The sequence below is a fragment of the Bos grunniens genome, chromosome 13 (assembly GCF_055505025.1).
Source record: "Bos grunniens cultivar Pamir isolate PY7600 chromosome 13, Bosgru_T2T1.0, whole genome shotgun sequence".
Lineage (NCBI taxonomy): Eukaryota > Metazoa > Chordata > Mammalia > Artiodactyla > Bovidae > Bos > Bos grunniens.
The window spans coordinates 45,202,884-45,344,546 of NC_141177.1; the positions used below are offsets into that span (position 1 = coordinate 45,202,884).

Here is a 141,663-nt window from a genome sequence, read left to right on the forward strand (position 1 = left end):
GCGTCCCCTCGGAGCGCGGGGCGCTGCCACGCCACCATCCCAAAACGCGGCGCTCGTTGCCCCTTGGCGGGGGAGGGCACCAGGAGAGGGAGTTTTTCTGGTGAGACGTGGTAGTCCACCTGCTTCCACCTTGACGCGGTGGGAGGGCGAGGCAGGGTCTGGTTTTTCTTGTCGTCGTCGGGAAACCTGGCTGCAGAGCCAGCTCTCCAGGCAGCGGTACCTCTCCTGCTGGTACGAAAGACGCTGTCACCTTGTAGCCAGGTAACCCTTGGGACATCCCGTCTACACCAGTTTCCGCGTTCAGGTGCCCGCGTTACTCAGTTCAGTTCAGTCGCTCAGTCGTGCCCGAGTCTTTGCGACTCCATGGACTGCAGCACGCCAGGCTTCCCTGTCCATCACCAACTCCCGATGTCCATTGATGTCCATTGAGTCGGTGATGCCATCCAACCATCTCATCCTCTGTCGTCCCCTTCTTCTGCCTTCAATCTTTCCCAGCATTAGGGTCTTTTCAAATGAGTCAGTTCTTCGCATCAGGTGGCCAGAGTATTGGAGTTTCAGCTTTAGCATCATGCCTTCCCTAGTGGCTCAGACGGGAAAGCGTCTGTCTGCAATGCAGGAGACCCGGCCTCGATCCCTGCGTTGGGAAGATCCCCTGGAGAAGGAAATGGCAGCCCACTCCAGTATTCTTGCCTGGAAAATCCCATGGACCGCGGAGCCTGGTAGGCTACCGTCCATGGGGTCGCAAAGAGTCGGACAGGACTGAGCGATTTCACTTTTACTCTTCCAAAGAATATTCAGGGTCTGGTTTTTCTTGACGTCGTTGGGAAACCTTCTGACTGCAGAGCAAGCTCTCCAGGCAGCGGTTCCTCTTCTGCTGGTACGAAAGACACTGTCACCTTGTCTCCAGGTAGCCCTTGAGACATCCCGTCTATACCGGTTTCTGCATTCAGTTACCCGCGTTACTAGGGTCAAAAATGATGGAGCGAAGTGGAGAACTGAGAAGCCCACCGAAAAAGATACTATGCCCAGCTCACGCAGATGATGGGCTTTCCAAGGAAGAGAGGTGTTAGGATCAAGAAATGGTTGGATGGCATCACCGACCCAGTGGACATGAGTTTGAGCAAACTTCAGGAGATAGTGAAGGACAGGGAAGTCTGGCATGCTACTGTCTATGGAATCGCAAAGAGTCTGAGGCAACTTATCGACTGAACAACAATATTTTTTCCCACTGGAATTCCCAAGGGACAGATTTCCTCCTGTGCAAACAGCTGTGGACACTGTTGATTTGGGCTGAGTCTCACCCTGAGGTTTCTTCCACCTTGTTCTCTGTAGTGCTTTGCTATTCCAGCGTCTGTTGTGCAGAGTGTCAGTTACTTGAAGTGAATGCTGCTCTCCAGAAATGTAATGAGATAAAAATAACTTTTAAAGTGAAAATAATGTTTTCAAATATTTCGTCTGCAGCATTTTTCTCTGCAGAGGAGGAAGTACCATTGAGTTGGAGAATAGGATCCATGTGTTGACCTTGGAGATAGAAGCAATTTAATTCAGGGCATATTGGCTTTTTCTCTAAAGAAAAAAAAAAGGTATATTAGACTACTTTTTAACTTGCGGTAGACTCCAGTATTTTGTCCCTCTTAGTCAGTGAGCCTTCAGTAAAGCTGCATGTCTTTAGAATGTATGTCAGAGTGAGATCATGGAAAAAGCAAGAGAATTCCAGAAAAACACCTATTTCTGCTTTGTTGACTATGCCAAAGCCTTTGACTGTGTGGATCACAATAAACTGCGGAAAATTCTGGAAGAGATGGGAATACCAGACCACCTGACCTGCTTCTTGAGAAACCTGTATGCAGGTCAGGAAGCAACAGTTAGAACTGGACATGGAACAACAGACTGGTTCCAAATAGGAAAAGGAGTAGTCAAGGCTGTATATTGTCACCCTGCTTATTTAACTTCTATGCAGAGTACATCATGAGAAATGCTGGGCTGGAAGAAACACAAGCTGGAATCAAGATTTCCGGGAGAAATATCAATAAACTCAGATACGCAGATGACACCACCCTTATGGCAGAAAGTGAAGAGGAACTAAAAAGCCTCTTGATGAAAGTGAAAGAGATTGAAAAAGTTGGCTTAAAGCTCAACATTCAGAAAACGAAGATCATGGCATCCAGTCCCATCACTTCATGGGAAATAGATGGAGAAACAGTGGAAACAGTGTCAGACTTTATTTTGAGGGGCTCCAAAATCACCACAGATGGTGACTGCAGCCATGAAATTAAAAGACGCTTACTCCTTGGAAGGAAGTTTTGACCAACCTAGATAGCATATTGAAAAGCAGAGACATTACTTAGGCAACAAAGGTCCATCTAGTCAAGGCTATGGTTTTTCCAGTAGTCATGTATGGATGTGAGAGTTGGACTGTGAAGAAAGCTGAGCGCCCACAAATTGATGCTTTTGAACTGTGGTGTTGGAAAAGACTCTTGTGGGTCCCTTGGACTGCAAGGAGATCCAACCAGTCCATTCTAAAGGAGATCAGTCCTGGGTGTTCTTTAGAAGGAATGATGCTAAAGCTGAAACTCCAGTACTTTGGCCACCTCATGCGGAGTTGACTCATTGGGAAAGATTCTGATCCTGGGAGGGATTGGGAGCAGGAGGAGAAGGGGATGACAGAGGATGAGATGGCTGGATGGCATCACTGACTCGATGGACGTGAGTCTGGGTGAACTCCGGGAGTTGGTGATGGACAGGGAGGCCTGGCGTGCTGCGATTCATGCGGTCGCAAAGAGTCGGACGCGACTGAGCAACTGAACTGGACTGAACAGAGTGAGATGGTCTTTCACTCTACCATGACTGATTTTTCAACTTGTCTTTTTGAAATGGATTGTTATTCTGCTTTTCAAAAGTCCCTCATGGGGATTCACTGGCTGTTTGGGAGTTAGGACTCTGTGCTTTCACTTCCATGTCCCAATTCCTTAAGAGCCCTCAAGCCTTAAGGTGTGGTCTCCCCCTCACAAATTATACCTTATGAGTTTACAGTGTCAAATTCAGAAATGGCTTATCTGTTTGTTTATATATTTATTTATCTGCAACTAAGACCCAACATAGCCAAATAAATAAATAAAAATACTAAAAAATCATCCCCATTGAAAAAAAGAGGGGATATATTTTAAGGTATGCTAATTATGAAAGGAAAGTTATGACCAACCTAGACAGCATATTAAAAAACAGAGACATTACTTTGTCAACAAAGGTCGGTCTAGTTAAGGCTATGGTTTTTCCAGTAGTCATGTATGGATATGAGAGTTGGACTGTAAAGAAAGCTAAGTGCCAAAGAATTGATGCTTTTGAACTGTGGTGTTGGAGAAGACTCTTGAGAGTCCCTTGGACTGCAAGGAGATCCAACCAGTCCATCTTAAAGGAGATTAGTCCTGGGTGTTCATTGGAAGGACTGATGTTGAAGCTGAAACTCCAACACTTTGGCCACCTGATGCGAAGGGCTGACTCATTTGAAAAGACCCTGATGCTGGGAAAGATTGAGGGCAGGAGGAGAAGGGGACAACAGAAGATGAGAGGGTTGGATGGCATCACCGACTCAATGGACATGGGTTTGGGTGGACTCTGGGAGTTGGTGATGGACAGGGAGGCCTGGCGTGCTGTGGTTCATGGGGTCGCAAAGAGTCTGATACGACTGAGTGACTGAACTGAACTGAATTATGATTTCAATAAAGTTATTAAAAGAAGGCAAAAAAAAAAGCTGTTTGTATGTATCAATTCATTTCATTTGCACAATAGGTGCTATTATTATGCCCATTTTACAAAGGAGGAAGGTAACTTGCCCAGAGTCCACAACCTGAAAGTTACAGTGCAACATAATTGGTTTTTAGTTTTGTTTTCAAAAGACATAAAAGATTAAACTCACCTGGTTTAAAAGTGAATTTTCACTTGATTTAACAGAGAACTTTTAACTTGAGGTAGTCGACAAGGAAAATGTGTATATGTAGACTCTTTCAATTCTGTATTTCAGGTACTTACAGAATGGGAGGAGTGGAAAGAAAGGGAGGCAGTTAAGGCTAGACACACAGGTGGGAGAAGAAAGAGAAAGAAACAGAAGAGAACAGGAAAGCAATGGACTCCCCGTAGGTTCTGTGGTCAGAGCATTGGCCTCTCAGGATGCTCATTTGGCCTCTGACAGCTACGCCCCGTTCACAAGGGCCTCGAGTTCCGTTTTCGAGTATCCCATTCCTCCCTTTGTGGGAGCCTTGCTATCCTCTGGCAGGATGTTGTTCTCAGAAAGTGGTCTCAGTGAGTGAAGCTCTATGACAAAGGGCTTCTGGCTTCACTGGGAACAGTCCCTGACCTCTGGGGGCCTCAGTTTCCCCCTCTGTACTGTGGAGACAGTGATATGTCTGCTGCCCCCTGGACTTGCTGGTTGAGATGACGAATTAGCAGCATGACTGCACCAAGTCAGGCCTGTGGCAGTAATGCGTGTCATGCTCTGGCCAGTGAGTCTTCAGGGGTCCCCTAGGAATGGCAAGATGGGGACCCCCTCAGCCTTGAGGGGAGGGGGAATCCCTGTCTTCACAGCCTTGGGAGAAGTCTGTTCATTTGCAGCTCAGAGGGCCTTTCAGCAACATCGCAGCTGGAGGCAGCGCGAGTGTTCTCACCGCGCTTGCCCCAACCGTGATTCAAAATTCTTGGTGTGGCTGGCTGAGTTCCTTTGGATTCAAAATCCAGTCACGTTGTCAGAGAAAAATGTCAACCTTACCGGTTGTTAATGGAAGAAAGGAGCTGTTAGATCCTTTAAAGACAGGCAATTTCGACTGCTGTAAATTTATGAATCATTGTGAAAAAAATAATGGCTTTAACTGACAATACCACACGTTAGCAAAGACGTAGAACAGTTGGAACGCGCTGTGCTCTGGGTGGGAATGTCTCTTGGAACCACTTCAGCTGAATCTACTGGAGCTGAACCAGTTTGAATCCTGTGACCCAGAACCTTCAACCCCAGATGGAGGCCCCACAGAACTGCATACGTGTGTGCACCCAAAACATGTGCAAGTGTATCTGCGTATATCCCACTTGCAGAAATCTGCAGGTGCTTACCTTACTGGGGGTGGGGGCAGAGTGGGAGAGTATTTCCTGAAAGAACAGAGTGTGAGTGGGTCTTCTGGGATGCTGATATCATCCTGTTTCCTAATCTTTTTTTTTTTTCCTCTTTAATATTTATTTATTTGGCTGTGCCGGGTCCTAGTTGTGGCATGCGAAATCTTGGTTGCAACATGTGGGATCTAGTTCCCTGGCCAAGGATTGAACCCAGGCCCTCTGCAGTGGGAGCTCAGAATCTTAACCACTGGACCACGAGGGAAGTCCCCTGTTTCCTAATCTTGATGCTGCTACTGGGTATTCGTGAAGATGAATCAAGTGGTAATAGATTTTGTGCTTATATCTATATGCATGGCCTACTGCTATACAAAATCCTATATAAGGGACATCCTTGGCAGTCCAGCAATTAAGACTTGATGCTTTTACTCCTGAGGGCTCCGGTTCAATCCCTGGTTGGGAAACTAAGGTTCCACAAGCTGTGGGGCAAGAAAAAAAAAAAAAAAAACAACTTCTTATGGCTTCACATTTTATCATTGCATCTTGCACCAAGAAAGTTTTTTCTCCACGATGACTATCAAGAATTGAGGTCTTATTAAGTGAAGTAAGTCAGATAAACACAAATACATGATCTCACTTATATGTGGAATTTTTTTTTAATGTTACAAATGAACTAATTTACAAAACAGAAATAGACTCATAGATATAGAAAACAAACTTGTGGTTTCCAAAAGGAATGGGGAAATAAATTAGGAGTATGGCATTAACATATACACGCTGCTGCTGCTGCTGCTGCTGCTACTAAGTCGCTTCAGTCGTGTCTGATTCTGTGCAACCCCACAGACGGCAGCCCACCAGGCTCCCCCGTCCCTGGGATACTCCAGGTGAGAACACTGGAGTGGGTTGCCATTTCCTTCTCCAATGCATGAAAGTGAAAAGTGAAAGTGAAGTTGCTCAGTTGTGCCCGACTCTTAGCCACCCCATGGACTGCAGCCTACCAGGCTCCTCCGTCCGTGGGATTTTCCAGGCAAGAGTACTGGAGTGGGGTGCTATTGCCTTCTCTGATATACATGATACTATATACTATATAATATAGGTAAAGAACAAGAACATGCAATATAGCACAGGGAACTATACTCAATATCTTGTAGTGGAAAAGAATTTGAAAAAGTACACACACACACACACACACATATATATATATATGTATGTATTTGCTATTGTTTAGTAGCTAAGTCATGTAAGACTTGCAACTCCGTGGACTGTAGCCTGCCAGGCTCCTCTATCCGTGGGATTTCCCAGACAAGAATGCTGGAGTAGGTTGCTATTTCCTTCTTCAGGGGATCTGCCCAACCCAGGGATCAAACCCAAGTCTCCCTCGTCTCCTGCATTGGCAAGTGAATTCTTTACCACTGAGCCACCCGGGAAGCCCCTGGTGCGTGATACTTCTTCCTAAGCAAAACCACTGGGAGACCTAAACACTGCCATCAGATTGAAAATACCATCCAAGACAAAAATATGAATCTGACCTTCTCAAAAACCTCCCAGTGGCTCCCCATTCCTTAGGATAAAGCTCCAAACTGCTTAGAATAGCAAACTACCCTTTGCCCCTCCCTGCAGTCCCTGCAAAGTAAAAGTGAAAGTCGCTCTGTCATCTCTGACTCTTTGTGACCCTATGGACTGTATGTCCATGGAATTCTCCAGGTCAGAATATTGGAGTGGGTAGCCTTTCCCTCCTCCAGGGGATCTCCCCAACCCAGGGATCAAACCCAGGTCTCCCACATTGCAGGCGGTTTCTTTACCACCTGAGCCACAAAGTCAAAAACAAGTGCAGCTGGAGATCAGCAGCTTGGAGAGGAACCAAGCAATGAAAATGAAGTGGAGGAAGTACAGCCCCCTCCCCATGTTTGAACACTATGGTCATCAGCACTGGTTCCACCTGCACTCGTGCAAGGGTGGGATTTGAAAAAATGCCTTCACCACTGAGTGTAATGTGGCTTCTGTCCTGCAGGTTTGAATCGGGGCCAGGTCCTCGAAGCTGTTGTGGGTTTCCAAGTCGCTGGTAATACTAATCATCTACTCTTACCTAGTGGGAGGTGTTCATAGGCAAGCATAGGTTCAAGGTGGAATAAACAGTGGGCAGGAGCGCGCAGGTGAGGGCGGAGGCATAGTGAACTTGAAGGTCATGTGAGGCAGGGATGAGAAAGAAAGAGGAGGCAGAGAGGCCACCGTTTGTTTAGGAAGAAGGTGGAGGGCATTGCTGAAGTGGTGCCAGTGATCATCTTTTATGTACATGTTCCAATCTCAGCACCAAATGGCTTGGAAACATCGCACCACGTGGGACCCCAGATGGCACCAGTAGGACTGTTTAAAAAGCAAATGTAGGGCCTTGCCTCATGTATGGCCCTGGGTGGGCCCTAGCAGATAGTTAAGCAATAGGGTCCCATCTTCCTTGAGCTTAGCTTCTCATTTCAGCCATCCATTGTCCAAACTGTCCCTGAAGGAAGGTGTCCTTGAAGGAAAGAGAAAATTGACTTTCTCTCAGTAGGTCCAACACAGTCTTCCCTTTAGTGCTGGAATTGATCAATGAAAATGGATCAATGGGAATTCAATGGAGGAACTGTATAATTCTACACTGGAGGTGTGTCTCTTCTCTCCCTCTCAGGGAATTATTCAATCATTTATTTATATCAATATGGACTCATAAATACATGTACAATTTTTTACTTTTCCTTTTTTTTTTTTGGCCACACTGTGAGGCTTCTGGGATGTTAGTTCTTTGACTAAGGATTGAACCCAGGCCCTTAGGAAATGAGAGCATGGAATCCTAACCACTGGACCACCAGCAAAGTGCAGAAGATGACCTCTTCTTGAATGGGTGTTTGCTTGGTTGCTGTTAACCTTTGCTTGTTTTCTGGAGCTCCTACAATGTTGACTCAGACAGCTTCTAGTTGTTTTCTCAATATTTATATGGTTAGCAAGATTCTTGAAATAAAAAAGTAAAATTCCTAAAGCAAGGCTTTGAGGGTCACAATTTTACTGATACCACTTCCTTCTTCTTTTTGTTATCTCTTTACACTTTCCTTAATCTCTTGTAGCTCTAATTTATGTTCTTATTTTATACAGCAGATTTGTTCATTGAGTTTTAGGAGTCATGACAATATGTATGGTCAGATTCTCATGTGCTCTTGGGTAACATTTTTCCAGGGAGAGGTCTTCATCCATCTTATTTTTTTTTTCCTGTTATTTTCCTCAGTTTTTTTTCTTGTGAATAAATTTATAAACTTAATATTTCATCTTTTATTATTATTGTTTTAATTTTTATTATTCCTCTTTGAATGAAGTGAGTTCTTTGTGGTACTATTTGTCAGAGAAATGTATGGCTGAACCATCAAGACATAATATAGGATTTCCAGGAAGCGATCTTAGCGACTTAGCGACTCTTAGCGATCCCAAGGACTGCAGCCTACCAGGCTCCTCCGCCCATGGGATTTTCCAGGCAAGAGTACAGTACATTCAAACCTAGCATACGTAAATAAACCCCTCAAAAAAATGAGTTAAGGTTTAGTATTTTTCTTACAAGGGACAGACTAACATTCTTATTTGGGAACTTTCTGTGAGGAACATGAAGACATCAGGCAAAGAGTGCATAAATCAAACCAACGTGGGGACAGAAGAAAAAACGAGATGTCCCCAGGAAGTCTATTGGAAGCTAAATGGCACACAGAGCCCTGCTCCACGGTCATTCCAGCATGCATTCTGATCTGTGCTCTTCACTGTCCATGGCAAGGTCGCTCTTCAGGAGTGGTCTGCAATGTGGAAGGTCTAATCACCTTCTGATGCCAGGACAGAATTATATGTCCTTTGAAAAACCTTTTTGCTCTTGAGGAAAATGGTCACTTTTCTTCTCATGCAGCTGTATTTTCACCAAGCAGGACAAAACGTAATCCTGAATTTGGTGGATTCCAAACACATGCTCCCCTTTGTTAGCAACAGCAAATATTTTGTCTAGGGAGGGACCACGTCTTTGCTTGGTGTCCCTGGAACCTAGCACAGTGCCCTGTGCTTATCAGACTCAGACAAGAAGCCTGCTCCCAAGAAAGCAACAGTGGAGAGTGAACCTTAGCTCCTTGTACACCACCAACTAGTACACAAATCAGATTAAAATGACTTTAAAATCTTAAGCATTTTAAAACACTGGGGTATTACGCAAGTAAAAGTGCAAATCTTTTTTTTTTGGTTGTTGCTGTGAACTATTTTTAAAGTACTGAATTTGTTATAATATTGCTTCTGCTGTATGTTTTAGCTTTTTGGCCATGAGGCACGTGGATCTTTGCTCCCAAAATTTTATCAATAGTTAATAATGATTAATTAATTTGGTTATTAATTAAGCAAAAATTTATTAATGCGACGCCATGGACTGTACAGTCCATGGAATTCTCTAAGCCAGAATACTGGAGTGGGTAGCCTTTTCCTTGTCCAAGGAATCTTCCCAACCCAGGGATCAAACCCAGGTCTCCTGCATTGTAGGCAGATTCCTTACCAGCTAAGCCACAGGGAAGCCCTTATTAATCAATAATTAAGTTAATTTCATTAAACTTTTCACAACATCCATCTAGCTATTTCTCTCCCTAGGAAGTTCACAATATCCATCTAGCCATTTCTCTCCATAGGAAGTGATTTTAAAGAAATTTACCCATGCTTGACATTTGGTAAGTCTTCAGTTAAATTAGTGTTTATGGAGGGCCTGACCCAGGCTCTGAACTGGAGGTGGGGGGTGGTTTACAAATATGAATAATACTTGGGCCTCTCTTCTGAAGACCCGCATGCATGCATCCATTTTTCACTCTACTGTGATTGTTGGTTTGCTGGTTTATCTTGTCCATTAGATTACAGGCTTTTTAAAAATACTTATTTATTTGTTTTTGGCTGTGCTGGGTATTCGTTGCTGCACAGGCTTCCTCTAGTTGCAGTGCACAGGCTTCTGATCTTGGTGACTTCTCTTGCTGTGGAGCACAGGCTCTAGGGGTACGAGCTTCAGTAGTTGCAGCACCTGGGCTTCAGTAGTTGTGACTCACGGGCTTAGTTGCTCTGAAGCAGGCGGAATCTTCCCAGACCAGGGATCGAACCCATGTCCTCCACATTGGCAGGCAGTCTTATCCATTGTACCACCAGGAAAGTCCCACAAGTTTGTTTTCTATATGTGTGAGTCTGTTTCTGTTTTGTTAATAAGTTCATTTGTATCATATTTTAGATTTCACGTATAAGTGAAATCATATAGTATTTGTCTTTCTCTGACTTACTTCAGTTAGTATGATAATCTCTAGATCCATCCATCCATCCATGTTGCTGCAAGTGACATTATTTCATTCTTTATTTTTCCTATTATTATATATTATATTTTACATAATATAAACAAAATCACTAATATAACTAAATGTCTAGTAGTTTAAACTACAATGAACTACAGAACAGGTGGAAAATGGATTTACTTACTGGCAGCAAATAAACATTCTTTCTTATGGCTAAGTAGTATACTGTTTGCGTGTGTGTGTGTGTGTGTGTGTGTGTGTGTATACCACATCTTTCTTATCCATTCGTCTGTTGATGGACATTTAGGTTGCTTCTGTGTCCTGGCTATTGTAAATAGAGCTGCTGTGAACTTTGGGGTACACATATCTTTTCGAATTAGAGTTTTCTCTAGAGAATTAGTTTTCTCTAGATACATGCCCAGGAGTGGAATTGCTGGGTGCTGGGTCATGTGATAATTCTATTTTTACTTTTTAAAGGAACCTCCATACTATTCTCCATAGTGGCTGCATCAATTTACATTCCTACCAACAATATAAGAAGGTTCCCTTTTCTCCACATCCTCTCCAGCATTTAGTGTTAGTAGACCTTATCTGAGGTTTTTCTCATGAAGAGGCTGGGGTTGTGTGTGTTTGGGAGGCAAAGTGCCATTTTCATCATGTCTCATCAAGAGTGCGTATTAGACACACGACTAATCATGGTTTAGGTCCATCTTGATCATCTAGCTGAGAGAGTATTTATTGGGTTTGTCCACTAAAATTACTTTTGTTTTCCTTTCTGTACTGTGCTCTTTGAAAAAATCAGTCACTGCGCAACCCCCATTTGAGGATGGAGAGTCCACATCTTAGTCTCCAGACTTGTCAATATGTCTCACAGTAAAGAGGAATGAAGGATGAGGAGGGGTAGTGAGAGGAAGGAAGAATTGGGATGATTATTAGGTTTCCTTTGGGGGCTTCTCTGATGGCTCAGATGGTAAAGAATCCCCTTACCATGCAGGAGACCTGGGTTGGGAAGATCTGCTGGAGAAGGGAACGGCTACCCACTCCAGTATTCTGGCTTGGGGAGAATTCCTTGGACGTACGTACAGTCCATGGGGTCGCACAGAGTCAGACACAACTGAGCAGCTTTTACTTTTCACTTTAGGTTTCCTCTGGGGCTGCTGAATGAATGCTTACTTATGGGGAAGTAATGAATACTTCCTTCATTCATTACTTACTTCAGTAAGTAATGAATACTTACTGATGGGGAAGTCTGGGGGCAGGGACGGGGGAAGGAGAGATTTCGAGGAAACATTCAGGACTTTTTCAGACTTACTGGGATGGTTTACAGAGACTCAGAATGGAGACACCAAATAAGCTATTGATCCAGGGGAATCTAAAACTCTAAGGAAGGTGTGGTTTGCACCTTTGAAGGAATTGAAATTTAACAATAAGAAATGGGTGAGATCTGCTTGGGAAAGAACGAAGGTAGGGAAGATGAAAGGAGCCAGCATCCAGCTCTGAGGACAAGCTGAGAACAACAGTTCAGTTGAAGGAGGAAGAGAGAACAGAAAGTGATGTAGGTACATATTGTAGAGCATGTAATGTGCTTCTCAAACCCCAGTGCTTACCAGAATCACCAGAATCTGGGTAAAGCCCAGATTCCTGGGCACAGAAAGGGTTTGCATTTCTAACAGATTTCCAGGTCAGGCTGATGCTACTACCCTGAGGACCACAGTTCGAGACCTGCTGGCAGAATGAACGCTTTTGACTTGAATAGGCATCAGAAAACCGGGGCGGGGTGCGGGGGAGGGGAGGGGGGGATAAAGGAAGGATTTTCAAAGATTGAAGATGAAGGTATTTTCTTGCAGATGGGAACGACTGATAGAGTGAGGGAGCTGGACCACGCAGAAGGGGCAAAGTCCTTGATGATGAAAAAGGGGCTGGATTTGAAACCTCATGGGGGCTTTGGCCTCTGGTGGGACCTAGGCATTAACCCCATGCTAGCAAGTGTGCATAGATTTTGTGGATTAGAGGCAGGAGACTGAGGAAGCTTGTACCAGGGAGCTTCTGTATATTCCATAAAGAATGAAGAGTTGGGACTTCCCTGGTGATCCAGTGGTTAAGAATCCACCTTGCAATGCAGGGGACATGGTTTGATCTCTGGTCGGATAACTAAGATCCTACATGCTGTATAGCAAGTGAGCCTGTCACCACAACTACCGAGCCTGAGCCTAAATGAAGATCCCATATGCTGCAACTAAAGTCCTGATGCAGCCAAATAAATAATAATAAAGAATAAAGGGTTTATCTGGAAGATTCTACACTCTGTATTCTCAGGGAAGAATGAAAGCAGAGTGGAGAAAATGAGAGAGGAGTTTTGAGGCAAGGGGGCAATGTATGAACTCATCATCTTGGGGAATGGAAAATCAGTTTCCTAGACGAGCCTAATAGAACTTTTTCCCTGAAATCAGAAAAATGTTCTATAATCTATGCTGTCCAATATGGTAGCCACTAGCCAAATGAGACCATTTGTCTTTAAAGTAAATAAGAGTAGACATTTATTTCTTTAGATTCACTAGGCACATCTCATGCCTCAGTGGAGAAACAGAGTGCATTCCAGGTGTGTGAAACCAGCTGGCCCTGGTTGGTCATTTTTCTTCAGTAAGGCTCCCCAGCTCAGGGACAGGCCCAGAGGAAGGCAGGTGGTACAAGCCTTTCAGCATGGGATTTTTTTCAGATGTGTGCAGCAAAGGAAGAAAGGATCAGAGAATTGAGGGTATTGGGGATGGAGGGGTTTACCAAGCAGGACTATAGAATGTCTGGTGCAGAACACTGAACAGGAGCATTGAAGACAAGAGGACCCTCAAATGTGTCCCCACTGTTAAGATGACCCTTTTAGAATAGGCACTCATCTAACTTTATCTGTAAATTGTATCTCAAAGGTAAATTGTTGACAAGAAGCATCTCTTTATAGAACACTCCAGCTAATAAAGAAAAAATGATAGGGCTTCCCTGGTGGATCAATGGTAAAGAATCTGCCTTCCAATGCAGGAGACACAGATTCGATCCCTGGTCCAGGAAGACCGCATGTGCTATGGAGCAACTAATCCCATGAGCCAAAAGAAAAAATATGCAAATCACAGCCACAGGAAGATATCTCCTTGCACCTGTCAGACTGATTATCACTGAAAAGTCTACAAATAACAAATGAGGATGAGAATGTGAAAAAAGGGGCCCCTTGTGCACTGTTGGTAAGAATGCAAATTGGTGCAGCTGCTATGGAGACAGAATGGAGATTCCTCAAAAAACTAAAAATAGAGCTAAACTAAAAATAAACCATAAAATCCAGCAATTCCACCCCTGGGCATAAATCCAAAGAAAATGAAAAAAAAATAAAAGAAGGGAAGATAGAATTAGAGCATCCACAGTCTATTAATATAAATCCCTAGAGAAATATGGACATAGGTAATACATATCAATGGCACTAAACCACACAAACGAGGGACAAGATATTTTACATCGCTTGATGGAAGAACTCAAAAGCAACTGATGCATTCTTGCCGAAAAAACCCATTCTGAGTCTGATCGAGCTTCTAGATCCGGCAACCCCCTTGCAGAACACGTTAGTGTGGGGGCCAAGCAGGAGAAGGGGGATGGAATCAGCACTTCAGAATTGTGAGGCATCCCACCAGACACACAACTTGGCTTCTTCAACAAATTAATTGCAAGGGGTGGGGGGAAGAGACGGAGAGGAAATCTAAAAGAATCTAAAATTCCACATATAGGGACTTACCTAGTGATCTCCTGTTAAGATTCCATGCTTCCACTGCAGGGGGCAAGGGTTCAATCCCTGGTCAGGGAACTAAGATCCCACATGCAACCTGGCATGTTCAAAAAAGAAAAATAAAGAAATAAAAAGGAAATTTTAACTCAGCCATAAAAAATGAAATTCTGCCATTTGCAACAATGTGAATTCACATGAAGGGTATTATGCTAAGTGAAATAAGTCAGACACAGACAAACACTATACGATCTCACTTATATGTATAGCACAGGGAATTACAGCCATTCTCTTGGAATAATTTGTAATGGAATATAATCTGTAAAATTACTGAATCATCATGTTGTACATCTGACATTAATATGATATTATAAATCAACTATACTTCAATTTCAAAAATTAAATAAAATCACATCATCTAATAGAATATAAAAATAGATAAATCAATAAATAGGACATTTCACATCACTACTAGAAAGAGAAAGCCAGCATCACTTTCTTTAATCAGTGGTGAAAATATAGGTCACAATATGTGGCGCTAGTGGTAAAGAATCCGCCAACCAATGCAGGAGACAAGAGACACAGCTCTGATCCCTGAGTTGGAAAGATCCCCTGGAGGAGGAAATGGCACTCCCGTATTCTTGCCAAGAGAATCCCATAGACAGAGGAGCCTGGTGGGCTTCAGGCTGTGGGGTTGCAAAGAGTCAGGCATCTGAGCACATAGCCCAACAGAATGAGGTTGTTAAAGTTTAACTATTTACAGCTGGCATGCCTGCTGCTACTGCTACTGCTAAGTCACTTCAGTCGTGTCTGACTCTGGCATGCCTGACAGAAGATCAAAGCCTGAGGTTGGCTTGCTACTTAAAGGGAATCTAGCCAGTATTAGAAAGGTGTTGAAGACTGATTAGCACCAAGCTGAGATTTTCTCCTGGACCTAGTCAGAAGGGTCTCAATTAAAAAGAGAACCACCTTTTCACCTGGGGCATTCCATGTTAATATTTACCAGAGAGCAGTAAATATACCCCAAACAACCACAGAGCCTTGCCTGGTTGACAAACACCAATGGTGAGTTCATTACTGGGAAGCCTTGTGTTAGGAAAATTACTGAGATATTAATTTGTATTCTGTTCAAACAGTAATTTTTCTTCCATTCGTATCAACCAGGTAGATGTTCCTTCATGCTTTCTAGTCTTCAGGGAGGTTTGGGTTGAAAATCAAGGGTTTTTGAGGGCATCTCTCTTGCAGTCTATAAAGAAAACCTAAACTCATGAGTTGGAGCGGGGGGTGTGGATGGAGAGAGGGCAGGGAGGTTGCTCAGGCTGGGGAGGGAGGCGGAGGCCCATGATCCAGAAGCAGTGAGGAGATGCGGAGGTGGAGAAGGTGGCTCCATGGCAAACTCACCATTGGGATAGAAGCGTGGAGTCAGGTTAAAGAAGATAAAATCTTGTGACTTGGTCCCCATACCTGAGTGTGTGAATCTGGATTCATACATAACTGTAAGTCTCTTCTGGTGATTAGATCAGTAACTCATAATGATAATCAACTCACTCCCAAGCTTTATATATATATATCTCTTACATTTCCAACAAGCTTTATTGTAGACATTGACAAGCTGATTCCAAAATTCATATGCAAATGAAAAGGACCTAGAAGAGTCAAAATAGCTATGAAAAAGAAGAACAAAATTGAATGATTTACAGAACTTGATTCCAAGATTCATGAAGCCACAGTAATAAAGACAGTGTGACATTAAAATACACAAATAAACCAACAGAATAGAATAGGGTCCAGCGATCGACCCACATGTATACAGACGACCGATTTTCAACAAAGGTACAAAGGTGATTCAGAAGAGACACAATAGTCCTTTCAACAATGGTACCAGAACAATTGTATATTCATATCCAAAAGCTTGAACTTCAATGCACATCTTGTACAATACACAAAAATTAACTCAAAACAGATTATAGACCTAAATTCAAGGCCGTTAAACTACAAAATTTCTAGAAGAAATTTCTGGGAGAAAATGTTCCTAAAATTGTAAGAAAATCTCAAAACCTAATAAATTTTTCTTAGATACATATAATTCTATGATTCAAAAAGAACAATGGATAAACTGGACTACATAAAAATTAAAAACTGCTCTTCAAAGACAGAGCTAAGAAGATGGAAAGACAAGCACCAGACTAGGAAAAAAAAAAATATATATATATATCTGATAGAGGACTTTTCATATTCAGGGAATTCTCACTAGTCCATAATAAGCAAACAACACCCACAGATAGTCAAGATATCTGAAAAGACACTTAACCATAATGAAACATAATTTATTAAGTCTCCCCTGGTGGCTCAGATGGTAAAGAGTCTGCCTGCAATGCGGGAGACCTGGATTCCATCCCTGGGTCGGGAAGATCCCCTGGAGAAGGAAATGGCAACCCACCCCAGTATTCTTGCCTGGAGAATCCCATGGACAGAAGAGCCTGGCAGGCTACAGTTCATGGGGTCACAAAGAGTCAGACATGACTGAGTGACTAACACACTGACATATGTATATACTCAAAGACACATTTTTAACCTGGTGGTGAAAACAGCTCAGGCAATCAGGGAAATGTACATTAAAACCACAATAAAATACCACTCCTCCTATTAGAAGGGCTGAAATTGGCAAATACACACAAGACAAGCATGTGGAGCAAGGGGGACCATCACTTGCTAGGTACTGCCACTTCTAGGTATTTACCCAGGAGAAATAGAAGCATATATCCATACAAAGCTTTTGCAGAAATGTTCATAGAAGCTTATCTATTTATATTTACATGTTTATGTGCCTAAAACATGGAAATTAGTTGTTTCATACGTTCGTACTTAGTTTATAGAACCACACCTTCTGTCTTATAGGAGTAAGTTAAAAAGTCATTGCGGAGACTTCCCTGGTGGTCTAGTGTCTAAGTCTCCTCCCTCCCAACGCAGGGGCCCTGGGTTCGATTCCTGGTTAGGGAACTAGATTCCGCATGCCTCAACTGAAGATCCTATGTGCCACAACTAAGACCCAGCTAAGTCAAATAAACAAATAATTAAAAAAAAAAAAAACAATCATTGTGTCCTGCTGGTCTTTGGAGACCCAGCTTGTGGTTCATGGGTAATGGATACACTATCTTTTCTATGACTCACTGGAGAGCAGAGAAGCAAACAAGCGTCATTTTTATTAGGTATTTAGGGGAAACTCCTGGTAGAAAATGACAAAGCACCACTCCCACTGAGCAAGAGGGAGAGAGAATTTATTCAGGAGTCCCAAGGGTAGACTTGCTTCAAGCTGGGCTGGATCCAGAACCGTCCTGAGGACTCAGGCTGGCTCTCTCCGTCTCTTGGCATCGCCTTCCTCTGTGTTGCCAACATTCTCAGGCAGCTGCTGGTTGCCTGCCCTGGGCTTGTGTCACATCCTCCCTCACCCTCCAGGGAAAGAGTGTCCTGGCAACAGCTCCTCCCCAGGGCTGGTTCAGTTTGGATCTCTGCCCCGGAAGCAATCACAGTGGCCAAGTCAAAGGGTCTAATTAGCCAGGTTAAGTGCCCACCTGCCCCAGCGGGTAGAGTCAGCCCACCCAGAACTGCATGTTCAGTTACTAGAAGATGGGGGAATGGATGCCGGAGGGCAGGTGGAAAACCAGGTGGCCTCCTCAGGTAGAGGCGTCCCTGCCCCAGACACAGGTGCACCCAGGAGCACGGAGAGCTCATTAGTGTGGAAGAGACACTGAGATCTTGTTCTTGGAAGACTTTGAGTGTGTTTACAGACTGAGTAATCCTCAGGCGAAGGGGGGTCCCCCCATGGCACATCTCAGGCCAGCTGGGGTCCCTGATGGACACACTGCCCATTTCTGCTGAGCACAGGGTGGATGCTCTTGGCAGCTGGTGCTTTCCTAAGAGCAGTGGTCCTTAACCTTTTAAAACTTTTGTTTTCTCACTTGTGAAATGGGTACAAAAAGTTTTTCTCCCCCACAGATAGTTGTTTGGTGAAACAACATGGCTAGTGCAGGTGACCCAGTGTCTAGATTAGAGAAGGCAATTCGATTAACATTGGTCATGGGTATTTAAACAATAGGAAATGCTTCCAACACTCACATTCACAAATATGGTCCATTTGATTCTCAGTAACTGTGTGAAGTAGGTAAGAGACACGTTATCATCCCTCATTATGGATAAAGATGCTGTGGCTCAGAGAATTTAAATGACTTTGCATGTCCCTGCAGCATGTCAATGGCAGAGCCATGGTACAAAGCGAAGTCCTTGGCCTTCAACGTGACCTCCCTGTCAACATACCACCCGGTCCCCCGTCCCCCGCGCCCCGCCCCGCCAAATCACAGTGCTGACCAGAAACTGTGAGGATGGCAAAGAACAGCCTTCCAGAACTGCACAGGCTCCCCTTGCTGGTCATCAATAGTCTAGACCAGAACTGTCAGATACAATTATAACTCAAATAACAGAGTAGTGTTAAATTTTCTGGTAGCCACATTAAAAAGCAAAAAACAAAACCAAAACCCTTGAACTCTATCTTAATATTTCATTTAACCCAATATATTCAAACTATTGGGCTTCCCAAGTGGCTTTAGTGGTAAAGAACCTGCCTACAAATGCTAGAGATGTAAGAGACATGGGTTCGATCCCTGGGTAGGGATTACCTGGAGGAAAGCATGGCAATCCACTCCAGTATTCTTGCCTGGAAAATCTTATGGACAGAGGAGCCTGGTGGGCTACAGTTCATAGGGTCACACAGAGCTGAACACGACTGAAGTGACTTAGCATGCACACATTCAAAGTATAATCATTTCAACATATAAAATGATATACAAAAGTAGTAATGAAATATTTTGAAGTCTTTTTTTCATAGTGTCTTCAAAGTCCTGTGTGTTACACTTAAAGCACATCTGAGTTCAGACCAACCACCTTTCAGGTGCTCAGCAGCTACATGTGACCAGCTGGTAGTTCTCATTTGGGATAATATGGGACTAGAAGCATACTAGGTGTCTATTTAGGGCACCAGAAAGGGGCTGAGAGAAGAAAGAGAGAGATTTCGCATCCAGGAGTTTAACCAGAATCTTGCAAATTATTCTACAAAGGAGAGATTTTAAAAAAGGATACCCATTTTATGGTTTATTGTTTTTATTTTGAATTACAGTCGTCTGAGGGTAATGTCCTTGATTGGAAGACAGCCTAATGAAGTCCTGGAGACAACCTCAGTTGCAGCATAGATGACACAAGATGGCAACAGACTGCACTCTACCTTGTTTAATCAGGAAAATAATTTATTAAAGATGTTAGGGAGCTCACGAAATCTCCAGGAGTCCCTAGAATCTGTCTAGGAAGGGAGCAGCGAGCTAAAGGATGCTCAGACTGCAGTTCCTAGCGTCTCCACTGGGGGCTCTGCCGCGGCCGTCCGGGTGGCCGGGATCCATCCTCGTTGAGTTCAGGACCCGCCTCCAGGACCCTAAACCCCAGGGGTAGATCCAGGGTCACAGGCTTGCACCCAGCAGCAGAGGAGTCTGAGAAAGGAATCTCCTGGCTCCCTTGTGACTCTTACAGGGAGATTACCCAAAAGTGAAGACGTGCACTACATCAGCCGATTTGGTTTGTTAAATTTTAAATATTGTCAAATATATTACAGTGACAAGACAGTTTTTAATATGAATACATGATTAAATAACAACAACAATTATTCTCATTTTCCAGTTTGAGTAATACAATATTGCCAGGACTTCGGAACCCCCACCCTTACCTCTGTTTGTGTGCTGAGCTTAGTTGCTCAGTGGTGTCCAACTCTTTGCTACCCCTTGGACTGTAGCCCACCAGGCTCCTCTGTCCATGGGATTCTCCAGGCCAGAATACTAGAGTGGGTTGCCATACCCTCCTCCAGGGGATCTTCCCAACCCAGGGATCAAATTCAGGTCTCCTGCATTGCAGGCAGATTCCTTATGGACTGAACCACCTGGGCACCCCCTGCTTATCCCTGCCTAATTTTACACCTGCCTCCTGGAAACATATGCAGGTTAAGAAGCAACAGATAGAACCAGACATGTAACAATGGACTGGTTCCAAATTGGGAAAGGAGTGCATCAAGGCTGTATATTGTCACTGCTTATTTAACTTATATGCAGAGTACATCATATGAAATGCCAGGCTGGATGAAACACAAGCTGGAATGAAGATCACTGGGAGAAATATCAATAAGTTCAGATATACTGATGACACCACCCTTATGGGAGAAAGTGAAGAGGAACTAAAGACCTCTTGATGAAGATGAAGGAGGCTGGCTTAAAACTCAACATCCAAAAAACTAAGATCATGGCATTCAGTCCCACTACTTCATGGCAAATGGATGGGGGAAAAAATGCAAACAGTGACAGACTTTATTTTCTTGGGCTCCACAATTAGTGAGGACAGTGACTGCAGCCATGCGATTAAAAGACCCTTGTTCCTTGGAGGAAAAGCTATGACAAACCTAGACAGTGTATTAAAAAGCAGAGACATCACTTTGCTGACAAAGGTCCGTCTAGTCAAAGCTATGGTTTTTCCAGTAGTCATGTATGGATGTGAGAGTTGGACTGTAGAGAAGCCTGAGGGCCCAAGAATTGATGCTTTCAAACTGTGGTGTTGGAGAGATTCTTGAGAGTCCCTTGGACTGCAAGGAGATCAAACTAGTCAATCCTAAAGGAAATCAATCCTGAATATTCTTTGGAAAGACTGATGCTGAAGCTGAAGCTCCAATTCTTTGGCCACCTGATGTAAAAAACTCATTGGAAAAGACCTTGATGCTGGGAAAGACAGAGGGCAGGAGGAGAAGTGGGTGACAGAGGATTAGATGGTTGGGTGGCATCATCGACTCAATGGCCATGAGTTTGAGCAAACTCCGGGAGATGGTGAAGGACAGGGAAGCCTGGTGTGCTGCAGTCCATGGGGTCATAAAGAGTCGTAAAGATTCGTCAAGAGACATGACTGAGCCACTGAACAACAACAACAATTTTACACCTGGTCTTCTTTCCAAGTGAACAACATTTTGGTGACTCTTGTATCGATCATTTTCCTGCTTTGCCTAGTGATTTTTTTTTTAATTGTGATATAATTGACATATAACATTAAATCTGTTTTAGGTATACAATGCAATGATTTGATACATATATGTGTTGCAAAATGATTACCATAATAAATTTAGTTAATATTCATCACCGCACATATTTTTTTCCCTTGTGATGAAAACTTTGAAGATGAACTCTCTTGCTGGGCTTCCCCTGTGGCTCAGCTGGTAAAGAATCCACCCGTAATGTGGGAGACCTGGGTTTGATCCCTGGGTTGGGAAGATCCCCTGGAGAAGGGAAAGGCTACCCACTCCAGTATTCTGGCCTGGAGAATTCAGAGTAGGACACTTTAATTTTGAGATAATGCAGTTTCACATGCAGTTGTGTGTCCTTCATCCAGTTTCCCCCAATGGTAAGTCATAGAGAACGAATGAAGTTTATTATCAGCAGAATATTGGCATTGAGACAACCCACAGGTCTTCTCCAGACCTACACAGTTTTACTTGTACTCACTGGTGTGTGAGTGGTGGTGGTGTGTGTGTGTGTGTGTTCATTTTATTTTTTTTTAAGTCTTTTTTTTTTTTTTTTGGATGTGGACCATTTTTTTTTTTAAGTCTTTATTGAACTTGTTACAATATTGCTTCTATGTTTTGGCTTTTTGGCCAGAAGGCATGTGGGATCTTAGCTTCGAATCCACACCCCCTGCATTGGGAAGTGAAATCATAACCACTGGACCACCAGGTAAGTCCCTGCATGTGTGTTTGTGTGCATGAATGCTAAGTTGCTTCAGTTGTGTCTGTTCCTTTTTGATCCTATGGACTGTAGCCCACCAGGCTTCTGTGTCCATGGAATTTTCCAGGCAAGAATAGTGGAGTGGGTGGCCATGCCCTACTCCAGAGGATTTTCCTGACTCAGGGATCAAACCCATGTCTCTTATGTCTCTTGCATTGGTAGGGAGGTTCTTTACCACTAGCCCCACCTGGGAAGCCTCTGTGTGTGTGTGTGTTTAATTCTATACAATTGTATCATATATCGGAGAAGGCAATGGCACCCCACTCCAGTACTCTTGCCTGGAAAATCCCATGGACGGAGGGGCCTGGTGGGCTGCAGTCCATGGGGTTGCTAGGAGTCTCGGACACGACTGAGCGACTTCCCTTTCACTTTTCACTTTCATGCATTGGAGAAGGAAATGGCAACCCACTCCAGTGTTCTTGCCTGGAGAATCCCAGGGACGGGGGAGCCTGGTGGGCTGCTGTCTATGGGGTTGCACAGAGTCGGACACGACTGAAGCGCCTTAGCAGCAGCAGCAAACTAATACAAAACGTAAAACGAATATGAAGGTAGAAAGTTAATTTTTTTTAAAAGGAAATAACTAATTTCAGCGGGATCAGAGACTGAAGTATGACTGTCCTGAGTCCTCATTTTCCCACATAGGATGTTAAAAGATAATGCACCAAACTCAAGTATACATAGGTATCACTGTGAACACATTTAGTTTCTGAACTAAACAAGCAAAACCGGAAGAGACGTTGTTGCCTCTAAGAAACTGTCAAGGATTACAACAGTCATAGGCAGGGCCTTTTTCTTTTTTTAAGGGAATTTGGAAAGTATTTTGATTTTTTTAAATACTATTTTTATTTATTTGATCCTTACCTGTGGCATGTGGGGTCTAGTTCCCTGACCAGGGATGGAACCTGGGCCCCCTGCATTGAAAGTGTGGAGTCTTAGCCACTGGACCACCAGGAAAAATCATAGGGTCTGTCCTTCTGGTAAACCTACTATAGCAATGGGCCATCTACCTTCCTGTATATCTTTACTACAAATAGAAGTAGAATAAAATTTTTTTTTTAAAAATAAGCAATAAGAAGAATGTTATATAAATGGAATCATACAATAGGTAACCTTCCGTATTGCTTGTTTTAAATCAGCCTAGTCTCCAGAGACTCTTCCAAGTCATTGCTTGTTGACTAATGGTTTTAACATGTGTCTGTATTCCTAAATATGGTTTACTTTGATCTGTTTTTTAAAGTAATGTGAATCTTATAGTACATTTCTTCTGTCACCTGCTTTTTTTCTTTCAACAATATGTCTTGAGACCTACTTTTGTTAATGTGTGTGGCTATGAGCTATTCCTTCTCATTGTACAGATTTATCACCGTGTTTTAATCACATCAGTTATTGATGGTCGTTTGGGTTGCATTAAGATTCTTATTTTTCTAAGTATAATAAATGCTGCTATGATGAGTATTCTCGTCTGTGACTCTTGGTACAAAAGTGCAAGACTTTTTCTAGATTCAGAACCTGAAGTGGAATATCTGTGTCATTTAGTATGTGTGTGTCCAGTTTGACTAGGTAAAGAAAAACTCTTTTCCAAAAAATTTTTTAAAAAACACTTATTTGGCTGTGCCAGGTCTTAGTTGCTGCACTGGGATCTTCAATCTTCAGTCTTCACGTGTAGCATGCGGGAGTTTCTAGCTGTGGTATGTGGGATCAAGTTCCCTAAACAGGGACTGAACCCAGATGCACTGCATTGGGAGCACAGAGTCTTATTAAGTCATTGGACTATCGGGGAAAAATAAAGGAAATTGAATAATGAAACTGGGAAGTCCCCAGAGTGCTTCAGTGAATATACATACCCATTAGAAATATTTGGCCAATTTCATTGCTCCACATCCTCACCACACTTTGAGTATTGTCAGACTTAAACATTTTGAAAGTTGGTAGTTTGTTCAGTAGTGTTCGATTCTTTGCGGTCCCGTGGACTGTAGTTTACCAGGCTCCTCTGTCCATGGACTTCTCCAGGCAAGAATAGTGGATTGGTTAGCCATTCCCTTCCCCAGGGGATCTTCTTGACCCAGAGATTGAGTCCAGATCTCCTGCATTGCAGGTAAACTCTTTACCATCTAAGCCACCTGAAATCATATTTCATTGTCATTTTAATTTGTATTTTCCTATCTACTAATGAGGCTGAGTATCTTTTTATATGTTGATGAACCATTCATGTTTTTTCTTCTGGGAGATGCTTGTCTAAGTCTTTTGCCTTCTTTCTATTGTTTGTCTTTTTCACAGTCATTCATGAGAGTTCTTTATATAGTCTGGATTCTAATCATTTGTAAGATATATGTGTTGCAAAAAGTTCTCTGCTGTTTAGCTTACCATTCTCTTGTGCCTCTTGATACATTTTTAATTTTTCTGCAGTCAGCCTTATCAACTTTTGTGGTCTGTTTTTGTTTCTTAAGAAATTCTTCTCTACCCTCTGGTCATGAATACATTCTTCTACATTATCTATGTATATATATATATATTTGCATGCTTATTTCAATGTTTAATCCACTGAAAATTGTTCTGTGTGCACATTATTCAGTTTCCTTTATTTTTTCCCCAAATGGATAACCAGTATTCTGGTTTCACCTATTGAATGACACATCTTTCCCCACTGCTCTGCAGTGCCTTCTCTCATAGATCACAAGTGTGGGGCTCTTTCTGGGTTCTCTGTTCTGTACTGGCAGTCAACTTGTACACTAATGTCTACTTATGCACCAATGTCTGTCTGTCCACCAATGCCCAGCCTAGCACCAATGTCTCACACTATTTTAATTACTACTGATGTCTGATATTGTCTGCACACCTCGTTTTTCTTCAGGAGTGGGATGGTTATTCTTTCATATATACTTTACAATAATTTGAGCAGACCCCACAGATGGCCTAGTGGTAAAGAATCTGCCTACCAATACAGGAGATACAAGAGACACAGGTTTGATCCCTGGGTCAAGAAGGTTCCCCTAGAGTAGGAAACAGCAACCCACTTTAGTATTCTTGCCTGGGAAATCCCACGGACAGAGGAACTTGGTGGGCTACAGTCCATGGGGTCGCAAATGTGTTGGACACAACTGAACACATGCACAGAAGTATCTTTTTTTTTAAGTATTGGATGTGGGTTTGGGTGAACTCCAGGAGTTGGTGATGGACAGGGAGGGCTGGCGTGCTGCAATTCATGGGGTCGCCAAGAGTCGGACATGACTGAGTGACTGAACTGAACTGAACTGAAGAACTGTATTAAATCTACAGATGAATTTGGAGATTTTTGACCTCTTTTTCATGTGGAGTCTAACAATCTGTTAGTATGGTAAATCTTTCCATTGATTAGTATATTCTTTAACACTTTCCAATAAAAGTTTTTGAATTTTATTGACAGGAAATTTGCACAATATTTTTAGAAAATTTATTTTAAGGCTCTTTGTCTTTTGGTTGCTGTTGTAAGTCACTTTTTAAATTAGGCTTTTAATTTTTCTGACTGTTTACTATGTAGAAATGCAATTGACACAATACATATACACAGATTTTCTATAAACAATTTTGCCAAACTCTCTTATTACTTTTAATAATTTGTCTGAAGATTCTCTTGAGTTTTCCACCCAGACAATCATACTGACTACAAATGATGGTTTGTTATTTCCTTTATAACCCTGTACTTTTATTTCTTCTTTTTTGTCTTATTGAACCTATAAGAAAGCTGATCTATTGTTGAATAGAGGAAGCAGTTTTGTCTTGTTCTGGGGTGCTGATTCAAAGATGAATTCAGTTTGCAAAAAGTTATCAAGCTGTGGACTTATAATTTGTGCATTTTTTTCTAATGCTACATTAAGTTGTTGTTCTCTACTAAGTCACCTCTGATTCTTATTTGATTCCATAGACTATAACCCACCAGGCTCCTCTGTCCATGGGATTTCCCAGGCAAGAACACTGGACTGGGTTGACATTTCCTTCTTCAGGGGATCTCCTCAACCCAGGGATCAAACCCACCTCTCCTGTATTGGCAGGTGGATTTTTTACCATTGAGCCACCAAGGAAGTCCAACTCTATGTTATATGCTTCAATAAAAAGTTAAAAAAAAAATCTAAGGAATATTTTTCCCAACATCCTAACCTGTCCTCATAACTGTATGCTCTAAGGATGCCATTGAGAAGCTTTGTACCTGTCTATTGCAACTTGACCATACATTACCAGAGAAAAGGAGTCTTAGGAGAGGCTAGGGGAGGTATTTTTTTCCCGGTTTGGAACCAGGGGGAGGGGGCGCAGCAGACCCTGAGGGCAGAATGGGGAGGGGAGGTAGAAATGCAGGGAAACAGATTTCCATTAAATGGAAGGAAAAGCTTTCTAACAGCAGTGTTGTCAAAATGGAACAAGGGCTGCTATTTTGGAAAAATGAGCTCCACAGCTCTGGAGGTATTCAAGCAAGGCTGACTACACACCTAACGACGGAGGCCACCTCCTCCCCCTAATACTGGGTGAGCTCTGGACTACTCTTCCAACTCCAAACTTTTGAGATTTTGAAAAGAATTGAGTTCATTTCTTTTTTTTTTTTTCATTTCTTATCCTACTTTGAGGTGCTGCTCTATCAATACCTCTCACAAAACTTAGAATACTGACGTTACAGAGGCAAAACTGACTCTTTGAAAATGTTAATAATACTGTTGATAAACCCATCTGGTCTGATCACACACAAAAGAAAGATAACATCAGAATTCCTTTCTTCCAAAGAGATATCCAGTAAATATAAGAATAGGTGTGCATCCAACATGGTCAAATAAAAGTGTGATTAAACCTGTTATCCTTCCCCCCTAGTGCCCTAAGTAAGTATTGAGCTACGTTTTGAGATTTCTTGCCTTAGATCCTGTCATTCTACAGTGTTTTCAAAAAATGGACAGAGTGGATCAGATACTCGGTGATTTGAAATCCAGTGAAAGAAAAAAAGAAAAAAAAAAAAAAGCTCTGTTAATGGGTTTTTTGTTTTGTGTGTGTGTGTGTGTGTGTGTGTGTGTGTGTGTGTTTTGTAAAATAAGGAATTTTGAAAAAAAGTGAAGTTTTTAAGGTTTTTATGAGATGGGGCATACTTCGATGATTTCACAGTTTTACTCTATTTTTACTTTCATTCAACCAAGCGTCTTCTTTCTAATCAGGCTCCAGTTTGTTGGTAGATAAAAATACACTCGCAGAGGCTCCCAGAAGCTGCGCCATCGGCCTCGGACGAGAAAGAAGCCTGGTCTCCTCGTGCCGCTATGGAGATGTCTTCCTCTTCCTCCCCCGGCTTCCCTCCGCTCCAAGTTTTTTTCCTTCTGCGTTGATCGTTTGCAGAGAAAATCTGGGGTTCAGACAGGGATGAGCCCGGAGAGGGGTAGCTCTTGAGGGCAGCCCCAGAGGCGGGGCGCGTCTGTCCCCAGCAGTCAGGGCTGAGCTGAGCCCTTCTCCGAGCATCCTGAGTGTTGCCGCCGAGCCGAGAAATCCGTTACCAGGCTGCCGTGTCCCCAAGGGCCATTCCAGGGCGGAAGAGGACGGGGAAAACCGCTGTGTTGATTCTCCCGCCCTGTGGGCAGGTCGCACTGCGGGTCAGGTTACAGACAGGTGAGTCGGGCGGTTGGGCGAGCGGCTGGCGCCCAGGGCACCCCAGGCCGGCCGCGCCCCCGCATCCCCTGGAGCTGGCACACGTCTGATCCCCAGGAAGTGGGGTGACCCCGCGGCCGTGGAGGCGGTGCCCTGCATCCCTGGGCACATCCGAGCAGGGGCGTGGGACCGGCGGCGGGCCCTCTATCCCCCAAAGCGGGTACAGCTGCTCTTAGAAACTTGGCATCTTTTTCTTACCAACTCCCCTTCCTTCTCCCCACCCCACCCCCATCTCTGGCCCTCCAGGTATAAAGGTAGATTAAAAAAACAAAAACAAAAAACCCATACAAAACAAAACCCAAACCCCAAACCTAAATTAAACCCTAAGCTATCCAGCCAAGCTCCCAGTAGGGGCGGTAAGGGGAGGTAAACCCATCTTGACTGGCTTCCTGGAAAGTATTTCCCAGCCTCAGAATTTGGGGAGCAAATGGTTGGGGGAGGCAATCATCGGAGTGAGCGAGGATAAGAAAATTGTTTTGAAGCTGCGTTTGCAAAACTAGCACTTGGCTTTTTTTCCAGAGTGTTTATTTAGGGGTGAGAGGGTTCGCGGGATGGAAGGGGCTTGGGGTGGAAGCAAACGGACTGGTTTTTCTTAGATTGTATGGCCCAAAATAACGTGTTCTAAAGATGCTGAATTTAAAAAAGATTTTTTTTTTTTTTTTTTTACTGTGTTTACTGGGGGAAGGGGGAGCTGTTGTAGATGAAGGGGAACGGAAGCCCCCAAGTTCCCTCTTTACCGGATCAGAATCCCGGGCGTCTCCCCGCGGCCTCCACACAACCGAGACTTCAACAAACCCAGGAATGATCCACAAGGTCCAGAGGAGCTGAGCCATTTTCTGGCTTGCTTGTCGGAGACGAATCCACGGGTGGGGGCCGGGGGCGGGCACTAGCGGGAGGCCCCAGCTTTGAGGAGCAATGCCCCGGGAAGCGCGCGCCGGGTTTCGTTCCAGGAGATCTCCCTGAAGTGCCCGTGGTGCGGCATGGGGCAGGGGGTTCAGAGAGAAGCGTCCTTCCTTTTTTACAAAGGGGAGGGGGGAGAATCAGACGTTAAATTCTTTTGCAAACATTCATGCCTAAGGAAGGGCTGGAACAGGCAGCCCCGGCCGCCGGAACCGGTCGGACAGGTAGCGAGCTTGTTGACACCGTTATGTTGCAGGGCGCATGCTCACTCCCAAGTTTCCTGGTGCCTTTTCTATTCCACCTTATGAAACTTTTTTCCTCGGCGTGGTCTCACCCGCGATTTCAGGCAGAGGTGTCGCGGAGCCCGGAGGCTGGGAGTCTCCCGGCGTGCGGGGGAGAGGCCCGGCCGCGCGGCGGCGGTGGGGGGCGGAGGGAGGGGGCAGGCGGGGCGGGAAGGTGGGCTCCGGCCGCGGGGAGCCGGGGACCAAGCCGCCGCCGCCGCCTTTAGTGGGGAGCAACCGGGACTAGGGGCCCGCAGTCCGGGGAGAGGGCCCCCACGATGCCCAAAGTCTTCCTGGTGAAGAGGAGGAGCCTGGGGGTCTCGGTCCGCAGCTGGGATGAGCTCCCGGACGAGGAGAGGGCAGACACCTACATCCCAGGTGAGCGCCGCGCGGGGGCCGGGCCTGGGCGCCGGGTTCCTGGGGTGGGGGCAGGGGTAGCCGGGTCCCCTCTACTCCACGACCCGGGCTGGACTCCCTCCGTCCCCCATGCCCCTCCTTTGGGGGAGGGGGGAGGAAGTTACCTAGGAGGACCAAGAGTGAGAGGCTGGGAACCCGGGACGCCCTGCACCCCCTCCCCCCTAGTGGGCGCCTCTAATTGCCCTGCGGCGGGACCGTTGGCTGCTGCGGGCAGAGGTGGCCCAGGAGTGGGACTGGGGGCCACAAAGGGGCAATCTCAATCCCATGTCCTCGTGAGGTTGCACAGGGATAGGTCAACCTCTCCGGGACTAGGTGGCTCGAGATCGGGTCCCAGGGAGTGGAAATTTGGTGCGCGGTGTCCCCAGCCGCGCTTGGCCCTCGTACCTCGTGGGCACGGGAACTTGGAAAGAGGAGCGGACGCCCCCCACCGCCCCCCAGGACCCCAAGCTTGCTCGGGAGGCCGAGTCAGGGGCTCGATCGCCCACCCCCGCGGCGTTGCCCACTTGGCGAGGTGCCCAGGTCCGGGGAGGGGCGGCGGCGGCACCGCCCGCAGGTCAAACTGCTGCGGGCGCCCGGGCCTGACGCCGCGTGTCTGTGTGTCGGGGCGCGGCCCTCGCTCCGCAGTGGGCCTGGGCCGTCTGCTCCACGATCCCCCCGAGGACTGCCGCAGCGACGGCGGCAGTAGCACCGGCGGCGGCAGCAGCAGCGCGGGGGAGCCCGGAGGCGCAGAGAGCAGCTCGTCCCCGCGCGGCCCGGAGCGCGAAACCCCAGAGCCCGGCGACGGCGAGGGCCCGGATGGACACCTGGCGGCGAAACAGCGCCCGGTCGCCAGGTCGAAAATCAAGGTACGGAGTCGACTCTGCCCCCGCCGCCACCTGCACCACGCCCTGGCGTCGGGCTCCCGGGGCCGGCGCCCCTCCCTGCCGCGCCCGCCCGCGCGCCCGGGCACCGGTGCACCCTGAGCGCCCGCTGCGCCGCTCCTGCACCTGCCCTTGGGCCGCGGCCAGGGCGCCTCCGCGTGTCCTCCTGCCTGCGGGCTAGCCGGTCGCTGCGCCCGGAAGACCCGCTCCCCGCGCGGGCACAGCCCTCCCGCGTGGCCTCTGGAGCTGCCCAAAGCGCTCAGGCACAGCCTCCTTCCCCCATTCTGTGCATAGAGCCTGAAGCACAACCAGGCCGTTGGAGTTCCAGGGGTGGGAAAGGAGGGACCCCAGGCCCTGGGTTCCCCTCCTCTGGGGCGCAGTTCCCAGCGCTGTTTGAACTCGAAGGGAGTTTCGCCCCGTTCCTTGCGTTCCGGAGACAGTCGTGGGAGCTTGGCACACAGTAGGTCTTTCACAGTATCAACTATTCCCAGTGCCAATTATGAAGTGCCCGTTAGACACGAGGTCTGTGCCGGGCACTTTTAAACTGGTGTTTATCAAATCTTCTTGAATCATATTGACGGATAATCGGATTCAACTGCAAATTGCCCCATGGCCCCGCCCGCAGTGGCTTGCAATGTTTGTTTCCCTCTCTTCTCGCGATTTAGTCCCCACCCCCCACCCAGCCTCTTGGAATTGTAGGCCACAGTTTATCACGACGCCCATCTGCGCTTTCCTGGGTGGAACTTCCAAGATTGCCTGCTCAAAGGTATCCGCTACCTCCAAGATTAAGTCTCAATCCACTGACTCACAGCCAGCCGGAGCCAGGGAGTGGTGTTTTTAGGAATCATATGACCCCAGCTCCTAGCCAGGTGGGCCTTAATGAGAACTTTTGCGGGTTCCAGTCCCTCGGTGAAGTGTTAATTCTTGGGCGCTCCTGGGCGGTCCCAAGGCGCCCCCTGCCCAGGCCGGGGGATGGGGAGGAAGCCCTAGAACACTGTGGATTGGGAAAACTTCCGTTACTTTTGGTGGGAGGGGTCTTCCCTCCCCCGTGCATATTCCTGGCTCCTGGGGCTTGGCTCTGGGTAGGGCTGGGGTGATTTGGTTATGAATTGAGGCTAGATGCTGAGCTGGGAATCCTTAGGAAAGACAGCTTTAAAGGATGCTGTCGACTGGGTGTGGGCATCCTGCTTGGAAAGGTTCAAAGTCAGCTGGTGGGAGGCTTTTCTGGGCCTGCTGGGGTTAAGTGGGAGGGACAGTTTGCCTGCGGCTGCTACCTCTGCCCTCCAGGAAATTCTACAAAGGGTCCCACTTGCATATTTATCTCCCGGCTGGAAGGACAATTGAAACGTTGTTTTGGGGATGATTTGTAGCTAGTTTAAACCTCTATCCCCCAACTGCCCACATTGCCCTGGAAAGAAAGTGGCAGGGGAAAATTATCCAGTCCCTTAACCACCATTTTAGGAGATCTCTGATGCCCCGGGCCAACAGCTCCACTGGGGCCCTGGATTAAGGGATGAAGAAACTGATCTTATTCCCAGGATCCTTGTCTTTGTGCTGCCCCCAGGGGTGGGGGTGGAGTGTAGTTTGCTCCTCAACCCTTAACTAAATTTCCAGAGGAGTTTTTGTTTGTTTACTGAGGCCAAAGTTCAGGTTCCTTCTCCTCTCTTCTTCCATCGAAAATTGGAGACATCTTGGCGTCAAGATGCTCCAAGATTATAGAATTATCAGCCATGGTATGGTCCATTTTCAAATAACTGGTCAAACCACCCTTGACTTAGCACGAGGTGTGACTTTAGAGTTCTGTGCAAAGTAGGACGAACGGTCTAAGAGGGGGAAGCCACTGGAGCAAGATGCATTTTTTTCAATGACTAGAAGGCACTCATTAAACAGTTGGTTCTTAGAACCAGAAAAGGGCAGAGAGAAGCTCCATCCACAGCATTTACGCTGTACGTAAATGTACAGCTGTACGCAAGGCAGACAGGGGATAAAGTTGTGCCACCCTTGTGTTTCAGAACCATCTGACAGTAATGGTTAGGGTTCTACGCTCTGGCTTTTGCAAGTTGCTAAACCTTCCAGGCTCGATAAAGGACAGAAATGGTATGGACCTAACAGAAGCAGAAGATATTAAGAAGAGATGTCACAAATACACAGAAAAACTGTACAAAAAAGATCTTCATGACCCAGATAATCACTATGGTGTGATCACTGACCTAGAGCCAGACATCCTGGAATGTGAAGTCAAGTGGGCCTTAGAAAGCATCACTACGAACAAAGCTAGTGGAGGTGATGGAATTCCAGTTGAGCTATTTCAAATCCTGAAAGATGACGCTGTGAAAGTGCTGCACTCAATATGCCAGCAAATTTGGAAAACTCAGCAGGCCACAGGACTGGAAAAAGTCAGTTTTCATTCCAATCCCAAAGAAAGGCAATGCCAGAGAATGCCCAAACTAACGCACAATTGCACTCATATCACACGCTAGTAAAGTGATGCTCAAAATTCTCCAAGCCAGGCTTCAGCAATATGTGAACTGTGAACTTCCAGATGTTCCAGCTGGTTTTAGAAAATGCAGATGAACCAGAGATCAAATTTCCAACATCCACTGGATCATGGAAAAAGCAAGAGAGTTCCAGAAAAACATGTATTTCTGCTTTATTGACTATGCCAAAGCCTTTGACTGTGTGGATCACAATAAACTGTGGAAAATTCTGAAAGAGATGGGAACACCAGGCCACCTGATCTGCCTCTTGAGAAATCTGTATGCAGGTCAGGAAGCAACAGTTACAACTGGGCATGGAACAACAGACTGGTTCCAAATAGGAAAAGGAGTACGTCAAGGCTGTATATTGTCACCCTGCTTATTTAACTTCTATGCAGAGTACATCATGAGAAACGCTGGGCTGGAAGAAGCACAAGCTGGAATCAAGATTGCCAGGAGAAATATCAATAACCTCAGATATGCAGGTGACACCACCCTTATGGCAGAAAGTGAAGAGGAACTCAAAAGCCTCTTGATGAAAGTGAAAGTGGAGAGTGAAAAAGCTGGCTTAAAGCTCAACATTCAGAAAATGAAGATCATGGCATCCGGTCCCATCACTTCATGGGAAATAGATGGGGAAACAGTGGAAACAGTGTCAGACTTTATTTTTTTGGACTCCAAAATCACTGCAGATGGTGATTACAGCCATGAAATTAAAAGACGCTTACTCCTTGGAAGGAAAGTTATGATCAACCTAGATAACATATTCAAAAGCAGAGACATTACTCTGCCAACAAAGGTCCATCTAGTCAAGGCTATGGTTTTTCCTGTGGTCATGTATGGATGTGAGAGTTGGACTGTGAAGAAGGCTGAGCACCAAAGGATTGATGCTTTTGAACTGTGGTGTTGGAGAAGACTCTTGAGAGTCCCTTGGACTGCAAGGAGATCCAACCAGTCCATTGTGAAGGAGATCAGCCCTGGGATTTCTTTGGAAGGAATGATGCTAAAGCTGAAACTCCAGTACTTTGGCCACCTCATGTGAAGAGTTGACTCATTGGGAAAGACTCTGATGCTGGGAGGGATTGGGGGCAGGAGGAGAAGGGGACAACAGAAGATGAGATGGCTGGATGGCATCACTGTCTCGATGGACGTGAGTCTGGGTGAACTCCGGGAGTTGGTGATGGACAGGGAGGCCTGGCGTGCTGCAATTCATGGGGTCACAAAGAGTCGGACACGACTAGCGACTAAACTGAACTGAAACCTTCCAGGCTTCAGTTTCCTCATCTGTAACGTGGGAATCTTAATAATAATGACAATTGCCTCATAGAGTCATGAGGATAAATGAGTCAATCAGAAAACATGGTAGGTGCCCAGTAACTCCAGCTAGGATTCTTTGGGTTGGTGGAGAGGCACAAATACTATATTAATTATTAACGCTATTACAGGAAAGTGAACGCTCAACCAGAAGCAAGAGGAAAGATGCAATACATTCTGAGCAGAGGGAGGTTTCTTGGTGTGGATTCTAGGGCAGTGAGAGAGTGCGAAGAGGCAGGCTTTAGGGCGGAGCCTGAAGCTTGAGTAAGAACAGGACTCAGAGCTGAAGGGAGGATGGGAAACGGGCCTGGGGTCAGGGAGAGTCAGGGTGAGGAGCTGGAAATATAGCTGGGATAGGCTGAGATGGTAAAGGGGCCAAGCCAGAAAGTGTGGATGCTCTGTGGGAGAAGGAAAACCTCATTTGGGTCCATCTCGCCAGCTGTGCTTGGGCTGTTCTGAGCCTCAGTTCCCTGATCTGTAAAATGGAGAAATAATAGAATGGGCCTCTCAAGCATTGGGGTAGACAGTGGATACAAAATGCTGAGCGATTTTCTTAGCGTATAAACTGCCCAGTGGGGAGTTAGCCAATAGTGACCTGTGGCAGGTTTTGTTGATGTCCAATATTTTGTTGCCCCCAGCAAGGACAAGGGATTTACCAACTGGATTGGGTGGATTTAAGTATTATTTGGAAAAAACCCACCCATTTGATGTTTGGAAGGCAACGTAAGCCTCATCCCTAGCTCTTTGCCTGTTGACTTCAGTCTCCCAAGACAGAATTGGAAGCTCCAACCTTGTAACTTACCATCTCCTTGGCTGACCAGACTCCTCTTCTTAACTCTAGAGCCACCAAAGGCTGGGAACATTCCTAGTGGGCTCATATTTCCAGCAGCTGGTACAGTAATACCTGACTCATAGGAGGACTTAAGTCAACATGGAAGAGAAATACAGGCAGGGAAGGAGGAGTCAACAGTTCCTAGATACAAGTGACAGTATTTGGGGAAGAACAGGAAGGAAAAAGGGGAAAATGCTTGGAGTGGATACTTGAGAAAGCTTAAATTAGTTTAAAGGGGGAGAAGGGGAAATAGGAGAACAACGTGTGAGCTGCAGATGATGGTTAATTATGGGGCATTAAATGGGGTAAGTCTTTCCTGGTGGCTCAGATGGTAAAGAATTTGCCTGCAATGCAGGAGACCTGGGTTTGATCCCTGGGTCAGGAGAAGGAAATGGCACCCCACTCCAGTATCCTTGCCTGAAGAATTCCATGGACAGAGGAGCCTGGGGGGCTATAGTCCATGGGGTTGCAAAGAGTCAGACACGACTGAGCGACTAACACTTCCTTTCAAATTGGGATAAAGAGAGAGCAGGCTGAGCTCCCAGGAGTGACTCCTGGAGCCACACTGCAGAACTGGGCTGCCTAGGGAGCTGCTGCGGTGGCTGCTGTGGCTGCTGTTTGCCCATCACAATGCTTCTGCTAATGCAAGATGTGAAAAAATTGCTGCATACTTGCCTCAGCTCAGTTAACTCAGGCCCGCCTGAAGTCAAATCTACAGCAGTGCATGTAACTGGTGGAACCCAGGTCACATCTAAAGACGACAGCTGCAAGGGATTCTGGGAAATGTTGTGTCGCGCTTTCTAGCCTCTCCTATGCAGGATGGTCCACCTCAGAGCAGGGACAGAGGCTGAGCCTGTCCACCCACAGGATCTACTCAAGGGCCCAGATGTGGTCCAGTCTCCTCATATTTATGGGGAGAAAGATAACGCTAGAGAGGTTGTTTTGAGCTCCTCACAGGTGCTAGCGGCAAAGCCCAGCCCAAGGCTCCTTTTTCTTTAGGATGTTGTGCTGTCGTTGAAGTGTGTAGTCGTTGTTGTGTAGTTGTGTTGTTGTGCTGCCGCCTTAGCCACTAGTGTGACATGAGGGAACCTGAAGCAGTTTCTACCACATGACAGGAAACAAAGCACAGGGTTACCCCTCCCTCTCCCACACAGCGTGCCCAGACCCATGGGCCTGTCCCTGGGAAGTGTAGGCACACATTTCGCAGACTCCAAGCCCCATCAACATGTCAGTGTGGGCACCTGCAAGTGTTTTAGCCCCTGTTTCTTCTGGATGATAAGGATATGTTCCCTTCAGCATCTCTGCATTTGGGAAGACTGCATTCTGCCATGCAGTGGACTTGTGACACTTAAGGATGCAGGAGGGGTGTTTTTATCCCAAAGAAATTGGGGAATTACACTTAGCACGTTATGAGCACTCAGACATAAGCAGATGTGTCAGTGGTAATCTTGTCCACATGGCCATGGAAGGTAGCCTAGACCCATGGTAGCCTACTGCAGGAAATAGGTTCATTAGTTTAAGGAACTTGTCTGGTGGAAGCATCCACAGAAAATAAAGGATTTTTTTTTTCCCTTTAGAAGTTGACAGGTAAGTGACCTTAGCCAGCTTTGAAGTTGGTCAGAGGGCCAGCCCAAGTCCCCACCTCCCCGGACGCTCCTGAAATCTTCCGTAGCTCCGATACAATGATGGGTTTGTTTCTGCTGCAGAGGACTGTTTTTCAGAAGAACTAGAGGGGAATTTTGTGTGTATTTTAAAACGAAAGCCGAGATCCTGAAGAAAACAGGACAGCATAAGAAAGCGCCAAGCTGCAGGGTGGGGGAATTAACTGTCTCTCTTCATCTTTCTGGCCGTGATTAATCGCCAATTAGTTAATGAATCTCCAGACTGATGTCACCTCCCACCCTCCATGGTAGCTTCCCCACTTGAGTGCTGAGCCTCTTGGAGAGTTAATTTTGGATTAAGGGTGAGACTATTAAACTTTTTCAGAAGATGACTGAAGTATACTTTTTCAGAAGTATCTGGAGCAGTACCCTGTAATTGCACACATTAATAATTTCTATATTGAAGTATGAGTATTAACACCAAACTGTAGCTTCTGGTTTTGTTGCCAATGGAGATAAGAGAGAATGTTGGTTTTCGGAACTTTTTCGATTTCAGAATTGCAGATGAAGGACTAGGGGCTGGTGACCCACACTGACGGTTAGTTCCCTTTTTCTTCCATCAGTGAGAGGAAAACTCAAAAGACAGGTGGAAAAACAAGAGGTTTTGTTACATTTTATTTAGGATCACAGGACGCTGGAACTTGTCAAACTCTTAAGAGTTAGGATTTACCGGGCAACTAGTATTCCTTAACAATCCCAAGAGGCAAGTATCGTTATTGCCCACATTTTATGGGGGGAGGAGTGTGAAATTACTCAACCTTAGAGAGGTTGAGTAACTTGCCTACTTAGAGAGGGCAGCCTTAGAGAGGTTGAGTAACTTGCCTACTTCCCAGACTGTGAGTGGTAGAGCAGGATTTGAATTTAAGAAAAGGGTTCATCTAATCCCATTTGGGGCTTCCCCCGTTGTCTCAGTAGTAAAGAATATGCCTGCAGTGCAGGAGCTCCAGGAGACGGGTTTGATCCCTACTGACCTCCCTGGAAGAGGGCATGGCAACCCACTCCAGTATTCTTGCCTGGAGAATCCCATGGGCAGAGGAGCCAGGCGGGCTACGGTCCATGGGGATGCAAAGAGCTGGACACGACCGAAGCGACTTAGTACTCACAAATATGGTGGTCTTAAGAGAATGTGATACATCTATTACCATTCCAGTGATCTGCTGCTGCTTCACAGATAACCCCAGAGTTAGTAGCTTGGCATAATGTGTTATGATATCTTCTAGTTCTGTGACTTGACTGTGCTCAGCTGGGTGGGTTTTGCCTGGGGTCTCTTGTGGGTGCAGTCGGATGCCAGTGGGACTGGAATCTCCTGGGGGCTTGACTGGGCAGGATATCCAGGAGGGCTTACTCAGGTGGCTGGTAGTCAGTTTTCTGTCTTTTTTTCTAGCTGCTTTCATTATATGATCCTATCATCTTTTTTTAATTTTGTAACAAGTCCCAATTGATGGACATGTAGGTAGTTTTCCAACCTTTTGCTATCCAGACCAAATTTCCAGGCATATGTAAAGTGCACTCTGTGGGATAAATTTCATCTTTAGAAATTTATCCTCCAAATGTTTTTCTGCAGAATTCTTGGGAATTTTTCCTTTTTTAAAAAAAATTGATGTATAATTGATTTACAATATTGTGTTAGTTTCACAGGTACAGCAAAGACATTCTGTTATACATATATATATATATATTTTTTTTTTTTTTTCCTGATTCTTTTCCTTTATAGGTTACTACAAGATATTGAATATAGTTCACTGGGCTATACTGTAAATCCTTGTTGGTTATCTATTTTATATGTAGTAGTGTGTATTTGTTAATCCCATACTCCTAATTTATCCCTCTTCCCCTCCTTTCCCCTTTGGTAACTATGTTTGTTTTCTATATCTGTGAGTCTATTTCTATTTCATAAATAAGTTCATTTGTATTATTTTTTAGATTCTACATATAAGTGATATCATGTAGTATTTATCTTTCTCTGACTTCACTTGTATGGTCATCTCTAGATTTGTCTATGTAGCTACGAATGGCAATATTTCATTCTTTCTTATGGCTGACTAATAAGACATCTCTCTTTTCTTTCTGATGAAGGAATTTTTCCTTCCCTTTTGCCATTAAAAAAATTTTTTTTGGTCGTTCAGCATGTGGGATCTGAGTTTGGAGTCTTAACCACTGGACCGTCTGGAAAGTCAGTCCACTTAACCACTGGAAAGTCCTAGGCTTTTTATGACAAGTGAACTAGTTTGGCAGAAGCTAGCTTTATCAGCCATGATCTTTTGCCTTTTAATTAAGCCTACATCTTTCAAAGAGAGACTCTCTTCAGAGGCTCTGGATACAATTCATCAGTGTCTGGGGCAGGACTGCTCAGGACACATTTACAGGCAGCAGGTGGTCCTTTCTAGGGATTCTCTGGATAAGCATTTAGCGGTGACTCCGTTTTCCATATTGTGAAATGGGGATGCGCATAAACGTGGAGAAATGGGAACCCTGCCTTGGCTGAGGGTCATGGGAGAACTTTTCCTTTTGCTCTAGGAAGACCAGAGGGAAGCTTCCTGAGAATGGGGTGTCCTCCCTCAGCAGTCCCCTCACTCCTCTTTGCTCCCCAAGGTTAGAAAGCTGTCTATATCTTGCTCAGTCAGATGCCCCGCTGGCTCTGCACCATCTTCAGCGGTTACTGACCCCCTCCCCTCTGCCCTCAGCATTTTCTTCTTTTCAAACCAAAAAGTGCCACTGATATGAGATTTCCACCCTGGACAATCATAGGAGGTATCTATAGCTGTGAAAAGAAGAGAAGCGAAAAGCAAAGGAGAAAAGGAAAGATATAAGCATCTGAATGCAGGGTTCCAAAGAATAGCAAGAAGAGGTAAAAAAGCCTTCCTCAGCGATCAATGCAAAGAAATAGAGGAAAACAACAGAATGGGAAAGACTAGAGATCTCTTCAAGAAAATTAGAGATACCAAGGGAACATTTCATGCAAAGATGGGCTCGATAAAGGACAGAAATGGTATGGACCTAACAGAAGCAGAAGATTAAGAAGAGGTGGCAAGAATACACAGAAGAACTGTACAAAAAAGATCTTCACGACCCAGATAATCACGGTGATGTGATCACTGACCTAGAGCCAGACATCCTGGAATGTGAAGTCAAGTGGGCCTTAGAAAGCATCACTACGAACAAAGCTAGTGGAGGTGATGGAATTCCAGTTGAGCTATTTCAAATCCTGAAAGATGATGCTGTGAAAGTGCTGCACTCTATGCCAGCAAATTTGGAAAACTCAGCAGTGGCCACAGGACTGGAAAAGGTCCGTTTTCATTCCAATCCCAAAGAAAGGCAATGCCAAAGAATGCTCAAACTACTGCACAATTGCACTCATCTCACACGCTAGTAAAGTAATGCTCAAAATTCTCCAAGCCAGGCTTCAGCAATATGTGAACCGTGAACTTCCAGATGTTCAAGCTGGTTTTAGAAAAGGCAGAGGAACCAGAGATCAAATTTCCAACATCTGCTGGATCATGGAAAAAGCAGGAGAGTTCCAGAAAAACATCTATTTCTGCTTTATTGACTATGCCAAAGCCTTTGACTGTGTGGATCACAATAAACTGTGGAAAATTCTGGAAGAGATGGGAATACCAGACCACCTGACCTGCCTCTTGAGAAATCTGTATGCAGGTCAGGAACAGTTAGAACTGGACATGGAACAACAGACTGGTTCCAAATAGGAAAAGGAGTACGTCAAGGCTGTATATTGTCACCCTGCTTATTTAACTTCTATGCAGAGTACATCATGAGAAACGCTGGGCTGGAAGAAGCACAAGCTGGAATCAAGATTTCGGGGAGAAATATCAATAACCTCAGATATGCAGATGACACCACCCTTATGGCAGAAAGTGAAGAGGAACTCAAAAGCCTCTTGATGAAAGTGAAAGAGGAGAGTGAAAAAACTGGCTTAAAGCTCAACATTCAGAAAATGAAGATCATGGCATCTGGTCCCATCACTTCATGGGAAATAGATGGAGAAACAGTGGAAACAGTGTCAGACTTTATTTTTTTGGGCTCCAAAATCACTGCAGATGGTGATTGCAGCCATGAAATTAAAAGACGCTTACTCTTTGGAAGGAAAGTTTTGACCAACCTAGATAGCGTATTCAAAAGCAGAGACATTACTTTGCCAACAAAGGTTTGTCTAGTCAAGGCTATGGTTTTTCCTGTGGTCATGTATGGATGTGAGAGTTGGACTGTGAAGAAGGCTGAGCGCCGAAGAATTGATGCTTTTGAACTGTGGTGTTGGAGAAGACTCTTGAGAGTCCCTTGGACTGCAAGGAGATCCAACCAGTCCATTGTGAAGGAGATCAGCCCTGGGATTTCTTTGGAAGGAATGATGCTAAAGCTGAAACTCCAGTACTTTGGCCACCTCATGTGAAGAGTTGACTCATTGGAAAAGACTCTGATGCTGGGAGGGATTGGGGGCAGGAGGAGAAGGGGACAACAGAGGATGAGATGGCTGGATGGCATCACTGACTCGATGGACGTGAGTCTGGGTGAACTCCGGGAGTTGGTGATGGACAGGGAGGCCTGGCGTGCTGTGATTCATGGGGTTGCAAAGAGTCGGACACGACTGAGCGACTGAACTGAACTAATGTTGCATGCAGAGCATTTTAAAAATAGGAATTTACTGAGAGGATTAAAGTAAATAAGATCCAGGTTGGAACTGTGGTCGGCACGTTCCCCGGGCACATTGATGCAGGGCTTTCAGAAGACAGATCTCCCTTTCTTCGCGTTTCTAATCAGAATGACCAGGGTCATGTGCCTGTGTTCTATTTTATTAGCTGTGTGACTTCTCAAATGATCTTCCTGTGTAGACTTGGCTTTGAGAAGCTCCAAGTACCCTTTGCCAAGATTTGGGCTATATTTAGTCTTTTTCACATCCCTTCAATGGAGGCAGTGACCAGAATGGGGACTTGGGCACTGTGGACAAGGAGGAGACCACGACCTGTCCTGATGACGGGAGAGCCTTGGGCACAGCAGAGTCGCCCTCAGGCTCTGTCACATCCCACCACTTCAGCGGACACAGGGCAGAGGTGGGGTATGAGGCAGGAAGGTCTTTAGACTCAAGCCCCGTGGTCCTCTTGTAACTTCCAATGCGCCCCACCTCCCACCGCCCTCTGACAGTCCAGTTTATCAGGGACCCGAGGTAGAGCCCTGCCCTTCTCTGCTTATTTGCTTCCTCGGCTCTCTTCATCAGCTGCTCTCCAGGGCTCAGGCTAGCCAGGCTGGACCCCACGCAGCTCCTGTTTCCCAGCCCTCTCCTGAATCTTCTTTGCCCTTCCCCCAACTTCCTCCTCTTTGGCTGTGACACTCACTTCCCTAGAAGCATGTTATCTTGCACCAGGACGCCCCCCCGCCCCAACCCCCATCTGGGGTTAGGTGCCCCTCCGAGCAGCCTCTTGCACCCTGGACTTCCTGGATGGCAGTGGCCTGTGCCTAGACCAGCCGCTTCTTGGGAACAAGCCATCCTGGTGATGGGGCACCCTCCAGCTCAGAGCACAGGCTCTGTCTGTGATTAGGCACACATTAATGTTGGCTGAGACTAAGATGGAGCAGTTGAGAATGAACCACTGGAGGGGACCAATTGAAAAGCCCTGCTCTGGGGTCTTCACATTCTGCCACCTGTGAGTCATTGCCCAGAAACTCTGACCTGCACGGTGCAGGGCTGCCATCTAGGCTTGGGGCATGGGGGCTGGAACCTGCACAAACACTTGCTGACTTCCACCAGGCATTTAGTTGAGGAGAACAGGTGAACCCTGAGGAAATGCTTCTGCGTGATGGAAGCCTCTAGAATGAGTTGGAATAAAGTGCTAAACCATCTGAAAGCCAGTCCTTCATGTCTCAAGTGTGGTCTGTGGACCGCACAGTGGTGTCTCCTGGGAGCTGGCTATAAATTCAGACCCCAGCAGACCTCCTGAATCAGAAGTTGCATTTTAACAAGACCCCCAGAGGATTCATGTGCACACTGGGGTTTGAGAGGCTCTGGTATTAGGGGTACTGGGACCAGTTTGGGCAGGCGCTGCAGAGCCTGGAGAAGCTTATGTGGGAGGGAACAGGTGAGTTGGGGCTTGGTGGAGGTGGTACCTTGGGTGGATGAAAGGAGGATGTTTGAGACATGGAAGGTGTTAAGCCAGGAAAGGACCAACTCTTCTTGCGAATGACACTTGTCTGAAACAAGTTTTTTAGGTTCTTTTATGAATAGAATTTTGGCAGAACAATTGGATCCATCTTCTAAAGGACTTCTCTGGTGGCTCAGATGGTAAAGTGTCTGTCTACAGTGCAGGAGACCCGGGTTCAAGCCCTGGCTTGGGAAGATCCCCTGGAGAAGGAAATGGCAATCCACTCCAGTACTATTGCCTGGAAAATCCCATGGACAGAGGAGCCTGGTAGGCCCCAGTCTATGGGGTCGCAAAGAGTCGGACACGACTGAGCAACTTTCCCTTTTACTCTAAAGGATCTAGGAAACCTTTGATGAACATAGCAGATCTGGTGTTTTTCATCACATAGAGATTCTGTTTTCTTCCTTTGAGGCAGCAAATGCAGTTGAGAGAATGGAGCGGACTGTTCAGAACCTGGGATTTGATTATGGTTTTTCTGGTAATGAAGCTGTGGGATTCTGACCAAGTCCCTTCGGAAGCCAACTGTCATTTGTTCATGATTCTGGGGCACGGCTGGGCTAGGCAGTTCTCCTCTGGGCCGGTTTGTTCACTCAGCTGGTGGTAGTCCTGGGTGGGCCGGAAGGTCCAGTGGCCCATTATCCACACCTGGCACCTCACTGCTCCTCTGCCGAGCTGCTTGGGCTTCCTCACGGCATGGTGTGCTCGGGCTTCTTGGTGGCCCCTGGCTTCCGAGAGGGGGGAGGGAGAAAAGCCACTGCTAGGTCTCTTAAGATCTGGAAGTGACAGAGGCTCTGCCAGGTCCAGGGGGCGAGGACACGGTCCCTTTTGATGGATTCAACCTCAGTGCAGGCCCGGAAGGAAGGAATTGACTGTGGCTGTCTCTAGGGGCTCCTCTCTTCTTTCTCCCTTCCATCTTCAGCACAGGCTTCCCCCTTAGGGTCTGAGGTGGCAGCTGGAGCTCTAGCAAGCAGGAAGGACTAAGGCCAGGAAGGGCACCATCCTCCCCCTTCCAGAGAGTGTATCCCACTAGGCTGGTGGTCCCACCCCCACTTGCTGGGGGCAGGGCGCTGCTGGAAATCAAGAGCATGGATATAGGGGGAGCGGCTCTGTTCCACCTCGCTGCCCAAAGCCTACACCTGCTGGGAATTTTTAGTGGGGGGCGGGGCAGCCCGAGCCAGGGCCAACCCCTCCCCTACCCTCGCCCCCACCACTCCCCGCTGGACCTCACGCCCCTCTCTGCCCCAGTTCACTACAGGCACCTGCGGCGATGCGGCCATGCATACCTGCGACCTGTGTGGCAAGGCCTTCCGTCTGCAGCGCATGCTCAACCGGCACCTCAAGTGCCACAGCCAGGTGAAGAGGCACCTGTGCAGCTTCTGTGGAAAGGGCTTCAACGACACCTTCGACCTCAAGCGGCATGTGCGCACGCACACAGGTAAGGGGGCGCAGGCACTCAGGTGAGGGGCATGGCGCGAGCTCCTGCGTCAAGAAGGAGGGAGCCCTGAGCAGAGCTGTTTCTGGAAGGATCGCGGGGCAGGGGTGAGGGGGGCCGAGGGAGGGCCAATTTGAGCCAGGCCACCTGCAGCAGTGCCCCCTGGGGCCCGCGACCACCCACCCCCGCCCCCACCCCCCAGCCTGGTCTCGCCCCCAGTGAGATGCGGTTGGAGGCAGGTCACTGGTTGGAAGTGCCCTGCGATGCCCACTCGGAGCATCTGGGCGTCAGGTGCAGCCATCGGGCCGGGCTGATGCTAGAACACGGTTCCTGTGGTCCCTCTGCAGATATTTTGTGCTTCTCTCTTGGGAAGTGATCCTGTCTCAAAATAGCATCACGTTGGTTCCTCCTGGGAGCTCACAAAGAGAAGAAAACACTCAGCGGACTTAGCGCTCTCCAAGCCTTCTGAGGGGGTGGGGAGGAAGGGTCAGGGTGTGGGAGGTCTGGCAGGCGGGCAAGTGCCTGCCCCTCCAGCCTTCCTCAGCTCCCCCTTCTTGTGCAGCGGGTCTGGGTCCCCACCATCTCCTTCCACAGACAGCCCTGGGAGGTGCCTGCTCATCGGTCTGCCGGCACCTCTGATTGCTGGTAGCCTCCGTAGTTTTGTGTAGGAGGTATCTGGTCTGTAGGCTTCTTCTTGAGGACCACACCTTTGCCAGAGAGATCCCTTGAGAATTCTAAGATGCCATTTCCCAGCTTAAAAAAAAAAATCTCCAACTCTGGGCAGGATGAAATTCAAAGTCTCCATCTTGATGGGTTCCATATAAAGCCCCTCTCCGTCTGGCTCCCATCTTCAAATCTGCCTCCTGTCCCAGCCCCTCCGAACCCTCACGCACCCCACTGGGCTCCACGCTCTCATCCCATCCTGCCCAGTCAGTCTTATGCTGGTCCCTCTCTCTCTCCCTACAGTCCCTAGAATTTGTTATAGTCCTGCTGATCCCTCAGGCCCTTTCAGGGTTCAGGGTTTCCCCCCTCCGGCATTTTGGGGGTGGGAAAATGTCCACTCCTCTCTCTCAGTGGGGCTCGAAGCTCCCCAAGCCCCACACAGGGCCCTTCTCGGACCCTTGCTATTGAGATTTCCTTTATAGACTCCGTCACACATTTTGTTCTTAGGGTGCTTGCCATGAGCCCCTTCCTGGCTCAGAAGGGTGTCCTTCACCCCAAAGAGTGGTCTGGCATGCTAAAAGGTTTTTCTTTTTTCCTTTAAAAAAACTTTGCTAAAGTGAAATTTTCATTTAAAATTTCATTTAAAAGTAACAATGCATCCAGAAAAGCACCCATGTCATAAGAGCACAGTTTGAGAATGTAGGAGTTTCTACAGAGTGAACACACCCATCTAACCAGCTGGAGTATTGACAGACCCTGTAAGTCACTGCCCTGCCCTGCACCCCCTCTGGTCACTGTCACCTTACCTCCGAGAGGCACTGTTAGCCTGACTTTCGGCAGCATCACTGACTGTTGTCTGGCTTTGAATGTGATGAAAGTGGAATCAATAGAGGATGCTCTCTGGGGTTTGGCTTTAATACTTTCATTTCAGTCCTGAACACGAGAGAACCTGTAAAAGTTTGACCTCTGTGTGGCCAGGCTGACACCTTGGGTTGAGGCAGGAAGAATACTTAGGGAGTGGCCGGTGGTAGGGTAATTGTTGCTGCTGCTGCTGCTAAGTCGCTTCAGTCGTGTCCGACTCTGTGCGACGCCACAGACGGCAGCCCACCACGCTCCCCCGTCCCTGGGATTCTCCAGGCAAGAACACTGGAGTGGGTTACCATTTCTTTCTCCAGTGCATAAAAGTGAGAAGTGAAAGTGAAGTCGCTCAGTAGTGTCTGACTCTCAGCCACCCCATGGACTGCGGCCCATCAGGGTCCTCTGCCCATGGGATTTTCCAGGCAAGAGTACTGGAGTAGGGTGCTATTGCCTTCTCCGAGGGTAATTGTGGAGGGTCCTAAATAGGGTGAAGGGTCCTATAGGTGGTGGGAGTCCTGTGTAATTGTGGAGGGTCCTAAATAGGGTGAAGGGTCCTGTAGGTGGTAGATGGTCCTATGAAAGTTGGAGGGATTCTGTGGTTGATGGGGCAGCCCCAGCTATCAGTGGACCCAACAAGTGGCTAAAAAGCTGGTCTAACACGCAACTACCCCAAGAGGTTAAGAAACTGGGGACTGGTTGCCCAATCATTTGTCGTTGGCTGTCCGGGAGAGTTCCTCAGCTTTGCATCTTTTTCTGAGCATGTCGTTGAGGGCATGGCCTATTTCTTCTGCAGCTCCTTGCCTGGTGGGTTCTCTGGCCACTCCCTGATCCTGGATCCTGGCCTTTTAGACAAAGTGAAGGGGGCTCGGGGAGCATTGTGGGCTGCTGGTATGGTCAGTTGGAGTAAACATGGAGCTGCCTCATCTGTGACTGAGTTAATTCTCCGTTAGTGGAAATATGAGGGACTGACCACTCTCAGGGAAGAGTTTGCAAGTTGAATCAGTCACATAGTGGTTAAGAAATCCAGATCTGAGCTAGCTGTTTGTGCAGGCTTGTGCAAATTACTTTTTTTTTTTGCTTTAGTTTGTCCATCTCTAAAGTACGCGTGGGGTTTTAATACATATCACCTAAGTGATGGCTGTGAGATTTCAGGGCAGTAATGGTGTATAAAGTGCTTTGCACTCTGTAAGCATTTAGTAAATATGAGCTATTAGAGGTGGTAAATGTTGAAATAGTTGGCAGAGTTTTCCTGAGGCCTGAAGACTTACCTCTGTGCTTCCAGAGACCTCAGCCCACATAGAGAGAAAGAACCCAAACCCTGGACTCCCCAAGAAAGCCAGCGGGTGTGCCAGACAGAAGAGAAAGTGGCATCAGGGAGGCTTCTCGGAGGAGGTGTCCTCTTGGTTGAGTCCTGAAAGAGGAGCAAGATTTTTATAGACCTCTAGTGACTGCTAAAGGAGAGGCCGAAAATCCCTGGGATCCCGCAAGCTAGGCGGTACAGCCCTCCCACCAAAAAAAATCGTGAACTATAAAACTACAAAGTGACTTGAATTTTTTTTTTTCTGTACCATGCAGCATGTGGGATCTTAGTTCCCTGACCAGGGGTTGAACCCTCACCCCTGCAGTGGAAGAACAGAATCATAACCACAGGACTTCTGGGAAAGTCCAAGTGATTTGCATTTGAGTCTCTATTGGACAGTTCTTAGATCATTGAATCTGTAGATAATGATTTTAATTTTTTTAATCATAATTTTAACTCTTAAAGTGACTCCTCCTTAAGCTTCTTAAGGGGCCCAGAGCCAGTTCTAGACCTCTGGTCTTCTGATGCTCAGCCGTGTCCAACTCTTTTCGACCCCATAGACTGTAGCCCACCAGGCTTCTCTGTCCGTGGGATTTCCCAGGTAAGAATACTGGAGTGGGTTGCTATTTCTGCCTCCAGATCTTCCCGACCCAGGGATCGAACACACATCTCCTGCACTGCAGGTAGATTCTTTATGGTGCTTTAACGTATTCCTTAATACTTTAACAAAGAGTATTAAGGAAATGTCTGGAACCTGTTTTCCCTGCTCTGATTTATTTTCTGATGGAGACTTGCCTCCAGGTAATGATGAACCAGAGAGTGGAGTCAAGGGCTTGTTGACAAATTAGCTGCTGGCAGATCAGCAAAAGGTCACCAGCTGCAGTGATGCTGCTGAGCAGGAGCTGGAGGGACAGACCTGGCCTCCTGGCTCGAGAGGCCTGCCCTGTAAACTCTGAGCTCTATGCCAAAGGGATAATCGGTAAAAAGAGCAAAGACTTGGGGGTCCTCTGACCTTGTAGCTCATGTGAACCACCTCACTAGCTCCAAAGAGCTCACCAGAATTCTGTGAACTTGGCTTTGTCTTTGGTTGAGACGCAGATGCTGGATTTTTGCTCTGGACAGTGACAGGTAAATGTTGAATTTGGACCAGAAGCAAAAATGTGGACCCTGTTTTCCCAAGTACAGTAGCTAGTTCAGTGAAGGTTACGGTTGCTCCTAGTCCAGTTGGGCCAGTCCATGATTAATGTAAAAACTTGCCTAAGATCTCTGGACCCTTGTTTTGAGAATTGAAGGGACAGTGTTGAGAGGTGGACAGAGCTGGGTGGGGCCCAAAGAGCAGGATGAATCCCCTCCCCCCTCATCTCCTTCTTCCCTCTGCAGCCCTGGAGAGAACAGGGTGTCTAAGGAAAGACTCAGAACAGGAGGAAACATCTTGGAAAAGACCCAGGGAAACCGGAGCCTGGAAATGTCTGACCTTAATATCCAAGTAGATGAAAGAAAAGATTAGACTTCTCTTTTGGATATGGCTTCACCAAGGAAAGAGTAGATAGGGGGTGTACAAGTGAGGTGGAGGGTTGGCGGCGGGCGGGGAGCGGGTAGCCACGTGACATCTGACTCCAGGTTGAAAGAAACTGGAATAGAAAGAAGAAGCTCTGTTACCATCTTGTGAAAATATATTGGCAAATGAGTGGCTATTTTCAATCCAGATGGTTTTAGGTTGGGTTCCCTACAAGCAGTTTCTGAGATGGTGATTCTTTTTCTTTTTTTTTTTAAATAATTACTTTTATTTTTAGTTATTTGGCTGTGCCTCGTCTTAGTTGTGGCATGCAGGATCTTTAGTTCTCTGATCAAGTATTGAACCCGGGCCCCCAGCATTGGGAGCACATAGTCTCAGCCACTGGACCACCAGAGAAGTCCCTGAGATGGTGATTCTTATAAACCGATATACTGAAGGGTGGGCTCTTGGGAGAAGCCTGCAAGGCCGTGGGGAGCCGCACAGTGTAGCAGGAATGTGGCCTTAGCCTGATCCCACCGGGGGCTTGGGTGGGACTGGCTCTACAGGCCTATCCTGCCCCAGGCAAGTGGGGGCCCACTCAAGGGGGTCCAGTCAGGGAACCAAGAGCACTCACTGCACACAGAATAGAGGGGTTTGCTCTGTTTGAGAGGAGTTGACAGGGTCACTGAAGCCAGCATCAGGCTAAAATGAGACAGAGGACAGAGGGGGGGAGAGTGGGGGAGAGCTTTCAAGAAAGGAATGTATATTCAGTTCACAGCCCATGAAAAATGTCATGGGTCTGTTTTTAGAGAATATTCTTTTGGCTTTGTTTGAATCTTTTAGGTTGAACCAGCTGGCCATCCATGGAAGGAGATGGTTTGGGTTTTTGGTGGGGGGAGATCTGTCATTTAGAGTAGAATGTAGCAACCAGCATGGGCCGGACTTGGTACTCACCGTCTCTGCCCTCGATGCCTGGGGACCCTGAGCACCGCTGGCACCTGGGGGCGAGAGGAAATGCTGAGTCACGTCTGCGGAGGTGTCAGGGGTGTGGTCTGGGTGTTGTTCCTCACTTTGACCAGGTGTGCCGGGCTCATCAGACAAATATGGCTTTAATTGAAAGCATTTTGTTTTCCTCATTTGTAAAAGTGACTACTTACTGTGTGAAAGACTCCAGTCGACATAGAAGCTATAAAGGAGAAAGCATAGCTGCTGTAACCAGCTGAAAAGGGCACACATGTCTGGGGTCACCCGCTCAGTTTGTGGGAGGCTCCAGAATGCGTAACCATGTTGGTTATACCTTTACAACTCTGGCTAGAATAAAAGAGTCAGTTCGAGGTCTTTGTCATTCCTGTGGAAGCTTCTGAGTTCCATGGGGGGAGACTGAGGAATTCAGGTTGGAGGTCACTTAAGGGAATGGGGGGGCTGTTGACCAGAGCAGTTGTGTCTGCCCTGCCCCCACCCCCACCCCAGCCCCCAAGGGGCCCTCTGGCCTTATCTTCCATCTGGGCCACATTAAGAAAGAAAAGCCAGCAAATCCCGTCTTGATTGAAGAGGAGGAAACGATGGTGTTGTTTGGAGGCTAAAGGAAAGGAGTGGAGAGATTGGATTGGGAGAAACACAGGCTGGCAGAGGCTTGAGTGGGGTGTGTGGGGGAAGAATAGAGTTACCTCCACCCCTCCCAGCCTGGGGAGCTGAGGAGAAGAACACAGACTCCTTCACTCAACAAGCTTTCCCTTCTTTGATTTTGACTTACTTTTTAGCTACAAAAAATAATATAAAAAGGAAAGAATGAAAGAAAGAAAAAAAAAAGAAGCTTCTTCTCCATACCAAGCCCTATTTCCACTCTTGAAAGCAAAGAAGTCGCTCAGTCATGTCCAACCCCATGGAGCGTAGTCTGCCGTGCTCCTCTGTCCGTGGGATTCTCCAGGCAAGAATACTGGAGTGGGTTGCCATTTCCTCCTCCAGGGGATCTTCCCAACCCAGGGATCGAACCCAGGTCTCCCACACTGCAGGCAGACTCCTGACCATCTTGAGCCACGAGGGAAGCCCCTCCTGAAAGCAAACTACCATTTAATTTATTTCCCCAGAAATTTTTAGTACACACTGCTTTTTCGTGTACTGTCTATCTGGGAGACTGTTTCCTGCCTGCACAGGTGGAGGTGTCTCACTCTGTTGAATGGGTGTCAGAGCGTTTCTCATTGTGAGATGATGATGTAATTTCAAATATGGAGGCATTGTCTTTCTTTTTCTTGCTCCAAATGTAACACTGTCTTTAATTTTCAGGTTTTTTTTTCCTTTCCTCCCTTCCCTATTTCTTTTGTTTCTCACCTTCTCTTCTAGTTTTAGAGAACACAATCACAAATCTTATATATCCTTTGCCTCCTTGTGTTAGTCTTCCTGTAGATAATGTCCCTGAAGCTGGCTGAAGGGTAGACCACTTCCGATGTTTATGGGCATGGTCACATTGCCTCTCGCGGATGTCGCCCTAAATGCCCATTCCCACGAGGAGGCCTGAAGAGAGCTTTTCAAGGAAGCCCACTTTTGAATACAGTTCAGTAAAGAAGACTCAGATACAGCAAGCAGAACAAAACAGATATTGCCAGTAACAAAGACTTTTCTTTGGGGATATGTGAGATGAAGGTTGATTTGGCAGTAGAAATAGAACATTTGAAAAGAAGGAACCCTTTGTCATAACCCACACACAGTATTTTCTGGACTAGGTGATACAGGCCCACAGCACCGCACTGAAAGTGGCTAGGGAAGGAAGTCTGTTCCTGCCTCTCTCCACCAGCTGCCTAGGGACCACATTTTATTATTATTTTATATATATTGCCGTGCCACGTGGCATACAGGATCTTTGTTCCCCAGCTAGGGATCGAACCCAGGCCCCATGCCGTGGAAACATGGAGTCCTAACCACTGGACTACCAGTGAAGTCTCTAGGGACCACATTTTAAAATGTTATCCTTTTTTAAAATTTTTGATTTTTTTATAATTATTTTAATGTTTTTTAAAAAATTTCATCACATGTCTGTTCCATAATGCTTTTTAACAAATGCGTTTTTTTTTTTCCAGTCACTAACATGCTTTTATTTTTGTCATTGACAAATGATACTGTGATTGAATCATTGCTTTGGCTCCTTAAATATTACTTAGGTGTACATTAAAAATATATGTCTACATTTAAGAAATGTAACACATTAAAGAAGTCCTCTTTAAATATTGTTGTTGTTTTATCACTAAGTCGTGTCTGACTCTTTTGTGAGTAGGAAATTGCAACCCACTCCAGTATTCTTGCTTGGAAAATCCCATGGACAGAGGAGCCTGGCAGGCTACAGTCCATGGGGTCCCAAAAAAGACACGACTTAGCAACTAAACAACAAGAAATTCTAAAGAGTGCCTTTGTATTCTTTTGACCTGGATTGTAGGCACTTGAGACTGCATCCCCTTGAGTATTTACTGTGTGCTGGATCCTGGCTCATAAGATCTCAGTTACTCCTCAGAGCAGCCTTACAAGGGGGTATTAATTATTGTCCCCATTTTACAGGTGAGGAAACTGAGGCATGGACTGGGTTGATGAGTGGCTGATGGGTAATTCCAGTGGCCTTGGACTCTGTTACTGTCTAGGTGTCAGGGATGGTGTCTCTCAGTTCTGGAACCCCACTCCCAGCACAGACACGATTAGCCATTGTTCAAGAGCACTCATGTCCAAGACAGGGAGACCTTGGCACTGGTCTCCCTCACCTGAGCTCCTTTCTGGCCATCTTCTTTGCCGATCTCTGAGTCTGTAGGGGAAAGGAAGACTCCAGGAGGCAGGAACTTGTTCCCAAGCCCAGAGTCACCAAGAGGCAGCTGCTGGGTGACAAGGTCTGCTTGCTCCAGGGAGTGAGGGGTGAATGTGGTGATGGGGTGGGGGGAGCAGGTTTGCAGAAGTCAGAATTAACTGCAGTAACAAGGTGTGGGGGCCTTCTGTCTCCCCCTCCCCGCCTCTGTTGTCCGCACGATGCAGGGTTCCAATACCCTCTCGCCCTTGCCATCCAGTCTGTGCTGTGTGCGGTGCCCGTACAATTCAGCTGAGCAGCTGGATGAAGAGAGGAAGGAGATGTGACTGCATGTAGACTTGTCTGAGGGGAAGGGCTCGGGACAAGCAGTGCAGCCCCATCTACCCACCTTCTCAGGCCACCATGGGGTGGGGACCTCCAGGAGTAGGGTGGGAAAAGCACCCACTTCCAGAATCCAGGAGTCATTGCTCCAGGTTAAAGCTGGTGGAAGTGTGCTGGTTTCCCCACCGGCTGACTTTGGATGTTTTAAAATAGTCGCGGGCTGTTTCCGATCCCTCCTGAAAGGAGCAGCTGGTCTCTGGGTGAATTTGTCTTGATGAGCTTCGGGTTTGAAATCAGGGTGATTCTTGATTGGCCAGAGGTGGTAGAAGCCAGCTGCCATGTGCGCCCAGAGGCCTGGGTAACACAAAGCCCCTTGTGGCCCAAACATGCAACCTACGTGGTGTATTCCTTTGGGACAGGTCTCATCATAGCCCTCACGTTTGTAGAAAACTAGCCCCCAAGATGTGACTGACCTCTCTTTTCCTGCGCCAGTAGGGTTCATTCATTCATTCATTGGAAAGTGATTTGACAGGGACAGTGTTGCTCAGTTGTGTCTGACTCTTAGCCCCCCATACTGTAGCCCGCCAGGCTCCGCTGTCCATGGGATTCTCCAGGCAAGAATACAGGAGTGGGTTGCCATTTCCTCCGCCAGGGGATCTTCCTTTCTTTTCCTGGGCCAGGAGGGTTCATTCATTCAAAAATGGTTTACTGAGCACCTATTATGTGCCAAGTGCTGAGCATTATAATGAAGTTTCTTTTGGCAGTTTTTCTGGAACCAGCAGAATATAATACAGGCCTGCCTTCTGCTTGGGTGGGCTGGAGGAACACCCCACCACAACACTGAGCTGATGGGGTTTTTTTCACACTGAGTGTAGAGGCAATGATGGAGGCTTCTGGATGTGGAAGAATAGTGGAAACCATTCAGTTTGTTCAGGTGGTTGAATGAGGGTGGGAAGTTTTTTTTTGTTTTCCATTTTGACTTCCTTTATCATCTGTGTAACTTCATAAACAGATATAGCTCTCCAGGAAGCACCAGTAAGGCACTGGGGACTTGTAACCTTGAGGAAAAGACTGGGGTGCATGTCTGCCTCAGACACCCCGAGTGCTGTCCTATGGCTTCATCTGGCATTGCTTCAGACCTCAGCATAAGTAGCCTTAGCATCACCTGGGAACCAGCTAGAAAATACAGGGTCTTTGCCCTACCCCAGAACCAGGATCACCAGTGAGGGTGGGGGGCCTGGAATCTGTGTTTTGACAAGCCCTTTAGGTGATTCTGTTTTGGACTCAAATTTGAGAACCACTGCTTTCACTTGAATTAGGAGGTCTAGGGTAGGGGCTGGAGGCTCTGCACTTCCAACTAGCTCTTAGGTGATGTGATGTGGGGTGGACCACACCTTAGTACCAGGTTGTACAAGGCGAGGGCGTGGGCTGCAGCAGTGCTTCCTTAATCTCTATAGTCTTTAAAAGATGGGATTTGGGTGCAGCTGAACAACAAAACACTGGTGCTGCTAAAAAGGGATGAAATCAGGCTGTAAACACTACCATGGTAAACTCTCCAGGACTATTTACTTATTTTTATTTTTTATTGAAGTATAGTTGTTGTATAACATTGTATTAATTTCTGTTGTATAGCAAAGTGACTCAGTTATACATATATGTTCTTTTTTGGGGCTTCCCTTGTGGCTCAGATGGTAAAGAATCTGCCTGCAATTCAGGGGTCCTGGGTTCGATCCCTGGGTTGAGAAGATCCCCTGGAGAAGGAAATGGCAACCTACTCCAGTATTCTTGCCTAGAGAATCCATGGACAGAGGAGCCTAGTGGGCTACAGTCCGTGGGGTTGCAGAGTTAGATACAACTGAGGGACTTTAACTGTATGTTCTTTTTAGATTCCACATATAAGTGATATCATATGATATTTGTCTTTGTCTGACTTATTTCACTTACTGTGAACATCTCTACTTGCATCCATGTTGCTGCAAATGACATTCATTATTTCATTCTTTCTAACAGCTGAGTAGTATTCCGTTGTATATATGCACCACATCTTTAGCCATTCATGTGTTGATGGACATTTAGGTTGCTTCTGTATCTTGACTATTGTAAATAGTGCTGCTGTGAAAATTGGGGTGCATGCCTTTTTCTGAATTATAGTTTTGTCTGAATATATGCCCGGGGGTGGGATTGCTGGGTCATATGGTAACTCTATTTTAGTTTTTCGAGGAACCTCCATACTGTTCTCCATAGTGGCACCAATTTACATTCCCACCATTAGTGTAGAAGGGTTCCCCTTTCTCCACACCCTCTGTAGCATTTATTTGTTGACTTTTTAATGATTGCCATTCTGACTGGTACCCTAGGAATATTGTTAAGCAAAAAAAGTAGATTTTGAAGATATCTTTTAATAGTTTGCTTCCATTAAAGCTAGGATAGTAAAATCGTAATAAATTTCATTGTTGTATAAGTCAAATAAGCATTTTAGACTGAATTTTAATTTTTACTATTTTTTAAGCAACTCAAACAATTTTTTCTTCTTTTGGCTGCACCATGGAGCATGCAGGATCCTAGTTCCCCTACCTGAGATCAAACCCATGTCCCCTGTGGTGGAAGTGCGAGTCCTAACCACTGTACCAACCAGGAAGTCCTTGAAAATACCTATCTTGATTGATGGTTTTGCATGCTCTTAAATTTTGAGCCTAAAGCTCTGGGGATTCCTGTGGGAAATGGTCCTCCTGGCCACCAGGCCCTGAGATGGTCTAACTACTTGCAGCCTCCTCTCTGCTCCATGGACCTCTCTGGACTTCTAGAAGCTCCATCTCACCCAGTGGGGTACCCATGGGGGTGTGGGGGTGACTGTCATTTGATTGCTGAGCTTCTTGCTCTGTATGGTACCTGTGGCTTCTCCAGCCAGGAGGCAGGCCCCACTGATAGTAGACCAGATTTAAAGTCAGCATGAGATCTAGGTTGGAGATGCTTTCCTGACTGTAGCTAATGCCATCAGTGCCCTGCCCCTGCCCCTGTCCCTTGTCACTTCTGAGCACATCTGTCCACATCGAAGCTGACCACTGTGGGCGTTCTTGCTGGAGGCCTCCCACCCCCACCTCCAGGCAGGTGGGACCTGCTGGGGAGAAAGAGCCCCACCCACCAAGGGCGCTCTCCAGGGTACTGCCTGAGCAGAGGGACAAAGACCCCAGCTCCCGAGGGGCAGGGTGACTCGGAGGTGTGTGTGCTTGTCTGTCCCGTACCTTGCTTGACCAGTTGAACCCTGGTTGCCCACTGACTGGATGACTCCCCGCCCCCAACCTTGTCATCTTCTCCCTCCCCTGAAGGTGGGGAGTCACCTCACACTGTTCCTGGGGTCTCCCTTCCTGGAGGCACCTTCCAAATACCTCCTTTTCCAGGAAAACCCAAACTAAAATAAAAGCATGATTTACTCTGCCCACTCTGAAACCCAAACATTAAGGCAGGCAAGTGAGAAGATTAGAGCACCTCCTCTTAAAGCCAGGTGGTAGAGTTTTGCTGTTTGCATCTGTTTTTATTATGTTTGCTCTGTGGATAATTTTGTCTCCTGCCTTAACCATTTTCCTCATATTCTTCATCCTTGGTTATGGTGATCCTTTTTTTCTCCCTATTTCCCCAACCCGGGAGCCCCTGACAAGTATGTTTCTCTTGTTTCTCGGAGGAGTTGGACTTTACTGCATCTGAGTGACACCACACACTATTTGTCTTCCTCTGTTTGGCTCGTCTCACTGAACATAAGGTCCTCAAGGTGCATCCACATTGTTGCAAATGGCAGGATCTCCTCCTTTGTCCTGGCTGAATGATACTCCATTGCAGATATGTGCCACATCTCCTTTATCCATTCATTTGTTGAGGGGCACTTAGGTTGTTTCCACGTCTTGGCTGTTGTGAATAAAGCTACAGTGAACACGGGTGTGGAGATAGCTTCCTGAGATCCTGTTTTCATTTTCTTTGGATAAATACGGATAGTGGGATTCCTGGATCATACGGAAGGTCTGTCTTTAAGTTTTCAAGGAACCTCCACCTTGTTCTCCACAGTGGCTGCACCAATCTACATTCCCACCAACAGTGCATGAGGGTGCCCTTTTCTCCACACCTTCTCCAGCATTTGTTACCTCTTGTCTTGTTGATAATAGACATTCTGACAGGTGTGAGGTGATTTCTCCTACCTTATTCAATTGCTAGGTCATGTCTGACTCTTTGTGACCCCAAGGACTGCAGCATGCCAGCCTCATCTGTCCTCCACTATCTCCTAGAGTTAGTTCAAACTCATATCCTTTGAGTTGGTGATGCTATCTAACCATCTAATCCTCTGCTACCCTCTTCTCCTTTTGCCTTCAATCTTTCCCAGCATCAGGGTCTTTTCCAATGAGTTGGCTCTCCTAACCTGTGTGGTGGCAATTTGCACTTTTCTGATGATTGGTGGTGCTGGGCATCTTCCCTTCTGTCTCTCAGCCCTTCATATGTCTTCTTTGGAAAAATGCCTATTCAGTTCCTTTGCATGTTTTTTGAATCATTTGGGGGTTTTTTTGCCATTGGGTTGTATGGGATGACTTTTAATGGCCTCATAGGTGGGAGGCTCTGGCTTGGCCTTGACCCACAGTTCTGTGTCTGCCCCTCGCCCCTGCAGGCATTCGCCCCTATAAGTGTGACGTCTGCCACAAAGCCTTCACCCAGCGCTGCTCCTTGGAGTCCCACCTGAAGAAGATCCACGGGGTGCAGCAGCAGTACGCCTATAAGCAGCGCCGGGATAAGCTGTATGTCTGCGAGGACTGCGGCTACACGGGCCCCACCCAGGAGGACCTGTACCTGCACGTGAACGGTGCCCACCCGGGCAGCGCGTTCCTCAAAAAGACATCCAAGAAACTGGCAGCTCTCTTGCAAAACAAGATGACGTCCTCGCTCCAGGGAAACGCCAACCTGAGCGAGGAGGAGGAGAAGTAGGAGAGGGCCGTGGACACCAACTCTGCCACATGTCCTCAGATTCCTGGTCTTGGAGGTCCCCTGCCCCATGTGGTATTCCAGAGTCCAAGTGGTCCATTCATCTCTCTGTCCTGGGGGCCTCACTGGGGGCTCCATGCCAACGCTGTCATTGATAACAGTGGCATCAGGCCTCTGTCACCTGAGTCCTCAGGAACGCTATCACAGTAATGGAAGCTTGTGGAGAGCTGTGATCACCGTCTGGGTCTAGTTTTCATTTTTATTTTGTTTTTAGGATTTTCACACATGGAGGTAGGGGTGTTCTGAGAGAGACACCCTTGGAGAGATTGATATGGTGCCTTGAAATAAAAGTACTTCCACTTGAAATGCTACTCCAGCAAAGAAAACGAATTCTGTTATTCTGAAAGCGTTGGCCGGAATTATTCTAATAAAGGGAACATCCTTGTGGAATTATCCGGCTCAGAATGCAACAGGAGAGTGCTGACCTGGTGCTCCCTGTCCAGGGCTTATCGTGGGACCTTCGACTTGAGGTTGTTTGGGGGTCGATGTTTTGTACTGGTAGGTGGGTTTGAAGAAGCGAATCTTGAGCACTGGGTAAAGGTAAACACATGCCTGGTGAGCTGGGCAGAGGCGCTGGGCTCGGCTTGCATGGGCTCACAGACACTCTTGGTGGCCAGGGTGTTCCAGTGGAGATGCTCTGGCCTCCGGGGCCGGGCCTGAGGGCTGAAGGCCATTGTCCACCCTCCTTGAGTCTAGCACTGGGGGCCAGGCTGGAGCATGAGGAGCCCTGGAGCATACTTAGCGCCCTTGAGTGATGGTGGGGGGGGGGGGACAATGGTAGCATCAGTATCTCCCTCACGCCCTGTGAGTGTTGAGCGCAGTGACCTTCAGCCACCTGCACATCCTCACCTGGGACGTTAGCGAGAAAGTCGGCCTGAGACTGAGATGGAGCAAAAGGGAAGCTGGCAGGGAGGGAGTGTGGGGTGGTTTTCAGGATCCCCCCCATGCCTGGAGGGGTGGGAAGAAGGACCCAGATCTCCCCAGAGCCACTGTGGTGGGAGAGGTCTACCCCAGTCCCAGGAGCTGCCGGAACCAGGCAGGAGGGCTGATCCACAGCACCTCGCTGCCCCTTGACCCCTAGGCGCTGGCTGAGTGCACTGGTTCATTCCCCCTCTGGAAAGTTCAGAAAACCTTGGCTTTGGGGCTAGTCTGGGAACGTTCTGATGGCATGGCTGTTTTCTTCTTTCCTCCCTGCCCACATCATCCTCCCCTTCTTCCCTCCCCCGTCGCTTCCACCTTCTCTCCCCCACTTCCTCCCCCCGCCCCCAACACTGTGGTCAGGCTTCAGGTTACAGTCTGGTTTAAGTGGTACATCCTATAACTCAACACTTCACTGTAGAGTCAGCAGCACTTTTCTTCAGAAGGAAGGAGGAAATAAATTCTCTTTTCACACCTATGATGCACCAGGCACCAAGCCAAGCATGATGTTCTCTGGTCGCTCCTATAGGGTCAGCATCTCTGTGCCTGGAGCTGCGGTTGGAACTGGCTGCTGGAGGAAGGGTCCAGGGATCCTAAATCTGGTTAGAACTCCTCTCCCCGCCTCACCCCACCCTCCCTTCAGAAAGGAAAGACCTGAGACTGGCGTGAGACGAAGGCAGGCTTTGGGGGATCCTCACCACCTGTCACTGCCCCGGAGCAGTGGTGAAGGGTAGACGGCACTGCGGGGCCACGTGGGTCCTGGGACCTACGGCGGCAGGTGGGGTGGGGTGGGGTGGTTGCCAGGTGCAGCCTCCTGGGACAGAGCCAGTGCTGAGGGCTCAACCCTGGCTCCAATGGGCGAGTGACGTTGGGTCTCAGCACTTGACCCAGGAGAGAGAAGCCAGGAGGCGGCTGGTTCTTTTTCCTCGGTTATCTGACATTCCCGTAAGGGAATACCTAAGTGACTCTGGACCAGCTGCCCTGTGGCCGGTTTTGCACAAGGAATTGTGAACTAGCTGATGTGGTGTTCTCTTTAGGGTCAGATTTTTATTAAACAGAACTCTTCTGGTTGCAAGTGACAAAAAGTCAATTTAAAATGACTTTAATGGAGAAAAAGAATGTATTAGCTGTAACGTCTGGGGTTTTTCCAGCTTCAGGGGTGGCTGGGCCTGGGTGCTTAAATCATTTGATCCTGTATCTTTTTTTCTTTTATCCAGTTTTCCTCCAGGTGGCTTCTTTCTCAGGCAGGTTCGAATGGGGGCTGGATGACCATTCACTGTTCCGGACAGGGCTTTATCCTGGGCTGATGCTTCTAGTCTCTGATTGGCCCAGTTTCTCTCTCACCACTGCCTCCCCTTGACCCCAGCCAATTACTATGCTCTGTGCCCAGGCCTGACCTGGGGCTCCTGCCTCCTCTGAAGCAGGGCTGAGAGGGCAGGCTGACTACACCTCTGGCCTAGGAGAGGTCTGAGTGCGTCCCCAGCAGGAAAGCAGGGTTCTTTGACCAGAGAGGACATGGATATTGGGCAGGTGTACCAGCTAAGACAGGGCACAGCTGCGGGAACAAAGATTCCCAGCACGTGATGTGGCTTAAAGCAGGATGTTTCCTCCTCACCTGGTGGCTCTGGGTTGGCAGGTAGCTCACCTCCATGCCATTACTTAGGCACCAGGACTTCCCATGCCTGCCGCTCTGGTTCCTTGTCAATATGTGCTTCATAGGAGCTGAGCGTCTGGGTTTCGGCCAGTAAGAGAATTGTCGCAGTTTGGTTTCCTCCAGAAGCTGCTTCTGAGGTAAGAGTTCAAGGTCAAGTTGCTGGCTTAGGAGGTGATCGCAGAAAAGAACAGATGTAGGGTGTGGGGGAGTGGGACAGGAGAAGGAAGACAATACAGGGACCATAACTAGGAAAGTTGGGCTTCCCCAGGTGGCACAGTGACAAAGAATCTGCCTGCCAATGCAGGGGACGCGGGTTCGATCCCTGAGTTTAAGATTCCCTGGAGAAGGAAATGGCAACCCACTCCAATATTCTTGCCTGGGGAATCCCCTGGACAGAGAAGCCTGATGGGCTACAGTCCATGGGGTCGCAACGAGGGGGACATGACTTAGCGACTGAGCATACACAAACAAATACAACCAGGAAAGTTACTGGTGGGCAGTCAATCCCAGCGGGGGGTCCCTGGGAGGCAGTTGCCCACAGGAGGGGCACAGCAAGCCATTGTCCACTGGCTCTGCATGCCTGGGGTTTGGTTGAGGATGCTGGCATGGGAGCATTCATTTCTGGGCCTTTCCATCTTGCCCTGTGCACTGACCAGGCATGCCTCAAGTGCCAAGAAAACCCCTCAGGCAGAGCCCGAGGGCTTGGCCGTGAGCAATGTTAATACACCAAGTACAGCAAATGCTGAGGGGACATGGATGGGGCGGCACTGGGTCTGGTTCAGGTGTGGACAGGTCCCACCCACCCTCTGAATCGGCTGGCCAGAAATGGCACATAGCCCTTTCAGTCATATTTCAGGGTGAGGACTTTGCCATGTTGGGGTGGGGGCGGGGGAGGGAACACAGGTTCTCAGCCACGGGCTCTCGTAGGCCAGGGCAGAGGGGACAGATCACAGGAGCAGCTTGTAGATTCTGCCTCCGCAGGCAAAACCAGCTGACGACCACCCAAGCCTCTGTCCCCTCCTCCCACCCATTTGCTTGTCCTCCTCTCAGCCAGTTGTCAGGAAATCCCACTACAGCATCCAGGATCAGGATTTAGGGCCCTGGTTCTCAGGTTGGCAGCCCTGGAAACTTAAGTCCAGAGTGGTGAGGATGGATATGGATGAACTTTTGTTATCTTCTGCCCTCATCGGAATCCATCCGTTAGCCTGTACGAAGTCAGGCTAGGTCAGGAAGTTCTCTTCTGTTGGTTGATCTTTGGTCAGCACGGAGAATGGAAACGAATTCTTGTGCTCGTCAGAAGTGCCTCCTGGCGGTTTGTTTTGGAAAGAGGGATCTGTTATCACCCGTGTGCTGTATGTGCTTGATGTCCTAGGTTGGGTTCCTTGAAGCAGAGCTTGAGACCGGGAATCGAGGACATGTGGTTTACTGGGGGAGGCTCTCAAGAGAAACCGGGAAGGAGGTGAGGGGTGCCGGGTACAATGGAGAGAAACCAGGCGAGGATGTGGGTGCAGCTGGAGTCTAGCCGCAGCCTGATCTCAGGAGCCACAGACGGAGTCTCATCTTGAGGCCGAGGGAGGCTGTTGGCCGTGGCTTGTCTCTGGGAGGTGGTGGGGAGGCAGGACCATCGGGCTGTTAAGCAGCCCACACTCTTGGCATCCAGGGGTGGTTCACGTGGCAGTTTCCAAGGTGAGGGAGGGAGAGATCATAGGAATGGATTCTTAGCTGTGAAACCGATTGAGGTCCAATATTTACGTTTGATAAGGGACCTCTTTTGGAGCTAAAGGAGTGAATCACTTATTGCAAATTATCTTGTGTTTGGGAGAGAAATAAAAAATAGTTTTAAATGTATGCAAAGACAAGTCCTTCCTCCATACGTGTCTCTCATCTGCCAAGCCTCTCCTCTACCATCCATCATGATCAACCACTGTTAGCTTCTTGGGAACCTTCTGGAGTTTCTTTACTCCTATAGAAGCAAATATGAACATATGTGTCCTTGTTCTCTACCGTTGTTTTTTAAAATTAACATATAGCATCATGCATACTCTTTGGAACCCTGCGTTTTTCTTTTTTTCTTTATTTTTTATTGAAGTATAGTTAAATTACAGTGTTGTGTTAGTTTCTGGTGTACAGCAAAGTGATTTACTTACACATATACATACTCTTTTTCGTATTCTTTTCCATTACAGTTTATTAAAAGATTGAATATAGTAACCCGTGCTATATAATAGGAACTTGTTGTTTCTGTTTTATATACAATAGTTTGTATCTGCTAATCTCAAACTCCTAATTTATCCCTCTCCCCACCCCTATACTTTTCTTCTAATAATACATCTCATAGCTCTTACCATAATAGTACAAAAAAGAAACCTCATTCTCCTTTATGCTGCTGCTGCTGCTAAGTCGCTTCAGTCGTGTCTGACTCTGTGTGACCCCATAGATGGCAGCCCACCAGGCTCCTCCGTCACTGGGATTCTCCAGGCAAGAATACTGGAGTGGGTTGCCATTTCCTTCTCCAATGCATGAAAGTGAAGTCACTCGGTTGTGTCCAACTCCTAGGGACTCCATAGACGGCAGCCTACCAGGCTCCTCCGTCCATGGGATTTTCCAGGCAAGAGTACTGGAGTGGGTTGCCATTGCCTGCTCCGAATTCTCCTTTATAGCTCCCTGCTATTGTATCCTGTGGATACACTACTAACTTCTACTGATGGGCATTTATGTTGTTTCCAATATTTTGCTACTATGAAGAATGCTACAGTGAGTAACTTTGTACATTTGTCATTTCACATATGTGCAGACATACCTGTAGGATAAATTCCCAGAAATGCAGTTGTTAGGGCTAAGGATAGACCCTCCATAGCATTGACCAATATGGCCCAATTCCCCAACACAGAGATATACCAATTTGATTAGCAGTCTCACAAAGTGTGAGATTGCCCTCTCCTCACACCCTACCGACCTTGTTTTGCCATGGTTTGGGATTTGGACCAAGCTGATAGGGGACAAATAGTTTCTCAGTGTAATTTTGTTTTGTTGTTATTGTTCAGTCACTAAATCTTGTCCAACTATTTGTAGCCACATGGACTACAGCACGCCAGGCTTCCCTGTCCCTCACTGTCTCCTGGAGTTTGCCCAAGTTCAAGTCCACTGAGTCAGTGCTGCTATCTAACCATCTCATCCTCTGCTGCCCCCTTTTCCTTTTGACTTCAATGTTTCCCACTATCAGGATCTTTTCCAGTGAGTTGGTTCTTCCCATCAGGTGGACGAAGTATCAGAGCTTCAGCATCAGTCCTTCCAGTGAATATTCAGGGCTGATTTCCTTTAGGATTGACTGGTTTGATCTTGCTATCTAAGGGACTCTCAAGAGTCTAGCACCACAATTTGAAAGTATCAATTCTTTGGTGCTCAGCCTTCTTTATGGTGCAATTCTCACATGTTTTGTTTCACATTTTTCTTATTCTGTGTGAGAGAAAGAGGTTGCATGCTTTTCATTTGATTAAGGCCTGTTTGTAGTTCCTTTCCCCATGAACTGCCTGAATGCCCATTTTTCTGTTGGGATGTTGGCCTTTTTTTCTGTCCAACCAGTAGAAATTTGTTTGTTTGCTGGTTTTCTCCCAGATCATCATTCATCTTTCAATTTTGCTCATGCTGGCTTTTCTTGGCCAAGCAGAAGTTTTGTGATGTTTCTGTAGTTTGAATTGATCCATCTTTTTCTTTTATGGCTGCTGGAGTGTGAATCGTAGTTAGAAAGGCCTTTCTACTCTAAGGTTGTATCGGAATTCTGTCATGCTTTTTTCTAGGACTTTAATGGTTTCATTTTATTGCGTATAAATCTTTGATCCGTTTGGACTGTTTCCTGGCATATAGTGGGAGGTATGGATCCAACTTTATCATTTTCCAGATGGCTGACAAGAGATATTTTTTAACAGGGAGCTGGTCCAAAACACACCAGAGAACGCTGTCTTCAGGAAAAGGTCTTATGCCTCGGCAGAAGGTATTGCGAATTATAGTGAGGAGCAGTTTTCTTTAATTAGCAGAGATTCGTGTGTTCAACGAATATTGACTGAGTGCCCACTGTGCGTGCGGTACTAAATACCGAGGCTGGAAGAAATGGACCCAAGTCCTTGCCCTCCAGGAGTACTGTCTCTCTTGGGGGAAGACAGATGAGAAATAAGCAATAAACATATACTTTTTGGGGGGCCACGCTGTGTGGCTTGTGGGATCCTACTTCCTGGACCAGGGATTGAACCCAGGCCTATGGCAGTGAAAATGCCAAGCCCTAATCACTGGACCGCCAGGGAAGTCTCCCATGTTACATAGTATGGAGAAGATCAGAATTGGTGCTCCATTACTATGGCCATAAGCACTGTGCCAAACTTGGCTCAGGGACGGGGTGGGCAGGGATTGGGGCAGGGCACAGCACGGGGCGGCGGGGACAGCCGCCCTCTGCTGTGTGGAGTCCGGGCCTCGGGCCCATCTGAAGGCTGCTTCTCTTGAGCATCTGGTACCTGATGCTGGCTGTCGCCTGGGCCTGGATTCCCCTCCCTGTGTGTCTCTCCTCATTGTCTCTCTGTGGGTTTCCTCTGACGTGGTGGGTTCCTAGGAAATGTTGTGCAGGGAGCATCAGGCTGCTGTCTCCTGCGAGGAGGCTGCCTCCAGAGTCCTGCTGGGTCACTTCTGCCACATTTTCTGTCAGAGGCAAGTCCCTAAGGCCAGTCCACATTGAGGGGAGGGAAATGAGTCTTCCCCTTTGGTGGGAGGATGGTTCTAGATGAGCTAATGAGAACCGTCCATGTCTCTGTGGCCCTTTTTAGGCAACAAAATCTGCCATCTACAGCAAGGACGGTGGGACAAGGGGAGACAGAAAAGGTGGGGAGTTTAGGTGTTTTGTGTTGGGGAGGTGGGAGGGGACATGTGGCCTGGAGACAGTGAGGGCAGAGAGGAGAGCCAAGGCCGAGGCTGGGACAAGCATGCGCTCAGCTCAGCATGTCTGAGAGCAGGGGCTGAGGAGAGCTGGGCGAGTGTAGACAGGTCAGAGAGGTGGGGCAGCAGGCGGCCGCTGCAGGCTGTTGCAAAGACAGCAGCTTTTCTCCTGAATGAATTGGGAGACCATTGAGAGTTCTGAGCCGAAGAGAAAAGTGATCACTCCAAGGTTGGAGCAGGGTGGTTGTGGCTGCCATGGGAACAGATTTGGAGGTGGGAGGATTGGGTGGAGGTGGGGAGACCAGCTCGGAGGCCACTGCAGAAATAAAGGCAGGACATGAGGTATGTTTGGACCAGGGTGATAGTGGAGGAGGTGGTGAGAATGTCTAGATGCCGGGTTATATTTTTCAGAGTGGAGCTAACTGGGTTTGTTGATGAATTGGATGTGGGTTATCGTCAGACCATACATCTTTCTTTGCCTGGGGCAGTTCCAGTTTAAATATGAATGACACGATCGTCACCCTCGAGTCAAGGATGACTCCAGAGCTTTTGTGCAAGAGTAGAAGTGCCATTTACTGATCTGAGGATGACCAAGCGTGAGGAGTTAGGTCCGGGGAGGTCTGGAGTCAGGAGTTCTGGTTTGGATCTTTTCAAGTTGATGAGATGTCCAGGAGTCTGGGAAGGTGAGAGCTCTGCCTCGAGATTGGAGTTGGATACGAGAGCCTGAGCCTTGCTAGAGCAGAGATAGCATGAAGACATGAGGCTAGATGCCAGTGTTCCAGGGAAGAGAAATGCTGTAGGTTCGTCATGGGCATGTGGGCAGGCAAGCGTGGCGGTAGGGAGTGAAGGAGGGCCCAGCGACAGGGACTACGAAGGAGCTGCCATTGGAAAGGAGGGATGTGGTGGGGTGGGCACAACTTCACAGGTATTTTATATCACATTTTCTGTCCCTTCGAATGAAAATCTTTCCCAGATGTGTGTACTTCCTCATCTTAAATAGAAGACGGTGAACACAATCTGATCTGTTATGAGTGACCTGGTCACTTTATAAACGTCACCTGCTGTCACACCATTTATGGTCAAGGCTTCCCGAGCCACCATGGCCCACGGGCTGCTTGTCTCCACGCCCTGCAGCCCAGGAGGCCACACCTGCCCTGGCCTTACTTTCTCCATGTCCTCTCACCACCCCTCCGCCTTTAAGCCAGGACTCTCTAGGTTGTGATAGTTGGTCTGAGGACTGGCTTGCAGGGCACACTGGGGTCACAGGTGAAGTGGAGGCTGTCCTGTGACCTGCAGTCTCCATTGAGGCTACTTCCAAGGCTATTTCCTTTACTTCCTCATTCTCCCTGGATAATTGCTTACTGGAAGGTGACTGAGATAAACAGAGGGAACTATTAATATAAGAGCTATTCTGTTGCCAAGTTAATTTAGTTGTTCATTATTTACTAGGCAGTCCCGCCCCATATGTCCCAAACGTTGTTAGATCAGGATGGGGGTGGGGGTGCTGCAGGGAGTGACCGATTAGTTTGCTCACACAAGTATTATTCGTGGGCCTGCACACAAAGCCAACCCAAATCCCTGCCTGTCTGTTCACAATACATTTTGATTTACAGAAGGTCAGGAAGATCCCCTGGAGGAGAGCATGGCAACCCACTCCAGTATTCTTGCTTGGAGAATCCCAATGGACAGAGGAGCCTGGTGGGCTATAGTCCATTGGGTCGCAAAGAGTCAGACATGACTGAGTGCACATGCACACAGGACAGAGGTAGGAAAAATGAGTAAAACTTGGAAGCATGTAGGGGGTGCTCAGAGCTGTGGAGACATCAGCCAGCAGAGGAGCTGCGGAGGGGAGGCTGCAGGTGAAACAGGGTGGTCCTGGGGCCTTGGTGAGCGTGATGGGGAGTCTGGACCCAAAAGCCCAGGATCCAGCAGCACTGAGACCAGGTGACTGCTGTGGGTCCTGGAGGTCACAACTCCCTGATCCCCTTCCCTGGCCTGCAGGCTGACCCTGACCTCACGGCCCAGAGCTTAGCTCCAGCCACAGTGGACTCTGCTTTCCACTCATAGCCCAAGCACATCCCTGCCTCAGGGCCTTTACACGCCCTGGATAGCTGCATGCTCACCTCTTCACTTTATTCTGGTCTCTGCCCAAATGTCACACCATCATCAAGGCCTCTGGGTGACCAGCGCCCAGTGAACCATGTCCTTCAGTGCTCTGTCCCATGCAGCCCCCCTCCTACGTGGAATCTGAGTTGGTCCCGTGACTTACTTTAACCGACATGATGTGTCAGAGGTGATGCTGTGCCAACTCTGGACCTATGCCTTAACATGGCCTGGTAGCTTCTGCTTTTTGTCTTTTAAATAAAATTTTATTTATTTTAAAATTTTATTTTGTTATTTTTCGGCCGTGCTGGGTCTTCATTGCTGTGAGGGCTTGCTCTAGTTGTGGTGAGTGGGGTCTCCTCTCTAGTGGCAGTGTGAAGGCTTTTCATTGCAGTGGCTTCTCTTGTGATGGAGCATGGACTCTAGGGAGCTGGCTTCAGTAGTTGTGGCACACAGGCTTAGTTGCTCCATGGCATGTGGGATCTTCTCAGACCAGAGACTGAACCTGTGTCCCCTACACTGGCAGGCGATTCTTAACCCCTGAACCATCAGGGAAGTCCTGGCACCTTACACTTTGGAATTTGGGGAGCCTTGAGCTGCCACATAAGAAGTCTGACCACCCTGCTGGAAAGGCTGTGGGAAAGGCTATATGGACAGGCCAAGCGAAGAGGGAACAGCCCTGAGACTACACGCAGAGGGGGCTCAGCTCTTTTGACATCCCAGCAGAGCCTGGGCTTCTCACCATCCAGCCGAGATACAGGTGTGTAAATGAATTACCCCGAATGTTCCCACCCAGCGAAGCCTCATACGACAGCAGCACCAGGAAAACTCTGCAGGGAGCAGAAGAACCACCCAGCTGAACCCAGTCAGTCCACAGAATCTGGAATGATAACAAAGTGATTGTTGCTTCCATCACTCAGATTTGAGGAGGTTTGTCATGCTGCCCTGTGGAGCTGGAACACTGCCTGATTGCCACTCAAGAGGTAGCCTCTATCTCTGTTTCCTTTCCCCTGTGTTGTTTTTCTTCACAGCACTTAAAACATGACATTTATACATGCATTTGTTTACTATCTGTCTCTCCCACTGCCCTGCAATCTCCACGAGGTGGGCATTTTGTTTGTTCTGCTCATCGTGTTATCCCTGGGGCTGAGGACACTGCCTGGTTCATGGTAGGCTCTCCGTACATACTTGTTGAATGGATGAATGTGTAAGGACCCACTCTTCTGAGATCAAAACAGCCTTGGTGAGAATGACCCCTTTCCTCTGAGGAAAAAAACATCCAACCTCCAGCTCGCAAGAACACAGAGATCTTAGTTTGGTCCACCTGCAGCCCACTGCAGTGGGAGCATGGAGTCCTAAGCACTGGACCACCAGGGAAGTTCCAAGAATCCACACATTCTTACTGTACTCCTGCCACACGGAAGATTGATTGGAAACCTAATAGATAAACATATTTAATAGCAGCTTTAAACATATCCTGTTTTATGTCTGGGGAATTGCCTCTGTTCCCAGAGAGGGGACAAGAAGCAGGAGGGAAAGGAAGTTGGAAGAAGGGGCAGAGGCACCAGGCCTCAGGTAGATGAGTGGAGGGAGATGGCCCAGCTGTTCACACCTCCCAGGGCCTTCCCTGCACCCCACACCATGGAACAATTCCCCCTGGAGAGGCCTCCTGGGCCCCGGAGTCTGGCCTTCTGTGCCGAGGCTCGAGTCCTGCGGCCGCCACAACAGTCCACAGGGTTGCTATTTCAGGTTTTTCCTCAGTTCCATCCGCCTGACGTTTTCTCAACCGGTTCCAAGCCCAGTGCACCATTTTAGCTGACGTGGGGGAGTGTTTCGTGGGGACAGCAGATGGATGGGATGACAAATAGCAGGCTGGTGGGGACAGCTGAGAAGCACTTTTCCTGTGCAGGAGCTGTAGGCTGTGCACGTGCCCTGTGTGGTCTGGACGTGCTGGGAGCAGCAGCCTGTGTGGGGCGGTGGGCAAGCTGTGCCCCTGTCCTTTGCTGCCAAGCGTCTTGTCCATTCATCCAGTTGACCAGATCATGACTGTCCGGGCAGCAGACAGGGCTTGATGTGGTCCCAGGGAAGTTAAAGGGAAAGAGAAGACAGCCCAGGGTTAACCAGAAGCAGGTTATTGCTGGGGGCTCAGGGCACCCCGAGGGGTGGGGAGCTGGCTCTTCATCCACTGCGTGTGATCTGTTGGCTGAGGGTGGCCCTAGGGGCATTTAGCCCCATGGAGCTTTGGTCCACCTGCAACACCATGAAACCTGCAGGCTGAAGTTCTCAGCTTCTTACTAAGAAGCCTTAGCCCAGGCTGCTATAACAAAGTACCATAAATGGGGTGGCTTAAAACAACAGAAATGTATTTCTCCCAGTTCTGGAGGCCACAAGTCCAAGATCAGTGGTCAGCATGTTCTAGTGAAGGTCCTTTTCCAGTTGCAGATGGCCACCAAATTCTCATTGTGTCCCCAGGAGGCGGGAGGAGAGCAAGCCAGCTCTCTGGCTTCTTCCTGTAAGGGCACTGATTCCATCACCAGTGTGCCTGCACTTGGTCATCTAGCTATACCAGCGGCTAGCAGGCAGGCTCTCCCTTCCTCTGACTTCACCCCTTTGCCCCCACTTCTTCATGCCTGGCCTCAGGGACTATCCACACAACTGGCTCTGTTTATACAGTAGTTTACAGATTAAGAAGGAAAACGACATACAAGTTCGTTCACAATTGGGTCTTATGGCCACTCCATGAGGCACGTGAGAAGTTACCAGCTGCGTTCTGCCATTGAGAAAACAAAGGTTTCCTACTTACCAATGGATGGGCCCAGGGTTATGTGGTTAGGAAGTGACAGGTCCAGGAGACACACCTGAGACCTTGTCCCAAGGTATATCTCCCGTCTTAGAGCCCCTCAGAGGCCCACGGCCGTCATGAGGGTGGGAGGGGGCCAGACAGGCCATTCTCTCCCTTTGGTCTCTAGTCTGGACTCAGTGTTTTCCTGATAACTCGAGACCATTCTGTGTGCTGCTCCAAATAACCTGAGCGCACTATGAAAAAGGCCTCTTATCTCTCCAATTACACTAAGAAGAAAACCTCTGTAGCCGTAGCTTTTGGCGCTTCTTTAACCAAGAGAAAGTGGGCCTCAGATTTGACCTTCAGAAAGCAAGCGAACTGAGTTAGAATGAAGAGCACTGTTTTATTTCTGTTGTCTTTATTTTACATTGCCTCCTGTTTACAGCAGGTCATAGCTCTTTTTCAGAGTGGTGGTGAGATACAGTTTGCTTTTGAAATACATTTCCTCAAATAAGAGAGTGTTGAAAGAAAAACATTGTGTAAATAATTGTCTAAGTGGTCCTTGGTATGGTGAACGTCCTGGTGGTGGTACAGGATTGACAGAAGTTTAGGAAACACTCGTGCCCAATAGAGAAGAAACGTCTTCATTACTCGCAACAATAACACAGCTACTACTGAGTATCGGTTATGTGCAAGGGACTTTACATTTGTTATTTCTAATCTCTATAAAAACCCTACAAAATAGTTATGATCTTGCCCATTTACAAACTGAGGCTCAAAGACTTTGTATAACTTGTCTGGGTCATGCCATTAGCATGGTGAATTGTAAAAATAGCCCCATTTCTTCCCTTCTCTGGATTCACACACCTTTGCAAGGTAACTTTTTGGCTTTTCTTTTCAAGAGGTAGAGTTTAACACTGGTATATTTAAAATGGATACCAAAAATGACCTACTGTACAGCACTGGGAACTCTGCTCAATGTTATGCAGCAGCTTGGATGGAGGGGGAGTTTGGAGAGGAAGTGGATACATGCGTATGTATGGCTGTGTCCCTTTGCGGTTCACCTGAAACTATCACAGTGTTATTAATCGGCTATTTGCCAACACAAAATAAAAAGTTTAAAAATTAAAAAGTTAAAAAAAATAAATAAAACAGCAACAAGAAAAGAGGTAGAGTTTATTTCGAGGACACAAGACAGACATGGAGTTTACAGTCTGCTGCTGCTGCTGCTAAGTCGCTTCAGTCGTGTCCGACTCTGTGCGATCCCACAGACGGCAGCCCACCAGGCTCCCCCGTCCCTGGGATTCTCCAGGCAAGAACTCTGGAGTGGGTTGCCATTTCCTTCTCCAGTGCATGAGAGTGAAAAGTGAAAGTGAAGTCGCTCAGTCGTGTCCGACTCTTCGAGACCCCCTGGACTGTAGTCCACCAGGCTCCTCTCTCTATGGGATTCTCCAGGCAAGAATACTGGAGTGGGTTGCCATTTCCTTCTCCAGGGGATCTTCCCGACCCAGGGATTGAAGCCAGGTCTCCCGCATTGCAGGCAAACACTTTAACCTCTGAGCCACCAGGGAAGAGCTCAGATCTACATACAATACCTTTCAAATTGCCAAGCTCACGAGTGAAGCCACAGCCTCTCAGCAAAGAGCTGACCAGAACTAACCAGAATGTCTCTGGGGGCCACCCTGACCCCCCAGGTCTTTTCCTGCTCTTCTCGGGCAGGCTAGTTCCCTTTCATTGTTTGTCCTTCCACTCATCTCTCTTAAAATTGTTCCATGTGACTTTTATCAGCCTCTTTCACTTTCTCGGTCTTGCATTCAGGATGCACACAGGCTTACAACTTGTGCCCACCTGGCCCTCGTGTCATGTTCTGTGCTGGTCACCAGGTCTTGGATTTTTAAAAAATTCCCCACCTTGTGTGTAACTGCTGATCCTGGTGATGGATAAAGAAGCATTCACACGTGGGGCAGTTTAATGAGCACATACGCGGATGTACTGAAGACCCCGCATCTGTCAGGCACTGTTGATGTGTCCTGTGAGTGGGGAGGCGACACAAACATCTGGAAGGGTGAAGCTAGAGAAACGGTAGGACGACTAAGAATGCAAACGGGCGGTGAAAACAGTGGCTCCAGAGGAGGCCAGAGGAGGGTGGACCCGTCACGTGCTGATCGGTGCCAGCTCCAAGGAGGATGGAACAGATGCTTGTCCAGTACCCCTTCCATCTCCAGCATCATCACACGTTTCCTTGAAATAATTTTTGCGACAGCACTGGGGTCAGAACTGTCCAAGTTACCTGATGAGGAGAGAAACACAGGGGCGGGGAGTGACTTGCCTGACACTGCAAGGCTGGACTTGGGTCCAGCCCGCCGGATGCTGAGGCTCCCTGTCTCCACTCTGTACTAATCAGGGCAGGCTGGGGCTCAGGTCCAAGCACTTAAAGAGCTAAGGCTCGGTCAAACAAAGGGATGAAGGGAAGTTGTTTTCGGCAAAGGCTTTGGTGCAAACAACAGCTCAGAGATTCGGGAGCCCATGCCATAGACGGGACTGGCCTGAATGGATGTTTCCAATCACAATTGACCTTTGCTTGTTGTTTAGACTGTTTTCTTATTGTTTCCTATCCCATTCATTTAGTGACAGTCCTGACTTACAGACATGTTATATGACATCTCAGCATCATTGCTTTTTTTTTTTAGTGTGGAAATCATTTAATTAATTAAAAAATTTTATTGGAGTACAGTTTCTTTACAGTGTTATGTTAATCATTGCTTTAACAAAAAATATTTTTATTTATTTATTTTTGGCTGTGCTGGGTCTTCATTGCTTTGTGTGGTCTTTCTCTAGTTGCGCTGAGCGGGCTTCTCATTGCGGTGGCTTTGCGTGTTGCTGAGCATGGGCTCTAGGGCACATGGGCTTCAGTTATTGGGGCTCCCAGGTTTCAGAGCACAGGCTCAATAGTTGTGGCGCACAGGCTTAGCTGCTCTGTGGCATGTGGAATCTTCTGGGACCAGGGATTGAACTCACGTCCCCTGCATTGGCAGGTGGATTCTTATCCACTGTGCCACCAGAGAAGTCCCACTCATTGCTTTTTAACACCCTATCGTTCATGGAACATTTTTTGAGAGATCTTTTAATATGTATTGCTAACCTTGATTAGTATGGATTAATATTTTCATGTTGCAAAGTGTCAGATTTCATTTTCTTGGGCTCCAAAATCAGTGCAGACAGTGACTGCAGCCACAAAATTAAAAGACGCTTGCTCCTTGGAAGAATAGCTATGTCAAACCTGGACAGTGTTTTAAAAAGCAGAGACATCACTTTGATGACAAAGGTCCATCTAGTCAAAGCTATGGTTTTTCCAGTAGTCATGTGTGGATGTGAGAGTTGGAACATAAAGAAAGCTGAGCATCTAAAAATTGATGCTTTTGAACTGTGGTGTCAGAAAAGACTCTTGAGAGTCCCTTGGACTGCAAGAAGATCCAACTAGTTAATCCTAAAGGAAATCAACCCTGATTATTCATTGGAAAGACTGATGCTAAAGCTGAAGCTCCAATACTTTGGCCACCTGATGCGAAGAACTTACTCATTGGCAAAGATCCTGATGCTGGGGAAAACTGAGGGCAAGAGAAGGGGGTGAGAGAGGATGAGATGGTTGGATGGCTTCATCAACTTAACGGACATGAGTTTGAGGAAACTCAGGGAATCAGTGATGGACAGAGAAGCCTGGCGTGCTGCAGCCCATGGGGTCGCAAAAAGCTGGACCTGACTTAGCGACTGAACAACATTTTCGTGCACTCATCTTTCTCAGCTGTGATCTTAGAAGTCTTCACAGCAGACTGTCCAAGGCCTTGGTTTAGAAGGATGTTGACTGGGGCTCAGATCAGCCCCAGGAGGCAGTTTTTCAGCACAGCCCTGATGACTACCTGCTCCTGAACCTCCCCGCATGGGACGATGTTTGCTCAGGGAAAGCCTCCCCAGCTGGAGCCTCAGAAACTGGCGTTCTGTAAACAGCTTTGTTCCTATCTACCCCACTGCTCTTGTGAGCCAGGGACCCAGTCATTGGCTGGAAGAGGCTGCCCACAACTGGGCAGCCAGGTCTCCACGCTGTCGTATCAGAAAAAATGAGGAATCACAAGCTGCCTCAAATGGGAAGAAGAGAACTCTCATGTGGTTTGCTTCAGTTCAGATGTGTGTGAATGACTGAAATGCCCAATGAGGTACACGTGGGTCCACCCGTAAGTGGGCTTCTTGCCCTAACTGCAGGCCATCTTCTCCCACCACTAGGTGGCAGGCCCGTTTTAACACAGATTTTTAGAGGAGCCGGCGGGCTACATTTATTGGGGTTGCAGTCGGACACGACTTAGCGACACAAACAACAATTCAAGCAATAATGCTTTTGAAGCTATAAAGTAAAAAATTTCACCCCATCATGTTGGCATGTTACACGCTCTTAATAGTGAAGATGCAGGAAAGCAGGATATTTCAGCAGCACTGGTGGGAGCGGGAAGGGCTTCACAGGTGGCGCTAGTGGTAAAGAATCTGCCTGCCAATGCAGAAGACATTAAGAGCCGAGGGTTTGATCCTTGGGTTGGGCAGATCCCTGGAGCAGGAAATGGCAACCCACTCCAGTATTCTTGCCTGGAGAATCCCATGGACAGAGGAGCCTGGAGGGCTACAGTCCATGGGGTCGCCATGAGTTGGATACGACTGAAAAGACTTAGCATGGTGGAAGCAGGAGCTGATGTCACAATGGTGGGGGGACTGGGCAGTGACGCTCACGCCGGGCACGATGGGGACCGGGTGGACACAGCAGGCCTCATTTTGATGAAGATGAGGATGGCCAACAGGTACTGGTTCCTGTCGTGTGCCAGGTACGCAGCCACATTTAATCTGCACAGCTCAAAGAAATGCTCTCATTTCCCGTCAACTTACAAATGAGGAAGTCAGCCACAGAGAGGTCAGGTAACTTGCCCAAGGTCACAGAGCTGGTAAGTGGCAGGGCCAAGATCCACATCTGCTTCCACTGCACTGCATGTGCCTTGCGTGTCCTGTGAACAGGCACACGTGGGTGTGCTCACTGCAGCGCTGTTGGTGGGAAAGAACAGTCTAACAGCTCACGGGTGAGACTGTCAAGTAGGAGGGGACATGCAGAGTGGCTGGGGGCCCTGCGCTGGATTTAGGGGCATCAACCTGGATGGTCTTGAGACTCGCGTTGAGACAGAGGTAGAAACCAACACAGAAAGCAGAACTGTCTGTTATGCATGGAGACCAGCACAGGTGTTAAGTTTAAAGACTGTAAAAGGACATGCTAGAAAGAGAATGCACCAAATTTATGGTGGTGTTTATTTCAAGGGAGGCTTCCCTGGTGGCTCAGATGGTTAAAGAATCTACCTGCAATGCCAGAGACCCGAGTTCTATCCCTGGGTCAGGAAGATCCCCTGGAGAAGGGAATGACTACCCATTCCGATATTCTTGCCTGAAGAGTCCCTTGGACAGAGGAGCCTGGTAGGCTACAGTCCATGGGGTTGCAAAGAGTCAGACACAACTAAAGTGACTTAACAGGCACACACACACCTCAAGGGAGAGGGAAACAGGATTAGGGAGAAGAGCTTTTATGTGTAATGCCTATTATTTTTTTCTCTCCATCTCCCCATCTCCCTCCCTAAACCTCTTGAGCAAAAAGGAAAATCTCAAATCCCACTCTAACTCCGAATAGCGTTTTATGATTGATCTTCACAAATGCATTTCTTAAACCTGACAGCTGTGATTGTCAAGGCACCAGGGAAGCCTTTGCTCACATAAGGTGGTCTCCCTAGAAATTCTCTTTAGTGTAAATAGTTTTCAAGTTGAGCGGTTAGATGCCAGCCAGGACATCTTGTTAACCTGGAAGGAAAGGAAGGAGGTGGTGGGAACCCAGGAGAGTCACTTCTGTCTTTTACTTAGTAACTGATTGGTTTAAGACAGTGTTTCTCCTTAGGCACCAACTCCAAACGACTAAGGTGTTTCTTTAAACATAAAAGGTCCAACCTACCTTGCTTTGGTTTTTGTGTGTAGGAGGAGGGTAGGGTAGGTTATAATCAAATGTATAATTGCTCAGGTGGAAAGATCAGTGATTAAAACAAATTATCCCCTCCAACTCCTTCTAAAGCCTGTAGGCAAATTAAGTAAGAATGACTTTATGTGCTCTCAGTCGTGTCCGACTCTTTGTGACCCCATGGAGTATAGCCCGCCAGGCTCCTCTGTCCGTGGGATTCTCCATGCAAATGGGTTACCTAGAAACACAATGACTTAGGACTAACTCACTTCCTGTATTCACTAGGGTGAATGCTTACGAAAATCGTTATGTTGGATTTTGTTGACAAGCTTTCCTAGAACTGGAAGAGGTTTATAGAGGTTAATGGTCCCAGATTAATGGGGGCTAATGGCTCTGAGCAAGAATCCAAGTCTGCGGGGGAAAAAATTGAAATTTGGCTTTCAGTGCCACCATGGAGCTTTTGCTAGCTGCTAAATGCATTAATAATAATAAGGTGTAGGGAGTTTCCCAGCAGTCCAGTGGTTAGGATTCTGCACTTTCAGTGCCGGGGCTCGGGTTCAATCCCTGGTCAGGGAACTAAGATTCCACAAGCCACACGCCAAAAAAAAAAGTGTAAGATTGCAGATGAAAAAGGGGAATAGTTTTTGAGCAGACAGCTTTGCATCTACCGGATGCTCTCAAAGCTCAGGGCAGTTTGGCTGTTCTGCACTTTTGTGAGGAAGTCTCAGGAGAGGCATCTGTACCTCCTTTTCAAAATGTTTGAATTATCCTCAATTAGACTCTCTCCTTGCTGCAAGTCCTGTTTCACTTCACTGGAGGTTAATACACCACATCACATACGGGAGCAGGAGGAATCCAGACACCGGTAACAGCCACGGCGACTCTTGAAAAGCTGTGGTTCCTTTAGATGTGCTCTTCTGAGCCTCAGCAGTGAAACTGCTTTTCGCTTGACCCCCCTGCACCCCCAGGGCTGAGCATCCATCACTGGGGAGGCTGAGGGGTGGGGGCTGCAGGGAGGCTGTAATTGTCCTTGCTCCCAGCAGGGCTTCCTGGGCAGATTGAGGGTCCTTCATGGCACAATTGGCACCGCCTTAGCTTGGGAGCAAATTGCCAACATCCACTGGATCATAGAAAAAGCAAGAGAGCTCCAGAAAAACATCTACTTCTGCTTCATTGACTATGCTAAAGCCTTTGACTGTATGGATCTCAACAAACTGTGGAGAATTCTTCAAGAGATGGGGCTACCAAACCACCTTACCTGCCTCCTGAGAAATCTGTATGCAGATCGAGAAGCAACAGGTAGAACCGGACATGGAACAACGAACTGGTTCCAAATTGAGAAAGGAATACGTCAAGGCTGTATGTTGTCACCCTGCTTATTTAACTTATATGCAGAGTACATCATGTGAAATGCTGGACTGGATGTAGCACAAGCTGGAATCAGGATTGCAGGGGGAGTATCAGTAACCTCAGATATGCAGATGACACCACTCTTATGGCAGAAAGCAAAGAGGAACTAAAGAGCCTCCTGATGAAAGAGAAGAGTAAAAAAGCTGGCTTAAAACTCAACATTCAAAACACTAAGACCATGGCATCTGGTTCCATCACTTCATGGCAAATAGATGGGGAAACAATGGAAACAGTGACAGACTTTTATTTTCTTGGGCTCCAAAATCACTCCAAACAGTGACTGCAGCCATGAAATTAAGACACTTGCTCCCTGGAAGAAAAGCTACGGTCAACCTAGACAGCGTATTAAAAAGCAGAGACATTACTTTACCAACAAAGTTCCATATAGTCAAATCTATGGTTTTTCCAGTAGTCATGTATGGATGTGAGAGTTGGACCATAAAGAAAGCTGAGCGCTACAGAACTGATGTTTGAACTGTGGTGTTGGAGAAGACTCTTGAGGGTCCCTTAGATAGCAAGGAGATCAAACCAGTCCATCCAAAAGGAAATCAGTCCTGAATATTCATTGGAAGGACTGATGCTGAAACTGAAACTCCAATACTTGGGCCACCCGAGGTGAAGAGCTGATTTAGTGGAAAAGACCCTGATGCTGGGAAAGATTGAAGGCGGGAGAAGGGGACAAGAGAGGATGAGATGGTTGGATGGCATCATGTCCCAATGGACATGAGTTTGAGTAAACTCTGGGAGTTGGTGATGGACAGGGAGGCCTGGCGTGCTACAGTCCATGGGGTCACAAAGATTCAGACATGGCTGAGCGATTGAACTGAACTAGCTTGGGACTGAACTGAACTAGCTCAGGGTGCAGAATGACAGGTCCAGGGTGTGACTATCTTCACCAGAGAGAACTTGCTGGGTCTGGGCTTCTGAACTCCAAGGTGGTGCTTGGTGGGGCTGGGGCCACACCATCTGGGACACTCCAAATAGTCTCACATGATTCCTGACTTCAGAAATTACAGGAATACAGGCTGCTTAAGAGGCTTCCTTTGTGGCTCAGCTGGTAAAGAATCTGTCTGCAATGTGGGAGACCTGGGTTTGATCCCTGCGTTGGGAAGATCCCCTGGTGAAGGGAAAGGCTATCCACTCCAGTATTCTGGCCTGGAGAATTCCATGGATTCTATAGTCCATGGGGTCGCAGAGTTGGACACGACTGAGCGAGTTTCACTCACTCACTCACTAGGCTGTTTGAAAAGCATGAGAGGTGTGGGGAGTCATCACAAAGTCTCCCTCAATCCTCCGCCCCACTCAAAGCTCACTTTCCCTGTGAGGTGACCGTGTGTGCATATGCGTGTAACACACCCCAAAGCTACCGGGTCAAGATTAAGATGGGTTAAGATTCTGAATTTACAAACAAAATCTAAACAATTCCAGGTTTGTGAAATCACCCTGTAAATGCACACATTTAAATAAAAAGCAAAACCAAAAGCCTTTACTTCATCTTTTATTTCTTATAATTAATGGCTAATGAAAGCAAAAAATGACTGTAGCACCTACTATTTTAAGATAGCAACTGTAACTTAAGTGCTAACCTACTCTATGAAACAGGGAGCCATCCCTCAGGGTGGTAGTGGGTGTTTATTTAGGTTTCCCAAACCCAGTGACTACTAATCAATTTTATCACTGATTACAGGGAAAAAAAAAAAACCAAAACATGTCATTATTATTCCCTGTAGCTGGAAAATTCCATAAACAATTTTGTCCATGTACACAGTTCCTTGACTCAAACCAGAAGATAGCTACCAAAATACCCAGAAGTACGGTTGTCAGAGAGGGCCCAGCCGCTTCTAAGAATTACCTGGAGGAAGGCCAAGGGGCAATGCAACGATATGGGGAGTGTGCACCATCTTTCCAGAGAGCAATGTTTACTGGAGGCTAAGAGATCACGTTTATTCTTTAAAAATGGTAAATGGATCCTTTCTTCCTCGTATGAAATACAGGGAACCCCAAAACCTAAGGCATGATTTAGGAACCTCCACTGGCAGAAGCAGTTAGCTGATAGGAATTCTCACTGCATACACACCCTGGGGGTGTGTGGCCCCATCCCCGCGGTGTGCCCCAGGGAAGCGCTTGGCACACTAAACCTCACCGCCCTGAATGTCTCAGTGTGAAGACTGAACGTCCTGCCCTGGACATAGAAGGTCTGAGAGTCACCAACACTGTGCCAGTCCAGTGCTGCCTGCCCCTTATCCAGGGAAATGCCAGCCAGAGGTAGCGGAGCTGGTCTTTTATGGGCACGAGTCCGATTCTTTGAATTTAACTTTTCTGGCTTCACCGTTTTGGTTGCAGTAATTCCACCAAGTTACTGGTTGCGCCTGTGTTGATGCAGCTCTCAGACCCTATGGCACCTGATCTCAGATCACAGCAAACAGCGACCCAACTTCCCGACTGTGAACAAGCGCTTCCTGTTCCCATGAGGCTTCCTGCCCCTAATCTAGTTTCTGGATATTCTGGTTCTTTTCCTTCTTTGTATATTCTTCCAGTCGAAGAAGCCACTTTGCCCAGTACTGGGAGCAGAGCTCGGCGTCCATGAAATGTGGGTGGGCAGGGGACCCGTTTTTGTAGGCCACCACGATCAAGCCACACTGAACCTAGGAAAGAGCAGGGCGATTCCAGAGTTTGCAGCGGCACCAGGACTGAGGCTCGCTCCCTTCTTACTCCAGGGCAAGCCCAGAACAAAACAATCAGCAGTGAGAGCCCCCGCCTCAGTTTCTAAGATGGGCTGATGATACACAAGAACAGAAAGATGAACATAAAGAACCCGCTGTGATCACTGAAGAACTATTAACAACAAAAAGCCCAGGAAGTGGGGAAAGTGCTCTGTGAAGTGCAGAAGGACAGAACAGAGGAAGAGGTCAGATACACACAGGACAGAACTTGAAGGCGCTATGGCCTGGCATGGGCAAAGCCTGAAGCAAGCCAGGCTCTGCATCCTGACCTGAAAGCTGTAGTTGGCGTCATGGTTCACGGCACCGACATACGCCACGACTTGCAGTGGGTTGTCAAATGTGTTTCGGATGAAAGGCTTTGGCTTCTCTGATGTCTTCCAATCAATCACACAAAGCTTGCCCCTAGAGAGAAACCAAAGGAAGCCCTTGAAGGTGACAGCTCAAACTGCCCTTGAAGGTGACAGCTCAAACTGAGACTCTGTTAGGTTAACCCTGTTCTTACTATAGTTTGCTGCTTGTCACGCAATGACTATGGCTTCCATTGCCCCCAGTTCCAAGCAGACAGCCCTCTTGAGCTTTCCTTGGAACTGAAGAGGTATTGAGCCCCTCATTCAGGTCAGTGACGAGGTGTGAAGGGGTTGACCACAGGGCTGCAGTGAGGGCCCAGGGCCAGGACTGGGAAAGTCTCCCCAGAGAAAGCCTCTAAACTTTCTAGGCTTCTCTTTGGACCTCCACAGTTTAATAGTTGACAAGGGAATTGAAACTACATCTGCTATTATCTTAGTTGATTTTGCTTCAAATGTCTATCAGAATGAACCACAACAGACCAGCAGCAAAGTCCCCATTGTAAGGGACCAAGCATCATGGCGCCTCAGAAAGCAAACCTGGAGCTCAAGTCCATCAACACTTAAAAGGTACCAGCAATATGTAGAAATTCAAATGAGAAGACCTGGTTCCTGTCCTAGAAGTTTACACACAGGGCAGGGATATATTACTTTCTATTAGGGATCTTAGGGAAAAGAAAAAGTCCTGCCACATTTTTTTTAGTAAAATAACTAGTACATTCCTTCCTCTCCCCTATCCTGGTAGGGTTTTACACTTGCCAACCGAACGTGTCAAAAGGACTGCAAGGCGGATGGGTTGAGAACCAGTGACCCTCAAGCACTCTTACTGCTCTGCCTTGACTTCAGGTTCAAAACCAGCTGTTCAGAGGGAGATCCTCCTGTTAACATAGCCCTGGAGTTAGAACCTATGCAAGGTATTTATAAAACCAGGCTAGAGGAGCGCTATCTAAAAGAAAGAAAATGTGAGCTATACACACCATTTAAAATTTTCCAGTAGTTACATCCAAAAAGAAACAGGTAAAATCTTAACATTTTATTTAACCCAATATATCCAAAATATGATCATTTCAGTATATAATTAACATTAAAAAGTTGTTAGTGAGATATTTTACATTGTTTTTTGTGCAAACTCCCTGAAATCTAGTTTGTGTATTTACAGCGCACGTCAGTTTGGACCAGCCCCAGTCAAGTGCTTAGTGGCCCATAGGGCCCACTGCTGCCCTACTGGATGGTGCAGATGTAGAGGTAACACATCATCTTTGGAACTGTTTTCCATTCTGTAAAGCTTGACAATCTCTGCAAACGAAGAGAGGCCCTAGCATCCCCAGGGGGCTGCCACTCCCAGTTCTCTCGATAAAATCAAAATATCCTACAGTATCGACTTCTGCCATGTACCACTGTTTCCAGAAATGTACTATAACTTATAGAACTTAATATTATGGAAAAAAAATCTTAATAGTATAAACCCAAATTAAAATTGCAGTAAGACAGTCCACAAATAGCTCTTTAACAAATGAAAAGGTGCTTAGCCTAATTTATTTTGAAACGCAGACTGGAATGATGAGACACAGTGTTAAAACACCCGTTCCCTGTGACCCCGCAATTTCCCTTTCAGGTCTGTACCACAGAGCAATGGTTTGATATCCCAGGTGCAAGTGACAAGTGCCTGGAGAATTGAAGAACTATTCGTGCCCAGGCCTACTTCAGATCGACTGGATTTACTCATATCTCATAGGTTGCTCACCAAAACAAACCAATGAACCTGTGCACCTGCCGAAAAAAACTGTCCAGACAGAACACAAGGAGACCTGGTTACTGCTACAGTTTGTAACTGTTAAACTCTAGAAATAACCTGAGAGCTCCCAATATGGAAGTGGATACAGTTCATTCATACTAAACAGCAGTTAAAAAGACAGAAGAGGGTCAAAATAACAAGGCTAACACTTTCTGTATACATTTTAAGTACTGTACCAGGAATGTCTCATTTAACCTCTGTAACAAACCTGTGAGGTAGGTACTATTATTTGTCCTGTTTTACAGATGAACAAATGGAGGTACAGAGAAGCTAAGTAAGTAGCCCAAAGTTAAGAAGAAAACCCAGAAACCAAACTCAGGCAGCATGTCTCCAGAGCCCAGTATCTTTTAACCAGAGTTCCAAAGGTTACACTAACAGATTTTGCCCCCACCGTCTTTATTGCTCACATGCTTTTTTGGGGAATATGGATATCTGCAGATTATATCTACCCTTGAAATCTGGAGTAAGTGGGGAAAACAGTAACAGCAGCAATTTAAAGATCACAGGACGTTTTAGTGAGCTCAGTGTTCCTATGCATGTCAAACACTGCATGGAAGCCTTGAAGAAAGTTGGGCCAATAGACCAATAGACCAAGGTGTCATTTTTAGAGAAACAGGAAAAACAATGCAGGAATCAGATTGGATCTTATGGCTGGTACCTTGCCTGAGGGTGGGGGGCGGGCGGACATGCTGGAAAACAGGCCATCCTAGCCATACTGGACAGTTACATCTTTCCTCCGCCAAACACCCTGACTTGGGCACTTAGATTGACAAGGATGATGTGGCTCTCACCTGATGTGACTTAGCACAGGCTCTACCTTGAAGCAGGAGTTGAGAGGAAAAACTAGTGCTGGATGGGAACCATGCGTCCACCCAGAATTAACTCACCTCCACACTTGATGTGAAAAATCAAATATACTTACTGATAATCAGCCACACAGTCCAGCAGACCCACATACTGTAAGGTCTCATGTTTAACTGCACTTTCCAGGGCCCGCACTCCACTGATGTCTTTCAAAACATGCTGCACACTTTGGATGTAGCCAGATTCAAGGACACTTTCATCTCTTTCTTTTAAGTTCCCCTGGGGTGAAAGTATGCTTTCCAAGGCTTCATGAAACTGCTTCCCTTGTAAAAACATGTCTGAAAAGAAAATCAGAAGAAAGGGACAACAAAAAATATCCCAAACAAAGCTAGTACTAAAGAACAAATACTCTATAAGACTCTGAAGAGTGAAATTAAAAATCACATGAATTTCCTTTAAGTGATAACCTCTAAGAAACCGTATTTCGGCCTCCTGTGAAACCTAAGAACGCACTTTGAGAACAAAAGGGACTAGAAGAGCTTAGATAATACAATGGATTAAAATGAAGCATTTCTAGTAGAATTAGGCCAAAGCTAGAATTGAAGATTTGGGGGCTGCAGGACCATACCTAGTGAATTCACAAAGCACTGTGAATTTTAGAATTCATTTAATGTAGGTAACCAGTAAGTTAACCAGCTGTGACAGTTGTTAGACATTTAGAGAACTGCACTTGTTTATGGTTCTTTTTACAACCAAATCTGACTTATAAACACTGGTGGAAGCGTCCTTTACCAATAGGCTTAGTGACAGGAAAGGCATGAAAATCAAGGCATGCAGGGATTAACGTTGTGGGGCTTGGGGGAGGGGAGGAAAACATGACATTCTGCACCTGCGCTTGCTTTTAGGACGAGAGCAGCCTGAGATAGTGGCTCTGTCCTCGTTTTTTTTTCCTCATAAACTTTTAAGTTAAGAAAAGAGGACACAAACATATTCAACAAGTGCGAGATATATTATATATTCACTTGACTCTTGATTAAGGGAGGAAAGACTCTTGATTAAGGGTGTTGCTACGCTAAGCACTAAGTTTGGCACTTTCAAACTTAACTTTCAAACACAGCAACCTGGCAAGGTAAGGTTCTTCACCCCCATTTTAATGAGGCCCAGGCAGTGGCTATTAAACTTCCCAAAGCAAAAAGCTGCATGGGCCTGGCCTCAGAGTCCATGCTCACTCCAGCCCATCACCCAGTACAGCAAGAAGAAAACTCAGGGGCCATCAGGTAGCGTGACACACAGAAACAGAGGAGGAAACAGACGTGCTTGGAGACACACCCACAGAAAATGGGGAGTCATCTCAGCTAATGAGGCAATGTCGAACCATAGTACCTTTGCCAAGTTGTTTTTACAAAGATTTTGAAAGGTCAGTTCTATTACTGGCAAAAAATGGAATTGCTCTGGGGACACAACTTAGAAAGTGAAGTGAAATTCAACTGAGGACCTAAGTTATTCCACTCCAAATTTACCTGGCTTAATTGGACTTATCATTACATAAAAGGCCTACACATGTTTAAGACTTATGGAATTAAAACCCAGGGAAAAGAAGTGTAGTTTTCATCTACAGATTAGCTTTAATGAAGCAGAACACAAACATGTTAAAAACAGGAAGGAGAAAAACGGCTTTATCAAGAGCCAAGCTAAGAGACAACCCACTCTCCAGTGCAGTCTTCACCCCTGGCGAGCTCTTCACATGTAAGGTGCAAGGCAACAAACATGAGGATCTGGGTTACAGGATCCCTTAGGATGGTAAAGCTAAGAACATTAAACATGATTCAACTTGTGAAAATAAATTTTAAAAGATTTAAGCATTATTGCAGATAGCAATTAAGTTGGAGTGTTCCTTGAATAAATTGAAGGAATAAAAGTGCAGTGTTTTCAAGTCTTATATTAACAACAAAAAAATCATGAATCTCCTATATTCTAACTGACAAGCATGGGTATTTTAGAATTAACAAATATTCAATGTAGCAAAACAAAACAAAAACAAAAAAAACGGAAAAAATAAACCCCAGCTTTCCCACTAGGATCAACACAAGTATAAATCAAAGTCAGACTTTCTTATCCTCTGCAATCTTCAAAAGGTAAATTGGTGCTTGGGAAAATGACCCCATGTTTTGGGTTTTTTTTTGGTCACACTGTACAGCATGTGGCATCTTAGTTCCCTGACCAGGGATGAACTAGCGCTGCTGCAGTGGAGCCACTAGACTGCCAGGGACGTCCCTTCCTGCTCTTTTTCTGTCTTCTTTATTTTGGGCCATGACATGAATCTGTATGTGACTGCCCCATTATTAAAAAAAAAAAATTAATTCTGCCTGTTTAAGGTTGATCCTAAATTGACGGAGAAATCATATCATAGTAATCTAGATCTATAAAGTTGACTTCATGGAGTCAACCAGTTTTCTTTCTGCCTGGGATATCGGGGTGGCTCAAACCAAACAACTCGACTCCTTTATCAAAGAGCCAGCAAAGTACTTCCTTCCTTTGTGCCAAGAGCTACAGACCTAGGTACGCAACGTCCCAGCAGGTTTCTTAGATTCCCACAAGCTGTTTCTGGTTTAAAGAGAATAAAACAAAACAAAACTTTCCATAGGAAACAATGTCCATTTTAAATTCTAGTGTTTCAGATAAAAAACTTAAAATGCCATTAAAATATTTTTTAAAAATGCTGCTTGTTTAACAGGCTGAGAAATTTGGTTGTTGTTACTAATTAACCACGTTAAGAAGGTAGTCAGCCCCAGCATGCAGTCCTTGGCTGAGGCAGCTGAGGAATTTATATAGCACTTGACCATTTTTGCCATATCCAAACACCACCTAAATACTTAACATTTTTCCTTTAAAACACATATGACCACAAGTTTAATGTGTTATGCATACACATATCTTTGTTCTAAGATGCCTCAAAATAAGTATTACTCCTGTATTAAAAATTAAAGTGCTTCTGGACCAGTATGGGTGCATGTCCTGCACTCTGGGAAGTGCGGACTAAAGGATGCTCAGTGCAAACTTAGCTTTAACAACTGTGATCCTGCTGGGGAGCGACGAATTCACCTGTACTAACGTTCTCTTCTTTCATCTTGCTTTTGGGTGGAATCTGTTTTACAAAAGCTATTCTCCTTGGTTGTTCAAGTTAGTGAGTTAGGACAGGAGTTGCAGGCTCTGAACATCTACCTCAGTTTACTAAGATCTAAATACAGATCACACATTCTGACTTATTGCGTCTTTAAATTTATGAGTCAGTCACTGCTGATAAGCAGACCAAAGGGGCATTTACTAGATTCTGAACAGAAAGCCTAGCAACAACTAGAACTCCATTATGTGATGATCGACTATTCCATTAAAAAAAAAATAAAACAGGAAATTCTAATAAAGTCTATAGCTTATAAAACAAATGAATTTTATACATCTTTTAGTCAAAGTATTTATCTCTGCTTTATCTGTAAAATGGGGATAATGGTATCTGTGCTTCATAGGATTGTCATGATAATGAAGTGAGTTATAAAAAAACGCTGTTAATACTATCATCTGAAAGCAGCTCCTCCTTAGCTATAGGGGTGCCTTCTACTCTGGGAAACATAATAACTGTTAAGAATCAGGATTGAGAAGATTACTTGAAGTATATTCGGCAAAGCCATCCTCTCCTAGTTCCAGAATCATGCGCTGCCTCCACTTCTCCAGGTAGAAAGTCTGTTCTGACGTCATGGTCTGCTGCAGGACTCGGGTCACGCTTGGTATCGCATTCCTTTGCAAAGGGATTTTCAGAGGAACTGGAGGATCCCTTGCTGGGTCTGGTTTTATGCTTTTCTCTGGATTGAACAGAGGAAACCAGTTTTGTGGAACTCCTGCTTCTTCTTCTTGCTTTGGGGCCTTACTCTTACTCACCGGTCCGTAGAGTAAAGCATCTTCCTCGAACAGAGACTGTGGAGTCCGAGCATGGCCTCTGAACGACAAGACAGACCTGACCAAATCAGAGTATTTTTCCTGGTCCACTTGTTCATAAGGGTTCACTCTTTTCTTCCGGCCACACAAATAAGAGGAAGTGGAGAAAACAACACGGGGGGCTGCTTCTACAAAAAACTTCTTTGAACTCTGAAGCTGTCTGCAGATGGTCTGAAATACCTCCATCTTTAGACTTTTTTTCACTTCCCTCTGGTATACTTGTAACGTTGAAGGCCTTTTTAATTTTTGCTTTCCTATCAAAGAAAAAGTGGTGTTAGATGTGTTAAATGTTTGAACTATCAAAGTGAAAGCTGCAACGGTATGATATTGCTCTTTAAAATTGCATTCAATAAGTTTTTCAACATGTTTTAAACAGAGAACAAATGACTCCATATTGGATCTATTCTTTTAATTCTAACCTTAGTTCCCTGCCGGGGCTTAATGTGGGCTTTGCACCTTTTGTAGGAGAATGTTATGCCTATAGCCTGGAATATACAGGAGGGCCCATTCTCAGAGTTCTGATCTTTAAAGGTATTAACACATTTCCAAGCATAAAAAGTTACAGAACAGAAAATAATTGTCTTGTTTGAGGTTTTTAGGAGCATTGTGACCAGACCTCCCTGGGCAGCTATAAGAACAAAGGATTCCTGCACCAAGAAGTGTGCAACAACCAGTGACAACCACTCCTCTTTTAGGATAAAAGGAGTCTAAATTCTAACTCTGGAAAAATGGCTCTTTGGGGCACTAGTCCACCATCCTCTGGGTCTGCTGGCTTTCCAGATAAAGTTGCTATTCCTTGTCCCAACAGCTTATCAGTCAATTTCTTGTCTTGTACTGCAGGTGAGCTTGGAATTGGTACCATTTGTACAAAACTACTTTTGAAGGACCAGCATTTGTTAAATGTGAAATAGCAGACAGCTTGGGACAACGTGTCCCTAACACTCACTATGGTGCCAACTGCCGCCTATGAAGGGAACTCTGTGTGATACAAAGAAACACAGGACAGGACGCTAGAGAGGCCTGGTGGTCACACTTAGCAGTTTAACCACTAATGCCTAAACATCAGATTTCTGGGGAAAAAAAAATTTTTTTATTGGAGTATAGCTGATTTACAGTGTTATATTAGTTTCAGGTGTAGAGCAAAGTGAGTCAGTTATACATACACATATATCCCCTCTCTTTTAAGATTCTTATCCCATATGGGCCACTGCAGAGTATCGAGTAGAGTTTTCTGTGCTTTACAGCAGGTCCTTGTTTGCATATGTGCTGTGGTGTCCGACTCTTTGCTACTCCATGGACTCTCTAGGCAAGAATACTGGAGTGGGTTACCATTTCCTTCTTCAGAAGTAGTGGGGTATGTGTCACAACCCTTTCAAATTGTGGTGCTGAAGAAGACTCTTGAGAGTCCCTTGGACAGCCAAGAGATCAAACCCAGTCAATCCTAAAGGAAATCAACCTTGAATAGTCACTGGAAGGGCTGCTGCTGAAGTTCCAATAGTTTGGCCACCTGATGTGAAGAGCGGTCTTTCCAGTAAGGAAAGATTGGGTCTTTCCAATAAGACCCTGATGCTGGGACAGATTGAAGGCAAAGGAAGAAGGGGGCAAGAGAAGATAAGACGGTGAGAGAGCATCACTATCTTCACCGTCTGAGCCACCAGGGAAGCTCACGTCACCAACTTGATGGGCATGGATTTGATCAAACGCCAGAAGACGGTGGAGGACAGAAGTCTGGCGTGCTGCAGTCCACCGGCTGGGCTGCAGTCCATGGGTCGCAAAGAGTCGGGCACGACTGAACAAGAGCAACAATATGTCACTCCCAAATCTGCCATTTATTCCTCCCCCCTTCTCCCCAGGTAACCATAAGATTGAAAACCAGACTTTCTGAAAAGCAGCATGGAGGGAGAGCTCTCATCTAACCCCTCACACCCCCTACAGTGGGCGCCGCTAGGATCCATTCAAGACTGGGCACTCGCGCTCCCGACCGGTCTGAATCGCCAGGGGCGGTCAGTAGGGCCCCGCCGCCATGTACGCGCTTAGGCGGAGCCCCACAGGACCAGGCCGGCGGCGACTCCTCGCGCGAGAATCACGGTAGGGAACAGCCGGCAGGGAGGTACCTCAGAAGCCGGTGCCCCTCCGCTAGCTTCAGAGCGCGAACGTCTCCGCGGACCGGTTCTTTCGTCCGTCCCGCGCTTTGCCCTCAGGCTACGCCCCGCCCAGGCACGGCGGCCCCAGCAAGCACTGCGGCGCTCATGCCCCGCCCCTATACCTGGTCGCCCCCCAGCTCCGTGCATTTTCCAGAGTTCTGTGGGGAAACCCTCCCTCCGGCGGGAGCCCGGGCGCCTCCAAATCGCGCCATTTCTCTCTCGCGAGATCTCGTGACGTCAGAGCTCGTCGCCATGTTGGGCTCTGGTTGATTAATAAATTCCCCCGGCACAAGCGCGCGCACCCTTTCTTGAGACGCGCCTCGCTGCTAGAGTCCCTGGGTTTCCGCGTCCCCAGGGCGGCCCTGCGGTTGGCGGCTTCCGGGTGGCCCGGAGCGAGGGTAGGCCCCCGCGTCGCTTCTTTGCCCGGCTCCAAGATGGACGGCAGCGGGGACGGGGGAGGCCGCCCTGGGGGAGCACGTGGGGGCGCCGCTCGCCTTTCCCGGGGCTGCTGGGACGGTGGCGGAATCTCGAGGCCTCCCGCCGCCGTCGGGCAGGGAGGCTGGCGGAGGCGGGGCCGCGGCCGCCCCTTCCCCTGAGAGGCGCCCTGGCGGTGGCGGCGGCCCAGCCTCTTCTCTCCTCGCACAGCCAGGCGGCCCCGCTCGAGATCCGCGTCGCCATGGCCGCGGTTCCCGAGGTGTTGCAGCAGCAGGAGGAGGACCGCAGTAAGGTGAGGCCCTGGTCGCTCTCGGGCTCCGGGCCGGGAGGCCCCACCGGGCCTCTGGGCCCCACGCTCCTTTCGCGGGCCCCCAGGGGACCCCGCCGCCCTCCCTCCGCGTGGTCCGGGGCGCTCCCGGGACCCGGGCAGAGGGCGCACGCTGTGCCTGTGCGGTACACAGCTCTCCCCCGGGGAGCCCGGCGGTGCACGTGAGACCCACTTTGCGCGGTGCAACGAAGCTCCGAACCGCCCCCACCCCCTCCAGAAATTTTGGGGAAATTCCGCCCAGGCCGAAGTTGGACCCGTGTTCCCTGCAACTTCACTAAAGCGCTCAGTGCGCCGCTGCGGTACTTGTGTCATTTTATGAGGTTCTCAAATAGCTGAACTTTTCGCCCTTTAGACGTGTGTGGATGTTAAATTATCCTTCCCTGCCACTCGAATCTGGAGGTAACCAGGGCAATAAATGCGTGTCACCGTAAAGATCGAATTAGGTCTCCGCTTTTATTGGTCCTGTCTTGACAAGTTACTTTGGAGAATACAGGGGTTGGTGTGAGCCACAGCGGTTTGTGCAGAACCGTCAACAAAAAAGTTTCTAAAAAAAAATTGAAAAATGGTAATCTAGGAACTCGAGGTGCTCTCAGATTTAGTCTGGAAGGCATCGCTTTAGAAACCAAAGCACGTTTTTTGGTCCACAGGTCTTTGGACAGACCTTTTCATCTAGTAAGTGGCGGTTGTACGGCTGCTGGGTTACTGAAAGTGTAAGGAGAGCGTTTTCGTTGGGGGTGTTTTTATTTCTTTGAAAGCTGAAAGAATTTTTTTTTCCCTCCCTAAAGCCGGAAGTGGGAACTTGAGACTCCAAAGGTAGTTTTCTCTAGAAGTTTAGATGACCGAATAGAAATTTTGATATCCCCCATCTTGCATCTCCTTTTGCGACCCATAATTAGTTTTACACTGCTGTTTAAAACTTCAGTGGACCTTTCTGTTTGTTAGTATTGTATAACCCTGCTTGGTTTTAAGTACCTTCACCACCCTCTGACCCTCCAGCAGGACAGAATTGTGAAGGCTACTTCTTCTGGTTTTAGTGACTGCAGGAAAGGACTATATAGAATTATTGCCCCTATTTTTTTTTTAATTGCAGAAGTAAGGAGATAGGAAATTTAAATGTTACTCTTAACACAGCTTCGTTTTTCTTTCTCATCTCTGATATTGGTCCTGTGATGTGGATTAAGATGGTTTTTGAAGTGAAAGTTCAGGCTTGTTCGACTCTTCGACCCCATGGACTGTATAGTTCATGGAATTCTCCAGGGGCTCTTCCCAACCCAGGGATCGAACCCAGGTCTCCCGCATTGCAGGCAGATTCTTTACCAACTGAGCTCTGAGGTTTTTAAGAAACCCAACATTAAAATGGTTTTTAATGTTCACCAAAAAAGGGAGTTCCAAATGGGACAAGAGTGAAATAACAGGCGGACAGATCTTGGGCAGTTATATTGCTGTAATATAGCTTTGTTAGTTAACTGAAAAGTTTTGCTTTTTTGCTGAAAATATTAGAAGTTCAAATTTTCCGATTGTCTGCTGAGGGATTTCCATGAGGATAGGGGTTCTTCAAGGTTGGCCCCACAAATAAGTCAGGGAGCATAGTTGATCTCGAGGATTTTTAATCTGTCTACAGAACTTTTGGCTCACAAAACAGGAAAATTGGCCTGTATCCAGTAGCCTGGTGCTTCCATTTAGTGGTTTCCATTTGAGCTGATGGTGTAGATTTGTCCCCTTGCCCAGAAAGCAGTTGCATGATTAATTTAGTTTTTAACTAATTCTGTACTGATGGGAAAGATTGTGTTATGTTCCTTAAGTTTAGAAAAGTAAGGTTTTGCCAAGTCTAGCCCCTGAAACAGTTAACTAAAACTTTGATACCATTAGGTTCATCTCCAAGATAAATTAGTGCAGTACTGAGGCGTCGTTTCCCCCCCCCTCCCCGCCCAACAAACACTGGCTGGATCAACATCCTAAGGTGTCTGTAGTTTTTAATGGTTAGGGGGGGAAATTGGGTTATGCAGAACCTTGTTCCCCTAAGATATTTATTCAGGCCTCCAGTCATTTGCATGTTCTCCAGGTCTCCTGTTCACCTCAAGGTCCTTTAAACATCACACTTAGATTCCCACCTACAGACTCGGTGTGTGTCTGTTGTGATCCTGTGAGTCTCGCCAACCTGTGGCAAATGGAGTGTGGGTCCTGATTGTCTCCTGGGGTATTTTTTGACTCTTGTTAGTGAGCTGAAGTCAATGTGCCAGTGTACACAGAAGCTTTGTAAGCCTGCTCCCCACCGCAGCCTGGCCTTGTTACTTTCACCTTAACTTGTCACTAGTTGGTTACCTAGGCTTTGGATGGTGTTTTCCTTTTCAGAGCCAGTCATCAGTGTTTCACCTGCTACTGCTCTGGTTTGCAGGCAGTTGACACGTGTGGAAGTTGTCTGTAGGGACACCACTCTACCAGCCTAGATGGGGTGTCCTATAACTTATATTACAGGGACAACCTGAATTTTCACCAATACTGCAAAGTCCAGAGTAACTGATTCTTGTGGGCTGGAATTTTCCACTGTTTATGCTGCCAAGTCGCTTCAGTCGTGTCCGACTCTGCGACCCCATAGACAGCAGCCCACCAGGCTCCCCCATCCCTGGGATTCTCCAGGCAAGAACACTGGAGTGGGTTGCCATTTCCTTCTCTAATGCATGAAAGTGAAAAGTGAAAGTGAAGTCGCTCAGTCGTGTCCGACTCTTAGCGACCCCATGGACTGCAGCCTACCAGGCTCCTCCATCCATGGGATTTTCCAGGCAAGAGTACTGGAGTGGAGTGCCATTGCCTTCTCCGACTGTGTTTATGGCATGACTTTAAATTCGAGAAGTATGACTTCTCAGAGTTGCCCACGCCTTAGTTCTGGATCAGCAGCTTGCACAGAGTGTCTTAAGATCTCCCTTTGTGAATGCTACCGTGACAGATCACGATCTGCCCACTTGATGTGCTGTGGGAAGAAATGGCCCAGGGAGATGATACGAGAATTTTTTGGATTCTGAGATCTAAGTGCTCCTTTGGTTTGAGACCTAGTAAGAGACTAAGATCTAATAATGTAGAACTTCAGCTTGAACCAGGGTTTCTTAATGTGAGCACTACTGACAGACATTTTGGGCTTCCTTAGTGGCCGTCAAAAATAAATGCAGATATTGTCAAATGTCTTGGTTGAGAATCACCCGTTTAGACTTTCTAAGATGGTATGGTGGGGAAGGTCACCTTATGTTAGAGGCTAATCTTTAATGTGCCAATTTGTTTCTAGTTTTTTTCAGATGTTTGATAAATTCTAAAGAAATAGCGTAAAACATAAGCATTGTTGACTGTCTTTGACATTAATAGAATTAGCCTTCACCCAGTGTTGAGGAACCTGATCAAAAGATGGTGAAGGGTTCTGGGTAGCGGAGGGTTACAAAGGCTGCTGCGCTTTGTAACACCGTGTTGGAGTTCACCGGCCACTTTGGACAGTGGAAACCTGAGGCTCTGATGCCAAAGTGGTGTGGGGTAGAATTGAAGTTGACTGAGACTGTGCTGCAGGGTAGAACATGGTTTAAAAGCCTGCTTTTTAAATATGTTGCTCTCTGTTGTTCTGATTGCTTGAGGAAATTAGGATATAGTACCATTGACCAGTGGTGACAGGCACATGCAGTGAAGTTAGGTAGTATTTACGGAAACAACCTTTCAGTGAACCCAGGTTTATAGAGAGAAGGGATGGTGGGACATCTTGTCTTGCATGAATAGCAGATTTGTTTTCTGTGGGTCTAAATTGAGAAGTATCTTTACATTACTGTGAGAAACTTGCTCCTTCAACCCCCACCCTGAAAGGATACTTCACCCCCAACACCTGTATATTTTCTGATTAGCCATTGAGTTACTCCTTAAAAAAAAAAAAAAGAAGATTATGTATTTTAGCTGCCCAGCTCCCTGACCAGAGATCGAACCTGCCCCCTCCCCGCACTGGGTAGCGCAGTCTCAGTCACTGGACCATCAGGGAAGTCCCCACGGAGTAACTCTTAAGAAGAAATTCCCCCCCCTCTAAAAGGGGAAAGTGAAATTTCTCAACTGTCTCGTACCCCAAAGGCAAAACATAAATACATAGGTAAGAGTGAAGGTGCAAGAGCAACTGACCTTCAGTACAGACATTGGGTCCTTGGCTTGACTTCCCCTCTTCCTTTTTACACATTTGGTGTAAGTTGTTCAGACTGATACATGGTCTGGAGAGAAAACTGTAGTTTTCTCAGTAGTTGCTTATGTTAACCTGTGGTACGTGTTTTCTGTCAGAAGAGTTTATGGTTTACTTGTTTCCGAGGGGTAGCTCCACAAGCCCTTGGGTCTAGTTATAGTGCCTGTGGTATGGGGCACAAATGCAAGTGTTGCCAGCCTTATCCTCAAGAGCAGGACATAAAAAGCTCGCATGTTGTGCTGGGGGGTGCCGGGTAGCTGGTGAGTGATAAAATGAGGTTAAAATACTTAACATCTGAAAGATCTGGGAAGTGTGGTACCTTTACCTAAACACAAGAATTCCACCAGGAACAGGCAGCCTTCTCCTCTCTGTTGCCTTTTTTGTGTCTCAAACTCAGATGACACAATCCTAAGCTCAGGCAGCTCTGTCCATGTTGCTGAGTAATCTTTGTTGGTAGTAAAGGTAAATTTTTTTTCTCAAATTTTTCTCTTTGATCTTGGGTTGAACACAAAGTAAGACTGCTTTGTAAAGAGTTGTGGACTTGACACAGTGGGAACTTTTGGTAGGGAGACTTCATGAGATCAAATAGTAGGTGAAGGTCATTCAGTTGTGTCAGACTCTTTGTGACCCCATGGAGTGTACAGTCCATGTTGTTCTCCAAGCCAGAATACTGCAGTATTCTGCCTTTCCCTTCTCCAGGGGATCTTCCCAACCCAGGGATCCAACCCAGGTCTCCCACATTGCAGTCACATTCTTTACCAGCTGAGCCACCAGGGAAGCCCAACAATAGTGGAGTAGGTAGTCTATCCCTTCTGCAGTGGATCTTCCCAACTCAGGAATCGCACCGGGCTCTCCTGCATTGCAGGCGGATACTTTACCAGTTGAGCTATCAGGGAAGCAGTAGATGAAGAGTTTTAGCCACTCCAGTACTCTTGCCTGGAAAATCCCATGGACAGAGGAGCCTGGTAGGCTACAGTTCATGGGGTCACTGAGGGTCGGACACGACTGAGCGACTTCACTTTCACTTTTCACTTTCATGCATTGGAGGAGGAAATGGAACCCACTCCAGTGTTCTTGCCTAGAGAATCCCAGGGATGGGGGAGCCTGGTGGGCTGCTGTCTGTGGGGTTGCACAGAGTTGGACACAACTGAAGCTGCTTAGCGGCAGCAGCTGTGAAAGGAAGAAACTAGTCTGTGTGTGCGCATACGCACGTGTGTGGCAGCTACATCCTCTGTAGCAGTGGTATGTTGATTCTCAATAGAATTTCTGTGCTAGGAGATGTTTATAGATCTTGTAGTTCAGCCTTTCACCGTGTGAACTCTTGAAAATAATCCAGGTATCTTGTAATTAGATGGATTTCTCAATGAATTTCATCTTAGCCAATGGATTCATCTTAATCTCTTTGGTTCCATCTTGGCATCTGACTAGCTCATGGGCTTGCAGCCTTGTGAAATGATGATTCAGTTTATCCATTCGCTGAGTGCGCTGCACTGACCTTCTTCCAAGCCTGGGTTCCTGTTCTGGGAACTCTGGGTTACGTGGTTGCCAAATGCCCTGCAGTCTGCTGTGTTCTACTGTGGACGGCTTGTGTGTTGGTGGACTACCGGTAAGAATGGCTGGTGTCAGCAGGGATGGGTCCCTGTGGGCTCATCTCACCAAGATGAGTGGTGGAAATCTGATCACTTGCTGCAGCTCTTTACCTAGTTTTTAATTAGGGACTTTCCGTAGCTGTTATGTTTGTGAGTAGACAGATCTTCTGGAAGTCTTTGGTTCTGTGTTCCTTGAAGACTGAGGTACGATATTGGCAGGGTTGGAATTACAGGGAGGGGAGAGACAGTAGTGGAGGGAGGAAATAAACCACAGATACAGTGCTACCTGGAAGGGCAGAGCTCTTGTGTTGCTCATAGTTCAGTTTTTCATGTACTGGTTCTCCAGGGGTAAGCTGGCATAGAACACAGACAGGTTTCAGTTAGCTTCAGGGCAGGAGAACTTGAACCATAAAGAGAAATTCAGAGAAAGATAGATGTGATACTGGAATTTCTTACAGAACACTTCCTTCCTGTGAGCTGAAACAGTAACAGAGCAATGTATGTTTCATAAGTATGCATCATGTGAATCTGCTTTCAGAAATTGCTGCAAATCCAGTAATTTGGATTTTCTGCAGCAGAGCGTTTTTGGATTTATTTCCTTACTAAAGCGAATTGGACTGGGCATGGCATCCCTCACTTTCCAGCTGAAATAATGGCTCCATGTTGCTTACAATGGGTTATCTGTTGTTTTGGTCCTGTCCCCAGTAGGGGTCTTCCGTATGTTAGGCAGTCAGGTGAAGGTATAGCAAAGGAACATCCTTCAGAGAGCGTCAGTTTGATGGGAAGAACCTGGTGTAGCCCGTGCTTGCCGGGTGCTTTCTGCTCTGGGACTGGAGAAGGGAGAGGCACTTCAATGTGAAAGACAGGCTTTCCTCTGCCTGTGGCAATTTCCGTGTAACGTTCACGTTAAGCTGGAAATTCCGGGGCTGGCATATTCAATTTCTTGCATGTATACAAAACTGGTTAGATTTAAGTAATGTTCAGCTAGACCTCATTCTGGCAGATGAGAGTCACCGTGGAGATGGTTTCTTGTTCACTTTTTTTTTTGTCATTTGGCCCTATGGCAGTAGTGTAAACTGGAGTCTGTAGCCAGTGATAACGTTTATTATACTTTATCTTCCACCTAAGGTTCTGAATTTCTGAATCGAGCTTTGTGTGTTGTCCAGCCGCAGAGGTACTCTTTGCCATCTTTGAACCTCTTCACCTTTTGAAGAGGGGGTTTTTGTAGATGGTGTTAACTTGGCCTTGTACCAAAGTGAGTCAAGTGCGAGATCCGGACCCTGTGTATCAGCTCAGAACTCTGCAGACCATCCTTTGGCCAGTGTCAGGTGCCCCAGCTCTGATGAACAGATGAGGGGAGTGCACGGGGGTTTGGTTTTAGTTTTTTCTCCTTTTCAAGTTCTCTTATCAAGCATTCAGATTCCCTTTCTGGGGGGTCACGATGCACGTGAGATCTTCATTCCCTGACCAGGGAGCAAATCTGCACACCCCATAGTGGAAGCACCAACTGGTAACCACTGGACCATTAGGGAGGCCCCCCAGATTTCTTAAAACAGTTACAATTTTGTTTTCCAAATGAAATGCTTGTTTACTCCCTGTTTTTCTCACAAAGATCACTGTAGTCCTTACTATCAGGGTTAATGTGATAAGTATTTTGGGGACTGAAATTCCACCTAAAACTTGGTATGTGATGCAGTGGTTTCTGTAGAAATCTGCAAAAGAAAGTCTTTTTTTAAACTTGCCTTCCACACAGAGTAAATAAGTTTTAAATTTGGTTCTCACAAGTGGCCTAAGGGGATGAAAATCAAAATTAACATGCTTAAGGTTAGACTTGGTTCTGAAGTCTCCTTTCACACAGTGTCCAGGGGCTGAGGCAGCCTGGGGATGCTTGCTGAAACTAGGGGACAGGTGGTGAGTAGGGGCTTTGTGTGGAGGCGTGCCACCTGCTCCTGTACTCTCCACCCTGTTGGTTTATGTATTTAGCAGGTACTGTGGCATAGGACTATGGGGTGTGGACTCTGTTGACGGATCAGAAGGAGTGCTGAGCTTTTAATCACATGGATACTTCCGGAGTGAGGATACAGTGCTGACTTAGAAGCTTGAAACATTTCACAACTTTTTACTCCTCTGTGATTTATCTCTTCCTTGTCTGGAGAGCTACAGTACAAGGAAGTTCCTTTGACTTGTGAATAGGGGTGGTTTTTGAGTTGGTGAGGGTTTGCATACTCAGAGTTTTGCACCTAACTTTTCAGACAATTCTTTAAGGCCCAAATGCAAACTTTTCATGTTATCTGTTGTGAGTTTTTTTTAAATTGTTGATTGTTTTGTCTGTGGGAGAAGGGTGTTATATCATGTTGAGGGGTGAGATTGTTCGGACTCTGTTTTGTGGTGATGACAGCTGGAGAAGAAGCTGGGTGCTTGATGTCTTCTTAAGGTGCAGTCTTTCCAACCTTGAATGGACTCTGTTAATTTTGTGTCCTTATCACACTATCTCACAGTAAAAAATGAAATAGCTTTGCTGACCAGAAAGGAAGATAGGAAAACTGAAAAGTCTGGGGTTACCTGTGAGGTTGGAGGTATGGGAACAGGGCCGACCTCAGCGTTCACCTTTGAAGCCCATTGCAGCTTTGATTCCTGCTGTGATGAGCCCATGTACATCCGCCTGGGTGCTCCAGCCCTAATTCCAGAGGCAGTGCCGGTGGTGCTTCCTGGCTTATGGGGCTTGGCACTTAGACGGAATTGTCAGCATGTTCAGAAATTGAGAGGAAGCCAGGATTTGTGACCTCAAGGCAGCAGAGTCTCAGGAAACGTGGCCCTTGTTGCTGAGCTCAGGAAAATGCTCCTTAGTCCTGGCCCCGGGTCTGCCCTTTCTTTCCACCATTAACCAGACCAGCTTTATTCATGTACCAATTCTGATACATAGAAACATAAGATCAGGCGGGTGGCCAGTACTCTCTGCAGTCAGACTGTTGTGAGGTGTGTATGTGTTGTGAGGTCTTTCTGAATACTGTATTTGCCCAGTCATGAATTATCAGGAGGGAGGCTTTATCAGAAATGTGTCAAGAGCCAGAGTCGCAGCTCTGATGAAATGAAGTATCCCTGACCTTGAAGCTTTATGTTTGTTTGCAGAGATTTCATAAATAGACATGTGAAAATTAAGCCAAACAAGCAAATATTTCATAGGTGTCATCAAGAATTTATTTGAAATACATGTTTAGGTTGACATGGCAGGAACTGTTAAGTATGTTGTGGTCTCACAAATACCTGATGTTAAAATCAATTCTGGTGGCAAGAACATGAGGCTTAGTTCTTCTAGCTAGGAAAGCTGTTGTTATAAGGCTAACTCTGGCTATTGCAATCAAAATTTTTTCTTAGTTACAGTGCTGAAAGAAAATGGGACGTATTGACTCTTCCTGAGATACTACAAAGAAGTAAGAAGTAATCCCATACATTTTTAGAAAATATATTTAATCTTTTTATACCTGATGGAACCAATTTTTCTGTCTTTGGTGGTTTTATTTTGAAGAAAAGAATTCAGAGGGAAATACTTGGGATTCCCTGTTCCCTCATCTTAGTTCTTAGGTCCAGTCTCCACTTGGCACTCCATCTTCCTGTGTTCAGTAACCCAGAGTGTCCTGGCAGCCTCCCTTCAGCTCTGGCTTACAGTTGTGGGCCTGGGGAGGGATGAGATGCTTAATCCATGCAATTTCTCATCTGACAGGCCTTCAGATCCACTGTCAGCCTATCTGTCATAAGAATGAAAGACTTTACCATATTTTAGATTCAGTAGGAATTTTTTTTTTTAAGGGAAACCATTTAGCCACTTTCCCCAAAAAAATACACTTCTTTAAAGAATTCTTTTTAAACTGGCAAAATTGGAGTTGAGTATTATTTTCCTCCTGAATTTCCAGCTCTCAAAAATCAGGTATTTTTGTTTCCATAGTAGTGCTCACCCTTCTGCCTTATTTATATGTAATCACAGTGGAATTCTGATAGTTTATGGCTTTGTTGGTTTTTACAGTTTATCTCCTGTTCTAGATCTCTTGTATCCTTGAGACAGTCCTTGAATATACATAGGTCCACGCTGGAGTGGATTTTTCTCTCCATCCAAGACCTCACACCACATAACTGTTCTTTGTACCTTCTGTCTCTAAGTTATCCCAGCCTCTAACTTTTAACACCTCTTGAATGTTTTTGTAATTTGGGCATGTATGTAGGAAGTTCACAACTTCATTTTTATCTATTTTAAGCCTTCTTAGTACAGTTCTTTAAGTATCTGGTTAAATGTATTTTTCACACAAAGTATGTAATGCACATGATATCAGAATCATATAGTTGCTGTTTTCAGATTATAGGAATTCACTGGACCCACCCATGCACTTAAGAGCAGTTGTCCCCACAGTTGCAAATAGATACCTCAACTGACTTTGTTCTAAATGGTCATGGATAGATTGCTAAAAGTTATTACTAGCTCCCCATTTTTGGATGGATGCTTTTTTAGGACTAAAGTGGACTTGAGACTAATAGCTAAAAAATGTATTTCAGCTGAGATCTGTGTCAGTGGACCTGAATGTTGACCCCTCGCTTCAGATTGACATACCTGACGCACTCAGTGAGAGAGATAAAGTCAAATTTACAGTGCACACCAAGGTAAGTGACAGAATGACCTCAGCAGTGAAAGCAGTGCCAGGTCACATCTGTGCTGCAGTGGGTGTGAGCCGAAGTGCTGCTGAAGGTAGCGCTCCTGGGTGAGGCCCCTCCTCCCTCTCCAGATACCGGCTCCTGTTACAGCCCTGTGCACTGTGGGGGAGCCTGGGGCCCACTCTGCTGGTGTGAGTGTGGCTTGTGCTCCGCCTGGGAAGCACACCAGTCCTGCACAGCTCCACCTTTGTTTCTAATTTGCATGCATGGCAAATGCTTGCTTTTCCCATCTTTGCTCAGTTCTTGGCCATCACCCAACCTATTATGATTCAAGACTTTTTCTCCAAATTTTAAAAATTTTATTTTCAAGTGTAAATGATTTACCATGTTGTGTTAATTCTTCTCCAGGTTTCTCATTTGACAAAAGCACTATGCCAGTCTGAAAACTACAGAAAGTTTAACTTCTCAGAGCCCTTTCAGGAACATTTTTAGCCTTTCTCCTTCCATGCTAGTTAAGTGTACTCCGTGCTTGTCTTACGCCAGGCACTGTTTTAAAGGGGTTACATGGACCTGATTTTCTGGACGTGATTTCCATTATGATTTTTTCTGATGGCCATCTTACAGGTGAGGGTCTGAGGTACAGGTCTAGATAAAGTGGCGTAGGCACAGTGTGAGGCAGGACATTTGAGCGAGAGCCCTTGGCGGGTGCCTCCCCAGCACATGTGTGTCCCTGAGGTCCTCTCCCTCGTGGGTTTCTCTGCTGCCCTGGTGCGTGATTAGCATACCTGTTCCTCAGGAGGCAGTGTGCGTGTATCTGTCTGAGTTGACCTGAAAGGTGGAGCTGTGTGACTAGAATTCCTTGAAGAACACATTGAATCTTAGCTCTGACTTTCCTGGTGGTAGGGAGGTAGTGTGTTGCCACTTTGTTCTTTATTAGATCTCTTAAAAACCAGATGATTTATTGTGCATTTTTCCCATTGTGCACTGCATGAAACCCAAACCACTTTTTCAGAAAATGGTAGTTAACTGTCACTTTGTTTTTTCTTGACAGACCACACTGCCCACGTTTCAGAGCCCAGAGTTTTCTGTTACAAGGCAACATGAAGACTTTGTGTGGCTACATGACACTCTTATTGAAACTACAGACTATGCTGGGCTTATTGTAAGTACATTTTGAATAATCAGATAATTATCGAAGCAAGTATCTAATACTTTGCTATTCATTTTGAGAGATTTACCCATGGGTTGTGAAAATAGCCTGAGTTCATCTGTCAACTAGAGTATATGTTAGCTGTTACTGGTAAAGTCTAAAGTAAGTGAAAACACTGTTAGAAGCACAGTTTTATAGTCTACAGTCTAAGAGGGTAAGCAGTTCCATGGTGTACCGTCTTGTCTACTTTTGGGTGTGGCATTTCCTTTCAGCCATCAGGTTGAATTGATTCCTGGTGGTGGTGGTGGTGGTTGGTGTGTGTAGTCTGCTGAGAAGGCAGTTGTCTTTGTGCTCAGCTGTGGAGAGTTGATGCCTGGCTACAGAAAGAGACTTAGCTGATTTTAAAGGACAGAGAAATGTGGCTTGACCTGCCAGGCCAAGAATCTGGCCAGATAGTACTGAATCAGTACTGAACAAAATCAGTACTGAAGCTTATGTTTTAAGAATCTTCATGCAAAATTAGAATCTTTTGTCCTGGAATAAAAACATTCCTTGTAAGTCCAGAGGTTATTACCTGGATGCTGCGTCTTCATTGGTTTTATTTTAGCCTTGGTTGTAATATATCAATTAGATAGTTGCAGCAGGATATACAGTTTGCCTTATAAATTAAGTTGTTAACTGAACAGATGTCAAAGTGAGTGCCCAGTTGTAGGAAGGACCCTTCTTTTTTAAATGGCCAAAAGGAACGAGGGTAAGAAGAAGCATAGTTGACTTTCAGAGAGCCCCCCTTCCCCCGCCTCCTGTGGGGTGAGGGTGCTCAGGAAGTCAGTGCCTTGCCTGCAGATCCCGCCAGCGCCGACCAAGCCCGACTTTGATGGCCCTCGAGAGAAGATGCAGAAGCTGGGAGAGGGTGAAGGGTCAATGACAAAAGAAGAATTTGCCAAGATGAAGCAAGAGCTAGAAGCGTAAGTGACTTTCCTTGATGGGGCCCTGTCTTCTGAGGAGAAAAATGACTGTTGTACAGCAAAGAGAATCTGCCAGCTAAGGTTTTCAAGTGTAGCAGTTAATGACTTGCATGGCTGCTGTCAATGAGTTGCATGGGGGTGTGGGGGCCTGGTCTATAGACGATTCCCTGATGATACTTGGAGAAGGAAATGGCAACTGATGCCAGTATTCTTGCCTGGAGAATCCCAGGGACAGAGGAGGCCTGACAGGCTATGTACAGTCCATGAGTTGGAGACGACTTAGCAACTGAACCACCTGGTGATACTGGATAGACTAATTTTTCTCTTTGCAAACAATGCTAGTCATGGAATGTTGGTCTGGCAAAGTGAAGAACTAAACCTTTGACTGTAATGTACAAAAGCTTTCTTCCCTGACGTTTGTTTACTGGAAATACAGTTGAAATTAGATTGTAGCAAATGCTGTTAACAAGGAAGCATTCTCACAATGGCTACATTGATGGCTTGAAAGAAGTCCAGGTCTGCAAGAAGCTTATTTTAATCTGATTGTAATTCTTTGCAACAAAAATGGATTCTTTATGCCATAGTTGGAGGCTTGCACGAACTATCCTCTTGCTCCTTCCTCTTGCCCTCCTCCTATTCATTGGGGTCCATTTCAGCAGTTTTTGCCAATATGCTGCCACAGGCCCAGGTGAGCTAGGCCCGGGCTCACACTCCTGCCAGGCCTGCATGGGCAGCTCTGAGGATAGAGCACCAAACTTGCAGACTTGGTCTTCTGCTGTTGAGCGTAGAGTGTGTAGGTTGAGATAAAGCCACTTTGTAATTTCTGATAGTTCCCAGCTTTGTTAGACACATGGCTGTGTACATGGCTGCAAAATTAAAGGACTGCCATGGTTTTAAAGAAGCCATTGTTGTGTGCTGTAATTGCACGTGGGTTTGGGTTTGACAGGTGTGTCCATCAACTCCGGTTATGTCACTTCCCCTTCCATGCTGCTGCTGCTAAGTCGCTTCAGTCGTGTCCGACTCTGCGACCCCATGGACTGCAGCCCACCAGGCTCCCCCGTCCCTGGGATTCTCCGGGCAAGAGCCCTGCAGTGGGGTGCCATTGCCGGCTCCTTCCCCTTCCATGGCTATTCCACAGATTCCCAAATGAGAGCTGCCTCATCACCTAACTGGATACTGCATTACGCCAGGCTGCTCGGGGCCGGTTCAGGTGGTGTGTGTAGCTGTGGGGCAGCGCTGGCGTCCCGGGAGTGGTGCTGGGCGGGGGGCTGAGCGGCGCATGTGCCCTGTGTTGCAGGGAGTACCTTGCTGTCTTCAAGAAGACGGTGTCTTCGCACGAAGTCTTTCTCCAGCGGCTCTCCTCCCACCCTGTTCTCAGTAAAGACCGCAACTTCCACGTGTTTTTGGAATATGATCAAGATGTAAGTCATTTTAATTCCATTTCCACAATCTTAATTGCAATGTACAAAAAAATACATATTTTCTGAGAAGTTGACTTTCAAAGTTGAATTTCGCTTTTCCCCTTCAGTTAATTTTGGGGTTATTTGAAAGTTGATCCTAGTTTTTTTCATCGAAAGAGGACATATGGTTGCCTTAAAAGAATACATTCTTTTTCTTTATTATATATGAGACAAGCACTGACTTACAAATTTCCTCATAGTCTTTAACCAGTGAATAATAGCATAACAACAATTCTACCCAGAATTTAAGGGCACTAAGACTTGATGCCTAGGTAGTTTTTCAAAGTATCTCCAGAGTCATAGAATATGCGAGAGACTCTGGGCCAGGAAGATCCCCTGGAGTAGAAGACGGTAGCCCACTTAAGTATCTTGCTTGGAAAATTCCATGGACAGGGGAACCTGGTGGGCTATAGTCCATGGGGTCGAAAAGAGTCAGACATGACTAAGCACGCACACACAAGACTTGGTACATAGATAGTTTTTCAGAATACCTCCTGAGTCAGAATTATCACCTGTCCTTAGGTTTAGTTTTGTTTGATTTTTTAGATGTGGTTACAGTGGGGTTAAAGGTGGCTTGGGTGTGCTTACGTTACTTGGGATGTGTTCAGAACTTGATAGAAAATATATGTACCATTAATTATTTTGAATTTCTTTTCAGCTAAGTGTCAGGCGGAAAAATACTAAAGAGATGTTTGGTGGCTTTTTTAAAAGTGTGGTGAAAAGTGCTGATGAAGTTCTTTTTTCAGGAGTTAAGGTAAGTGGCCTTTAGCTGTTTAAGAAAATTTTCTTTGTGTGAATAGGTGACCTTTTCTTTCTTCAGAATAGGTATTTGTGAAACAAATGGTATTAGCTTCTCAAAATGGAAATATTTTCAAGTTTTGGTCATTTTTATCAACTTACTGAACTTTGGCTCATTTTCCCAAAATACCTGTTCTTTCCCAGGAGAAGGGATAAGAGCCTCACTCTTTGGTTTTTGTTGTCTCCTTTTCTGTAAGGAAATGACACTCAGTTATCCTTAAGAAAATAAGTTACGTGACCAGTCTTGGCTGTCTCCACAGCTGCACTGTCCCTGTAGCCCCAGCCTTGTGTGGAGTTGAGCGCCTGACTGGTGCTGTGCCCTGGTGTAGTTAAGGGACTGAGGTTTCTGTTTTGTTTACACACTGGATTTGTAGGCCTTTAGTAATGAAGAAAACATAAAACATGAGAAATAATTTTACCTGTTTCTTTTTATACTGTGGCTGCTAAGTAGAAAGTTCTAAGTGGCACATTTGGCTCACGTTACTTCTGCTGGACAGTGCTGTTCTGGAACATAAATAGATGTCCAGGTTTCTCAGTAGCAGCCTAGGTGTGGTTTATTTCTTTGCTCCTCAGTTACTGTCTGGTGTCTGACTTTGCCACTTGTGGTCTTGAGTAAGGAGACTAGGATGTGGGTAACGCAGGCCTGGTCAGAAGTTTGGAAGCTCTGGGGCTGTCTCTGGGTGGCGGTGAAGGTGTGCTGATACCTGTCTATAGTAGGGGTGTTCGGCATCCCTGGTCAGTGCCCCCCAGATGCCAGTATTGCATCCTAGGCCATGTTTCAGAAATGCAGGTATCTGAGACAAGGTAGCAACCCATCTAGCTGGACCACCACTTTAGTGGAATTGCCTCAGGAGGTCAGCAAGCTTTACTGGGCTGTGCTAAATGGCTCTTCAAAATGGTTCTCTCGATGTTTCTTGCCAGCCTTTCACTTTGGCTAAATCCCTGGTGTGAAATGTTAATTTAAAAAATAATTTAAATTTCACTGGTCCTTAGAGGTTAAGCTTCTTATGCCCAAGCTTATTTTTAAAATATAAAATATATACTCGTACGTAGAAGTTTTGCTTTTTTGAAACTTTTTTGCCTTCCCTTTTAGGAGGTAGATGACTTTTTTGAGCAAGAGAAGACTTTCCTCATCAACTATTACAACAGGATCAAGGATTCCTGTGCAAAGGCTGACAGGATGACCAGATCTCATAAAAGTGAGTGCACTCACCCACTAGCTCCCTACCTCTGCTTAAGTGCCAGCTCTGTTCACATGAAAGGACTGCCCTTGTTCCACAGATGTCGCAGATGATTATATCCACACCGCAGCCTGCTTGCATAGCCTGGCTTTAGAGGAGCCTACAGTCATCAAGAAGTAAGTTTTTGTTGGGAGACATTTTCTTTCATCCCCTAACTGAAAACTGTTGTGCAATTAAGAGTATAATGGATAAGGGCTGCATAGTTCAGTTCTGTCCTGAGTACAAGCCCATCAAAGGTGGATGGTCTCCAGCATGCATTTTATACACCCTCCAAACAGGACTACTCCTAAGCCGTCTATAGGGAATGCAGGGCACTTCTGTACCAAGTGTGGCAACTGTTGTCAAGGACTTGATTGCTGTCAGACATAAATGTGTCTGTTTTGTGGGGGTTTTTTTTTAAGTTAATTTTTGACTGCTCTGGGGCTGTTCTCATTATGGTGCATGGACTTTTTGTTGCGGAGCTCAGGGCTCTAGGCATGCAGCCTCAGTAGTTGGGCACACAGGCTTGGTTTCCCTTTCACAGCATGTGGAGTCCTCCCAGACCAGGGATTGTCTCCTGTGTGGGCAGGCAGATTTCTATCGCCTGAACCACCAGGTGGTTTGATTAATTTGATTTGGAGTTGTCACTGAGTGAGGTTTTTCAGCGTCTCTATTCAGGTTATTTCTGGTATGAGATGGTACAGTTGGCCCCCTCCATATCCATGGGTTCTGCATCTGCAAGCTAGAAGAAACTGCAGATAGAAAAACATTTTTTAGAAAGTTCCAAAAAGTGAAACTTGAATTTGCTGCACATCAGCCACTATTTGCATAGCATTTACATTGTACTTAAAACTGTTTGTATCCATTTACATTTTATCAGGCACAGGAAGTAATCTAAAGATGATTTAACATATATAAGAGGGTGTACATGTATTATATATATCAGGAGCTTGAGCATCTGGATTCTAGGGTCCATTCAGGGTGGGGCTGGGTCCTAGAGCCACTGCTCAGCTGTTACCATGGAATGCCTGTTCTACTAGGCCTGGTCTAGTGGGTGGTAGTATATTTAAGACCTTAAGTCAGAATCGTGTATATTTGCAGGTACCTGTTGAAGGTGGCTGAGCTGTTTGAAAAACTTAGGGTAAGGATTTTTACATTGGTCTTCATAGTAGACATTTCATAATCTGTAGATTTCTTCTTAGATGATGGTGGCCTTTTGTTTTGTTTTTTAACAGAAAGTGGAGAGTCGAGTCTCCTCAGATGAAGACTTAAAGCTGACGGAGCTCCTGCGATACTACATGCTCAACATAGAGGCTGCCAAGGTGCGGGCTCCTCCCAAACAAGGCCTGGTGATGCAAGTGTATTCTCTGGGTTAGAAATGAAGGGAGATGGGAATTTGTTAGGATCATTCATGTAAGTGATGTCACCCTAAATAAAGAAGTAAACTGAGGCAAGTGCCAGTTTATTCAGGAAGAGCAGAGAAATTGCATGCCGCATGGGAAGCCACAGGAGATTGCATTGAAGGTCTGGAGTGGGCTGTATTTTGGGGCAAGGAGTGCAAAGACAAAGAGTTTGGGAAGGCATGTCATTGGCCTGAGGGCACTGGTCCTGAGCAGAAGCTCACTGGCTGGGCTCTCACTGCTTGGGAGGGGAGCTCAGGCTGGGTCTTCTGTGCATCAGGTGTTTGTGAAGTTAGTCTCTCAGTTCCTTCGTCCTACTCTGAGGGTGCGTGGGTCCCCCAGGTTCAGATCTTCTCAGTGACGTGCCTTCTTAGGTGTGATACCAAGTCCTTAATGTGTGTTCTTCAGGGCCTTGGAGGAGGAGGGCTGGTGCCAATAAGTGTTTGGGGAGTTAATACAGACAGATAAGAGTTTGGGAAGTTAATATGCTGCTGGATGGGGACATAAGTGGACATACACCTAAGGGGCTCTTTGTGAGGCAGGAAGGGCTTTGGGGTTTGTTATCTTTTATTGAATTGTAGTTGTCACTGCATCCTTTGAGTCATGAAGCATTGCTTAACCAAAAGCAAGATGTAAGCAGAGTGACATTTGGGAATGGAACACGTAATCTCCACTGTCTACACTGTCCTGACTACATGTTTAAATTATTTTTATTTATGTCATCTTTCAGTCACTAAGTCATGTCCAACTCTTTGCGACCGACCCCATGAACTGCACACCAGGTTTTCCTGTCCTTCACTATCTCAAATTTGTCTGTTGCTCAAACTCATGTCCATTGAATCGGTGATGCCATCCAACCATCTATCCTCTGTGGCCCACTTCTGTCCCCAGTCTTTCCCAGCATTGGGGTCTTTTCCATTGAGTTGGCTGTTCGCCTCAGGTGGCCAAAGTATTGGAGCTTCAGCATCAGTCCTTCCAGTGAATGTTCAGGGTTGACTTCCTTTAGAATTGACTGGTTTGATCTCCTTGCTGTCCATGGGACTCTCAAGAGTCTTGTCCAGCGCCACAGTTAGTATCAATTCTTTGGCTCTCAGCTTTCTTTATGGTCCAACTCTCAAATCTATATGTGACTATAGATGAAAAACCATGGCAAAGTGGTGTCTCTGTTTTTTAATATGCTAAGTTCATCATAGCTTTTCTTCCATAGAGCAAGTATGTTTTAATTTTGTGGCTGCACTCATGTCTAGTGATTTTGGAGCCCAAGAAAACAAAATTTGTCAGTGTTTCCACTTTTTCCCCATCTATTTGCCATGAAGTGCTGGGAACTGGATGCCAGGATCTTTTTTTTTTTTTTGAATGAGTTTTAAGCTAACTTTTTCCCTTTCTTTCACCCTTATCAAGAGACTCTTTAGTTACTCTTCACTTTCTGCCATTAGAGTGGTATTATTATCTGCATATCTGAGGTTGTTGATACGATTTTTATATGAAATGTACTAAATTAGGCAGCATAAAATTTTAAGCTAATGGGGAAAGGTCATCAGGAAGTTGAAATTCTTTTCCCCATAGTTTAGTTTTATTTTAAGCGATTAGTCTTTTGACATGTTTTCTTTTGGGAAGTAACCCTGTGGTCATCACTGTTTGGTTCCTTCTCTTGATGCATGTAGAGAAGTCTGGGAAGACTCAACATTGCATTAATTAATTGCCCTTCCCTGCCTCATGTTGAGATCTTAAGGGGTGGAAGTACATGAGGTGGCTGCCGTCTGACCTTTCAGGCAGTAAACCAAGGTACTTGTCTGGTTCTTAGAGACTTTAGCTGGTCTTCCTGTTCTGTTCTAGAGATTTTTCAGTATAGGTTTAACTACCGTATATCATGTCTGTCGATTTGCCTTCTAGGATCTCTTATACCGACGCACCAAAGCCCTCATCGACTATGAGAATTCAAATAAAGCGTTGGATAAGGCCCGGTTAAAGAGCAAAGATGTCAAGCTGGCCGAGGCACACCAGCAGGAATGCTGCCAGAAGTTTGAACAACTCTCTGAATCTGCAAAAGATGGTGCGTGAGGCCTCTTCTTTCTTTTTGCTATATTTTTAAAAAATATTTTTATTAGCTTTGTCAGATCATCTTTGCAGGATGTGAGATAATTTCGTTGCTGTGCGTGGACTCTAGTTGTGGCACGCTGGCTGGCTTCGTTGCTCCTTGGCACATGGGATCCTTGTTCCCTGACCAGGGATCCAACTCATAGCCCCACCATTGCAGTGCCGATTCTTAACCCACTGGACCTCCAGGAAAGTCCCTACTTTCACTTTTTATTGGGAAACAATTTAAAAAGTTTACAGAGAGAAGTTGTCCAAATGGTGCAGAAGATGCGCACATGTCCTCTATGTCATCTGCACACGTTCATGAGTTCCTACTTGTGTGATTTTATAAACATATCTGGGTGGTTTGTTTGTTTGTTTTTTAACTGTTTGAGATTAAGTTATATCCTTAGTCGTTTTATCTGTAAAAACTTGGCTATGTTTCTGCAATACAGTTACCAATGTGGGTTGCATTTAGTTTTCACTCTAAAATCTCCCTTAATCTAGAAGGAACACATTTCAGGTTTAGTTTGGTTTTTTGTTTGTTTGTTTGGTTTTTTTTAAGTCACGTTGTCTTTTGGAAGACCAATTTCTTTTTACAAATATTAATAGATGTCCCTTACTTTTGTTTGGTCTATCTCCTCACGATTGGGTTCTGGATGCTGTGTAATTGTGTCCTTTCGAGGGCATCACATTTGAGGATATGTTGAATCCATCATCCCCTCATATCTGTGTGTTTTGATGACACAGTCAGGGGTTTGTCCACTGTGTACTTGACTTTTTTTTCCTGCGAGCCGCTGATGAGACCAGGCATCGCCCTTCCTCCCGGATGTAGCCGAGGCAGTTGTCTCTCCTGCACTCCAGCTTTCCTTTCTCTCCCTTACTTTTTAAAATCATTTTTACTAGAATGTTTGGATTCCTATTTTCCAGAAGTTTTAAAGTTTTTCAGTGTATTAAGCTATTTTGGTGTTTCTACCGTCCAGAGTGAGCCTATGGGCATGCCTTTAAGCTGGCGTGTCCTATGACACCCCCATATTTTTGAGCGTTTAGATACTCTGTTTTAGTCTTAGACTTCTACTCCAGCCCTGAAAATCACCATCTCTTCCAGGAGCCCATATTGAGTACTCTCTGTGTACATTGCTTCTGGGGCGGTGCTTCTAGACCCTTCCACTGACGGTGAGGAAGTGTCAGGGTGTGTGCATACACACCTACTCCCCAGGGATCATGAGTCCATGATAGTGACTCAGTTCTGGTCCATCTCCACGGTTCTTTCTTACCCTCTACCATTCCTGGATAATGGGCTTTTTAAAATAATTTAGGACTTCCCTGGTGATCCAGTGGTTAAGACGCCACACTTATAATACGGGGGGAACAGGTTTAATCCCTGGTCAGGAAACTTAGATTCCACATGTCAAAAATAAGAACATAAAATATAGTTTTATAACTTTATTGGGAGATGGCATACCATTTCCATTAAATATGAGTGTAATAGGTGGCCTTTTCCATAGGGGATCTCAGTACCGTGAAACTCTTAGGGGCCATGGAACATAGCAGAGCAAAAGTTGAGGACTGTGGTCTTACAGAATGTGAATGTACGTTATGGTGGATTGTGTACTTGATTCATCCTCAAGACACCCTCTCCCTTCAAAACTCTAGGTTTCCATGTGAAACCCATATCTCATCATAAGACTGTTCTCTCAGAATGTTCCCCTCCTCTGTGGATCTGGAGGGTTCTGCTCCTTTGTTTTGGCTGAGTCTGGCCAGGACCATGGGGCCCTCCCTGGGAGGAACTGGGCTCCTCTGTGCAGAATCTCTGCTCATGGCCTGTGGACACGCCCATGTGGCTGCCCTTGGGATTTCTTTTGGAGAGTCACCTCCTCCTCTCTCAGTTCAGTTCAGTTCAATTCAGTCACTCAGTCGTGTCCGACTCTGCGACCCCATGAATCACAGCACGCCAGGCCTCCCTGTCCATCACCACCTCCCGGAGTTCACTCAGACTCAACGTCCATCGAGTTGGTGATGCCATCCAGCCATCTCATCCTCTGTCGTCCCCTTCTCCTCCTGCCCCCAATCCCTCCCAGCATCAGAGTCTTTTCCAGTGAGTCAACTCTTCGCATGAGGTGGCCAAAGTACTGGAGTTTCAGCTTTAGCATCATTCCTTCCAAAGAAATCCCAGGGCTGATCCCCTTCAGAATGGACTGGTTGGATCTCCTTGCAGTCTACTTAAAGTAAAATTTTAGCTTAAAAAAAATAGCTAATTTAAATGTATAAGGAAAAAGGAGACTTCAAAGCTACCACATTGAAATCTCAGGTAATTATATAGACCAGAGTTAGTGGCTTTGATAATTTTTGTGTTTTTCTTTAAATGGTGCCAATTTAGGCCGAACTCTATTGCGGAAGGTTTGTGCTGATGGCATTTGATAAGCCTGGATGTACTGCCTGTAAAAGTGCAGTGTCCTCTAGGATACCAAGATGAGTGGCTCTTAGCCTCATGGCCCTAGGTTGAGGCTCTCAAGTTGTGGCTGACTAGATGGGAGCTGTTGGACAAGCACAGCACAGTGGGCAGGCGTCTTGGGAGACGGATGGGTGTCTATTGAGTTCTGTCTGGTCCTGGAGGGAAGGAGGAGAGCTTATTATGACACTCTGCATGACCAGCCTGATTAATATCTGAACTACTGTCAATGTCAGTATGTTTCTGAGTTTTTACGTGGCTCTTAACATGACATTTCTTTTCTACTCAGTGCTGTGTAGATAAGGTCCGAAAGGGTGAGTTTGCTTCTCGGACCTTCAGCACCCCCTGAGGCTGAGGGGGATTTGATCAAAGGAAGTTTAAAATAATCCATAAAAAGACCCTTGCTGCAAGTCTGTGCGGCCCACCCTCTCCCCGCCCACTCCCCACACACACTGCATCCTGGAGGGAAAAGGCCAAGCAGCTCAGCTCAGGAAACCCCAGATGTTCAGGGACAGTTTCCATGTCAGTTGTGTGTACCGATGGCAGAGAAGTGAAAGGTGAGGTGTGGTGGGAACCAGAGCTCTGGAGATCATTTTGTTTGTGAAAATGAGGTATGGAAGTTAAAGATGGAAATTGCTCAGTTTTTCTTGGTAATCTTTCTTTTGTAGAGCTGATCAATTTCAAACGGAAGAGAGTGGCAGCGTTCAGGAAGAATCTAATTGAAATGTCTGAACTGGAAATAAAGCATGCCAGGGTAAGTCTTATCTTCACACGAGTCAGCTTTGGAGGGTGTTTTTCAAATTAACTTCCCAATTCACTATTCCAGTATCGTCATGCAGTGGGGGCTGGCTTTGTGGCTTAATCCCCTGTGGGTGGGTGAGAGCCACTTGATGGAGTATTTTTTTCCACTGCAAACCAAAAATCTGAAGTGTAGTCTTGATGAAAAGCTGCTTTGTGAGAAGAGCATTCTTGGTGGCAGTTACCCTGCTTCCCTCCTGACGCCCTGTGGGCCATGCTGTGGAGGGCTTGTCCTAGTAATTTGTAAGCAGCCATCATAGCAATTGCAAGCTTAAGTTTGCCAATTTACTAACCTTAGACTTCTGATACTAATTCCTTTTTGGTTTAAAAAGGAAGAAAAACGTCCTCATGTATGTAATGTGTGTAGGATAATTTAGCCCAGAAGAGATGCAGAGCAGTGGTTCTCAGTGCTGGAGCACGTGAGAGTCCTACTCGAGCTCTTCAGGGTTTTTGTGCCCACGCCCAAAGCTCTTTGGGTGGTTCCTGGGTGCAGCTGATCCTGACCCCCTAGGGTGCTGTCTGGTCCAGGGCGGTTGGGTCAGTGTCACTGCTCATCTGCACTGGTTAAAGCAGGGAGACTGGACATTTGTGTGTATGTTGAATTCCTTTATTTTGATCACAGCAGAGATGTTTCCTCACTTGGTTCTTTAAGTCCTACTGTATCTGACCTTCTAAATTGGAGTTTTAAAGTATCGTCTATGTGTCATTTATACATAATGTCCTGAGTATTCTAAGTTATTTGAATTCCTTTAAAGTGAGAACTTTGTAAAACATATCCTGCCAAGTCCTACGTGAATATTTATCATTTGTAATCTCACCCACAACTGATTTTTAGCAACTTTTTATCCAGTCTTTCCAAGGCCTTTGACCTCTCATTTATATCACGTGTAGGTTCAGCCACATCAGCGGGATTGGCGTGGCTACAGTGGGAGCAGACCTAGGGTGGGCGTGGGCTGAGGGTGCTGAGAGCAGTGACCAGGCAAGGGGACTTGTGGTTCAGGTGTCACTGCATGAAAAACAAGCACCAGCCCAGACGTCCGTGGGTCTGAGGCCTGAGCTCAGCTGACTTGAGGTGCGAGGTCTGGAGCATTCACTGGATTCCTTTCTTCCAGAACAATGTGTCCCTCCTGCAAAGCTGCATCGACCTCTTCAAGAACAACTGAGTGAAGGACTGAATGTGAAGAAAGCCCGCATCACTTGCACTTAAATCATTACCACAGAAGATTGATTTGATTTATCTTGACTTCAGTTTAAAATTATGTGAATACATATTTTGATTTCTAAAGATCTTAACACTTAACCATGTTGGTTTAAAAATATTTCTATTGCATGCTCCTTGGACATAACTAATCTTGATGCAGTTAATACCTCAGTGGGTAGAATCTTAAGTACTGGGTTCTCCTCTAATTTGTAGTAATGAAGAAGGGGTTCTGGAGCGAGTGTAATCAGCAGGGGCCCTGCACATGTCATCTCCAGTTTCATGTGCTCGGGTCCCTGTAATTTAGGGTAGGTGCCTGTTAATAGCAGATGAGTCAGCTACTTGTTGCAGGTGACAGACATTCCATCCCTTTGTCAAGTGATTTTCCCCTTTCTTACTCTCACAGATTGGTAGTCACCTTCAGTTGTTTGTACTATAACAAGAGCAAGAAAAATATCATATCTTTATATATACCCTTTGCAACTCCATTTTGTAGCTGGGATACAAATATTTGTGGGGAGAGGCTTATCCTGAAGGTATAAGAACAACTAATGTGAACCCCTCCCTTCCTGGTGGGGGCACAGTATGTGTGTGCTTGGACGTTTTATAAAGCATCCAATAAAATAATCCATGCTCTCCTGTCCGTGGAGTGATTCTGGGGGAAACAGGCCCAATGCGCCGGGCTGCAGCCCAGCTTTGGGGTGGTGGGGTAGTTGCCTGGCGCTGTCCTGGCCTCTCTTCTCATCCTCATTCACAGGACAGGCCTGTTCATAAGGGTCCATCTGCCCCATTGTCCGTCACTGAGCCTTGAGGTGGTGTCCGCCAGATTTCCACCTCTGAAGTTTTATTACATCTTTCATAATTATTTGAAAGATACACTTGGAGACTGTAAAAAAGTTCACCCACCGCACTGCTTTTAGCAGTCTTAATCAGTTGTAACTGGTGTGGGGGTTGTAAAACATTGGTTTTGAACAAATGTTAAACTGATGTTGAAGTCTTGTCTTCCCAGCCAGTTAAGCAGCTAAAAACAGGCCTGGACACAAGTCGTTCCTGCTCTCTTGTTGATTTAAACAGTCTGGGTTCCTAACCGTGTCTCCGTCCTGCTCACCTGGCGGCCCGGTAACCAACACTCGGGTGTGTCTGGGGTTGCACCTGGACCTAGGAGTTGGTGGCTGCCGGCCCACCTTGCCTCAGGGCTTAATGGGGGGAACTTGGTTTGGACAGCCATTGCTGGGTGTGGTAAAGGTGGCCAGGATGCTGGGGACCAGGTTCTGGTCATGCTTAGTGGCTTAAGGGGCTCCTCTTCTGAGCCAGCCAGGTCTGTAGTGCAGCAGAGCTTTAAACTAGGTGGCCCTCACGGTAATGGGCTTGTTACCTTCTGCAGTAACATCTTGCTGGTCATGAAGCTCCATGGGGTTCTGGGTAGGTGGGGGCATTTCTAGTCCTATCACCTCTCACCCCGTGTCTGTCAGTGGAGCCATTACTGCCTTTCTGCAAACCTGGGCTCTTCCCCAGGGGCCAGATGAACTGGTGCTGAGGACAGGCTCCCCTGTCCCTACACCCCTCTCAGCACAGACAGAAGGCACCCCTGCCTGTTCAAGCAGAGCGAGGTGATTCCTTGTTGCCATTCAAAAGGTGTTCACTTTCTGTTCATAATCTTTATTTCTGACTACTAGAAGAAATCCTCAATCATACGGCATCCCATGAAAGTCAGTTACTGAATGTTTCTGATTTCCCCTCTACCTATGCATGTGGTTGTTGGTATTTTACAGAAAATGATCCAGGGCTTGGTCTCTTGAGCCTTGGAGTCCTGAAGCCTGAACACTTGTACATCTTTTTGTCTGGACTGTTAGTCCCACCAGAAACGGCAGGACCCCCTGCAGACAAGTGTGGAGGCAGTGAGGGTGGGCCACACACACCCCACCCCCATTCCAGCAGCCTTCCTCCCCATTCTGCAAAGGCTTCACTTAGAAAGATTTAGCCTAGCCATTTTAGGAGGATTTTAATTTTAATTGGGTCTTAACTTTCATGCTTTACAAAACCTCTTTTTAAAGCTTGTTAAATCGTGAGACCTGTAATCTTGGGAAAAGAGAGCCGGTAATCCCAGCCTACAGCCACTTCATCCTACACCTGCCTTTCAGCTCTTGCATTAATTCATGTGCACCCTCAGCCTATCAAGGGTTTTTAGCATCAGTCAAAGGGGTGGAGGTTTTGAGGGGGTCAGGAAAGACTGGCCTTCTTTTTTAACCTCCATGTTGCAGACTTGTCATTTTGGTAGAGTTTGAAGACTGGGGTGGGAACGATGTATCTAAAACTTGGTGTGCTGCAGTCCCTGGGGTCGCAGAGTTGGATATGACTCAGTGACTGAACAACACATTGCAAGGTCACGGGAGGGGACTCTTCCCTGTTCTGAGACCTAAGACCAGGCGAGATTCCAGAGCAGCAAGTTAAAGCCCTGCTAGGTTTAGGCTAGGGCCAGTTTTTCCCAGATATAGGCCTAATATGCTAATTCTTGACCTAGTGATGGAATGCTCAGCTCCCCGCTGGCCTGGCCTGCCAGGGAAGGGAGGTGCCTGCAGACAGCTGAGTGAGTCACTCGGGGGTGTCACTCATCTCTGCTCTGGGCAGTTGATTGTATCATCAACCTTTTCAGACTCTAGCAGGCAAGTGGCCAGGCATGGACTTTAGGGCAAGAGTGGGAGGAAGAACCCAGGAAGAGGCTCCTGAGGACCAGGGGAGACGCAGCCACTGAACAGGCAGGTGATGGATGAAGTCCATTCGTTGTGGAAAGCTGCCCTGGCCCAGAAAGTGGCAAGTCTGGGTGGATTTTTCCAGAAGGAAACTGCTGTGAAGCCTGTGGGGCTCACACAAGTGTTTCTTGTTTGTGTCTTCAGTCCTCTGGACCTGTCTGCACTGCCTGCAGAGCGCTTGTCCCACAGAGCAGGGCTGGGACAGAGTCAGGGCCCCAGACAGGCCAGTGTGCGCAAGCTGAGGAGGGCGGTGGGGGTCAGGGTTGTCAGGAAGCCGTGCGTCACCAGCACTTTCAGCCCGAGTTCACTCTGGCCACGTCTGATCATGACCTTGGTCTACAAAAGACCCTTCTGATGCGACATAAAGGCCCAGTCCTCAACTGCAAAGCCCCACCTGATTTGCAGATGCTGCCCTGAGGTGGTTTGCTCCCAAGGCGTCCATACCCCACGTGTACTTCTATAATGGGACCAACCGCCCCAGGAGTCTGATCTTCCCCCCGTACCCAGGCTGGCTTTGGTGACATGCTTGTAATCCATGGGATGGGACAGCAGCACTGTGGGTGGGTGCGGGTGGAACCTTCCCGTAGGGACAGGAGGAAGCCTTGCTCTCTGCTCCCTCTGGTCTCTTCCAGTGTCTGTCTCTCCAGCTGCAATGCTGGGAGAAGCCAAGCCACGTGCAGGAGGGGCCAGCTGAGCCCAGCCTTGAAGCCCTCCCAGCCCGGGAGCCAGGCAGGTGAATGAAGGTATCTCCAGACCCCCGGTGACCAATAGGACTTAACGTATGATGGATGGGAAGGTTCAGTGTGGTCCAGAGGGGTGGTAGCTCTGGCTCAGAGCTACTGTGGGAGACTTAAAATGCTGAAGCCCGGAGACTCCCCTGGTGTCCAGCGGCTTAGACTCCTAGACCTACACGACCTACCCCCCACCCCCCAAAAAAATACAAAACAACAAAATGTGTTAGAATTGCTGATGCCTGGGCCGACCCCCAAGTTTCTGATTCCAGTGTAGGGGGTTAGTGGACAGCACTCACCCCTGGTTCTGATGTAGAGGTAGGATCAGAGCCCCTTGTTTAGGTGAATCCAGTTATTACCATGAGCCAAGTGCTCGTTAAACCCATTTTACAGATGAGGAACATGAGTCTCAGCTGGACACACAGGTTAAAGGGTGCCTGTGGGAACGCTTGGTCCTCCTCCTAGAGTGAGAAGCCAGGCTCTGTCCAGAAGGCTGTGGCTGGGGCCCCCTGGGTTTTGGCGAGGAAGCCCTCAACCCCCTAGGAGGTGGGTTACGCCTCCCGAGGGCCTGGGCTGGGACCGCATCTAATCAGCCTGATGAGAGACTGAACCGCCCACTCCTGCCCTGTGAGCTGCTCACTGCCCTTCCCTCTAATTTTATTGTATCTCCTCAGCAGTTTCCCAGAACCTGGGGGCTGCAATGGGAGTCCCCTCCTTGCCTTAATGAAGGGGCTGCTTTTTCCAGCTGGCTGACTTCTCTAGGCGGCGGGGGGTGGTCTGCAGCTGTGTGCAGAGCCCTGCAAGGGGAGGGAGAACCTGTTAGCAAGCGGTCTGGAGTAGAGTGGGAGGCAGTGGTCCACCTAGTGCTGTTCTAGATGCTTTTCCAGACGCTTTGTAGAATCGTCACGGGACTGTAAAGAGAGCAGGGGCATGGCAGTCGGATGCCCAGCATCTGGCTCTGGGTGGTTCCCTCTCCTGTATCCCTGCCTCATGTTGGGGTTTAATTCTCCTGATCATTTTCTTCCCAGGCTTGTTCCTCTGACTGGTCTGTGTCTCATGGGGGTGAGGACTCTGATGCTTTCTCATCACCCAGTTGGTTTGCTTCTGCCTCCCTCCACCAGCCACTCCCAAAGCTCACACCTCTGCACTTTTGCATGGGGACAAGGGCAGGGTCGGTGGTGGGGGAGGGGGTGTTCTCTAGTGGTTGGGGGGTTGCTCTGAGCACAACAGGAGGGCTAAGATGGGGAGGTTTGGGGCCCCCTGTGTGTACCTAAGGGGCGTTGGAACATCAGTCTTGTCCTGGGTAATAGTCCCAACTAGTTGGAGGAGCTGTGAGGACTGAGGGAGGTGGTCCAGGCAAAGGCTTTGGAAGCACAGTACTCAGTGCATAGTAGGTGCTTCTTGAAAGTGGCGTTGTCCCCTTATTTGTCCCCACCGGCTCTTGGCTGAGGGCCATGCACACAGCAGACTCCCAGTTAGGGCTGTTTGTTCCACTGGTTTAGAGCCATTTAATAGGGTGCTCAGACACTCAGTTGTGCCCAACTCTCTGCAGCCCCATGGACTGTAGCCCGCCAGGCTCATCTGTCCATGGGATTCTCCAGGCAAGGATACTGGAGTGGAAAGCAATTCCCTTCTCCAGGGGATCTTCCTGACCCAGGGATTGAATGTCTTACATCTCCTCATTGAGTGTGAGATAGTGAAGGACAGGGAAGCCTGGCGTGCTGCAGTCCATGGGGTTGCAGAGTCAAACACAACTTAGCGACTAAACAATAACAAAAATACCATCTGAGGAATTCCATATCTGCCTGGGTTCCTATCTCAGGCGTCCAGAGGGCAGCCAGAGGTTGACAGGTTGTGACTTTTCTCTGGCCAGGCAGGCAGCCCCTGCAGCTCCTAGACCCCGGCCCCGGACTGTGGAGCTGCATACCCACAGGGGCCGTTTAGTGGGTGAAGCCCTTTGGCTGGGGGTGGGGTGGGAGGTGGGGGGAGGCAACCCAGCACTTCACCCGAAGGGGGCGAGTCAACCACATGAGGCTTCCGCTCCCCCTGCCCTGCTCTGTGGACACCCCACCCCCTGGGAGCCACTCTGGTCTCTGTCCCCCGGGGCACTGCAGGTACCCTAGGATCAACACTAACCACCAAGGCCACCCATTGCTGCCCCTGCACACACAGTGGGCCCTCTGTCCCGGGGCCCAGCTGCTCCCCCAGGGAGGGACCCACCCAGAAAGGGGCAGGAGCTGGGGGTCCTCAGCTGTGGTGGGGTGGGTTGGAGGTGGGGGTCCACAGGCCCAGACCCTGGCCCCCTTGCCTCCACATCCCCTGCCAGGCTTCCAGAGCCACACCCTCTGCCCTGATCGTGTGAAGAGCCTGAACCCCAGGAAACAGCGCTCTCAGGAGCTCCAGAGACTGGCACTTGGTGGTTTTCCTCCCCAATTACAGAGGAGTCTGGCGGGCTACAGCCTGTGGGGTCACAAAGAGTCAGACAGGACCAAGCATGCAAGCACTCCTGAATGACCAGTATCTACTTCAAGGGGCCCACAGGGGCGAGAGGGAGGTTGAGGGCCAGGAGGCAGCTGCCCGGAGGTGGCAGGGCACCCCCTCCTTGCCTCTCTCCCTTAGTGTCTGAAGGTCTCAGTGCAGAGGGGCCCCGAGGCCAAGGTCCAAGAGCCCTGCTGTTGGCTTCACACTAAACAAGTCTGAGCTGACGTCAGCGTCTTGAGGCTCCAGGGATGCCAGAGCTTCTACTGCAGAAAGGGCAGGTCAGGCGCAACCTTGAGCAGGAGAAAGGGTTCTGGTGGGGTCTCCTGGCTGGGGGTCCTGTGGGGCCCGGGGCCAGGAAGCAGGAGGCGCCTCTATCCAATGGTCTGACCGAGCACTGGACAAGTACCCCCATCTCCTTGGACAAGTCACTCACCCCTGATTTCCCATCTGAAAAGTAAGAGTGGAAGTGTCCCCAGGGGTGAAAGCGTCTGCAGTGGTGGATGGAGGGAAAGAGGACCGCTAGGCGATGTGGAGACCCATTCACACTCTAAAGGCATCAGCGTTCAAAGGCAAAGACCAGGGCAGTGAGTGTCTGGAGTGAGGCAGGCCGAGGAGGGGATGCCCAGAATGACTCTACCCAGGCTGGTCTATAACCTGATGAACAGGAGTCACAGGAGCATGAGGAGAACTCATCACTCACTCTACCAACAGCCTGAATCACGTGCTGGGCGTGAGGGACAGCAGGGGATGAAACACACACCATCCTTGCCCTCCTGGACTTTATTCTGCTGTGAGTGTGGGTGCAAGAGCAACAGTAAACAAACGAGCAGGTTCATAGAGGTGTTGGGATGCTGCTTTGCTGAGACACATGTCTGGGAGGGTGAGCAGGGCTGGAGCCGTTATTTTACATGCAATTGCCAAGGGTAGCTTCACTCATCAGAGGCCTGAAGGTGATGAGAGAGGCCCATGGGTGTTTGGGAAGAGAGTCCAGGTGGAGGAAAAAGGAAAGAAAGAGCAAGGATATTCAGAGGGAGGGGACATACATATACCCATGGCTGATTCCTGTTGATGTTCGGCAGAAATCAACAAAATTCTGTAAAGCAATTATCCTTCAATTAAAAAATAAGTAAATTAAAAAAAAAAAAGAGCAAGGACAATGGTTGTCCAGTGGGGCATTTTTAGAGTCTGTATCCGTTAGCTAGTGCTGTGCAACAACCACTCGAGCACATAGTAGCTTAAAATAAAAGCTCTTGATTTTTAATGGCTAGACCCAGCCAGGCAGTATTTCCGGTACCAAGGTTGGCTGCCAGGCCGGCGGGGGCGGGGGCCTAGAATGACCGCGCCTGGGAAGGGTGGTCTTGGCTCTGTGGAGTCCCGGCCCCCAGCAAGCCTCACGCAGGTTATGTTCATGGCCCCTGGACAAGCTTCCAGGAGAGTGAGTCTGGGCTCGAACCGACACTGTCACTCTATTTTTTAATTAATTTCTTTTGGAGTATAGTCGCTTTTATAATGTAGTGTTAGTTTCTACTGTACAACAAAGTCAGTCAGTCATACATATACATATATCCCCTCCCTTTTGGATTTCCTTCCCATCTAGGTCACCACAGAGCATAGAGTAGAGTTCCCTGTGCTATACAGTAGGCTCTCGTTAATTATCTATTTTATATTAGTACACAGTATCAATAGTGTATATGTTAATCCAAGTCTCCCAATTCATCTCACCCTCCCAGCACTGTCACTTCTGACGTATTTTGTTAACTTATAAGATTCAAGGGGAGGGCTATTTGACCCAGCTTTTTGATGGAGGTGCTGCAGACACCAAGGCCACGTTTGCAAGTTCCTACAATCCCCTGTGTTGCAAGTGAGCATCCAGGGCTCAGAGTGACCCACCCGAGGCCACACGGCCACGGAGACTCCAGCTCAGCCTGGTTTAATGTCAGTTTGTGCTTTTTTTGTGAAAACGTCTTCTTGTCCCCCAAGTTTCTTAAATTGTTTAATTTCCCCCAAATTACATGTTAAGGGAGAAACTACAGAAAAGTAAGTGAAGTCACTGAGGGGCAGGACAGAGAGGTGAGACACCCAATCGTCTTTCAGGCTTTCCTTCTGCACAAGTGTGACTCCCCCCTCCCCTGCTGACACCCCACCCCCAGGGCCTCCTTCCTGGGCTGGAGGTGGGGGTCCTATAGGCAGGGGTGAGACCCCCTGGCCAGAGGGATGGTCTGGACAACCTGGTGGAGGGAGGGAAAGGCATTCCTGGCCAAAGTGGTGGAAGCAAGCTTGCTGCTCATGGGGGCTGGGAGAGGTGAGGAGGACACCTGGCCCCTCCAGCTTCCCTAGCTGCCCTCCCCCAGCACTTGCAACCAAAAGAAGCTGTGCCCGCCTACTTCCCGCTCTGGGTCTCGACTTACTCTTCTGTGAAATGGGTCTAATGGGCCTCACACCTGAATGGACATAGAATCAGCAGGGAAGGTGCTAAAAACGCACAGTCCAAGGCTCCATCTCTGGGTGAATGGAGGGGTATGGGGGTGGTAGGGCTCGGGGGAGGAAAGTACATTTTTACCCAGCGCCCCTGGGGGGCCTCTGATGACAGCCCTGCGCCCATATCAAGAAGCTCCTTGCCCCCGTTGGACGCCCCCGGGACCCATGAAGCACCCGCTGCAGCAGGATTGGATTCACCTAGAATCTTCCAGACCTGGGCGGCCCTTTGGTGCTACGCCTTTGCCAAACACTGCCCACCGCCCGAGCCCCTGGCGTGGCTCCCACCCGAGCCCCTGGCATGGCTCCCGTCCTGGCCACTGATCCCAAATGCCTCAGCAGCATCTCAGCCAAAAAGCTGTGAGGGCGACATGTGTAAAGGCCCCTCTGGGGCCCTGCAGAGGGGAGCTCTGTGGCCTGGGGGTCTCGGGGCTCCTTCCAAGGACTCTTCCTCAGCCAGGCTCCCTCTGTGGCCTCAGCCTCCTGGCCTTGTGCTGCTCCTCACTCCATCAATATTTGTTTCTCCCCTGGCTGCAAACAGGCCAGTATTTGCTTAAAGGCCTGAGCAGACGTGGCAGCCCTGGGGGTTCCCTCCTCTCTGCAAACAGGCTCCCCAGACAGCCCTGCCTCTGCTGGGCCTAGCATAGCTCTCCCAGGTCACTTCACGTCGAACCAGTCATCTGGCTCCCCACGTGTCAAGTCTGGTCCCAAGCACATTCCCCCCAAATGTCCCCCAAATGCTCCTGGCTGCGGCAGGGCTCCTGATCCCAGCTTGAACAAGCCACATAGAGTCTGTGGGGACAGGATGTGCTCTTGAAACAGATTTGCACGTGGTTTTCTAGGAAACCAGCTCCTGACCTGGGTGGGTGCAGGACACAAGCCCGGGAACCCCCAGCTGGGACCCCAGAGTTGGGGAACGCTATTGATTAGTGTGTGACTGGCCCTCGGACAGGCCACTGAACATTTTTTTCTGCCAAATTTATTCATATTGGTGTTGTTCAGTCGTGTCTGACTCTTTGCAACCCCATGGACTGCAGCACACCAGGCTTCCATGTCCTTCACCATCTCCTGGAGCTTGCTCAAACTCATGTCCTTTGAGTCAGTGATGCCATCCAACCATCTCATCCTCTGTCATCCTGTTCAGATGGGATCTTGTCATTTTTGCCTCCTCGGAACCTGGGGACCTTGGCTCTTACCTCCCTCCCACACACAGCAGAATATTTTGAGGTCCGTCGCCCTAGTTTTGAGCACTGCTCACATCAACACAGGTGTGGCAATTGTTCCTTTCCTGAGATGGACTTTGATGGCAAACTGGACATTTGCTGTTTCTTAAAACACTTTTCATTTACTTGAACTACATTTCAAGAAGTACTGGTAGTAAAGTTGCAAGGACAGTACCGAAAGCTTCCCATCCTCCTCTACCAGCCTCCCCAAACTTACAAACACGTAGCCCAGTGGTCAAGTCAAAGTTTAACTGACACTAACACCCTGAGTCCAAGCTGAAACCCTGCGTGAACCTCGCCAGCTTTTCCACTAAAGTCCTTCTTGGCTCCAGGAACACATCCAGTACCCCGCACATGCATCTGCTTGTACTATGTCTCTGCTGCGTTGCCCTTGGCAAAGGTTCCCAAGCTGTTCCTTGTCTGTCGGGACCTGAAGACCTGTGAGGTGTGTTGACTGGTCACCTGGCCAAAGGCCCCTCAGCCCAGGCTTGGTGGGGTCCTCACAGCTGGGTGGAGGACCTGAGCCTGGCCAGGGCACCGCAGACATGGAGCCTGGGATCCCGGGCCACAGGGTCACAGTGTTGACTTGTGCAACGATGCCTGGCTCTCTGGGCTTCCCCAGTGGCTCAGCTGGTTAAAGAACCTGCCTGCCAGTACAGGAGAGGCAGGAAACGAGGGTTCGATCCCCTGGGTCTGGAAGATCCCCTGGAGAAGGGAATGGCTAACCAGTCTGCTATTCTTGCCTGGAGAATCCCATGGACAGAGGAGCCTGGTGGGGTACAGTCCATGGGGTCACAAAGAGTTGGACACGACTGAGCTCACACATGTGTGCACATACTGGGCTCTCTGGTCAAGTGGTCCCAAGGGGCTTTCCCTCTGCGAGGTCAGAGTCACTTCTCACCCCTGCCCCATGAACAGACACCTCAGGAGAGATTCCTGGAGGCTGTTCAGGTGCCTTTTCTCCTCAAACTTTCCACGGTTCTAGCCTCCATCAGCCAGCAGATCTTGTCTTCAACATTGCTCTGTTTTCCCCTCCCTCCTCACCTTCTTCTCTCTGTGTATTGATCAGATCGTATTGATCAGATTTCCACAGCAAGAAAGAGCTGTCCCTTCTGCTCCATGGACTTATTTGATCAGGTAGCTATTTCTATCCAGGTGGACTTCAGGATCTTCTATTCTGTGAGTGATAATCTGATACAATCATTTTTTACTTTATTCCCAGTCCTGCAACCCTGGCTGCAAGGAGCGCCGTCAGGACTCCCGTGTCCTGTGGACCAGCCCCCATGTTTTCTGGCTCCTTATAGTTTCCCAGGATTTTGCTGCCCTTCCTTCTTGCTTGGCTAATCGTTAGATATTCTGCTTGGGTTCTGTGGGCCTTTGAGGGCAAGGTCACACCTTCTGTTTGATATCCATTATGGGCTAGACTATACGTAAAACATATTCTTTAGTTGACTGGTGTGTTGGCAGAGCTGTGTCTTTGAAGGAATCCCTGCCATGTGGAGTTGGAAGTTGTGATTTTTGGATGAGGAGCTGTTCAAACCAGGCAGAGTCCAAATCAGCTCCAAAATGACTGCCTTTTACAGTTCCTGTCCCTTCTATCTTGGAGTCCCCCCAGAGAGCCCCCTAGGGTCTGAAAGCTGGAGGCCACCGGAGTCACACTGACTAGGAGCTCTGTTTGTGCGGCACACGGGGGCGTGCCGAGAGGTCATGATGTTAACCTTAACCTTTGTTTACAAGCTTCACCTGATCTTACCAACTCCTGAGAGAGCTGGGAAGGTCCTTAGTTTGGGTTCCCTCAGAAGTCGACCAGAGAAGGCAATGGCACCCCACTCCAGTACTCTTGCCTGGAAAATCCCATGGACAGAGGAGCCTGGTGGGCTGCAGTCCATGGGGTCACTAAGAGTCAGACACGACTGAGCGACTTCACTTTCACTTTTCTCTTTCATGCATTGGAGAAGGCAATGGCAACCCACTCCGGTGTTCTTGCCTGGAGAATCCCAGGGACAGGGGAGCCTGGTGGGCTGCCGTCTATGGGGTCGCACAGAGTCGGACATGACTGAAGCAACTTAGCAGCAGCAGCAGCAGAAGTCGACCTTGTTGCAAGGATTCAAAGGCAAGGGCTTTCTAAAGGGCGGTGATCCCTGGAGAGGAGTGGGGAAGGGAGACAGAGCTTAGGGTTAGAGTTAGTTCTGGCTTCTTACTCTGACTCCTCACAGCCCCACCTGCATTCCCAGCCTGTTCTGCTGAGCTCCTGGGCCTGGGCTTTCCTTCTGGGTCTGGAGTGAGAATTCTGGGCTGGGAGACCTGGGCTCTGCCATCAACTGTCTGAGGTTCGTTGTGGGCCCTGGGTGCAGCCCTGCCTCCTTGCACAAAGAGGGAATCATCCTGGTATGGCCCACCTCCTGGGACCACCTAGGACTTCAAAGCAGACGAAGTGAAAGATGGGTTGTCACAGTCCAGGGCCTGGCTGACTTCCTGGGCTCCAAGAAATGGAAAGAGACAATGAACATATAAGAAGAAGTTCCACCTTCCTGGTTTTTGGGAACATGTGAGTTAAAAGTTCAACTGTGGGAATTCTCTGGTGGTCCAGTGGTTAGGACTCTGTGCTCTTACTGCTAAGGGCCCAAGTTCCATCCCTGGTGGGGAAAGTAAGATCTTGCACAGGATGGCCCAAAGAAAAGAAAATACTAGTGATTGGTGTGTGTATGTGGAGGTGGGGAGGCTGTCTTAGCCCCTTTGAGGGGCAAGTTGACACAGTCTATTATAATACAAAAATGTCCACATCCTATAACCAAGAGAATCACTTCTTTGAATCTGCAGAAGCGTGACATCATGGGTGTGTGAGGCTGGTCACAAAAGCACTACTCCATGATCCTGAGCAAGTTCCAGCCTTTATTTCCAACCTGTCACAAACTAATACATTTTTACTCTTACAGTAGAATGAATTGCTAGAGGAATAAAGTTTTTAAAACACAAAGGCTTACAAAATACAAGCCCATGATTTTTATTGTGAGATTTGACATAGCATCACTCTACCAAATTGCTATAGAAGTTTCTCAGTGTTTATCCGCAGCCCGGGGCACACGACCACAGACCCTGTGCTGTGATGCTCAGCTGTGCTGCTTGCAAAACAAACAGGAAAGAACCTAAATATTTATTAATTGAAGAATGACTATATAAACATGTTATGTCCACAGTATAAAATCCAGGTAAGAGTAAAAAAATAAAGATGAGAAATTTATAAGACTGCAGCCATGAAATTAAAAGACGCTTACTCCTTGGAAGGAAAGTTATGGCCAACCTAGATAGCATATTCAAAAGCAGAGACATTACTTTGCCAAAAAAGGTCCGTCTAGTCAAGGCTATGGTTTTTCCTGTGGTCATGTATGGATGTGAGTGTTGGACTGTGAAGAAGGCTGAGCGCTGAAGAATTGATGCTTTTGAACTGTGGTGTTGGAGAAGACTCTTGAGAGTCCCTTGGACTGCAAGGAGATCCAACCAGTCCATTGTGAAGGAGATCAGCCCTGGGATTTCTTTGGAAGGAATGATGCTGAAGCTGAAACTCCAGTACTTTGGCCACCTCATGTGAAGAGGTGACTCATTGGAAAAGACTCTGATGCTGGGAGGGATTGGGGGCAGGAGGAGAAGGGGACGACAGAGGATGAGATGGCTGGATGGCATCACTGACTCGATGGACGTGAATCTGAGTGAACTCCGGGAGTTGGTGATGGACAGGGAGGCCTGGTGTGCTGTGATTCATGGGGTTGCAAAGAGTCGGACACGATTGAGTGACTGAACTGAACTAAACATAGAAAGATGGCTGAGACTCAGAACTGAAAAGATGCAGTGTTCTTATGTGTTAAATGTAAAAAAAAAAAAAAAAAAAACAGGAAAAAAAAAAAGCAAACAACCCACAATAAAACAACACTTTATGTTTCCTGTGGGCTTGTGAATGCATGTGAAAATGTATAAAAACGGGACTGGAGACACATCTGTCTGGTACAGACACCTGGTTTGGTTGCACGTCACTTTTCTGTGCTTTGCAGGCATTGCTTGTTTTTTTTTTTTTTTTTTTTTTTACACATTCAGCGTTTGTGCCAGCCCCATGTTGAACGTGTCTATTGGTGCCACTTTCTAAGCAGCATTTGCTCACCTCGTGTCTCTGGGTCACATTTGGGTAATTCTTGCAGTATTTCAGAATTTTTCATTATTATCGTGTTTGTGATGGTGATCTGTGAGTGGCGATCTACAGTGTTAGTACTGCAAAAGATTATGACTCCTTGAAGGCTCAGATGATGGTTATCATTTTTTATCAAGAAAGAACTTTCTTGGGGAGGCTGCACCACGTGGCTTGTGGGAAAGAAAGTACTTTTTTTGGCATATGAAAATGTATTACTATTGTGCTTTCATCATCAGAATGTATGAGCTTGGTCTTTCCTTCTTACCTTTGTATAAGGTCAAAACAGATACATGGCTACTTTGATAACCTTAAAGTGGACTCCAGGAATGTCGCCAATAGCATGGCCTTTGTGACCAAAGCCAGCAACCAGAACTTCATCATTTTCCTCAATAAAATTTAAGCAACCATCACTGAGTACAAAAGCTGTGATTTTTTTTTTCTTTTTTACCATTCTTGATTAGCTGAACCCTGGCACACTGCCTGATGGCAGAATCTGGCTGTTTGGTTTCAACCCCTGCTTTTTCAAGCACAATTCCCTTGGCATGAGAAGTGCCTCCAAAAGTGTTGGCCTTTAGTGCTGTGCCCACATGGGCTTTCTTGTACTGTTTTATCATGCCACGTCTAAACTGCTCAGTGGCTATGGAGCTTCCTGGCAGTGTAAAGACTGCGACACTTGCCCATCCTGCTAGTATCACAGGCCTGAGTGAAAAGGAAAGTACTTTATAATTAAGGTATATACATTGTCTTTTGGACATAATGCTATCACACACTTAAGACAGTGTGAACATCTTTATGTGCCCTGGGAAACCAAAAGAATTTGTGTGACCTGCTTTGTTGCTGTGGTCTGGGACCAAGCCTGCAGTATCTCCAAGATCTGCCTGAATTGGGAATGGTGAGTAAAGGGGGAATCTTTCATAAGGGCTTAATGTTTATGAAAAGAACACAACCAAATATTACTTGCATAATGTAAAAAATATGACATCTGAACTGTGGTGTTGGAGAGGACTCTTGAGAGTCCCTTGGACTGCAAGGAGATCCAACCAGTCAATCCTAAAGGAAATCAGTCCTGAATATTCATTGGAAGGACTGATGCTGAAGCTGAAACTCCAATACTTTGGTCACCTGATGTGAAGAACTAACTCATTTGAAAAGATGCTGGGAAAGATTTAGAAGGGGACGGCAGAGGATGAGATGATTGGATGGCCTCACCGACTCAATGGACATGAGTTTGAGTAAACTCCAGGAGTTGGTGATGGACAGGGAGGCCTGGCGTGCTGCAGTCCATGGGGTCACAAAGAGTCAAACACGACTGAGCGACTGAGCTAAACTGAACTGAGGCAACGTTGATCTAAGGCAGGCAGGTTACACTTAAAAGAGAATTTTCCAGACTCTGCCCTACCTCCTAACAGAAGGATAAACCACCCAGTCTGCCCTGCAGTGAGATGTGATTAAATGAACAGTAAGAATCAGGCGCAGACTGGTGAGAAAGAAGGCACAGTTGCAACTTGAGAGGCAGGGAGGAGAAGACTGGCTGGCTGGTTGTAAACAAGCCTTGTGTGAGGGGGCCAGCGGTCAAGGAGAGAATTTGAGTTTTAGGTTCAAACAGAGAGTAAAATTCTAGCGCCTGCCTTCTGAGTTGAGGGTAGACTGAGCACAGGTATTAGTCTCGGCTCCTCCCTGAATCCCAGCTCACGTGAAACAGTAAAGGGAGGGAAACCCTCAGAGTTGAAGAGGGTGCAGAAGTTGTTAGCTGGCTCAGCAGCCAGGGTTAGGGTTGAGTCAGTTCCTCTCTATTTCTATTTTTCTGAGAGTTTTTGTTTTTTTTTTTAATTATCGTTTTTTTAAATTTCTCAAATGCTTGTGCCTATCCATTCATTCAATCTGCATTCTGGGACCCCATGACACAACCGTCCCCCCACCCCAGCCCAGCAAATTTAAAGACATCATGACCTCCTTCATTGCTCCAATTATGCCCCTCCCCAGCATCGTCCCTGATCTACTGAATCATTTACATCATTCAAGGAGTGTTTTTTTTTTTCCATCTTAAAATCTCCCTTGAGAAGCTCACATCATCTATGTGGTAATCCTGCCAAAAAATGTTTAACCTGAGTCCAGTCATGAGGAAACAATCAGACAAAGTCCCCAGTATTTGGGACGAGCTACGTGATAACCGACCCGGACCCTTCAAGCGTGTCAGTGCCGTGAAAGACAAACAAAAAAAACCAAGGACTGTTTCTGATTAAAGGAGAGAACAGATATGTGACAACCAAAGGGAATGCATGAACCCCGATTGGCTACAGGATGGGAAAAAAGAAAGCAAGTGTAAAGAATGTGTCTGTTGCTGGGAGCATGTCCACACGGTCTGTGCGTGGGATGACATTATTGATTCAATGGTCCGTTTCTCTGAGTGGGATGTGGCATTGAGCTCACGGAAGAGAATGGTCTTGTTCCTAGAAAAAGCACACTACAGTATTTAGGAGTATCCGCACCCCAAAATGACTGTGTGTGTGTGTGTCAAGGGGAGGGGTAGTAAATGAGGCAGAATGTTAACAAATGATGAATTTAGGTGAAGGGTGAAGAGATGTGTGTTATACTCTTCTTTCAACTTTTTGCAGGTTTGACAGTTTTCACAATGAAATATTAAGCAGAAGAGGATCTTCCCTGGATCCATGTCTGCCTACAGCTACACCCAGTTTTTCCACCGATCGATGCAGCCAACCTTCCGCATAGAGTCTCTGACACTTGGGCTTCCACTCCTCCCCCGGCCCATTCATGCGTCTGTCTATTCCCGCCTGGTTTCTGCCCATCACCACACCGGACCTGCCTCGCCCAGATCCTTACCGCCTCCGTGCTGCCCACCCTGCGGTCACATTCCACATGGGCGTCCACTCCTTCCTCTCCAAACCCTCTTGTCTCTCAGCCTCCATAACACTGGCTTCTCCTGGTTTTCCTTCTGCCTCGCCAGACTCCTCTTGCTCTTCTTCACTTTCTCCCCTTTCTCTACTCACCCTCGAAAGCCTGGGTTCCTAGGAGCTCAGACTCTTTCTTTCATTAAGTCTTTCTTCAGGTGGTTCACTGATCCCTATAGATTTGAAGAATGAATTTGTTCTAAAGATGCCCACACTTAACAGCTCTTTTTTTTTTTGCTCATTCTCTTGGTGTTTTAAAATTAATTTTTTTTTGCTTTTGAAAAGTTTATTTCAACATAACTATACTTATAGAAATTAATTAATTTTAGTTGAAGTACAGTTGATGTACAATGTTGTGTTAATTTCTGCAGTACAGCAAAGTGCTTCAGTTATATACACCTTTTTTTCATATTCTTTTCCATTATGGTTTATCATGGGATATGAATATAGTTCTCTGTGCTGTACAGTAGACCTTAGACAGTTCTCATTTGACATTGCTCCTTGGATATTTTGCAGACATCTCAGGTTGAACTTTTACTCATTTATTCATCCATTGAGCACACTGAGCAATTACTATGTGCTAGGCACTTGCTGGAAACACTGGGGAAGGGCAAGAAGGAGCCAGTTATGGCTACACTGTTGGAGACATTCTTATTGGGAGACAGGTGATGAGCAAATAAGAAAGAATTTGAGGGTGGTAAGGACTCTGAAGCTGGCGCTAGTGGTAAAGAACCTGCCTGCCTGCCAATGCAGGAGACATAAGAGAACTGGGTTCAATCCTGGGTGGGGAGGATCCCCTGGAGAAGAGCATGGCAATGCACTCCAGTATTTGCTTGGAGAATCCCATAGACAGAGCCAGGCTACAGTCCATGGGGTTGCAAAGAGTCAGAGATAACTGAAGCAACTTAACACGCATGCATGCGCATGGACTCTGAAGAGACTAAAATGATGAAAGGGATGTGTTTTAGAGACTGCTTGGGTGGACTTATATATTAGGATGATCTGAGATGTATTTTGAGGGAGGTGCATTTAAACGGACGAGCTCAGGTTGAGATGCAGGGGCAACATGACAAGATTGTGAGACGAGGGGTTCAATGCCCTCTGGATGGGAGTGTGCTTGGCATGTTTTGGAAATGAGATGTGTCCCCAGAATCAGAACCTTGATCCTTTCTTTTCCTATCTGGTTTGTATTTTAAAATTTCAGGGCATGTAAGACCCTGTCATCAACTATATCTGAAAAACCTTGAATTGACCTTGCATTCTTATTTTGGGGTCTTCTTCAGATCAAGAACAGTTCCCTCTCTGAGCTGGACAGTACCTTGATTCTTTTAAGGGCAGTGAGTCAGAATGTCAGGACAAGATGCAGATGTTTGTCAGAGTTTCACCTGTCCTTTTACCCATGTGCAAAATGCAAGGAATAAGCTGACATCTGCTTGAAGGGGGATGGTTTCCATTGTCGGCTGGCTCTTGGAGACCCACTACCAGCCCACCCAGTCCTCTCCAGCTGGCCTTATGTTCCTGGAGACCAGGAGGGACAATGAGGGAGAGTCCTGGGACTTATAGCTAAGACATTGCTGAAAGTATCCTTCCCAGCAAAGTGGAAAGGGTAACCTGATTCTTATAACCTTTCCCAGTAGAAGTTGCAGCAAATGATGATAAAATCTTTGCACCTCCCTCAGGGCTGGATCGGAGAAGGCAATGGCAACCGACTCCAGTACTCTTGCCTGGAAAATCCCATGGACGGAGGGGCCTGGTAGGCTGCAGTCCATGGGGTTGCTAGGAGTCGGACACAACTGAGCGACTTCACTTTCACTTTTCACTTTCACGCATTGGAGAAGGAAATGGCAACCCACTCCAGTGTTCTTGCCTGGAGAATCCCAGGGACCGAGAGCCTGGTGGGCTGCCGTCTATGGGGTCGCACAGAGTCGGATATGACTGAAGCGACTTAGCAGCAGCAGCAGCAGGGCTGGATCCTATTAGGGCTTGCTAATGAGGCAAAAATCCATCTTTTTTTAAATAGAGGGTTGAAACTTATCTTTAAAAGGATCAGAAACATGCTTAGACCTTAAATTTTTCTGAATGGGCAACACATTCATATCTTTCTAGAATTTAAAAGAAATTAAAAATGTGCCCCAAATATTTCCCTTTTATTCCTGTCCCCAACCTCTCAGTTTCTACCTGCCTCCATCTCCTGCCCTACAAACACGTAACCACTATTATTGCTTTTCTGTGCATCCCTGTGTGAGACCTGCTCAGAGCCCCAGAGTTGATACAAGATTATTTTATACTGAAGATATTTGAGATTCAACAGATGCAGAAAGAAGTCTTCTTGGAGCTTCCTTTATCTGACTAAAAGAAGAAATTTCTGAGAAATGAGGATCATCATAAATTTCCTCTTTGGGGCAGGAGAGAGACCAAGAATAAACCTTCGAAAAATCCCCTCTTGGGAGAGTTTCACAGTGTATGAAGAAAATGGAAGGACCTACATGAACAAACACCATCACAAATGTTCTAATGGCCAGTTTGTTTTCCTAAAACCCATTTGTCTTTCCTAAAGAAACCTGCTTGTTCTTCCTATAGAAGTCTTTTTCCTCCTCTTCCATTTCCCCTACTAAGTGAGGTGTGTAAGTAGATAAGGCCCAGATTCTAAGGACTACTCTTGTTATTGAGGGCTCTTGCATGGATGAATAAATAAGCTCTGCTTTTTCTCTTACTACTGTGTCTTTTTCAGCTTAATTTACAGGCCCCAGTCACAAAGCTAAGAAGATAGAGGAAAGTTTTTCCTCCTTGGCACTTGCAAAGACTTTTTGGGAGTGGTATATATAAATATAGCCACAAGTCTTTTTGTGGATACTTGTTTTAATTGCACTCTGGGAAAGATCTGAGTGGATTTGCTGGGTCACAGGGTAGGTATATGTTTAATGTTAAAAGGAACTCCAGAATTTCCCCAAGTGGTTGTTCAATTTTCAGTTTCTGCCAGCAGAATATGAGAATTCCAGATGCTCTCCCTTCTGCCAACACTTGGTATTGCAAGTTCTTAATTTTAGCCATACTTGTGGGTATTACATGGTATTTGGCTGTGGTTTTATTTTGCATTTCCCGGATGACTAGTCATGCCGAGCATCTTTTCATGGGCTTGTCAGCCATCTGTATCCTTTGTAAAGTGTCTACTCATGTCTTTTGCCTATTTTTTTTTTCATTGAGTTGTCTGCCTTCCTACCAGTGAGCTGTGCAACTATTCTCTATATTCTAAATGCAAGTTTTTTCCTAAAGTCTATGTGTGGTGACTGTTTCCTGCCAGCCTGTGGTTTGCCTTCTTAGAACAGGAAGCTTTTTTCCCCCAAAACTTATTCATTTTTAATCGAAGGAAAATTGCTTCACAATATTGTGTTGGCCTCCCCTATACATCAACATGAGTCAGCCACAGGTATACACGTATCCCCTCCCTCTCTAACCTCCCTCCCACCTCCCACCCCTTCCCACCCCTCTAGGTTGTTACGGAGCCCCGGTTTGAGTTCCTTGATTCAAATAGCAGATTCCCATTGGTTATCTGTTTTACACATGGTCGTATATATGCTTCCAAGTTACTCTCTCCCTTCGTCCCACCCTCTCCTTCTTCCCCCTCCACCCGTGGCCATTAGTCTGAGAACAGGAAGCTTCGATCCTTTGCCACTGACCCCTCCCCCTGGCCAGCTGGCCTCCTCGCCCGCTCTGTCCTTTCAGATCCCTCTGAACTCACTTCTATCCTTTTCTTTCCTACTTTGCAGGTCAGCCTACTCCATTCTTCCCCCTCAGATCAGATCAGATCAGTTGCTCAGTCGTGTCCGACTCTTTGCGACCCCATGAATCACAGAACGCCAGGTCTCCCTATCCATCACCATCTCCCATAGTTCACTCAGACTCACGTCCATCCAGTCAGTGATGCCATCCAGCCATCTCATTCTTCCCGCTAATCTTACACAAAACCCTTCTTGGAACTCAATTTTCTTTTTTTAAAGAGTCAGTTCTACTTGAAAAGAAGATGTGTCTCCTCCCCTCCTCCCACCCCTCCCCCTCAGCTCTCTCTCTGCTGACCCGTGACTGGCTCGTGCCCAGCCCCACATCGACTCTCTTCTTCTCCATCCCCGTTATTCTTCAGTTTCCCCACCCTTGCTTCCACATCCATCATGGACCAAAGATTAACCTTTGAGGATAAAACCAGGCTTTTCCCCCAGTTGAGGCTTTTGTACAAAGTGTTCTTCCAGAAACCTCTCCAGTTCCTATCTTGCCAGAAGAAACTAGGGGTGGGCACCTAGAAAGTAAGTTCTACCACACCGAGAACCCCAAATTACAGTTTCACTGGATGAGAAGCCCCCAGAACAAATTTCATTTCTCCTCCTGTAATGTCCTCACCTATGTGGGTCTCCTGCCATGTTCAACGATTACAGTCCATGGAAGCATTTATTAACCCTCACCTGGGTCAGAGTCACTCACCTGGGCAGCTTTTAATCCCCACCCCTCAGGGCTGAGTCTGCCCATTAGACAGACAGTGATGGTTCCCAGAACATCAGTGTCTGTACCACCTGTGAACCCGTGAGGAATGCAAATTTCTAACCACAGGAGGGGGCCTCGCACTTGAGCGTGTATCAGTCACTAGGAGGGCTTCTCAGAACAATTGTGACAGAGATTGCTGGGAGCAGTTCCAGAATCCAGGAGGTCTCCGTGGGCGTTTGCATTTCTAACACGTTCCTGCTTCAGGAGCACGCCTTGAGCATCACTGTGTGGGAGGATCTGATTCAGCTGGTCTCAGGGGGTGGGCCTGGTACCCTACGTTTCACAGCTCCATGGGATTCTGATGTACAACTGAAGTTGACATCCCCTAGTCTGTGGGCTGGGGTGCAACACGGCTGAAACTGTGCAATTTTAACAGAAAGAAGTGTCTGATTTATTTACTTAAAAATTTTAAAAATTGAAGTATAAGTGATTGACACAAAGGAGTTTTAAATACAGGACCCTCCTAAAGCGTTTCTTTCTTTGTCTAACCTTCCCTTCCAGAGCAGCCCTGCATGTCCAGTGTACTCGTGGCCCCATAAGCTTCTGCTGAAGTCCAGCAGGACCCTGAGGTTCTGAGCAGGCCTGGCTCCCAGGTCCAGGGCAGGGCCGGCAGCACTCGGGCCCAGGGCTTGGGAGCTGTCGGAGGACAACTCCAGGGAAGGAGTCCCTGCAGACCTGCCGGCGGTGCCACAGCCCGCTTGGCTGGAAAGAGACACGCCATTTTTGGTGCCAGCTGAGCGGTAAGGATGGAAACTGTTGCCAAGGGCCTGGGGACTGGGTGTTTGAGACTGCCCTAGTAAACTCCCAGGGGATGGTTTCACACTAGCACAGGTGAGCTTTTGCTGTCCAGCCATGCCTCTGTCAAGGGTGGTCACCAAGACATTTGATTGTTTTTATTTACTTTTTCATTGAGGCATCATTTACAGATGATAAAATGCACACATTTTAAGTGGACAGGGACTTGGTGGTCCAGTGGCTAAGACTCTGTGCTCCTAACGCAGGGGGCTTGGGTTCAATCCCTGGTCAAGGAACTAAATCCCATGTCCCTCAATGAAGAGTTCACATGCTGCAACTAAGACCCACTGCAGCCCAAGAAACAAATATTAAAACAAAACAAAACAAAAAATTCTTAAGTGGATGGTTTGATGAATTTTTACCACTGTCTACACCCATGTGACCACCAGCCGGGTCAGCACAGAGAACGTTCCGTCATCCAGTGAGGCCCCTCAAGCCCTCTTCCCAAGCCCCACCGCCCACTGCCCCCGTCTTGTGACCCCAGTGTCACAAACAAATTGTCAAACTCCGTATAAATTTAGTTAGATGGGATGTGCTCTTTCGTGTCTGGTTTCTTTTCCTTTACGTTGTTTTTGAGCTTCATCCATAGTATTGCGTGTAAGAGCAATCCATTCATCTCCCGTCAGTGCTGTGCACCATGTATTCCTGTATTCTTCCACCGATGGGCATTTGGGTTGAGTTTAGGGTTTGGCTATTCGCGTTCAGCTGCAGTGGGTGCTTCTGAGGACCCTGCTTTCCTTTGGCTCATCCCCAGGAGGGGATCGGCTCAGTCGGATGTTACATGTATGTTTGATTTTAGCAGAACTACCTGACAGGCCTCTGCAGGGCTTGGACCAATCCACCCTTTCACTGACGATGTGTGTGCCCTTGTTACTCCCCAGCCTCACTCCCCTGAATGTTTCCAGAGCTTTGATTGTAGCCATCCTGGTGAGTACACAGTCCAGGACTCAGAGCTTTAATCTGTAACCCCTGTAACCACTAATGTGAATTACCTTTTCATGTTTCCAGGCCATTTGGCTAATCGCCATGTCTAAGTTGTTTGCCCACTTTTTCTACTGGGTATCTGAGAACTTTTGATTAAGGGAAAAGCGTCATGAAACAATGCCTTACTTATGAATTGAGAGGGGGCTCAAGTCGGTTTGTGCAGAGGATGGGAGTGAGAGAAGGGATCTTGGTAATGAGTCTGCTCCTGGCCCCAGAAGTTAATGGATCTATCTCCCTAACACTGAGAACAGCCTACGAGCAAGACTGGGAGTCGGTAAAATTCATGAAATAGGGGGACCGTTGTTTTTTTTTTTTTTCCTATTTGAAAGCAGGCTGTTGTGGACCTGGTAATAAATGATATTCTCCATTTTCTACTTTCCCATCCCCTGAAGCTAGGCCAGATTGTGGGCCCCCTCTGGTTCGGGACAGCAACCTGTAAGCAGCCTTTGGCCACCAGATCACTAATACAACCCTGACTCAGACCTGTTGATCAGCTTGCTCGGATCCCATGAAAAGCCTCCCAGTATCTGGGGGCGCTGGAGTTGCATCGATGTCTACACTCTAGTTTCTTCGGTGTCAAGATTCACAGCCAGTAGCCCAGGTGTCCCAGCACCTGGATCCCTAGATCCCCAGGAGACATCTTAGAGGCTGCCCTGTCCAGGTCTTGGCTGAGCACTTGCTCTGCGCGGGGTAACTTCCAGATCGGGGATGGATTTTGTGTCCCTTTGTGTGCAGGGCTCAGGTAAGTGGCCACCTGGCTCCCGTACAGCCCTATCAGTATTTGTGAACTGAATGGATGAATGAATGATTTGGGGTTTGATTCGTCTCCCAATCAGGCAGGCCATCTTTCATTCCTGCCACTGTGGGCCAAAGGAAAAACCAGGGATGTCTTTTCATGTTTTACCAGAGACTCAAAAGCCATTTTTTTTTTTTTTAGGTTGCAAATGATGTTTACTTTATGATTTTTTAATTGGAAGATAATTGTTTTACAGTGTTGTGCTGGTGTCTGCTGTGCAGCAGCGTGAGTCAGCTATCAGTGTACACATATTCCCTCCCTCCTGAACCTCCCTCCCACTGCCCCATCCCTCCCCTCTAGCTCATCACAGAGCATGAGCTGAGCTCCCTGTGCTTTGCAGCAGCTTCCCACTGGCTACCTATTTTGTACATGGGACTATACCTATGTCAGTCCTACTCTCCCAATTCTGTGTCCACATCAGAGACTCAGAAATTTTGACATCTTGTTCCTGATGATTTCATGACGTTCGAACCTCCCTTGGTTATTGAACACTTTCATGTCAGCTAAAGAGATCCCTTGTGTCTCCACTGACTTCATAACATAAAGGATATGTCCAATTGGGAAAAAAAATGATAAGAAGGTTAAATGCTCGGTGGTGCCATTCTAGAATCCTAAGAATCAAGCAATCAATCCAACAATCAATCATTTAGGCCCCTAACTAACATTTACCATGTAATCTCCTTAGTGTCAGGCACGTGGTGTATAATGCTGGAGATTTCAGTTTGCTGATGGATGGATTCTCGGACTCCATGTCTCCTCCCGGAGCCTCATCCCGGATCTTCTCTTGACATGGGTTTTCTGCCACACCTGTGGATTCCTGGATCCCCCGGTGATGGCTGTTAGACCCCAGCCCTGGCCAGTTTCCAGTGTCTGATTGTGCTAGGTTGTAATACCATGTATTGCCAGCAGGTGCCTCCCTTCTGTTAATAACACCTGATGTTTCCTGGCTGAAAATACCGGTTTCTATTCGACAAATGCTGCTGCTGCTGCTAAGTCGCTTCAGTTGTGTCTGACTCTGTGCAACCCCATAGACGGCAGCCCACCAGGCTCCCCCATCCCTGGGATTCTCCAGGCAAGAACACTGGAGTGGGTTGCCACGTCCTTCTCCAAGGGCGTGAAAGTGAAGTTGCTCAGTCCTGTCCGACTCTTCAGGACCCTATGGACTGCAGCCTACCAGGAATGAGAAGAAGATAAAAGTAAACTTTGTGGGCTTGACATTTCATTTAAAAATAAAAAAGTTAACTTGGAACGAAGAGTGACTGTGGGTAGTGAAAGGCATGAACATTTTTTTTGGACTAGTCCCATTCAAAGGAACTTTTGGAAGTTTGCTCTGCCATCTGTCCTGTGTGATTTCTGTAGCCACTGGCTACGTGTAACTGCTGAGTGCTTGACACCTGGCTTGTCTGACTGAGAAACTGAATTGTAAATGTTATTTAATTTTAATTAAAGTTTAAATAGCCACACATGCCCGAGGGTCACAGCTTTAGAGTAACATTTGTTTCTGTCATTTCAGCAAAGGAGAGAGCAGAGAGTAAATGGAGATACAGCACAGCAGTCAGTTAAGGCCCCTGCTCACCACGTCCAGATGAGGGTTCAGCTTCAGTTAGTTTATTGTCAAGACAGTGGAACCAGAGCGATTTGGAAGTCAGCCTGGCCTTGCAACTTAACAGCTGCTGTGGCTTGGGACAAGCAAAGCCATCTCTCTGAGCCTCAGTTTCTTCATCTGTAAATTGGGGATAATAATACCTTCCTCAAGACTCTGGAGTGCAGAGCCGCCTGAGGGCAGTGTCTGCAGACCGTAAGAGCATCCCCTGCAGGCAATGATGACAGACATCTAGTTCTGAGCTTGTCTTCCTCCTCAGTGTCACCACAGGGTCGTCTCCTAGGAGTCAAGGGGCTGTGTCAGCTTTATTCTCTGGAGGTCAAATCAAAGGGCAGACCAAGGGGCTCTTGGGGCTGGGCCGACAGGGAGGGCAGGGATTGTCTTCATCCCCACTGTGCTCTCTGGACAGTTAACTCCTGCAGGATCTCTGTCTGCTTCCTTCCTCCCGTTCTGGTCCAGCAGTCTCTGCCTCTGTCTGGGTTATGTTAATCATCTTTTACGAGGGATTTTTGGGTCACCCTGAGGGGACACCCCCCCCCCCGCCCCCGCCTCAGTCGCTCCATCCTGAGTCCCGAGTACTTGGGGGCCCTAACGCACGTGTGAGATGCTGGGGATTTCCTTTAAAGCTGCCCTACCAGGAAATCCAGAAAGCTTGTTTAACATGCAGATTCTGACTCAGGAGGTCTGGGGGCCCCCCTGAGAGCCTACGTGTCTTGTCATCTAAGGTGTTTCCTCAGCCTGGATTTTTCAGGGCTCCTGAGGGTGAGAACCGGAGAAGGCAATGGCACCCCACTCCAGTGCTCTTGCCTGGAAAATCCCGCGGGCGGAGGAGCCTGGTAGGCTGCAGTCCATGGGGTCGCTAAGAGTCTGGCATGGCTGAGCGACTTCACTTTCACTTTTCACTTTCATGCATTGGAGAAGGAAATGGCAACCCACTCCAGTGTTCTTGCCTGGAGGATCCCAGGGACGGGGGAGCCTGGTGGGCTGCTGTCTATGGGATTGTACAGAGTTGGACATGACTGAAGTGACTTAGCAGCAGCAGCAGCAGAGGGTGAGAACCGCTGCTGTGATGTTGAGAATCCAGGATCTGTAGCGGAGAGACCTTCCTGCCTTGCAGAGGGACAGGGAGAGGCCTCTCAGCCTTCCTTAGGGAGACGGCCCCTGAGACTGTTCCAAACGGAAGTTCTGACGGGTCGGCGGGGCATTATGGGTGAGTGTGGGATGAGTGTGGACTGGAGGGAGGTTCTGGTCAGAGAACTAAATGCTCAGACCTCGGTTGATGGGCCTGTGCTGCCTGAGGTTTGCAGGATTTTTTTTTCCCTTTTAATTTTACCATAACTTCAGGCTTACAGAAAAATCCCAAGAATAGAACAAAGAACTTGTTTTTCACTCCTCATCCACGTTCTACGTGTGTGTGTGTGTTCCTGAATTATATGAGAACGGTGCAGCTAGGATACTCTTTACCTCCCAAAGCTTTGATGGTATAATTCCAAAAAATACAAAGGATATTCTCTCCTAGAATCACAGGGTGGTTACCTGACTCAGGAACTTCAGTCAACCCAGTGACGTCACCTCAGGCCTCGTTCAGGTTCAGATTTCACCAAGTGTCCCAATATTATCCTTTTAAACAAAACGACATTTAGAATCACAAGTTGCCTCTGGTCGTTCTCTCTCTTCTAAGCCGCTCCTCAGGCTTTCACAACACCGACGTCTTTGAAGAGAAAGAGCCGGTCCTGTTACAGACGCTCCCTTGGTTTGGCTCTGTCTGATGTTTCCTCAGATTAGACTCAAGTCATGCGTTCTCGGCCGGAATTTTACAGAAGGGATGCTGCTTTCTGCTCAGTGCATCATACTGAGAGAATGTGAGGGCGATTTTTTGGTTTGGGAGATTGTAAAGCAAATTTGGGTTATGAACACTCCCAGTGAGAAGGAAAATCAAGACCCAAGTAGTGGGATGGGATGAACTGAGAGAATGAGACTGACATATATACACTATTGATACCATGCATAAAGTAGATAACTAATGAGAACCTACTCTGGAGCACAGGGAACTCTACTCATTGCTCATTTGTTGCTGTGGTTTAGTCGCTCAGTCGTGTTTGACTGTCTTGTGACCCCATGGACTGTAGCCCACCAGGCTTCTCTGTCCATGGGATTTTCCAGGCAAGAACACTGGAGTGGGTTGCCATTGCCTTCTTCAGGGAACTTCCCAACCCAGGGATGGAACCTGAGTCTTCTGTATTGGCAGGTGGCTTCTTTACGGTGTCCTAAATGGGAAGAAATTTGAAAAAAGATGGGATATATGTATACATATGGCTGATTCACTTTGCTGTAGTGCAGAAACTAACACAACATTGTAAAGCAGCAATACTCCAAAAAAATTAATTTTAAAAAGAGAAGTAAGAAATAAAAAGGACGCATACAGGGAAGCTGGTGTGGTTTGTTCAAG

The 141,663-nt window shown here is 46.9% G+C and overlaps 3 protein-coding genes, 1 non-coding gene and 1 pseudogene across 12 annotated transcripts; 3 read left to right on the plus strand and 2 right to left on the minus strand.

Annotated features, from left to right (window-relative positions):
* The first annotated feature begins 28,991 nt into the window (after positions 1 to 28,991).
* On the plus strand, positions 28,992 to 57,768 carry OVOL2 (ovo like zinc finger 2). 3 transcript variants are annotated; one of them, XM_086331199.1, is made up of 5 exons: positions 29,058 to 29,233; positions 29,897 to 30,117; positions 30,832 to 30,898; positions 43,811 to 44,000; positions 57,064 to 57,768. In XM_086331199.1, exons 1-5 carry the CDS (start codon positions 29,192 to 29,194, stop codon positions 57,375 to 57,377), a joined length of 834 nt encoding a protein of 277 aa, XP_086187325.1. In that variant the 5' UTR covers positions 29,058 to 29,191; the 3' UTR covers positions 57,378 to 57,768. The 3 variants fall into 3 exon arrangements, with proteins under 3 accessions (XP_086187323.1, XP_086187325.1, XP_086187324.1); XM_086331197.1 differs by lacking the exon at positions 30,832 to 30,898 and having other exon boundaries at positions 28,992 to 29,233; XM_086331198.1 differs by lacking the exons at positions 29,897 to 30,117; positions 30,832 to 30,898.
* A 20,963-nt stretch (positions 57,769 to 78,731) lies between these two features.
* Positions 78,732 to 89,303, minus strand: MGME1 (mitochondrial genome maintenance exonuclease 1). 3 transcript variants are annotated; one of them, XM_086331206.1, is made up of 5 exons: positions 89,172 to 89,303; positions 86,578 to 87,159; positions 83,034 to 83,253; positions 80,242 to 80,374; positions 78,732 to 79,894 (listed from the first exon to the last, which is right to left on the minus strand). In XM_086331206.1, the coding sequence occupies exons 1-5, from the start codon at positions 89,194 to 89,196 to the stop codon at positions 79,733 to 79,735; spliced, it is 1,122 nt and encodes a 373-aa protein (XP_086187332.1). In that variant the 5' UTR covers positions 89,197 to 89,303; the 3' UTR covers positions 78,732 to 79,732. The 3 variants fall into 3 exon arrangements, with proteins under 3 accessions (XP_086187332.1, XP_086187333.1, XP_086187334.1); XM_086331207.1 differs by lacking the exon at positions 89,172 to 89,303 and adding an exon at positions 89,020 to 89,116; XM_086331208.1 differs by lacking the exon at positions 89,172 to 89,303 and adding an exon at positions 88,069 to 89,116.
* SNX5 (sorting nexin 5) lies at positions 89,273 to 114,393 on the plus strand. Of its 5 annotated transcripts, XM_086331204.1 has the most exons (15): positions 89,273 to 89,447; positions 89,695 to 89,776; positions 98,972 to 99,027; positions 100,142 to 100,246; positions 101,289 to 101,399; positions 102,231 to 102,352; positions 103,650 to 103,773; positions 104,471 to 104,566; positions 105,704 to 105,809; positions 105,892 to 105,967; positions 106,932 to 106,971; positions 107,066 to 107,152; positions 109,124 to 109,283; positions 112,427 to 112,512; positions 113,669 to 114,393. In XM_086331204.1, exons 6-15 carry the CDS (start codon positions 102,279 to 102,281, stop codon positions 113,717 to 113,719), a joined length of 900 nt encoding a protein of 299 aa, XP_086187330.1. In that variant the 5' UTR covers positions 89,273 to 89,447; positions 89,695 to 89,776; positions 98,972 to 99,027; positions 100,142 to 100,246; positions 101,289 to 101,399; positions 102,231 to 102,278; the 3' UTR covers positions 113,720 to 114,393. The 5 variants fall into 5 exon arrangements, with proteins under 5 accessions (XP_086187330.1, XP_086187328.1, XP_086187329.1 ...); XM_086331202.1 differs by lacking the exon at positions 98,972 to 99,027; XM_086331205.1 differs by lacking the exons at positions 89,273 to 89,447; positions 89,695 to 89,776 and adding an exon at positions 95,454 to 95,800.
* Positions 95,455 to 95,690, plus strand: LOC147360903 (small nucleolar RNA SNORD17). Its single transcript, XR_015140083.1, has one exon. It is a non-coding gene; the product is annotated as a small nucleolar RNA SNORD17 (small nucleolar RNA).
* Positions 114,394 to 127,809: 13,416 nt separating the features above from the next.
* LOC147360904 (small ribosomal subunit protein uS12 pseudogene) lies at positions 127,810 to 128,275 on the minus strand (annotated as a pseudogene).
* Positions 128,276 to 141,663: the final 13,388 nt, after the last annotated feature.

Coding starts and splice junctions, on each gene's coding strand:
- OVOL2 (XM_086331199.1), top strand. CDS start 29,192: ATGAGCTCCCGGACGAGGAGAGGGCAGACACCTACATCCCAG. Junction 30,118..30,831: donor TCGCCAGGTCGAAAATCAAG/GTACGGAGTCGA, acceptor TTGGAATTGTAG/GCCACAGTTTATCACGACGC. Junction 30,899..43,810: donor CCAAGATTGCCTGCTCAAAG/GTATCCGCTACC, acceptor TCTCTGCCCCAG/TTCACTACAGGCACCTGCGG.
- MGME1 (XM_086331206.1), bottom strand. CDS start 89,196: ATGCACGGAGCTGGGGGGCGACCAG. Junction 87,160..89,171: donor CGGAGCTGGGGGGCGACCAG/GTATAGGGGCGG, acceptor TTTCTTTGATAG/GAAAGCAAAAATTAAAAAGG. Junction 80,375..83,033: donor GACTGTGTGGCTGATTATCA/GTAAGTATATTT, acceptor GTTTCTCTCTAG/GGGCAAGCTTTGTGTGATTG.
- SNX5 (XM_086331202.1), top strand. CDS start 89,726: ATGGCCGCGGTTCCCGAGGTGTTGCAGCAGCAGGAGGAGGACCGCAGT. Junction 89,777..100,141: donor AGGAGGAGGACCGCAGTAAG/GTGAGGCCCTGG, acceptor AATGTATTTCAG/CTGAGATCTGTGTCAGTGGA. Junction 104,567..105,703: donor TTCTTTTTTCAGGAGTTAAG/GTAAGTGGCCTT, acceptor CTTCCCTTTTAG/GAGGTAGATGACTTTTTTGA.